Source organism: Rattus rattus, chromosome X, assembly GCF_011064425.1.
Source record: "Rattus rattus isolate New Zealand chromosome X, Rrattus_CSIRO_v1, whole genome shotgun sequence".
Taxonomy (NCBI): Eukaryota; Metazoa; Chordata; class Mammalia; order Rodentia; family Muridae; genus Rattus; species Rattus rattus.
The window spans coordinates 128,736,025-128,876,320 of NC_046172.1; the positions used below are offsets into that span (position 1 = coordinate 128,736,025).

Consider the following 140,296-nt stretch of genomic DNA (forward strand, 5'->3'; position numbering starts at 1 on the left):
ACTCCCTGCTGGAGTCTGCTCAGGGTCATCTCCCTCTTGCATACTGGAACAATAAAACTCCTCTTGTTTTAGCATTGATCACCACCTTTATAAGTCTCATTCAAGGGGTCCCCGTAGAGGTCCAACTCAAACCTCACACTTCTATATATGTTTCCTTCTAAGCATACCTTCCTTAACTTCCCCCAAGTTTTGGGGCTTCTTTACATGTTTCTTTTCTTTTTGTTTTTTTTTTTTTTTTTTGCTTTCTTTCTTTTTTCATTCTGTGTTGTTGTTTTTTCAAAACACGGGTTTTTAGACCAGGCCGACTTTGAACTCAAAGATCTGCCTGCCTCTGCCTCCTGAGTGCTGGGATTCAAGGAATGCACCACCACTACCGGTTTTGTGTTGAAAGGTAAAAGTTTTTAAAGTTACCCCTAGAGCAGAAGAAAGAAACAGGGTTGGGGATTTAGCTCAGTGGTAGAGCGCTTGCCTAGGGAAGCGCAAGGCCCTGGGTTCGATCCCCAGCTCAAAAAAAAGAACCAAAAAAAAAAAAAAAAGAAAAAGAAACAGGTTAGGCCCCAGAATTGTATGTTCCAGGAAGCCCCTCCTAGGGCTATAGAATAGGTAATTACATCTGCTGGTTCAACAGCTTTCTCCCAGGAACTAGCTGACCATGAAGTTAGATTAGAACCTTAGAGAACAATCTTGAGAAGCAGGACGCAGCTTCTCTCAAGAACTAGCGGACCATAAAGTTAAACAATCTTGAGAAACACAGAGTTTCTCCTTGTGATTTTTCACTGGTATTCTTCACACTTTCCAATGACGCCATCCCTGCCCCCTCGGGTTGTGGTTTCTCCTTTTAAATACCCTTTCTCCCAGCCTCTCGGGGTCAAACTCCACTGCCTCTGCATGGGATACGAGTCTCGACCCCAGTGCACTGGTTCCTATAAATAAACCTCGTGTAAATTACAGCAAGGACGGTCTTACGTGAGTTCTTGGGGGGGTCGCATCATCCCGAGACTTGAGTGAGGGTCTTCCCACTCTGGGGGTCTTTCAGTGTGTGTACAACAAATGTTTCCATAGCTGCTGTGCCATTTTACATTTCCACTAACAATGGGAATGATGTCAAAACCCTATTCTTTTAAACTCCTAATGCCTCCCTTCCTACCCTGTGGCTGCTTTCCCAACATGTGTCTGACTTTCATGTCAGCTTAAATAGGTTGGCTTTTTCCCCTTCTCTCTTCCGTTCTCCTTGTGGTAGCAGAGATTTACATCTTGCCTGTGCTGTTACAGGATATTTGGTCAAACTATGAACCTTGAGATTGTATTATTTACTAAAAAATTTGTTTCTGGTTGTGGTGTGGCTCAGCCTTAGCACACACCTTTAATCGCTTTGGCTGGAATACAGACACATCTTGGGCACATACCTTTAATCCCAAACAGTGAATGTAAAGTTAGTTTGCAGAAGGAAGCACCCATGTTTGAAAGTGATGGCTAATTGAGTGGCAGAGAAAGTGATGAGTCAGAGAGAGATTTGACAGAATAGGATCTGCCCAGCTCTCATGAGAAGAGAGAGCAAAGAGAGGTACTTAAGAGAGCAGCACAGGAAGTAGGAGGCAGGTATTACCAGGAGAGTTGTACAGAGACAGGTTGAAGAGAGGGGACAAACTAGAAACTGGTGAAGACAGAGCCAGAGAATAAAAAGGACCCAGATTAGAACAGATTGCCAAAGTTAGTACGAGGCCAAGCAGAGCAATTCAGGAGAGGCTGAGAAAGAGAAGCCAGATTGGGTCAGTCAGCTTGGAGGGGAGTTTAACTCAGAACAGCTGAGTTGATCCAGCCAGCTAGAGTCAAGAAAGAACAAGAAAGGGTGAGCTTATTCAGCAGTAAGTCTCAGAGGCTGAAAATATTCTAGGCCTAGATTAGATTGTATGGAGGCTAGAAGCTTCCAGGACTAGGCCTAGGTTACCAGATGGAGGCAGTAAGACAACAATTACATCAGTAGAATAAAAGTTACTTTTACAACACTAAAAACCTCAAAAGAGGTACACAGATTGTTGGGAGCGATGCCCTTGAAGCCCTCCATTATTGATGTTATTATTATGGTTAGAATTAAGTATGACTAGGTTCATGGAAAATCCCCAGCCAGCTGCAGAATTCTAATACAAATCTGGTGGTCAAGATAAATAATAATATGATAAAGTTCTTCTGATGACTAATAATATGACAAATCTATAACCTTTCTGACATCTTGTCAACATCAGCCCATTCCCTGACCACACGAATACTGTGTCCTTGGCCTGCATAAATGTTTCACACTTCCCCCTCCGTTACCCATGTTATGGTACAAATTCAGCCTTGGGAAAAAATAAAATTGTCGCCTTGATCAGACTCTTGTCTTGGCATCCTTCTTCATGTGTCTCTTGTCCCCCATTCTCTTCCAGGTACTCCTCAGACCCCTCGCTTACAACAGATTTTCCCTTTATTGACCCGTCCAGCAGGTCCAGTTATTCAGGGTCCCAAAGAGGCGCTACCTGAGGGTCAAGGGGGGGAGAAAAGAAGGAGACCAAGCAGTGTCCTGTTGTCAAGGTCTTGTTTATTGAGAGGAATGTACAGCATTTAAAGCTCTGAAGCAGGAATTGAAGCAGGAACTGAAGCTTAGGGCGGAAGGAGTACTGGGAAGTGCCCAAGGACATAAGGTGAATCACTAAACTGCAAGATATCCTCCTTAGACAAAGAGGCAACAGTTTTCCGGGGACATATTCTTTGAAAAGGATGAGCCCTTCTCAGGAATCTGCTCGGGGCAGGGCACTAGCTTTGCTCAGGCTGAAACATCCTGTGATTGTTCCCTGAATCTTCCTGGGAGAGGCTTTTGTCCAACAATCTCATAATCTTACAGCAGCCATCTTAGGGGTGAGCATCTGTGGCCATACAGCCCAGAGTCACGTAGCCACCTTGAGCTATACAGTCACAAAGCGGCCAGGCCCAAATCCAATACGGCTCCCTACACTTTATTAAAGGTATTCCGGGGCTGGAGAGATGGATCAATGGTTAAGAGCAGTGGCTACTTCCAGAAGACTTAGGTTCACCACATAGCAACTCACAATCATCTGTAACTCCAGTTGCAGAGGATCCAGTACCTTCACACAGACACACATGTAGACAAAACACCAATGTACATAAAATAAATAAATGAAAAAAGGTATTCCAGAAAATTCATGATTGCTAGAAGCTGCCAGCATGCTTATTTTACAATAGTTTTTGTTTATACCCAGGAGAAAATCCAGGACATTGCACATGTTAGGTAGGCAGGCACTACAAGCCACACTCCAGGCTAACATGCTAGTTTTGTTAAAATTTGAAAGTAAAGTCAAGTATGGTGGGGCATATGTGTAATCCTGGCACTTAGAAGGTGTAAACAGAAGGCTCCAGATTTTAAGGCCATCCGCAGCTATATATGTACCTGAAGCATGACACCATGTATTCAACAAAATAAATAATAAAGAAATAAATGGAAAATAATAAGTCTTGTTGAAATAGTTTAATGTTGGGAAAAAATAATTCCCCATTGTGCTGGTTGACTTTTGTAAACTTGACACAAACCAGAGTCAACTAGGAATAGAGAATTTCAGTTGAGGAATTGTCTTTGTGAGGCATTCTTTTTCTTTCTCTTTTTTGGGAGGGAGTTGTCTTTTAAGACAGGGTTTCTCTGTGTAGCCTTAACTGTCCTAGACCACTTACTCTGTAGACCAGGCTGGTCTCAAACTGAGAACTTAAAGAGATTCACCTACCTCTGCCTCCAGAGTATTAAAGTCCTGAGCTACCACTGCCTGGCTTAAATTTAATTTGCCTTGTAAGTTTTGTTTGTTTTTCAATACAAGGTTTCTCTGAGTAGCCCTGACTGTCCTAGAACTCGATTTGTAAATCATGCTGGCCATGAACTCACAGAGATCCACGTGCTTCTCCCTCCCTACTGCTGGTATTAAAAGTGTGCACTATCACTGCCTGGCTTTGGGGCATTTTAATTGTCGCTTGATGAGGAGAAGCCTAGGCCACTGTGGGGAGTGCCATCCCTAGGCAGGTGGTCCTGAGAGATAAAAGAAAGATAGCTGACTCTTAGCCTGGGAGCAGTAGCTTTCTTCAATGGTTCCTGCCTCTGCTCTATTGAGCTCCTGTCCTGAATTCCCTCAATAATGGATTGTGCTGAAGACTCGTAGACCAATAGGTCTTTGATGCTTAGTGAAGTCCAGTAGCAGTTAGCAGTTAGCCCAAAGACAATGTCATCACTATCCCAGCATCAGAGACCTATGGGAATCACATCCATAGAGATGAAGAATGGTAGAGAAAAGCATAGTAAAACTGGGTGAGGCAGTGCATGCCTCTAATTCTAGTACTCAAAGAGTCAAAGGCAGGAAAGATTACCCTGGGTTAGAGATCAGCCTGGACTCCATAGAGAGGAGACTCTGTGTAAAAATAAAGAGCATGTAATTAGTAGACCACTAGAAAGCAGGCACTTTTATATAGGACTTCAGGAGATCAACTTTATGTCATGGGATTCACCTTAGGAAACAAGTTTTATTTAGCCCATTCTGGGTGGTGATGAACCAGTGGGCCCCCATCTTAGGCTTGAAAGCCATCTTATAGTAAAGACAAACTATGTTCAATTCTGTTTATGATTAAACCTCTGTTTCTCAAGGGCTATGTTGTTTGGCTTCTGTCCCACCTATATATAACCTTAACTACAAAATGGTTCTGTACTGTCTGTTCCTGGAAATAGCAAACATTCTTTTGTTTCAAAAGATTATAATGACCACCTTACAACCATTTCTTTGTTTCACAAGAGATTGTTATGACCAATTTGCTGTGTTCATGTTATGATTCTATAACCCTGACTATTTGCCTGTCAAATTCCACATTTAGAAACTCCCTACTTCTGAACTACACAAATCCTTCTCTTTGCCTGGTGATGGTGGAACACTCCTTTATTCCTGAACTTGGGAGGCAGGTATATCTCTATTAGTTCAAAGTCAACCTGCTCTACAAAATGAGTTCTAGAACAGCCAAGGCTACATAGAGAATCCCTATCTTTTTTAAAAAAAAAATTATTTATTTATTTTATTGTATATGAATACACTGTCGCTGTCTTCAGACACACCAGAAGAGGGCATCAGATCTCATTACAGATGGTTGTGAGCCACCATGTGGTTGCTGGGAATTGAACTCAGGACCTCTGGAAGAGCAGTCAGTGCTCTTAACCACTGAGCCATCTCTCCAGTCCCCCTGAGACTCCCTATCTTAATAATCAAGCCAAACAGCACTCATCTTCCTCATATCCAATGCCAATCTCTTGAACCCCACCTTAGGAGGAGGCAGCCTTTATATATGAACTTAAAAACTTGACTTAATTGCTTGCTATAATTAGTTTGACCATGATTTGGGTCAGCGGTTTTTCTCCTGTCATTTGTGGGATTAACAGTGGCAAGACACAGATTGTAATTCAGACAGATTTAATTGACTGTCATAAAACTGAATACTCATTTGGAAAGACTGATACAAGAAAAAGTAGTAGTCAGGCAGTAGTGGCGCACACCTTTTATCCTAGCACTAGGGAAGCAGAGGCAGGTCAGTTTCTGAGTTTGAAGCCAGCCTGAAGTACAGAGCCAGTTCCAGGACAGCCAGGGCTACACAGATAAACCTGATCTCAAGAAAAGAAAAATAGGGGTTGGGATTTAGCTCAGTGGTAGAGCGCTTGCCTAGGAAGCACAAGGCCCTGGGTTGGTCCCAGCTCGAAAAAAAAGAAAAAAAAAAAAAAAAAAAAAAAAAGAAAAGAAAAATAAAGTGGGAAGTAGGCTCTTTAATACCCAAAATGAATCCTGTTAAAGGCTGTAAGTTCAGTCTTTGCCCTGGAACATAGGCAGACTTCCATATGAGTTAATGCCTAGTGACCTTTGGAGTTCACATAAAGATTTGTTGCTTAGAAAAATCAAGCCATCACTGAAGCGCCTAGATTTTCCTGTAAATATGATACTACTGATCTCTTGATGAAAGCCCAAGAGTCTTAGTGGCTGACTTAGCCCTTCCTATGGCTGTGATGTGTTTAAATGTAGCTCTCCCATGACAGGTGTAGTTCTGTGAATAATTGAAAACCGAAATTCTGATCATTGCTTTGCTTGGATATCTTACAGGCTGGTTGCAGAGCTAGGCATCTGCAACTTGTCCAGAAAAGGTAAGAGCAACAATGGACCTAATGAAATATTGTGAAGTTTCTATTTTATAAAAACCCAGGAAGGATATTGTTAAAGGCAAATACAAATTCAAAACAAGAGGCTTAAGATCTTGGTTGAAAAGAAGGGAAAAGCTGCCCTTCCTTCTTTTCCTTCCCTTACTGAATTCCTTTCTCCATCCTTTTCAGTCTATGTAAATCATTTTTAATGGCTAAAGAGGCTATGCTCACTTTCCCACTGAGGGAGATTTCCTCTCCTTAGGGACCTAGAGCCAGCTCTTTGAAATGTAATAATGGCTCATTGTGGAAGGTGTGATACTGGTAGGCAGACTTCCAAATTTCATTTCCCTGACCCCATTTTCTGACTAGAAAGATCTGTCTGCTTTCTCATCTATATTTGTGAAGAGGTTTTAAGAGGTAGGAGTGGGAGGTCTTCATAGTCATAAAGAAAGCAACTTTCTTTCTTGTTTGTTTTTAAAGATAGGATTTCTCTATTATGTAGTCTGGCTGTCTTGGAATTCATTATGCAGAGTGGGTTGGCATCAAACTTAAAGAGATCCACCTGGCTTTCAAGTGCTGGCACACAAACACGGAAGAAAGCAACTTTCCATAAATGGAGTTGTATCATCTAAGCATCAATATTGAGGAGGAAAACTTTCTTCAAGGAAATGCTTACTTAAGTGCACTCTTCAAATTGAACCCAAGTATTGTGGTACATGCCTCTGATATTGCTCCACAAGACAGTGGGCATGGGAGCAGGAAGGTTGGGAGTTCAAGGACAGCCTGGGCTACAATAAATACCTCTTGCCTCAATGGAAATAATAAAAATCTCATAAAACACAGTGGTAAAGCCTTTTCAGGGAAGTACTGGGGACCCAACCTAAAGTCTCAAACTGTAAGAGTCCATGATTCACTGAAGAGTGATAATCCAGACTCAAATACTATATAAACACAAAGTGTGTTTTATTCTTCAGAAGTCCAGCATGCTGGGGACTCCCATTATCAAAATAGAGAGACAACCAAGTGAGCTCAGAGGCCTGATTTAAGACAAGTTAGGAGATTCCAGGGTAGGTTACCTTTATCTTGCTCCACCTCTAGGGACATTCCATTACCATGGGCTGGAAACTATTGCTGGGAAGGTCTGGAAACTGCTGCTGACCCATTGTCCTTGCTTTAGGCCAGGTGACAGGGCAACTTCTTAGGTTTCGACTTGCCTGGACTTGCCCAGTTCTTAGAAACAGAGATTAGATTTAGTCTCCTTTACTGCTAATTTGAAGTCTGCCATGGAGTCATCCTAGCCTTCTGATTTACCCCTTCAGTTTTGGGCCATTTCAAATCCTTGTGATGTTTCTATGGGCTGGTATTGTTGTTTGAGAATAAATCCGTCCCTTAATAAACCTAACTAAAGCATTGATTATGCAGGGACCATAAGTCAAAGCTAAGATCAGTAGGATCTGTCTTGTAGTCTCTTTCTGACTAAGGCCATGGATTCTTTGACCTCTCCTGACTGGCCAACATAGAAACAACATTTCTCACCTAAGGCTGCACAGAGTCCTCCCTGTGGGAGGGACAGCTAGTCTAGGCCTCTTCTGTTCTGTAAGACTACTTCTGCCAGGGAGGATAGGGAATTCTGCAGGGCCATGATGGGCTTTTCCATCTCCTGTGTATCTATCTGCATCTATTGCCATGCACAGGGCCTTGTAATTTTTATCTTGGCGTATTAGGGCTGAGGCCCCTAAACTAACAGCTCTGGCTAGCCCTATGTCAAGGAGAGAACCTAGAAACACAGTGAAAAATGGCCACTTTTGTTTGGAGGTATTAGGTGGTTGAAGTAATCCTCCCTTGAGTAATAAGTCACTCTGGCTACAAGCTGTATTAGAACATAAAAATCCTCAGTTGCTTTTGCATAAATGCATGAAATAACCCCCAAGGTACAAGCCCACCATGCATTCTCTGGGGAAAGCATGTATCCTGAAACAGCAGGGGTTACAGTGCGGTTGCAGAGGTGGGAATTGGCTGAGTGTACCTTATTTCCAATGCAGAGTCCCTGTCCAGTAAGCAACCTTTCTGGGCTGTGTTAAGTCCAGAGTGAGAGGAATTAAGAAACCAGCAGTCCAGGGGTTGGGGATTTAGCTCAGTGGTAGAGCGCTTGCCTAGCAAGCGCAAGGCCCTGGGTTCGGTCCCCAGCTCTGAAAAAAAAAAGAAAAGGAAAAAAAAAAAAAAAAAAGAACCAGCAGTCCAACCGGCCTTCTGGTCAGCCAATGTGAACTTGATGACAAGATTGTTTCACTCCCCACCCCCCTGGGGCTACCCAGATAGTAAGGGGCTAGTGGCTGGTGCTGAAATGAGTAGGCAGCAAGCAGGCAGGATCAGAAGCACTGGAGCCACAGTTTTAGTGGATTGACAGGGTGTAGGATGACCTTCCATTGTTCTTATGACAGTTTGCCTAGAAGCCTCCTCCTCTGGGACCTCAACTGCTGGATTGTCTATCTCCTGGCAGGCTTACTGTGAGAGTGGTGTATCCAAGTTCTGATCCTGGACACCTTAACAGTCATAGACATGGTCAGGATCACAGTGTGAGGTACTTTCCAGAGTCTTGTGCTTATGTCTCTTAATCCAGACTGGTTCAAAGCAATGGGGGCTGGGGAGAAGCAGACTTATAAACCTGGCAGATGGTAGGCTAGAGTTGCTTCCAGACCCTATGGAGGGCTTCCAAGGATTTTTAAAACTTATGCTGGTCATATTTAGCCAAGATATCAGACTTGAGGTTGGGTAGCATGGAAGGGGGCCTCTCATATAGAATCTTGAAAGGAGAGGAGGGACCTAGAGTATAGAGAGTATTCTTAGCCTTATATAAAATGTAAGGTAGGAGAGATTCCCACTCACTGCCAGTTTCAAGGGTTAATTTGGTCAAGGCCTCCTTCTGGGTCCAATTCATCCCTTCTACTTGCCCTGAACTCTGGGGTCTGTATACACAATGTAATTTCCAATTTATCCCCAGAACCTGTGCTAAAGATTGAGTTACCTGAGAGATGGATGCTGGTCATTGTCAGACATAAGCAGGGTAAGCAAACCATACCTGGGTATGATGTCTTCCAGAAGCCGCTGCTTCTTCTTTTCCTTCTCCTTCTCCTTCTCCTTCTCCTTCTCTCTTCTCCTTCTCCTCCTTCTCCTCCCTCCTCCTCTTCTTCCTCCTCCTCCTCCTCCTCCTCCTCCTCCTCCTCCTCCTCCTCCTCCTCCTCCTCCTCCTCCTCCTCCTCCTCCTTCTTCACAGGAATTTAATCACAAGCCAAATCCCATCCCATGTTGTCATCTGATTCCTTGGACTCCTCCTTCTCTTTTGTCTTTCTTCTCCTCTCCTGCAGGGGGGTGGGGGGTGATGGAGTGGTGGTGGCAGAACCAGCAGCAGAAGCTGCAGAACCAGGGTCCGCAGAAACAGCCACAGCCCCACCAGCAGGCAGACTGGCCTGCTTGCCAACACCCTGAGCAATGAAAGCCTCAATGTTTTTCCATTCAGCTCACTGTTGACCTTTTTAAGCCGGTCATCATCCATCTCGATGCCCACGCTGTCTAGTATTTTCTTGATGTCTTTTGCACAAGGAAAGGAGTTGTCCCCTGCCCCATCCACTCCCCCTCCCCGACTGCCAGCAGATAAGAGGTGATTTAGTGCATGTCGGCTGTGGTGAACAGACCTCACATGCACAACCTTGGTGGTGGGTGGTGAAAGGCCACTAAGCTGGCAGTCTCCTTCTTTGTAGGGTAGGCTTCTATCGATCTTGAAAAGGTATCTATAAAAAATAGCAAATACTTATATTCATATGTTCCTGGTTTTACTTCTGTATAATCTATTTCCCAATTGGCCCCTGGCCATTGACCCCTGATTCTGGAGCATCCCAATGGATTGGGGCCTGAGGGGTTCACAGCTTGGCAGTCTGTGGCACAGTCTGAGATTACATGATCAACCAAGTGTCCTAAGTCAAATATTTTGTACCTTGTCCCTCATAGCATTTCCTTCAGTTTTCGGTGACCAGGTGTGAAGCTTGATGAATCTGATGGATGAATGGCTTAGCAAACTTCTTAGGTAGGATGATGGTGTGGCATTCAGAGGTCAGCAACCATCCTTCTCTTCTGTAAACTCCTTGGTGTTTTGTCTGATGTTATTTGTCTTCAGCAGTATATTCAGGGATGGCTAGGAGCACAGAGGGCAGCAAAGTTACTAGGAGTTAGCACTGGAAGCTTGGGTGGCCTTCCCTTCAGCTTTATCAGCTAGCCTGTTCCCTCAGGCTATTTCTGATGTCGCTTTCTGATGCCCGGGACAATGAACTATGGCCACTTTGGTAGGAAGCCATAATGCTGCCAATAAAGCAAGTATTCCTTCCCTATTTTTGATGGTTTTTCCCTCAGCAGTCAATAATCCCATCTGCTGTCAGTGTAAATGTTGGTTATGGCTCTTTTAACCAGTTTTAAAGCCTGTTAGAGCCTTTAGCTCAGCTTTCTGGGCTGAAGTTCCCGGAAGCAAAGTAGCTACCCAAATAACACCATCCCTGCAAACTTGATTCCATTCTTGATGAAGCTGCTCCCATCCATCAAGTAGATACTTCCTGTGTCTGACCAGGATATGTCAGTAAAATCTGGCATGATGTTCTGGATGTGCCCTAGAACTATACAGCAATCATGCTGCACATCTGAGGATGGATCAGGTAGCAGGGTGGCTAGGTTTTAGGGCAGATGATGGGGTATATCTTATGTGAGGGGGATTCAAAAGTGGGAAGGCCAAGGCCAGTGCCTCCAGTAAGGCTCTTCTTAGAGACTTAAAAGCCATGTCCATCTCAGGGGTCCATTCTAGTTTGTCTTCTTGGCCTCTGGTGGCCTAATATAACGGTTTGGCTATCTCAGTGAACCCTGGCACCCAAAGTCTACAAAGTCTACAAAACCTGGCAGATCCCAGAAATTCCCATACTTGCCTGTTGATGGAACTGGAATGCTAAGGATGGTTTGCTTCCAGGGCATCCAACAGCATGCATTGACCAGCCCCCTTGAATATGTACCCCAGATAGGTGACCTCAAGTTGACAAAGCTGGGCCTTCTTAGCGACACTTGGTAGCCAAGTTGACTCAGCTTCTGTAGGAGGTCTTGTGTGGCCTCTGGTGTGTCTCCAAGTCAGCGACTCTGAAATACACATTGGAGTACAATTATTTGGGGGTGAACCCATTGGTACTCACTGAAGTCCTCATGCAGTGCCTCCTCAAAGGTGGTGGGTGAGTTCCTAAATCCTTGAAGCAGGGATGTCCAAGTCAGTTGTTCCTTGAAACCTCTCTCCAAGTATTGCCTTTCAAAGGCAAATAGAGGCTGACTTTGGGTGCCAGAGGCAAGCTGCAAAGCCATTCAGTGGTAGAGGCTTCCAAAGGATGTCGGGGGCAGCTTGGTTAACAGAAGCCATGTTCACAGCTGACTAGTGCTCTCTGGCTTCTGAGTTAAAAGCAGGTGGGTCCTATAGGCTTCAAAAAGTCTTTCTAGATATTCCCTGGATTTCCCATTCTTTTCCTGTATCACCTGGCTCACCTTAGATAAGTTTGTGGGTCATCTGGTGGCCTCTTGGAGGCCCCCAATCAGAATCTGGTGGTAGGTCCGGAGCCTCTCCTTACCTTCGGGTGGAGAAAAGAAAAGCTGCATCTGCACTGATATCAGCCTTGACTTGGGTGGGTCACCCATTTGATCCTGGAACCAATTTCTGGGCAGTTCCCATGATCTTCTCTCTCTCTCCTCTGTTGTGAAGAGGACCTGGAGCAGTTGCTGACTGTTGTCCCAGGTGTGTCGGTGAGTCAGCATGATTGAATATAGAAGACCTGTGAGTGCTAATAGTATTTCTAAAATTGAGTTCTGCAACTTCCAATTGTAAAGATCATTACTGGTAAATGACACACAAGTCACAAACTGACTCCTGAGCATCTGGGGATCCTACTGTAGCCCAGAGGGCTAAGGCCATTGTAGAGTTGGCCCTTTGGCAGTATGGGCCCTAGTGTGAGGTGTATTCCAAGTGGAATCAGGAGAGTCAGGGGCTGCTGCTCCCTCCGTCTGTGCTGGCTGGGCAGGTGCAGCAGTGGCAGGAACAGCAACATAAGGAGGGGGATAGAGATCCTCCTCAAGAGCAGAAAGGAGGAGCAAGGACCAAGGCTGACCCTCTTTAGAGGAAGAAGGATGGGAGTGGCAAGGCCATAACATAAAAGGTCTCATCCAAACAGAAAACTTCTCTACCAGGTATTGCCATGTGGGTTGTAGTGGCTATTCCTGGTTGTCAACTTGACTATATCTGGAATGAACTATAATCGAGAATTGGAAGGCTTACCTTTGATTCTGATCTTGAGGCTGGGAGATACAAGTTTCTGACCTGGATCTTGGTATGGAGATCTTGATGCAAAGTGGTTATGAATCCCAGGAACTTAAGGCAAGGAGATCTCTGAGTTCAAGGTCACCTGGGACAAGCAAGTCCCAGATCCAGGTGTAGTGGTACATTCCTTTTATCTGGGACACACCTTCTGCTGGAGACTTACATAAGGACATTGGAAGAAGAAAGAGTCTCTCTTTTTTGCCTGCCTGCCTGCCTTGTGGGACTGAAAACTGCTAGATCCTTAGACTTCCATTCACAGCTGCTGCTGATTGTTGTTGGGGAGTTGGACTACAGACTGTAAGTCATCAACCAATTCTCTTACTATATGGAGACTACCCATAAGTTCTGTGACTCTAGAGAACCCTAAGACATGGGTGATATATAGCACTTGTTTTGGATGGCCTCAAACCTCATAAACTAAACATTCACCCTGTAAATGATGGGGAGATGGAAAGTCTTCTCCTCAGGCCATAGGTGGGCCATTCATTCTTGCAAAAGATGGTTAGTTTGTGGGGATGAAAACCAGACCTGAGTTTTCTGTGACTCGGCAAAAGTCCTTAAATGGTTTAGGACCAGGCCCACTGGGTTGTTTTGTTCCTGTCCCATCCTAGGAATCAAAGAAAAATTTGTATGAGAGGACAAAAAATACAAACAGAATACACACAGACAGACACAGAAGGACATTCCTGGGAAAACAAAAACAAAAGCAAAAGGCTGCCCCAGACGGTCTTCCTCCCTGTGCTTGGGAGGCCCATAGCTCCCCAGCCAGTTCAGAATCCAAATGAAAAATAGCAAGTTCTCCTGCTTCTGGTAGGCAGTTGGGAGCATTCTCTATTGCCCCTGGCCAGTTGACAAAATACGAATCTGCTTTGTCCCTCTTGGCCTCCAGACTAAACCCAAATAGAAACACAGAGATAGAAAAAACAAAAGATAACCAGGCACCCAGACTTACTGGCCACAAAAGCACTCCACTGGGGCAGGGAGGTTTCCAGCAAATCCCGGATGAGCCCCCAAATATAAGGGTCTATGATCCACTGGGGAATGATACCCCAGACCCAAGTAGTATGTAAACACAAAGAGTGATTTTTTTTTTATTTTGCAGAAGTCCATCATGCTAGGGTCTCCCATTATCAAAATAAAGACAACCAGGTGAGTTCTCAGGCCTGATCTAAGACTAGTTAAGAGATTCCAGGGTATCTTGCTCCACCTATAGGGACATTCTATTACCAGGGTATTGGGGCTGGAAACTGTTGCTGAGGAAGTAGCTGAGAAAGTCTGGAAACTGCTTCTAACCCATTGTCTTTGGCTCAGGCCAGGTGGCAGGGCAGCTTCTGAGGTCTGGACTGCCTGGAATCATCCAGTTCTTGGGCCTACTCTCCTGAACTGCCAATTTGAAGCCTGTCACAGAGTCAACCTGTTTCAAAACAATACTCTTCCACTGATTACTGTGTCATCTCTTCTTTCCTGGACACCAGGCACACTTTTGCCAAAGTCAAAGCAGCTGTAGCAAATATAAATGTGGGGCTGGATGACAAAGACCAAACAGGAAGTTGATGATAGGTCCAAGATGATGTAAGAGTCCAAGCATACTGAGAGTATCTTTCTTTCTTTTTTTTTTCAAATCAGGTTTCCTCTGTTATAGCCCTTAGCTGTCCAAGAACTCACTCTGTAGACCAGGTTGTCTTCTGCTTCCTGAGTGCGGGGATTGAAGGTATGTATCACCACACCCAGTGCATGAGGGTATCTTGACTCTTCAAATTATATTATGGACACACTTTTGAGAAAACAATAGTTAAAATAATTCTATATGAAAAAAACAATGCTGGAGGTATTGCCACACCTGAATTCAAACTGTATTCAAGCTGATACTGATAAAATCTAGGGATCTTGATCAGGTTCATTTTCACAGCCAATTGTAGAATTAAAAGGCAATTGTTGTGCAACAGGTCCTGATCAGGCCTTGAACTTGTTGAGCCAATCTATCAACAAGAGGCCTGCTAATGGGAAACAAAAGCAAGCTGCCACCTTGAAATTTACCACCCATGGCCCATCTCCCAATTTTTCTGCCTACCAGGGGAGTCTAACTAACTCCTAGTCTCTCAATACCTCAATCTGAAATTTGAAGCTCTGAAATTATTAGAAGAAAACACTTCAAGATATAGGTATAGATAGGGACTTTATAAAAAAGAACCCAAGAAGTGAAGAAAAAAAAAGAAAAAATTGAAAAAACCAAACCAAAAAAAAAAAAAAAAAAAAAATAAAAACAAAAAAACAAAAAAACCCTTTACATACCAAAGAAAAGCAAGAGGAGAAGATAGAAAAGATATACTACTGAATGGAGGAAAAAAAAACTTTACCAACTACAGATTTGACATATCATTACTATCTAAAACATATAAAGAACTTTAAGGAGAAGCAGCCAGGAGAACATGGAGGCAGATGTTAAGATTCCTCTCTGCACCTTTAAATGTTGTTATGAATATTCTTAAGGGATGGACGTGTACAAGGCTTTGTGTGTCTCAATGAGCAAATTATATCTTATCGGTTACAGTTTTTTGTTTTTTTTTTCCCCGGAGCTGGGGACTTAACCCAGGGCCTTGCGCTTCCTAGGCAAGCGCTCTACCACTGAGCTAAATCCCCAACCCCAAATTATATCTTATCAATTGGATCAGAAAAAAAAAACAAAACAAAAAACTAAGAACCAGTGAGGCTAGAGAGTGGTTAAAGGAATTCACTGTTCATTGAGAGGCTTCCAAGTTCAGTTCTGTTTTGTTTTTTTTTGGTTGAGACAAGCCTCACTTTTTAGCTCAGACAAGCCTCAAAGTCATATTAATCCTCCTGCCTCAGCCTCCCATGTGCTAGGGCTATAGGGACAAACTTCAATGCCTACCCCAATTTGTTTGCTGGCAGTAAGGTCTCATGAAAACCCTGACCTTGTACTCACCATCTTAAACATCTAGCAGGAGACCCCTAACTAAGGACTGATGTAATAGAAAGCAGAAGCTGGATCTATAATGGGACCATAAACACTGCTCAGAAAAGAACAGCCAGTCTTCCATGGAGAAAAGCTGACAGATCCCAGCCTTCTTCATGCACACCTGTAGTGGTCTTAACTGACAACCACATTCTCAGTCAGTCCCAGTAGCTATCTCAGGAATGGAAAAGCATTTTCAACTTGTCTCAGCACGATGAGTAGCTGTCTTTGTGGGTTCTTCTTTCTTCCACCTTTCTCCATCCTTTTTTCTTCTGCCCTTTCAACCCCTAACACTAGATTAGGGAGATAAAGGACAGAGAGGAAAGAATAGAGGATCCCTGAAAAAAGTCAGGGGCCAAAAAAGGCACGATGTTACACTGCTTCCTGCTGATCAGGGCAATCAAGTTCCTTGGGGCAAGTTTGACCTTTGCCATCAGGATATCTAATTTCTTCTTCTTGTTTCTTCTTAACAAATCAGGACTAACAACAACCAACCAACAACCCACCTATGGAGGCTCTAATATTCATATACTCTCTGAAAGGTCCCCAGAGTTCCAAACATCACACAATCGCAGAAACTAGTTGCAGCTAGCAAAACCGCAATCCTTGCTAGAGCAGGCCTTAAATCATAGTCAGCTGTTGTGGACAATGAAGCAGCCCATATCCCTACATCTGGGATTAAAATGAACACACATTCTTTTTTTTTTTTTTTTGGTTCTTTTTTTTTTTTCCGGAGCTGGGGACCAACCCAGGGCCTTGCACTTGCTAGGCAAGCGCTCTACCACTGAGCTAAATCCCCAACCCCATGAACACACATTCTTATAACATTTCTGTACTTAATCAAAGAAACCAAAATTCCAAAGTTGTCACTATAACAGTGCCATGGAGTTATTCTGACACAGAGTAAAATACATCTTGGTGCACACATTTAATCCCAACATTTGGGAGGCAGAGGTAAATGGATTATTGAGTTTGAGGTCAGCCAGATCTACAGAATGAGTTCCAGGACAGCCAGGGCTACACAGAGAAACTGAGTCTCCTAAAACCAACCAACCAACCAATCCAAACCAAAAAAAGATAATTCAAGGGATTTGTAAAAGCAAAGCAGTTTTTGGAAAACATTTAAATTTATCTTATGAGTATAGATATTTTGCCTTCATATATGTTTGTACACCATGTATGTACCATGGTAGTCAGAGGAGGGTGTCAGATCCCTGGAACTGGAGTTCTAGCGGTTGTGAGCCAACAAGCCTATGCTGGGAATTGAACCCAGGTCTTCTGCTACATGTACTCTAATTAGAGACAGGTTTTATCTCCATAATTATAGCTGTCTTTGACTCACTATGCACAATAGGCTGGCCTCAAACTCACAGATATCTGCCTACTTCTGCCTCCTATGTGCTGGGATTAAAGGCTTTGGTGACCTCTGCCGGCCTGGCAAGACTGGCTTTTTTAAGTCCCCTTATTATGATAAATTCCTGTTGTCTTCTTCTGTAAGCCAGGATTTGCCTTGTTCCCAACTTTCCCATCTCATTGGTTTAGGATACAAAGCTTTATTTAATGAATATTCTGTGGTTTGAGATTTGGGCTCAGTCACATGCTGCTAGCAACTTCCGGAAACTCTCAGAATTCTGAAAACAGCAGGTGTCAGCCCACAGCTGGGGGAGGGGAGGTCCTAACACCTCCTTATCTCTAACTGGGAAAAACTCTAAAAGCACCTCATACTGAAAATGAACCACAATAATTTGTTTATTGCACTAATAAACTCTGGAGAACGATTTAATATTTATTTTACGTGTTTTGTTGTTTTGCCTTACATGTATGTGTGCACCAGGTTTGTGCCTGGTACCCTGAAAGATCAAAAGAGGGTGTTGGATACTCTGAAACTGGAGCTATAAGACAGTTGTGACTTTTTTTTTAAATGTGGAATCATCATCGTAATTCTGAAATACACTCTTCTTGGTCTTATATCACAGCTCCCCCCCCCCATATATGTTTTGTAATGTGGTGGCATGATGTGTCAGGAGGGGGTACCTTATCAGGCTCATGCTGGGGCATGCCCCCCTGAGCCAGCCATAGGATGGGTGTAGTATAAAATGAAATTTATTTTGGGGCATTGGAAGTGGGGTTGAGAATGCAGAGAAAGAAAGGGGACAGAAGGGAAGAGGCAGGCTGGGAACAAGTGGAGGGGGGAGGAGAGAGGAAGGGAGAGAGGGAAGGGGTTTGGGGGGGAGAGAGAGAGGGAAAACAATCCTTTTACAGCAAGCCAGGCTCTTACCTGAATGTTGCTAGGTAACTGTTGGGTGGCACCTAAAAGAAATCCTAACACCCAGAATCTACTTGATTTTTATTTAGAAATGTGGGCTGGGGATGTTGTCAAATGGTAGTTGTCACACCTTTCTTTTGTTTCCTTTAATTCTGCCCTATGCTAGAAACTGAAGCAAGAATTGTGCACTTTCAGGCCAAGTGCTCTACTGCTGATGTTAAATCTCCAACTTTTCTATTTATTTATTTATTTATTTATTTATTTATTTGTTTGTTTGTTTGTTTATTTTTGAGACAGGGTCTCGCTGTGAGCTCTAGATGGCCTGGACTTTGCTATATAAACCTGTATGGCCTTGAACTCACAGAGATCTGCCTGCCTCTACTGACCACCAATCCAAGCTTTTTGTTTTTGAGACAAAATCTTATGTACCTCTTTCTTTTAAATTCTCACCTGTCAACCAACAAGAGACTAATTTAAAATTTTTATGCTGGGCATGAAGGCACACACCTTTAATCCCAGCACTTAGAAGGAAGAGGCAGGCAGATCTTTGAGTTCAAGGCCAGCCTGGTATACACACTGAGTTCAGCCAGGGTTCTTATACAGAGAAATTCTTCTGTCTTTCAAAAACAAAACAAAAAATATATAAAAGAGAGATGTTAATTATATTTGTATGTGTGTGGGTTTGTGTGTGTCTGTGTGCACAGATGGTGCCCATAGAAGCCAGAAGAGGATGTTAGATCCCCAGGAACTGGAGTTACAGATAACAGATAATTGTGAACTGACCTGTGGTTATTAGGAACTGAACCTAGAGCCTCTGCTAGAGCAGCAAGTGCTCTTAGCCTCTGAGTCATCTTCTAGTCCTTCACCAGGTTATTTTAAGTTCATTTATTTGGTTTTTTTAAGTAGTCTTGCCTCAAACTCAGTTCTCAAATAATGAGATTACATGCATGTGCAATTGTTTTGGTTTTTTTTGTTTTGTTTTATGTGGTGTGTGTATATATACCTGTTTATGTGTGCATGGTGTGTGTTTATGTATGTGGAGGCAAGATGTCAACATCAGTTGTTTGCCTCAATTACTCTCCACCTTATTTTACTTATGTAAAAAAACTAAAATTATTTTTTAGTGTTAGGGATTGAACCCAGGATCTCAGTTATGTTAAACACTCACTTTACCACTGATCTTATTCTTTTATCTTTGGGGTTTTGTTGAAATAGGGTTTGATTTAGCTCTGGCTGGCTTGGAACTAGCTGCATAGAGTGAGTGGGCTGACCTCTAACATTTTGTGATCCTCCTGCCTCTGGCTACCAAGTGCTGAGTTTTCAGTCTACCTTGTTTTCCTTCCAGCTTTTTTTTCTTTTCTTTCTTGTTTTGATTTTTGAGAAAGGATCTCACTATTGTAGCCCTGGTTGTCCTTGAACTCACAGAGATCCATCTGCTTCTGCCTCTTGACTTACTGGCATTAAAGGTCTGTGTAGTCATGCCTGGCTTGCAACTTCTTTTTTTTTTTTTTTTTTTTTTCCCCCCGGGGCTGGGGACCGAACCCTGGACCTTGCGCTTCCTAGGCAAACGCTCTACCACTGAGCCAAATCCCCAACCCCGCAACTTCTTTTATAAAGAAAAATAAACAAAATGAACGAGAACTTTGGGCAGACAAATGCTGATGATTAACAAATAACATGAGTCTTTGAACTGAAACTTAAAGAGCAGAAAAGCAAATCTTGTGTTCTTTTCAGCAAGGGAACAAGGTATGTTCATATAAGGAATAGAAGAGCTCTGGGCTGCTTCTACTTGCTTCCCTCATATTCTATGAAGGGTGAGCCTGTATGTGTATGTGTTTAAAAGATTTTTTTATTTACACGTATAGATGTTTTGCTTGCAGGTATATGTGTGTGCAATGTGTGTACCCGATGTCTGTGGAGGCCAGAAAGTGGAAGTCGGATTCCCATGGAAATGGGAGTTAGAGATTGTCAGCTACCATATGGATGGTGGGAACCAAATTTGGGTTCTTGCAAGAACAGCAAGCGTTCTTAACCACTGAGTCTTCTCTCCAGCCTCATATATTATATACTTCAGAGACAGGGTCTCACTGTGTAGTCTTGGTTCTTTTGGAATTTGCTATGAAGCTAGCCTTGAACTTGTAGAGGTATCCTGCAATCCCCCACTTCTGCCACACTTGTTAGGGTTTTCTTCTTTTCTTTTTTTAAAAAGATTTATTTTATGTATATGACTACTCTGTTTTCATGCACACCTGAAGAATCAGATTCCATTATTGATGGTTGTAAGTTACCATGTTGGTGTTGGGAATTGAACTCAGCCATCTCTCCACTGAGCCATCTCTCCAGCCCCTGTTAGGATTTTCGAAATTACTGCAAGAATAAAACATCTCTAGTCTTAGCAAGAAAATGGATTCAGGGACTGGAGAGATGGCTCAGTGGTTAAGAGCACTGACTGCTCTTCCAGAGGTCAATTCCCAGCAACCACATGGTGGTTTACAACCATCTGTAATGGGATCTGGTGTGTCTGAAGACAGCTACACTCTTATACATAAAGTAAATAAATCTTTAAAAAAATAGAAAACGGGAGGTTGGGGATTTAGCTAGTGGTAGAGCTTGTTTAGCAGCGCAAAGGCCCTCGTTCGGTCCCCAGTTCAAAAAATGAAAAAAAAAAAAAAAAAAGAAAGAAAATGGATTCTAATTGGTGGCCAACAAGCCATTCTAAAGAAAAGCTCCTGGCATGCACACAGTACCTCCCATCCACAGACACTTGTACTGACTTCTCAAAAAGGGTATTCCTCAGGAAGATCTACTGGTCATCTCCTGAAAGGCTCAAGCTTTGCTTTCTGGGAAAGACGCTTTAAAAGCACTCATACTTCCTTTCTGGATTTCAGGCTATTCCTATTTCTGTCTTTTGAACCAAAGTGGGGATGGAAAGAAAACTGTTTAATTAAACATTTCAATGCTGTTATAAATTCCCTCACTTGCGAGAGCCTGGAGATAAAGTACCAGACAATTTCATCAACGGATCTTCTGCAGGTAAGAGGGCTGAGCAGCTCTCCCAGGCAGCCTCTGGGAACCTAGCTTTCAATCGGTCATTGTTTTCTAGCCAAAGGCCATCTTTTCTTCTGGCTTATCCTAGAAGAGGAGCGGCCTGTGGGAGGGAAGAGATAGAAATGGAGAGGCTGAAGGAGAGGTATGAGGAGCGAAGGCTGGAGCTGAAAACAGCAGTTCCAGGGCAAGGAAGGGGGATGCCCATAAAGGCCCCAAAGAACGAGGCTTCTCTGTCGTTCTCCTCTTGCCACCTACAGCACCCTACGTTTTTCCTCTAAACAAAGGTATCGGTTTCAAAGACAGCGAGAGAATGGCTCAGTTAAAGCAGGGAACCCATCTTTAAAGAGAGGAAGGAGTACAGGCATTGGGGCTGATACGTTCAGAACCTGGGAAAGGGATGAAATAGCCGCTCTTTGAGACCAGGGCCCTGAACTCTCTCCAGGAGTCCAGGGAAGCTCCTTCTTCAGACAGGACCCTCTTTTTCAGGGATACACCTAGCAGACAGGTCTGCTAGACACCTCGCCATCGGACATATGCGTTATCTGGTCCCAGGGACTCAGGCCCCGCCCTCAGCTCCCTGAGGACCCCTGCCGCTCCCGCCCGCACCCAGTCTCTGCTTCTCCCACGCGCGTGCGCCCCGTTCCCGCACACCTCCCCCGCTGTTGCTGCGGGCGCGCGCGCGGGCGCGCGTTCCCAGTGTCCCGGGCAGGAGCTAGAGACAAGCGACCGGCTGTGGGCCAGGCTCAGAGAGCGCCGTGAGCTAGAGAAGCGGGACCCTGCGAGGCTACAGCTGGCGCGGGCCTGGCCGCCTCTCCACCGGCGGGCCGGGCCGCGTCGCCAAGCCCGGAGGCTGGACTCCCTGGGCTGATAGCCATGGGCGGGAGCCGGAGACGGCAGCGGCAAAGGCAGCGGCAGCGGCCGGTCCGCGGGCGGGGAGTCGTGGCCCACGGCCCCGGGACAGTCCCTGACCGCCCGGCGGGGCGCGCTCCCGCGCCTCCTGGGGTAGGGGGGGCCGTAGCCAGGCAACGCCCGGCGCGCCCGCCCATCCCCCGCCGCCCTTTTTTCCCCTGGCTGGGTGCGCACGAGCATGCCTGTGTCTGGCCTCGGCCAGCAAAGAGTTAAGTCGAGAGGCGTGGAGCTGCCTTCCTCTTGGGGGCGTGCCCCCCTCCCCGCTAGGCGGCTCGGCCCCCCGCGGTAGGGTATGGCCCCGGGCCCAGGCCCGGGACCCGTGGTCCCACGCGCTGACCAGTGAAAGACTCCTTCCTCTTCCCGCTCTCCTCTTTCCCTCGCCGGCCAGCACCATGGGATGTAATATGTGCGTGGTCCAGAAACCGGAGGAGCAATACAAAGTGATGCTTCAGGTAGGGCGCCTGGGCTGCTGGGGCGAGGTGCGCAGCCGAACCTAGGAAAATTGTAAACCCCTAGGGGAAGAGCCAGATGGAGTAAGAGAGGCAGGTGTGGGAGGGCGAGAGGGCTCGAGAGAAAAAGGTAGGAAGCTGATCTCGCCCTCAGACTATGGGTTGCTGGGTGCTGGCGCCCTGTGGGAACCATCCAGGGATGGAAGGAACTGGGTGAAGAAGATAGGTGTTCAAGACACATCAGCTGGCATCCCGAGTGCGTAAAGAGCACAAACCATGTGTCCAGATCAGCCCAGGTGGGAAGTTAAGATTCTGTCCTGGGACAGCGAGGCACGCCGTAGCCCGCGCGGGATGGAGGTTGCATAGCAACGGTTCGGATTTCGGGCACATGCTGCCCTGGTTGGACCCAGAACCAAAGAAGCAGTGAAGTGCCCGCGGAACAGAGGCTGAATCCTGGTCCTGGCAGGCCAGATTCAAAACGTCGTCAATGGAGCTGGGTTTGGGTACCCATTCTCGCATTCACTCTCTAGTCTGACTCAGTCACGACTGTCGATTCCAGGGCCTCAGGCATTTTGGGTGAGTGGGTGACGCCGGGATCGGTGGTGCCCAGCACGTGCTCTGCCTATTGGCATCCTCTTTGACCTATTGGGCCTTGCGGACAAGGAGGGCGTTGAGAGCGACGCGTGCGGGGTGGGAGGAGACACCCTGCTGCCCATTTGCACCTTGAGTCAGCTCCTCAGCCACGAGTGAGGTTTCCTTGCCTGTGCGTGGCGTGACTACGTGAGTGCGTGCCTGTGCCCCGTCTGTGTGTGCGCGGAGGCTCGCCAGCCCCGCGTGTGTATACTTTCTGTGTGTACACCCTGATTTTTACTTCAGTGAAATGTGTCTCTGATGATGTGCACTGAGAAGTACTAGGGCTGAGTGTAGGGAGGGAGTCGGGACCAGGAGCCAAAGTGGGAGCAGACAGGTGAGTCTAGTGACTTGTGCCTCAGCTATTGAACTTGTTGATCAAAACCTGGGAATTAGTGCACGCAGGTGTTGGCTGGGAGAGAACCTGTGGGCTCCTGGATGAATAGAGGAAACACCCATCAAGAACATGGCGGGAGTAGCAGGAGAGATTGTGTCAATCATAGTAGTGTTGAAGTGGCATTGGGAGCCCATCATTTTTGCTGTGATCTTACCTTCTCTGTTAGCAAGAATAGGAGGTAATGGGCAAGAGAGGGTGGGCATAGAGGGCCAGATTGGGGGAGGTCTTGTCCAAGCCTGCTGGCGTTTCTGGTCTCCTCTATTTGATTATGTGTGGTCTCCTGTTATCTGCCGTCAACCAAACCCACCACATGGCTGTTGTTTCTCCTCTCTTGTTCCCACTGTTTGGAGTTCTAACCTGTCCATTGCCACACCTAGTGGAACACCAATCTGGAATGACCTAGCTTGATACTGACAAAATAGGTTCAGCAGAACCCATTGGATTTTAGAACTAGGACTGCTTCCATTTAGGTTTCCATGGGCAGGAAGGCTGAGGTGACCCTACGTGAGAGAGTCCCTGCTGGATTTCTTACTTAAAAGAGAGACCAACCTCTTACAGAAAGAACTTGCCCTCTACTAGGTGGCTGACTAGAAAGCTGGCTGCTGCAGAGCAACCTCCATCCTCTGTGTTCAGCTCCCATGGGACACTACTTTTTAAAAGTTTGGACACAAACTTTCATTTTCTTGGTTCTCCTTGGCCCAATTGGAGACCAGATGGTTTTTAAAGACAGAACAACCTTTCAAACTAAGTAAAAACAAAAGGAATGAACATAGAAACAATATAGGGAAAGCAGTGAAATCTATTAGGTAGCCCAGGTGAGGAGTTATGGGAGATGGATGCTCATATAGGCCTCAAGGAGAGTTTTCTTCAGAGCAGAAGGCAGCTTTTGTCCTGAAAACACTGGTAGTTTCCAGTATCCCTATTCTGCTTCCTGAGATCCTTAAACATGTGTGCTTCCTCCATATTGAGTGCTCTTCTCCCTGTCTCTCTCTCTTATTTCTTTCTTTCTTCCTTCCTTTCCTTTCCCTTCCTTCCTTTCTTCCTTCCTTCTTTTCTTTCTTTCTCTTTCTTTCTTTCTTAAATGTATTTACTTTTATTTTGTGTGCACTGGCATCCAATTTGTATGCATATCTATGTGACAGTGTCAGATCTTGGAGTTACAGATCTTGCATCTATGAAACACCCAGATCTACCACATGGGCACTAGGCCTGAACTTGGGTAGCACCCCTAACTGCTGAACCATCTGTCTAGCCCCTGCCTTGTATCTTTCAAAGTGACTTCATGCATGCATACTCATGACCTCTATGACTTGCCAGTGCAGACTCTGTCACCATGACACACTACAACTTCAAAGAAAATCATAGCTTTATTGACATCAAAATCATAGGCCATATATATCTTTTCTTTTTATAAGCGAGAATCTCTTTTTAAAAGATTTATTTATTATTATGAGTACACTGTAGCTGTCTTCAGACACATCAGAAGAGGGCGTCAGATCTCATTACAGATGGTTGTGAGCCACCATGTGGTTGCTGGGCATTGAATTCAGGACCTCTGGAAGAGAGCAGTCGGTGCTCTTAACCACTGAGCCATCTCTCCAGCCCCAATATATTGTTTCAAGAGTACAATCCAGTGCTTTTGGCTATTGTGGATAATATTACAATGAATATTGGTATGTCTGAATGCCTGCTTTCAATTCTTTTGAGAAACACCTAAAAATGGAGTTGCCGGATTATACAGTAACTTACAGCAGTACAGTCACTTTTCAGTGATAGTGCTATCTAACACTAACACTTGCAACGTGTAAGGGTTCCAATTTCTTCATGGTTGTCCACACTTGTAATTATCTGGTGATAAAATGGCATTTTTTTGTGGACTTGTAAATGCCAGACCAGAGCTCTAGGAGAAGCCTTACTGCCCCCCCCACCCCAAGCTCTAAATGGATTTCCATATCTATTGGCTAAATGCTTAGAGCACCTTTTCTTATGCTTATTGCCCATTTACATATCTGCTTTGCTGAAGTGTCTGTCTTTATGATGGAGTTTTTAGGAAGTTTTAAAATTAGGAAGTGGTCTTCCAATTTTATCTCTTAAAGATTGTTTTGGCATTATTGGGTCCTTTGTTTCTTTCCATGTGAATTTTGGGATCATCTTGTTTTCTGAAAATCATATGGTATTTTGATGGGGTAGCATTAAATCAGATTGTAGAGTATTTATTGCCTAATTATTTGGGCCAAGTCTTTATTTCAAATATGGCTTGTATTTCCTTTTTAAAAAATTTATGCTAGGTTAAACATTTTTGATGTTAGAATTTTATTATTATTTTTAATTGTATGTGAGCATTTTGCCTGCATGAACATGTTTATATCAGGTGCCTGGTTCCCTAAAAGGCCACAGACTGGTAGAACTGGAGGCCCATTTGGAACTGGAATTACAATCATTCATGAGCCATGTGGGTGCTGAGAACTGAAACTGGGTCCTTTGCAGGAGCAGCCAATCCCTTAACTGACAACCCATCTCTCCAGCCCAAGTATTTTATTCTTTTTTTTTTAAAGATTTATTTATCATATACAAATACACTGTAGCTGTCTTCAAATACACCAGAAGAGGGCATCAGATCCCATTACAGATGGTTGTGAGCCACCATGTGGTTGCTGGGAATTGAACTCAGGACCTCTGGAAGAGCAGTTGGGTGCTCTTAACCTCTGAGCCATCTCTCCAGCCCCAAGTATTTTATTCTTTTTGATACTATTGTAAGTGGAATTTTGTTTTAAGGCAGCGTAGCTGTATTCTAGGCTAGTCTAGAACTTACTATGTAGCAGGCTGGGCTTGAACTCATAACAGTCCTCCTGCCTCAAGTCAAGTACATGAGCCAATATGCCAGGCTTGGAGTTGTTTTCTAAGTTTCATTTTGTCTTTGTCATTGCCAAAGCATATAAATACTTTTTTGTTTTTTAGTGGTGGAGGTGGGGAAAAGTGTTCACTTTTCTACCACAAGGAGAAATTAATTTAATTATTAATTAAATTAACAATTTTACTGTGTGTGTCTGAGTATTTTGCCTGCTTGAATATCTGTGTGCTATATTCATTCCTTGCTGTTCCCCTGGCCATCCATCAAATTTCCTGGAACTAGGGTTACAGACAGTTGTGAGCCACAATGTGGATGCTGAGAATCAAATTTGGGTTCTCTGGAAGAGTAACAAATACTTTGAACTGCTGAGCCATTTCTCCATCCCTTGGTATTATTAATAAATAATAATAATATTATTATATTATTATTATCCAGGATCATGTTATGAAGTAGAGGCCCCAAACCTTTGATCTTCCTGCCTCAGTGTTGGAGTCCCAGGTGTGTACCACCACATTGGGCTTAGCAGGTTGAGGAAGTTCCCTTCTGCCCCTAGTTTGTTAAAACTTTTTATAATGAGAGATTGTTATTTTTGATAAATGCTTTTTCTGTTGATATTGAGATGATTATGTAATTTTTGTAAACTATTTGATAAGTTCTCTTACAGGCCCTGTAGTGTAGGGTGTCAGAACTTCAGATTGAATGGAGTGCAGGAGTGAATATGCTTGTGAAATACAATGCTTCCCCCTGATAAAAAGGAAGACTGTATGTTGAGGTAGCAAGGAAAGGTGGACAGATTGGAAACAACATGTATCCGGGACCATGCTACAAAGCACCTTCCCAGAGGTTTTCCCAATGCTTCTGCTTGCCACCCCCATTCTAAATGAGCAGACAGACTCTCTTAGCATGCACTTTTCTAATCAGATCCCAAATTGTACACCCTGGTCTTCCTAAACTTGTTGTTTCTTCTATGATCTTGACATGTTAGCTTGCTTTCCTTCTGGGAACATTATACCCAGCTATTACATTAGGAGGAAGGGTGACTTTAGGAAAGGTCTTGTTATTGTTATTTTGTTTTTTGAGACAGGGTTTCTCTGTGACTTAGTGCTGGCTGTCATGGAACTTGCTCTGTAGACCAGACTGGCCCCGAAATCAGTTTTACCTGCCTCTGCCTCCTGAGTCCTCCTGAGGCTGGACAACCTTTTAGATAGTCTTGGAAGGCTTTTCTTCTAGTATCTGCTTACTAAGTCTCTGTTGTGACAGCCACCGTCCAGGTGTCAGATATGGTAGAGATTGTCCTCCACTGCTCTGCTCAAGAAATTTGGATCTGCCTGCCCACCCTGCATCCTTTCTTGAGGGAGGGAAATCACTGGAGGGAATGAATGGAAAAGGTGTTATTGAATTTTTTTAAAGATTTATTTATTTACTGTACATAAACATACTGTGGGTGTCTTCAGGCACACCAGAAGAGGGTATCATTTTCCGTTACAGATGGTTGTGAGCCACCATGTGGTTGCTAAGAATTGAACCTCTGAAAGAGCAGTCAGTGCTCTTAACCACTGAGCCATTTCTTCAGCCCCTGGGTTATTTAATTTTAACAGCTATCTTTCATACATAGTTAACCTGCTTTGCACCATTATCCCAAGATTTTCTCTTTTATCATTTTAAAAATGTAGGTGCTGAGAATCAAATTTGGGAAGAGCAACAAGTGCTCAGCCATTTCTCCATCCCTTGGTGGTAATAATAATAATAATAATAATAATAATAATAATAATAATAATAATACAGGATCATGTTATGAATTAGAGGCCACAAATTTTTATCACAATATACAAAATGTGTATGATAGGCACAGATCATCCATTAAAATGTGACAGAAACACATTAGCAGTTGTAGGTATGTAGATGTAATATACAGAACCTGTTTTACTTCACATTCCAAATATATGCAGTTACCATATGGTAATCATACCTCAGTAAACTTCAAAACTAAGAATTTCATTTTTATACAGAATATGTGTTTCTGTTCAGCCCTGTGACCTGTGGGTGTATTTCCATGGTCTAATTCCCGTTGCTGTGGTAGTAGGTAAGAGTAGTTCTGACCCCAATTCTTACCTGTGGGCAAGCCCCTGTATGGCTGTGTGCCACAATTTCCCCAGCTGGTATGTATGAGTGAAAGCATTTGTTTATAGTGGATAACTGTATATCTCCTTCATGGTCAACATTGGGTCCCTGGGGTACCAGAGGTAGAAGTAAGTCATTGTTGCTGCAGCTCATTCAATTGTTCCTTAGGCATAGAACAGGACCTGTTTAATATCCAGTGACCAAAGACTCTTACTTTATTCTGAGAGTTTCTCTAATGAGAAAGAAAAGGGAGGAAAAAAACAGAAAAGGGCTCCAAAATTGTGAGGACATATAGCATGCAGGGTGAGTTAGGAGAGGAACAGAGACAACAAACAGTAGAGGCATAATGTGTCTTTTTGCACACAAGGAACAGGTTAAGAAATTGCAGGACTAGATGTCAAAATACTTTCCTTTTCATAATGCATTCTGTGTGATCTTCACTAGTGCTTGGAACAGATAATATTCTGGTTATGGCTAGCTGTGGACCTTGCCCTCAATTTGCCAGGCTGGCAGGAGGTGGTAGGGGGCTTTGGTTCTCGGCCACTAATATTTATTGCGCACAAGAAAACTGAACAAACACCCAAAAGGTATGGTCAGAAAGATGGCTATCGACCTTATAGGGCATTCCTTCTTCCGGTCTGCTTCTCAGGCAGGACTACAAAGTTGTGGAGGGGCAGCTGGCCTCTGAAAAGGCAGAGGGTAGGGGAATCTCAGCCAACTCTGAGCTAGCATTACCCACACTGCTGTTTTGGAGAAGAAAGGTGCTGGAGCCTGGTCAAGTTTCTAAAGAAGTTTTTGTGGAAGAGTCTTCTATGTCTGTCTCTGTTTCTCATTGTATGACCCCCTCCCAGGTTTATCCTTCTGAGTCCCCAGGCCAGACTCTACCCCCCACCAGACAGAGATCCTTGTTCAAATGTAAATACAGATTAAGGGAGGTGGGGGTTAAGTGGGATGGGAGTGGCTGTTTCTGGAGTTTTTATTTCCTTCTCACAAACTGGAAGTTGCTTTCCTGATGATGTAAGGGCTTCAGATAGGAATTTGGAGATCTGTGAAAGCCTCAAGTTATGTCAGTATCAGGAGGAAGTGGTAAGACCTCACCATAGACCTATTAAATCACAAAGCCAGGCCTTAAGAGGCACAATCTATTCTTCTGTGCCATGTGCAGCTGGCTTTCTTTCCACCACCCACATTCCTTTGGAACATACAGGCATCTCTGAAGTTACCACTTCACCAGCTACTCAAAAAGGTCTTACAGGTGCTTCCAGCCCTAGAGAGATGGATAGAAAGAATGGGTACAGAGAGATTGGGAATGGTGAGAAGCCAACACCCTTTCCCAGGTTGGCAGATGTGGGTGGAGTGTGTGCTGTGTCTGTATGTGAAATTAAGTTATTTCATAGCCACCAGTGGAATTCACTTAGGCAAGGGTCAGCTTCTGTTACTGTGAATAAGAAGGATGGGCATATGATACACATATAATCCCAAGATTAGGGAAGCAGAGGCAGGAGGCTGGCTAACCTGGGTTTTATGGTAAGACAGACCCTGTCACAAAGTGCATCTTATAAGAGCGATCCGAAGCCACTACTTAGACTATGTAATGAAGTTGGGCATCTCCAACCTTGGAATACAGTGGAGTAGAAGAGATCACATGGCTGCAATCACATGGCTGATGCTCTTGCCAAAATGATTAACCTGAGTCTCATCACAGAGAACAAGTCAGCAAGTTTAGATTCTGGTATATTGTTCTATAAGGACCCTGCCAAGAGCCCCATATCATGAAAGGTGTAAAAGAAAAACTAGATAGATTGTTTTCAACAAAAGTAGATAAGGGACAAAAGTGATGTATGTTCCTTAATTTGATTCATGATAGAAGAAATTATCAGGACATCATGGTACAATTGGAGATTCAGGAGTGCCAGGTGGGATCTGTGGTAAATTACATGATAAGGTGAATGTAGTGGTACTTTGGGGTTTTCAAATGCTTCTGAAAACCTGTGAGAGCAGATGTACATTCTGGGAAGATCTGGGTAAAGGAAATATGCAAATGTTTATCCTTGGAAGTTGACTGTTTTCTTCAAAACCCAAGCTGGGAAAACATAAATGGGAACTTATATTGAGCCACTGTGGCAGATAAACTCAGAATGTTGAAGACCCACTGTGTTTCCTTGGGATTTCTTTTCACTCTCTTGATCACATTTAGATCTTCCAGTAACATGTCTGAGCCTAGGAAGCTGCTTCCATGTTATCTCCAGTATACCCCAGAAAGCAGAACTGATAGTCCGTGGGAAGTGGAAGCTAACTTTCGGTTTGGTTTCTTTTCTTCCCCAGCCACAGAGTTCTCATCTGAAGAATGGGGAGGGCAGACTGATTGTGGCACTTGGGTTCCCTAGAAATGATGTATTTTCACCAGCTACCCCTTGTGTTATTCATAAGAATGCAAAGGACCATTCTCAAGCCATATAGCAAGTCTCAGGCCTTGCAGGATATCCCAACCTCTTTTGGCCCCACCTCTACCTTGCCTTTCTGGAGACCCCACACTAGTAGGAAGGCAGTCCAGCCCAGTGTGCAACCAGGTCAGGGCAAGCAAGCAGCGCACAGTGCTGGAGGTGCCATTAGGTAGGACCTTACTCTCTGGTGAAGGATTGGTGCTAGGGTCCTCATGCGCCTGCCTCCACCTCCGTGTTGCTGCCGCTGCTGCCGCCGCGCCGCTGCCTCCGCCACGCTCCCTTTGTCTGCAGCTTCAGATTCAGAAGGCGGGGCGAGTACTCCTCAGGCCCCTGCATATCTGCCTCTGCAGCTTGGCCCCATCTTCTCAAGGTCTTGGTTCCTAGTCATTCCCCACCTCTGGCTTTAGGAATTTTTCCTTCAGTAATCATTATTAGCATTAATCCCTACCCCACAAAGTGCCCCTTCACCCCCACCCACCCCCAAAAAACAAACCTCAAAACCAAAGGGAGCAGGTGTCCTGGGTTGTCTATCCACCTGCAAAAGCTTCCAAAAAAGGTTATGCCTACCTAGACTGGGCTTTATGGTCTGTCTTGCTTAGGTCAGTTTCTTCTCCATTTATCTTGTCCCCTCCCAAGTCTGGTTTCTTGTCCTTGATTCTCTCTCTTGATGACTTTATAGCTCTATTTTTCCAACAAGTCAATGTCAAAGGACTCCATTCTTTTTTCCTTTTCCTGGATGCCTCCTTATGATCTCAACTCAAGAACTATTGTGATTAAATTCAGCAACATCTGGGTGTAGCGATGCTGGCCTTTAAGCCCAGCACTCTTGAGTTTTTGGCCAGCCTGGTCTATATAGTGAATTCCAGGACAGGCAGAGGTGTAATAGTGAGACCTTGTCTCAAAAAACAAACCCCAGCAACAATGCTTACAGTATAATCAATTTGCTGGCTCTTGTTTTAGAACTATAGGTGTAATGGGGCGTTGGAGACACTTGTGGATCTCAGGACTTTCAAGCTGCAATGAAGGAAACACACAGCCCTATGTGGTGAACCAGCTTGTAATCTCAGTACTTAGATGGCAAAGAGGAACAGGAGTTTAAAGATAATATCCACTACACAGAGAATACATACGTGATAGGCAAGATCCTGTCTGAAAAGGAAGCAAGCATTTCCATTTCCAGTTAAGACTCAACCCTGGAGTGTCCCTCAGCCTTCTTTTCTTTGTAAGGACATCCCTGGTCTCTGTGGATATCAGCAATAGCTTTCATTTTTATTGTGGTAAAATACACATAATGTAAAATGTGCTATTAGTGATTTTTTTTTTCATCTATTCACAGTGTTCAACCACTAGCACTGTCATTCCAGAGCACATTCATTACTTCCAAAGAAAACGGACCCATTAAACTGCCACTCCTCACTCACCTTCCTTCAGCTCCTGGCAACCATTACACTGTTTTCTGTCCCGATGGATTTGACTGATGGAGATGTTCCATTTCAATGGAATGCCATACACTATGTGCCTTTTGTGTTTGCTTTCTTTTGCTTAATATAAGCCATTTTTAAGGTCTGTGTTTAGGTACATCTCAGCAGTTCCTTTTCCATTTTGTGGTAGAATAATAATCCACTTTCCATGGATCACAACATATTCATCTGTTGGCCCTATCTACTCAGGGGACCCCAGCTGACTTAGAGTCATGTCCATTTGCCATGTAATGTAGTCTTGGATATAACTGTCTGCCCCATCCCTTCACTTCCAATTGTACTGCTTTTTGGTTTTTTTTTTGTTTTGTTTTTGTTTTTGTTTTTTTTTTTTTTGAAACGGTTTCCTTGTGGCTATCTTAGAACTCACTCTGTAGACCTCATACTTAGAGATCTGCCTGCCTGTGCCTCGGATTCCTGGAATTAAAAGTATGGGCCACCACTGCCTGGCCCAATTATACTCTTTTTTTTTTTTCTGGCAACAGAGTTTAGGCTCTTTACTGTCTTGGAATGTCCTTAAAAGGCTCTGTCATTCAACAGGTAACAGAGTAAAAACCCCAGAGTCCTTTCTTTAAAATGAAGAGGAAAGAATGGGATGGAGGAACTATTCAAACTTAGTCTTCTTTCCTTGTGGCTTGAAGTCTCCCCCGCCTCTTCTGCCAAATCCGCCTCTTCCAGTTATACTCTTGAGCATGGGGGTGGGGCACTGTGTTCCAAGCCCTCTGCCTCACAGAGAAGCAGCTGCCACTGGTCTTTGCCTTACTTTTCCACTTTTTTAGTCTAGGGTGGGAGCAGAACTCCTTTCCATCTTCCAGGGGACTTTCCAGGCTTCTACCAGGAATCTCCAGTGCTTTTCCCCTGGGACTATGAGCTACTCTTCTCACAAGATGCCCAATCTGGGTGCCTCTGACAGGACCCCACTTTCTTCACTTATCCTCTATTCACAAAGCACAATCTCAGCATTGGGAAGGTGGAGACAGGCAACAAGGAGGTCAAGGCTTCAAGGCTAGCCTGGACTATTGAGACCCTGTTTGAAAATTAAAAAAAAAAATCTGCTGTAGGTAATTTAAATTTGAATTTGAAATAATAGTATTTGCATTATGCAGGTAGCTGTATAGCATTATAGATTCTTTAAACATTTTGTGGTTGTATATTTAAACAAAAAACTTTTTACATTAAAATTTTTTTTTATTATTTTTTGAGACAGGGTTTTACTGGGTACTTCTGACTAGCCTGGTACTCACTATGTGAATCAGGCTGTCTTTGAACTTACAGAGATCTTCCTGTCTCGGCCTTCTAAATGCTTAAACTAACTGCATGTGCCACTATGTTTAGCTTGGTTGTATATTTAAAAAGTACTTAATTTTCTGATAGGTATATTTTGCCATAATAATAGCACTGATGCAAATATCCTTGCAATTAAATTTGAATAATAGTTCTCTTTACTCAAAGGCCTTTCTAGTTACTTTACAGAAAGTTGACTATTTTATACTTTGAGGTAAAATTCTATTGACTGTGTGTTTGGAGAGGATACTACATCAGGTTGGAATGAGGAGTTCCCAGTGCCATGATGTCTTGAAGTGGCTACTGCGCTTCGAATCCCAGCCAACCAACAAACTGGGGAATGAGAAGACTTGAAATGACTCTGTCACCCAAAGGAAACAGTGGTAGGCCAGGGAGTGGTGTTTCTGGGTGGTAATTGCTGGGGACTTAAGGACAGATCTTAAGATGTTCTGTATCCTCTGTGTATTGCTTTGAGTTCTTCTATTGTTTCAAGAAAGACCTACCTGTCTGTACCCAAAAACCAGTGGTGCTCAGTGTAGGATGAAAGCAAGTGGTGTGAACAACCTGGAGACTTGTAGTTGACACAAACACTCAGCATCAGCTATGGCCAGTGCACACTAAGGCCAACACAGGCCTTGGGGAATGCAAGCAATGAATTGCATTGGTCAATGGGTTTAGAAGTATAGGAAGTGTTGGGAAGTAAAGTATTCTTCTGAATTGTTATAAAGTAGGAAGAATGTACTTGATAAAGTTAACAATTTTTTGTTTTCTGATAATTGCTTCCTTTAGCAAGTGATAATTGCTTCCTTTAGCAAGTGCCACTTTTCTATTACTGGAAACAAAGTAGATTCTTTAACACTGTTCCAAAGGAGAGGAAGGTTTGCATTTAATAAAGGAAATACTTTTTTAATCTCCCACATCCCTCAGTAATAGAGATGCTACTAGGCAATTGCTCTGTTGCTAAACTACAATCCTAGTCCAGAAACTTTTCGGTGTTTGATTTTTTTTCCCTTTGAAACAAAATCTCATGTATTTCAGGCTGCCATCAAACTCACTATTTAGCCTTTTTTAAAAAAAGATTTAATTTATTTTATATATATGAGTACACTGTAGCTGTCGTCAGACACACCAGAAGAGGGCATCAGGTCTCATTACAGATGGTTGTGAGCCACCATGTGGTTGCTGGGATTTGAACTCAGGACCTCTGGAAGAGCAGTCAGTGCTCTTAACCACTGAGTCATCTCTCCAGCCCCACTATTTAGCCTTAAGTGTTAGGATTAAAGGCTAAGTAGGCCCAGCTAGGTTGGAACTCTTGATCCTTCTGCTTCTACTTGATAAGTACTGGCATTTAGAGGTTTGAGTCACCATACCTGGGCTCAGAAGCAATTTCTTTAAAAATATTTTTTAAATTAGCACATATAGTATTAGCTTTCATTACAGAATTTTCAAGAATTCAATGTTCTCTTTTCTCTTTGTTCTCCCCATCTCCCTGTCCTCTTTGTTGTACCCTTCTAACATATGTACCCTTCTGCTTTCGTCATTGTTCATGTGTGCTACTGCCTTCTTCTTTAACACTTTGTTTTCCTCTCATATGTTCCCTCTTTTCTTCTCTCTCTCTCTCTCTCTCTCTCTCTCTCTCTCTCTCTCTCTCTCTCTCTCCCTCTCTCTCTCTCTCTCTCTCAATCTGCCCCCCCCATGTGTGTGTTAGTATTAATGGTCTCGGGGAAGTCCTAGAGAGCTGCTGGTCTTCAGTCCACATTGGAATTTTTGAAGATGTAGGTCATAATGCCAGCAAAGGAGTGTCTCTACATCAGGATAGATAAACTTGCCAATGAATGTGAGAGCAATCAGGCAGCAAGGAAGAAACCTCCTTTGTTCATGGCTTTTTATATGAGCTATCACCAGAAAGTATGGCCCAGGTTTAGGATGGGTTTTCCCATGTCAAATGATCTATCCCGATGTAATCAAGTTAACAACCAAAACTAGCCATTACACCTAATGAGCCAGCCTCCAGCCTCTACTCTTTTTAATTTGTAAGATTTTTTGTGGTGTAAGCAGTTGTGTGTGTTGCACGTACATGTGTATACTGATTTTGTGCCTGTTTGCATGCATGTGGAGGCCAGAGAAGGACACCAGATGTACTTCTTCTATCACTCAACTCTCAGTGAACCAGCCAATTAGTTTCCAGGATCTACCTCCCTTATTCCCCCAGTTCTGGGACTATAGGCACATGCTATCAGCTTTTACATAGGTACTGATCATTTGAGCTCAGAACCTCATGCTTTCAGAGCCATCTCCTCAGCTTTCCTTCATCTTGAGGGAGGGGGTTCTGGTCCTCTTCCTCCTTCACCCCCGCCTCAAGCAAGGTCTGTCTCATGTACCTCAAGCTGGATTCTATATCACTGAAAATAACCTTAAACTCCATGATGCTCTTTCTTCCACCTCCCATTACTGGGATTATAGGAGTGTGCCAATGTGCCTGGCCTTCCACCTTGTTTTTTTATTTTGTTTCAAATTTTATTTTATTTGTGTGAGTGCTTTTGCCCATTTGTATATCTGTGTACCACATGTATAACAGTATCTGTGGAGGCCAGAAGTGTGTATTGAATCCCCTGGGACAGGGATTTCAGATGGTTGTCATCTTCCATGTAGATTCTGAGAATTGAATCAAGGTCCTTTGAAAGAGCAGTGTTCTTTTGTTTTGTTTTGTTTTCAATCAGTGTTCTTAGCCACTGAGCTATCTCTCTAGCCCTCTACCTCAGTTTTTTTTTTTCCTAGAGCTGAGGACTGAACCCAGAGCCTTGCGCTTGCTAGGCAAGCGCTCTATCACTGAGCTAAATCCCCAACCCCTCCACCTCAGTTTTTGAGACAGGATTTCATCTGGCTTGATATTCAACTGTTGATTTAACTATGCAAACTTGTCAGTGAACCCCAGGCCAGCCTCCTATCTCACCTCCTCAGCTCTGGGATTACAAGTGTACACTCTCCAGCATTTTTTTTTTTTTTTTTTTTTAAACTATTTTATTTATTTATTATGTATAAGTACACTATAGCTGTCTTCAGATACACCAGAAGAGGGCATCAGATCTCTTTACAGATGGTTGTGAGCCACCATGTGGTTGCTGGGAATTGAATTCAGGACCTCTGGAAAAGCTGTCAGTGCTCTTAACCACTGAGCCATCTCTCTAGACCGGCTCCCATAGCTTTCTTTTTTTTTTTTTTTTTGGAGCTAGGGACCGAACCCAGGGCCTTGCGCTTCCTTGGCAAGGCGCTCTACCCCTGGCTAAATCCCCAACCCCCTTTTTTTTTTTTTTTTTTTTTTTTTTTTTTTTTTTTTTTTTTTCGGAGCTGGGGACTGAACCCAGGGCCTTGCGCTTGCTAGGCAAGCGCTCTACCACTGAGCTAAATCCCCAACCCCCTCCCATAGCTTTCTTAATATACTTTCTTGTTATACCAAGAACTATCAGCTCGGGGTAGCATTGTCCCCTGTGGGATGGGCCCACCTGCATCAATCATAAGTGAAAGAAATATGCTATAGGCTTGCCCAAAGACCAATCTGGTAAATGATTTCAACTTCTGTCATGTTGACAAAAAATAAACAGTATTCTAGTGATTGAACTAGAGGCTGTCAAAGTTATGTGGCAAGCACTTTCAGACTGAGCAATCTCCCCAGCCTTTGTGGCCCATCCCAGTGAGGCATGTTGTGTAGCCTTTATATTGCATAATTTTGGATAGGTTCTTTACTGTGCTGTCAGGTATCCATTCAACCCACTTGCCTTCCTATTTCCCATAGCAGTTTGGGTAACAGACAGGTTAGTTGTTTTAACAATGGAACATTACTTCCTTAGCTTACATGATGTTGCAGAATGAAAGGCAAGAAGTGACAAGCACATGTTGAAGAGGGATTCTGTGTAGTGATTTTCATGTAGGTTTTCTATTGCTGATGCCTTTAAGAAGTTAGGTGTGAATCAGATAGTGGTGTGCACCTATAATGATAGAACTTGGTAGAAGCAGGAAAATGAAAAAGATTTCTAGGCTGCTAAGAGACCAGCCTAAGTATTTTAGTGAGATTATGTCTTAGCTCCCTTGCAAAAGGAAACACATGCTCTTCCATAAATTGCACAATTCCTGTCTGTGAACTGTGCCTCTTCTACCAATGGCCAACTTGTTTGGCTCCTGTGACCAGGATATAAATGCTCAGTCTAGATCACACATGCTTTAGTCTGGAATGTGGAATACATACATGCTCTTGATGGTTTGGTGCCCCTGTCCCAAGGATCTTAACAGGCATCCTTATCTAGTACTAGACTGGTTTGGACCCACCTTTCCCCTGAATAGCTTTGCTGCCCTTTGGTGTCCTTTGCTAAGTAGCTACTGAGTTTTGTTTTCTTACTGCTGTGTCTTATGCAGCCTTTTGTTTCTACCATTGTTCCCCTAGTTTTCATCTTTGGAGTGTCCTCTCTTTCCTACACACCATGTACACTATTTACTTATCCCCAATGTAGGGTGTTTGCCTTGCCCCAATTATATCTCTGGTCTATTTTGATTTGTTTGGTGGAGCTTGTAGTGGGTGATAGCAAGAGATATGTGCCTGCAGAGGGCATCCTGAGTGTCTTACAGCTGATTTCCAGCATTTGGACTGTCTTAGTTTATGTTTCTATTGCTGTCAAGAGACACTATGACCACCGCCAACACTTATAAAGGAAAACATTTAATTTCAGGCTAACTTACAGTTCAGAGGTTTAGCCCATTATTGTCATTGGCAAGAAACATGGTGACAGGGAGGTAGGCATGGTGCTGGAGAAGGAACTGATCTACATCTTGATCTGCAGGCAGCAGGAGACTGCCCCACTAGGCCTAGTTTAAGCATACGAGACCTCAAAGCCTGCCCCTACAGTGATACAACTACTCCAAGAAGGTCACACCTCCTAATAGTGCCACTCCTTATGAGCCAAGCATTCAAGCACATGAGCCTACGGGGCCCGCTTATTTAAACCACCACATGGATACTGTTGACTGTGAGGCCAAAGCGGAGGCTGGTGGAAGCACGACTGGATTTCTATGCCATTTTTGTTCCAGTCCTGGAAATGGTACCCAGGGCCTGTGCATGCTAAGCTACACTTCTAAGCCTGAATACTTTCTACAGAATAGTACTCTGAAAATCAGAAATGCCTCATAACAGTTGGGGGACCAGGCAGGATTCCATGCAGGATAAGAACTGCTGTTACATCTGACCATGTACCTGGCCCTATACTACTTTGCAGTGTCTCATGTATATCTCCTTCTTATTAGGAACTTTACATGCTCACTCTAAAAGGACTTCTTCCTTGTCACAGTTTCTCTCCTATCCACCTTCACTAGTTCTTAAGAATCACCATGACCTGAAGAAGAAATGGGAGAAGAGTCCAGTGGGTATGACCGACCACCACTTGGGTCAGGAAAGCCCTGTGGCCTGTCTCTCTGATGGCTGGCTCCTTTTCTAAGGTGCTTAGACTGTGTTCCCAGCCCCCACATGCCTGCCTGTGTAAGCTCTTCCCAGTGCCTGGGTCTGGTTTCCATAGAAACACTGCTGCTGGGTAACTTAATGATTCCAGAGAGAAAGGCATTTCTGCAGTTCTGTGTTACCTGAACATCTTACCCTGTGCCTGTGCTTGTGCTTGTCTTCCTGCCCTGGGGTTTTCAGGGTAACTTCTTCCACACAGAAATCCCCAGATCATCTCTGACATCTTCTGCTTCTTTGTTTCCACTTGAGTAGTGATGAGCTACCAGATGTTACAAAACAAAATTAAGTATTGAGCTGGAACATTGGCTGATTTCCGTGGTGTATCCTCTACTATACCCCCTTTCAAGACACTACTATGAGTTACCACTGAGCAGGGTGAAGAAATGTACAGCCACATACCATTGAGTGTTTACTTCCAGACACACAGAATGAAAATAATGCCAAGCACACAGATGACAGCAAAGTGTAAGAAAGCCATTAGAGAGCCAGAAGGCTTTAGTCTTTATTGTTTTTGTTTTCAGTTCCACTCATTCAGTTGCAAGTTTCTCAGTCACATGCTGATATTAATGTCTGCTTTTAATCACTGGCTCTGGCCACTGCTGTGGAGACCATTCCTGATATCCTTGTCAAAGGCCTTTCCCAACACATCTTGGCTGGTGTCCTGTGCATATAGCCCCTTCCCTGCCTGCTAACTATGATGTCTACAGTAGCGGATGCAGTGCTTTTCTGACCCTCCCCTTTCTTCCTCTCTATCTACCTCCCACCCCCTTTTTTAAGTAGGATCTCATGTAGCCCAGACTAATATCTAATTTCCGATTTAGAGGAGGCTAACCTCAAAGTGCTGATACCTCTGCCTCATGAGTGCTCTGTGCCACCAAACCCAGATCCATCTATTTAAAAAAAAATACTTTCCGGGGGCTGGAGAGATGGCTCAGTGGTAAAGAGCACTGATTGCTCTTCCAGAGGTCCTGAGTTTAATTCCCAGCAACCACATGGCGGCTCACAACCATCTGTAATGAGATCTGATGCCCTCTTCTGGTGTGTGTGAAGACAGTTACAGTGTAGTTATATATAGTTAATATTAATAAAATCTTTAAAAAAACTTTTTCTAGAAAAATGTTTTTCCAGAAAGAAGCTATTTCCCTTAAAGATGTTTCAATAATTCTACTTCAAGAAAGACTTTCTAGTGGGATAACTACAGATTACACAGATACACAAAAAATACCTCCAAATAGATCTTTGCTATTTTATATTTGCCAACTGGAAATGGTCATCTTGCTATATATATATAGTAGGATCTAGGCCAGGAGAGTTTGAAGGACCTACCACTACCTCATAGTACACATAAAGAAAAGACTGGGAGTATGCCTGCAGGGCCACAGTATAACATACATCCCTGAGATCACAAGAAATTTTGATTTTTTTTTTTTTGGTTCTTTTTTTCGGAGCTGGGGACCGAACCCAGGGCCTTGCGCTTCCTAGGCAAGCGCTCTACCACTGAGCTAAATCCCCAACCCTAATTTTGATTTTTTTTTTATAGTTTTAAAATGTTCCACAATAGATTGGTGCCTCTTCAGACAAAGTGGAAGTTTTGTTGTTGTTTTGGGCTTTGGTTTTTTTGAGGGCCTAATGTATCCTGTAGTCCAGGTTGACATCCAACTCTTGATCTTCTTGCTTTCACCTCCCAAATGCTGGAATTATAGGTATGACCTGCAACAAAAATGGAGGTTTTTATAAATTACATTTTAGAAGATGAAAATTCTAGGTACTCAAAGAATCCAGGCATGGTGAAACATACCTTTAATTCCAACACTTGGAAACAGAGGCAGGCGGAAGATCTCTGTGAGTTCAAGGCCAGCCTGGTCTACAGAGTGAGTCCCAAGTTAGCCAGGGCTACAGAGAAACCCTGTCTCAAAACAAACAAACAACAACAATAAAAAGTTCAGGGGAGAAAGGAGACAGAGGAAGCAAACTTATCTACAAGGACATCATGAAATAGCACCCGGAAGAAGCCTTGAATGTTTAACAGTGAAATAGGGGAATGAATATAGTAAAAGACCAGTTGCTAAGTGAAGGGAGGTACTCTGATATACAAGACCAGAAGAGATATAATTTGATGACGTTACTATAGAACAATGTTGATTAGTGGCTTTACAAGCTTGGGACAAATTTGAGGGATGGTGATATCCACCTCTTTTACAAAGATTATACAAGACTTTGGAAAAGCCTTTACTCGTTTTTTAAAACAAAAATTAGTCTCAGCTGTATCAGATCCTGATTCAAGACAGGTGTTGATAGAGATCTTGGCATCTGAAAATGTAAATACTGAATTAAAAAAGTTATTAGACTGTTCAAGGAGCAAGCACAATCTATGTATGAGGGGATAAGGGATACAACCGATATTGGCTCTAACATGTACCATGCATACACACACACACACACACACACACACACACACACATATATATATGTCAAGATATAGCTAGAGGTCTCCAATATCAATTCAGGAAATATGATCATTTGTGAAGAGACTATGACCAAGCTGCTAAATGTTTCAGATCTCAAAATGCGCAGTGCTTTGTGAATAAAGCATTTCTAAAAGTAATAGTTTTTCTAAATATAAACCAGGAAGAAGGCCTAGGCTTGCAGGAGTGTGCAGGTGATGAGGCAAGGGTTGCTACTGGACCAATTACCCAAGATAATTTCTTCTGTTTATAATTTCCCGATACACACAGCACAATTGATGGCTTAAAATGAAGGGGGGGGAAAATATGGTGAGAATTTGCTTTCTTTAAAACACGGAAATAGGGGTTGGGGATTTAGCTCAGTGGTAGAGCGCTTGCCTAGCAAGCAAAAGACCCTGGGTTCGGTTTGCTTTAATCCCAGATGAAGGGATGTGGTGTGTTACCTATGCCCTGGACTGTTCACTGTGCGACCCTGCCTGTCTTTTGGGTTTGGAGGTGAGGTGGTGCAGAGTCAATGACAAAGACTCTGGGAGCAGGTGGAGGGTATTAAAGGAACTTGCAGCAGTGGGCCTGCTTCCGGTTGTCCACAACAGCTGACTATGATTTGCGGCTTGCTCTAGCAAGGCTGCGGTTTTGCTAGCTGCAAATAGTTTCTGCGATTGTGTGATGTTTAGAACTCTGGGGACCTTTCAGAGAGTATATGAATATTAGAGCCTTCATAGGTGGGTTGTTGGTTGGTTGTTGTTAGTCCTGATTTGTTAAGAAGAAACAAGAAGAAGAAATTAGATATCCTGATGGCAAAGGTCAAACTTGCCCCAAGGAACTTGATTCCCCTGTTCGGCAGGAAGCAGTGTAACATCGTGCCTTTTTTTGGCCCCTGATCCTCTATTCTTTTTTTTTTATTAACTTGAATATTCTTATATACATTTGAGTGTTATTCCCTTTCTTGGTTCGGGCAAACATCCCTCCCCTCCCCTTCCTTATGGGTGTTCCTCCCCACCTCCCCATTGCCGCCCCTCCCCCAACAGTCTAGTTCACTGGGGTTCAGTCTTAGCAGGACCCAGGGCTTCCCCTTCCACTGGTGCTCTTACTGGGATATTCATTGCTACCTATGAGGTTGGAGCCCACGGTCAGTCCATGTATAGTCTTTAGGTAGTGGCTTAGTCCCTGGAAGCTCTGGTTGCTTGGCATTGTTGTACATGGGGTCTCGAGCCCCTTCAAGCTCTTCCAGTTCTTTCTCTGATTCCTTCAACGGGGGTTCTATTCTCAGTTCAGTGGTTTGCTGCTGGCATTCGCCTCTGTATTTGCTGTATTCTGGCTGTGTCTCTCAGGAGCGATCTACACTTCTGCACTTCTTTGCTTCATCCATCTTGTCTAATTGGGTGGCTGTATATATATGGGCCACATGTGGGGCAGGCTCTGAATGGGTGTCCCTTCAGTCTCTGTTTTAATCTTTGCCTCTCTTTTCCCTGCCAAGGGTATTCTTGTTCCCCTTTTAAAGAAGGAGTGAAGCATTCACATTTTGATCATCCGTCTTGAGTTTCATTTGTTCTAGGCATCTAGGGTAATTCAAGCATTTGGGCTAATAGCCACGTATCAATGAGTGCATACCATGTATGTCTTTCTGTGATTGGGTTAGCTCACTCAGGATGATATTTTCCAGTTCCAACCATTTGCCTACGAATTTCATAAAGTCGTTGTTTTTGATAGCTGAGTAATATTCCATTGTATAGATGTACCACATTTTCTGTATCCATTCCTCGGTTGAAGGGCATCTGGGTTCTTTCCAGCTTCTGGCTATTATAAATAAGGCTGCAATGAACATAGTGGAGCACGTGTCTTTTTTATATGTTGGGGCTGATCCTCTATTCTTTCCTCTCTATCCTTTTTTTCCCTAATCTAGTGTTAGGGGTTGAAAGGGCAGAAGAAAGAAGAAAAAGGCAGGTGCTGATGCTATGAGTGCACGACACAGGATCTTTGCAGATGTTGGGGCAACTAGGCAAAGCAGAGGACTTTCAACTAACTGCATTTTCTACAATTGCATGTAACCACAGTCATAGCAAGGGGGCTATCTTTAATCCTTTCCAAGTGCTTTCTTCCTTGTTCTGTGTCCTAAGAAAACTAGCTTTCTCACTTGTTTGTTTTTTCTTCCCTCCCTCTTCTTTTTTCTATGTCTGACAGGCTCTCTTGTAACCTATGCTGGTTTGTTATGTAGCTAAGAATGACTTTGAACTCTGAGATCTTGTATTAAAGTCACAAGCCACGATACCATACCCAAGTTCTTCCTCACCACCACCACCCCCCTGGGGGTGGGAGGTGGGTAGGGCAATATGTCAGGCTGGCCTCAAATTCACAGTAATCCTCCTTAGCCTCCCAAGTGCCCCCTCTGTTTTTGGCCCATCACTTTCTTTGCACTAACTCAAGGATGTTGACTCCATGCCATCCCAGTGGGGACCAATGCGTGTGTTCTTGCTCAGTCCAGTTTTTCAGCATCTGCCACCTCTAGAAACTGCTTCCTGCTTTTTCTTTTCTTTTTTTTTTTTTCTTTTTCTTTTTTGACTGCTCTTTGACAAATATCCTCAATTCTGGTAGCATCCCTTCGTTATGTCCTCTTTCTTTCCTTTTTTTCTTTTTTTATATAATTATTTATTATATATAAGTACACTGTGGCTGTCTTCAGGGGGCATTGGATCCCATTACAGATGGTTGTGAGCCACCATGTGGTTACTGGGAATTGAACTCGGGACCTCTGGAAGAGCAGTCAATGCCCTTAACCACTGAGCCATCCTCCAGCCCTCTCTTTTTTCTTTCTTTCTAGTTTTTTTAATTTTTTTTATTTTTTTGTCAATTTCCAAGGAAGACCTAAGAAATAAAGCAAATTGCTCCAGAACTTAACAGATTCTGGTTGGACCGAGGTCAGCCTTTTGCCTAGAGGCACTTACTTGCTTGTCACCCAGCTGAGGCTGCCTGCCTGCTTGCCCACTCAGTAATAGGCTTTTTCCTTTCTTACCCAAAGTCACAGCCTGCTTATGTCTGAAGACACCCCTCCAACCCCCATTCTTCTGCTCTTCCCAGTCCTGCTTCTGCCTTAGGCATCCTCCCTCTATGGGTTTTCTGGCCATTGGGCAGGCTCTACTTGACTTAATTTGGTCACCGGCCGAGCCTCACTTTCTTCATCTGCTCAACAGAGGCAATATCTGAGTCTCCCTTAAAGTTGTCAGGGTTATAAATTTGGGCCCTGACTGCAACCTGGTGTATGGGAAGTGCCCAAAAAATTGTGTTGGCCACCATTTGGCACCTTTTAAAGGACACTTTGCAATTCCAGATCTTTTTAATGTCAGGAGACCATTTTCTCTCTAGCAAGTCAGTTGTCATCAGAAGGAACGGTCTTGTACATTTTACTGTTTTCTCCATTACCCCTTCCCTGTGTTTGTTGCTTTGTTCAACTCAGCCATCCTCTGGCCCCAATGTTGGGTGGTACAAATTGACAGTCACTGAGACTGGCTAGTTTGTCTTCATTATTATCAAGGAACTCTGCAGTCTTCTAGTTGTTAACTCTGGACTAGCTCTTGCCTTGGTGCAGCCAGAAGAGAAGAAGATTCTATAAGAGGATCGCAGATCTCTGGATGGCTCCTGGTAGAGGAGGGACTGCAGATATTTCAAGGTGATAGCAGGAGTTTCATACTGTGTATAGATACTCAATCACCTGGCTTTGAGGGAATTTCAGCAACATACAGAACTTTGGGTTGAAAGCTGACAAATGGCATATGCCTAGGAAGGAGGGCACTAGGGGTAGTCAAGGCTGTGGGTGGAGAGCACATTCCTTGGCTGAACAAGTCTGGGTGCTGGTTAGAAGCTCAGGATTCTGCTGGACTTCACTTCCAGAGGGGAGAAGCCAGCTCTTGAGGGTTCTCACAGAGGCATATCTCTGCCACAGGTGAACGGGAAGGAGCTCTCCAAGCTGTCTCAGGAGCAAACCCTAGAGGCCCTGCGTGCCTCCAAGGAGCCCCTGGTGATCCAGGTGCTAAGACGCAGCCCCCGTCTGCGGGGGGACAGCTCCTGCCATGACCTTCAGCTGGTGGACAGTGGCACTCAGACCGACATCACCTTCGAGCATATCATGGCGCTGGGCAAGCTGCGCCCGCCCACCCCACCCATGGGCATCTTGGAGCCGTACGTCCTCTCTGAGCTGTGAGTTGCCCTCAGGAGGGCCTGGGCCCTGCCTCCAGAGAGGACATGCCACTTGGGCAGCTGTCCCCATGTGACCCACAGGCGGCTTTCTGCAGCTCTAGCCATGTTGGGGAGATACAACTCACTCTGCCACTCTTGGGCAGGAAGCAGGCTTGACCACTACAGCTGACCATGGCACTCAGGTTCAAAACCTACACACCTCTGGCCTCAAGCTTGGCAGCAGCTGGCAGAAAGGCTAAGGGGAAGCCTGTGTGCCTGGGACCTGGCTGCTCCTTCATCCTCTTTCCTCTTCTGCTGCCATTGTTCTGCCTCCTCACAAGCATCTCTCCTTGAATCTTCTCGCATCCCTTGTCTGTCCCATTATTCCACTTGCTCTGAATTTCCTCCATCTCTTCCGTTTCTTTCTTTGGCCCTCTAAGAAGAAGGGCCTTTCATCCTGGCCTGGTGGCTGTGACCATGTGAGCAGCATTCATTCTGCTAATCCTACCAGGGCTGTAGGGAAGTGGTCCTGGGAACCCTTTTGTTCAGAGGTTAGGCCATAGAGCAGTGAGCAATGAGTCTTAACTTTGGGGCAAGGAGGGCAACCCCTCCCTGGAGGCAGAAGAATGCTGCTTTGCAGGAGACCTGGGTAACTCCTAAGAGTTCTGCATGAGTGGATACAGTGCCAGAGGCACTTAGAGCTTTGGAAAAGTCAGCCCCTGGTCTGGGAGTTGGGGTGGAAAGAGAGCTAGGTGTACCTGCCTAGGTCCTTAGGATGGACCCCTGTGAGCTCTTTTGAGGAGCATTCCCAATCCTTCCACAACAGGAGGGTTCTAGAGGCAGTAGCTTGGCCACCTTTTCTAGAAAGTACATCTAGAACAGGGTTCTCTGCTTATTATACTGGGACTGGCCAGCTTGTAGCTAGGGCTAGGGTGCCAAGGAAGCAGATGGCCTATCTGACCCCCCCTTCTCCTGGGCAGCCCCCCCATCAGCCATGAGTATTATGACCCAGCGGAGTTCATGGAGGGCGGCCCGCAGGAGGCAGAGCGAATGGACGAGCTGGAGTACGAGGTGAGCCTAGTGGCTGGCCTGCCTGGCCGGAACCTGCAGCCACCAAGAGTCTGTGCAGGCCCACTTTCTGCAGCTCTGCCCAGGCTTGGCTCCTGCTGCCCCCTGGTGGCTGGTCCTCATGACCTTTCCCAGTAAAGAGCAGCTTGAGTCACGGAGGGTGTGGGTGAGGTAGTGTGTTCCTTCTGTCTCTGTGTCCCACGCATGTCTGTGTCCTGTGTGTTCTGTACATCTTGTGTCTTGGGCGTTTCCTGGTAGGGAAACCATTGAACACTCGCACATTTAGGATGGTAAGAAAAGGGAGCCCTTAAAGGGAAGGGCTACACACTCATTTCAGGTAACTGAAGCAAAAGGCAAGGGGGTGCTAGGGGCAAGGGTCTGGGCCAAGGCTGCAGGCATCCTTGCTTATACACTTCAGTTTTTTATACCTCTACTTCCTCCCCTACCTCTTGTGGCAGGAGGTGGAGCTGTGTAAAAACAGCCACCAAGACAAGCTGGGCCTGATGGTATGCTATCGCACAGATGATGAGGAGGACCTAGGCATCTACGTTGGAGAGGTATGGAGAGGTGCTGCAGCAGGCTTTGGCACACAGAGCCCCAGAGCTGTTCTAGTCCAGCTCTGTGGTCTTTCCACAAAGCCTGTCCAGGATTTAGGGCTATCCAGAGGTCCTAACTACCCCCTAGGTGTCACAGTACGTTGTTGGTGTCAAGGCCAGGGTGGCTATGGTTTCAGTATATCCAAGGAGACAATCCTGCTGACCTGTTCCCAGACATCAAGGATTTAATGGGCCCACCTTTCCCCCTTCTCTCCCCATTTTCTTCCCTTTGGCAGATGTATGTATGCTAGCACTATCCTACTAAAGCCACTCTTCCAAATGGAAAAAAAATCCCACTGCCCAAAACCCCAACACTTGATGTATTTTCATTATAAAGAAGTATCCAGCCACATGCCAGTGCCTAGTTCCTGGTGTGCCCCCCCCCCAAGGAAGAGCTGAGCTGGCTTTAATCCTAGCACTTTGTAGTGTCAGGAGTTCAAGGTCACCCTTGGCTACATAGTGCAAAGTCAGCCTGAACTGCTTGAGACCCTATTTAAAACAAGTTGGGTGTGGCGCTCAGAAGTCAAAGGCAGGTAGATTTCTGTGAGCTTGAGGTTTCTTAGAGCTATATACTAAGACTGTTTTAAAAGGGGGTATGTATGTGGGAAGTGTTCTAGAAGGATGATTCTTACTGCTTTTCCAGAGGATCAGAGCTCAGTTCCCAGAACTCAAATAGGATGTCTCACAACCACCTCTGACTCCAGTTCCAGAAGATCCAATACCTTCTTTTGGACTCCACCAGTACCTTCACTCAGCTGTGCACATACATGCAAAAATACCCAACAAAATGAAAAATAAAATAAAGCTTCAATGAAGTTGGGGGGTATAGCTCAGTGGTAAAGTGCTTTCCTAGCATACATAAGGCTATAGGTTCCTTAGCACTAAATAAAAAAGAAAAAAAAAAAAGACTGATGCACAGAGTACAACAGTACAAGGGATAGAAGCAAAATCACTGAAGTGTTGGGTAGGGGTTAGGGAGCTGCTTCTGGTCACCCTATATCTCCCAAGCTGAGGGAGCAAATTGTCTGGGCCTACTGCCCCACCCCTGCTTCCTAGAGCTTAGAAGCTGCTAGTCTGAGGTGAAGTGGGAAAGTGAGCAAGCCTGGCATTTGCCTTGGAAGCATCCTAAGCTGACGCTATTTCCCCCACTTATAGACACACACGCACACACGCATGCATGCACGCTCACGTGCGCGCATGCGCAGTGAAAAGGGCACCATAGGTGCCCAAGTCCCCAAGATGCATGTGTCCTGCAGGTAAATCCCAACAGCATTGCAGCCAAAGATGGCCGGATCCGTGAGGGAGACAGAATCATCCAGGTGAGCACTAGAAGTCAGGCTATCATGCCTGCCCTTCCCTCTCCTCAACCCATTCCTAGATCTTTTCTGCTGAGAACTTGGCCTTCTACCTTGAAAACTACCATGTCCTAGGCCAAATCTCATCTCTGTTCTGCTCAACTGCCCTGAGTAGCTCCGTGTATTCCTGCCAGCACCTCCCTGCCCTCTTTACCCTCCACTTCTCCTCCTCCATTCTCTGAGCACATATGCTCTTGTACAGGCTAGGCCATCCTTTCCCCTAATGCATTCTGCTAATTTATGCCTTCCTACAGTTCAAGACCCTATCCTTAGCATAGAGTCCCCCATTAGCATTCTTGTTGACTGTCCGCTGAAACCCTGCAGATTAATGGAATGGATGTCCAAAACCGAGAAGAGGCAGTAGCCATCCTGAGCCAGGAGGAGAACACCAACATCTCCCTGCTGGTGGCCCGGCCTGAGAGCCAGGTGTGTATGTCTATCTGAAAGGGTGGCACAAGGTGGGCCCCTCACAGGCTTTCTGTCTTGAAGGCTGTTGGTGTGTTTTGCTTCACTGAGTAGTGCATAGGGCCTAGGGTAAGGTGGATGGTATTGGGGAGGTCTTTAAAGTGTTAGCTAGCTTATGTTTGTTTCTGCAGCTAGCAAAGCGGTGGAAAGACAGTGACAGAGATGACTTCCTAGATGACTTTGGATCTGAGAATGAAGGGGACCTTCGTACCCGGAAGCTAAAGTCCCCCCCTGTCCAGCAGGTAAGGAAGGAAGAAGGCCTACTCAGTGGGGAGGGAAAGAGAGGGAGGAAGGAGAAAACTGTTCACCGTCTTCTAGCATGGGCCTGGAGAGGAGCAAGCTGTGAACTTCTAGTCCTTCTGCAGCACACTTGTGTATGGGAACCTAACTGACTATGTTTGTCATTTTTGTCCCAGACTGGAAATGATGAGAAGGGGGCTCCTGATGGGGGCCCTGGCTTGAGCAACAGCCAGGACCTGGACAGCGGGGTAGGCCAGACTAATGGGAGTACCCGCAAAGAAGAGAGCTCTGAACATGACCTGCTCAGGGATGAACCTCCCAGCACCACCAACACCCCTGGAAGCCTGCGCAAGTTTGGTCTACAAGGGGATGCCCTACAGAGCAGGGACTTCCACTTCAGCATGGATTCTCTGCTAGCTGAGGGGGCAGGGCTGGGAGGGGCTGACCTGCCTGGGCTCACTGATGAGGAGTATGAACGCTACCGGGAGCTGCTAGAGATCAAGTGCCACCTGGAAAATGGCAACCAGCTGGGTATCTTCTTCTCCCGGGCCTCCAGTGGCAACAGTGCCCTAGATGTCAACCGCAATGAGAGCCTAGGCCATGAGATGGCCATGCTAGAGGAAGAGCTTCGGCACCTAGAGTTCAAGTGTCGCAATATTTTGCGGGCACAGAAGATGCAGCAGTTGCGGGAGCGCTGTATGAAGGCCTGGCTGCTGGAGGAAGAGAGTCTCTATGACCTGGCAGCCAGTGAGCCAAAAAAGCATGAGCTGTCTGATATCTCTGAACTGCCAGAGAAATCAGACAAGGATAGTACCAGCGCCTACAACACTGGGGAGAGCTGCCGCAGCACTCCACTGCTTGTGGAGCCTCTGCCTGAGAGCCCCCTGAAGCGATCTGCTGCTGGCAATTCCAACTTGAACCGGATCCCTTCTGGCCCTCCTGTCATCACCCACCTCAAGGCTGCTCCTTCACCAGGGAGCCCAGCCAAGTTCCGATCACTTTCTCGGGATCCTGAAGTGGGTCGTAGACAACACACAGAAGAGCGTGTCCGCCGCAGCACCAAGACAAGTGTTACTCTGGAGCGTGTGGGCCCTGAAGGTAGCCCTTACCTCTCTAGGCGCCATCGTGGCCAGGAGATCGAGCAGTACCACAGCTGTGTGCAGTTGGCCCCGCCACGTACCCTGGAGGATCTGAGCCATGGCTCCTTGAGCTTGGCTAGTGGTCCTCGGGTGGGCGGGGTGGTGGCTGCAGCTGTTGAAGCACCCCGCATGGAGTGGAAAGTGAAGGTGCGAAGTGATGGGACCCGCTATGTGGCCAAGCGGCCTGTGCGAGATCGGCTGCTGAAGGCCAGAGCCCTGAAGATCCGAGAGGAGCGCAGTGGTATGACCACTGATGATGATGCAGTAAGTGAGATGAAGATGGGCCGCTACTGGAGCAAAGAAGAGAGGAAGCAACACCTGATTCGAGCACGGGAGCAAAGGAAGCGTCGTGAATTCATGATGCAAAGCCGTCTGGAGTGTCTAAGGGAGCAGCAGAACGGTGACAGCAAACCTGAGCTCAACATTATTGCGCTGAGCCACCGTAAGACCATGAAGAAGCGAAACAAGAAGATTCTGGACAACTGGATCACCATCCAGGAGATGCTGGCCCATGGTGCCCGCTCAGCTGATGGGAAAAGGATCTACAACCCTCTGCTCTCTGTCACCACTGTCTGAGTTGCTCCAGCAGGAGCCCAGCCCAGGCCTAGAGAGCCTGACCCTCACCCTCCCTTAGAATCTAGTGTGTGTCGATGTGTGTGCTTGCACGATGTGCTCATGCACACTCCTACCTGTATATGTATGTGTGCACAGGACTTTGGTAAATAGAAAGCCCCAAGAAGGGACACTTCTCTTACACCTAGTTCCTTCTCCCCAAGAAGCTATGCCAACAACCAGCATAGAGGCATACCCATAAAGAGCACCTCTGTGTGCGTACACATGGTATTCTTGCTATGTTCTTGGAGACAGGGAAGTCAGTGCAGAGAGGTGAGGTGAACTATCCTAAGCACAAGAGAATGTCCGGCTTCATGCTGAGAACGACCTCTCCCCTCCTAGGAGCTGCAATTATTTGTAGACAAAGGCAACCCTGAATTTTGTGATTTTTCTTCTTTTCTGTGCTTGCCAATAGTTGTTTTCTGTTTTGTGGACCTGCTCTGGGGGCTGGCAGCTCCTTTAGGTAGCCTGGCAAAGGTGGACCCCACTGAGTGCTGGCTGAGAAGGAGGTTGGGGGGAGGAAAAAAAGGGAGGGCTGGGTGGGAGGGAAAGGAAGAAGATGGGTTAGAATAAAAAGCAGCTGTCTTGGTGGCCTCTACCCTGAGGAGTAGCAAGGGGGCTCTGCCTTGGCTTTCAAGGCTTAACCATGAGGCCCACTACTCTCACCAGTGACTGAAGGAGAGTGAGATCACAGGGATTTTGGGCACAGTATCCATGCAAAAGAATTCTATGTCAACTGGGACAGAGCCACTCTTCTCAGTGGCCTAAGCAAGGAGTGCCAAACCAAATGAGCAACACAGAAGACCTTACCTAGTTTAGAGATGATCTGGTGGGAGTTGGGAGGCCTGAGCCCAATGAAAGGAAGGTGGGCTAAGAGATGCCTAGGACCCACTTAAATGTGCCACTTGTTTGGTGCCTCTCAGGCTTGGTGAAGCTCACTGGATGCTACAGGATGCCCCTGATCCCCACCTACATCCCAAGAATAAAGCAAGCTGCCTTTTTACTCTGTTGATGTGTACTTGTGTTCATTGCCATCATGCTATTTGTGCTGGGAAATGTCAGTACATTAATTCTTGAATGCCCAGATTTCTACAGCAAATTGGTGGTGGGCCAGATGCCAAGATGGATGTGGGTAGGAAACCTAAGGGCCCATTCCTAGAAGAGTCCTGTTGCTGGGAAGGCTAGGTCTGGGTGGGAATACTTGTAGGGAATGCTGAGAATGGGAAAGCAGAGGCTACATACTAGTTCCAGATTCTCTTGGGGAACCTTTCCTATACTGACAGCTTTGGATTCTTTGAAAAACACAAAACTACTAGATATTTTCGTTTCAATCTTGGGAGCAGAGTAAAGAGCACTTCAGATTGCCCATAGCAACTATGATTTGATGCATACTCTAGCAGAGGCATGATATTGCCAGCTGCAGATAGTTTCTGTGATTATGTGACCTTTAGAATTAAGGGGACTTTTCAAAGGGTGTAGAATTGCTAGGGCCCAAGAAACTGGGTGGGTTGTTGGTTGGTCAAGTTACATTTAAGCACTGCAAAGAAACAAATTAACCTGATCAAACTTTCCCCAAGGGATTGCCTCCTTTCCTTCCTATCCTTTTTTCCCCCTCTGCTATCTGGTATTAGGGGACTGAAAGAAATAAAAGTAGAAAAAGATAGCTATACTCTCTAGCTCCCTGGTCCTTTCAGTAAAGGAGACGAAGGTCAAGTATTCCTTGAGCATTCTTTCTGCTACTTGGGAACTTCTGGAGTCACCCCATTGTTTTCTGACAGTGGGTTCTTAGGACCTGGAGGTGGGCTGATACTGCTCTAACGCTTATACTGTTTTGACTGGCTCAGGAAGAGGTAGCACCAGGGCAGCTGACAGTACTGGGTTACTGATAGTTTGGAATATCAACTTCACATTTGGCTGTCATTGCCATCTAGCTAGGTGCCATTTGTTCCTTAGTAGCCAAGAAGAAAAGGCCATTCCTGGCCTTTCTTGAGCCTGTTGCTTACCTAGTGTCCAATTCTGATAGTCTCAGTACTACTCCCTAGTGCATCCCAGATGAAGACGGCAGACACCCTGTCTTGGATGAACTTGAATCATAAGATGTGTTCATATTGTCCAGGACACCTTCCAATCTCCCAGCCAACACCCACATAAGTTAAGGAGCACCCACTACTCTTAGGGTATGGTAAGGTCTTTGAATGACCTATCCTGAAGAAAGCACTAGCATTTACTTGGGACTTGCATCCAGCCTCTTCCCAACTAGCCTTCCATAGCACTAAGGGGTACTAATCAAGTAGCTGGTGTCCAGTCTGTACAAAAAGGTAACATGAAGCACTACTGCAAGCAGGGCTTCCTGGTTTATACCCTAGTGAGCAGACACCTCAGTAGAGAACAGGAAGGATACTCTTGGGAGGTGTGGGAGGCTGTTCTTCAAAAATCCAGAATTAAACTGGATGCTGTGAGTAGTAGCAGACCAAGAAGAAACACGGAGTGGCTAGGGTTAGGGTATAGAGTCCAGAAGTAGTGTTCCCCTATGCTTAGGGCAGGTGTTACGTGTGACAATTTGAAGTGCATGAGCACTTGCATGCAGCTTATGATCAGCCCACACACAGGAGACACAACAAAGATCAAGGCTAGTTATAACTTGGTGATGGTTTGACTACTAAATCTGACAGAGATTAGGGAAGGTGCCATTCACCATAGGTGCAGTAAAAGCCCTGGGACCCAGAGCAGTCCAAGAGACTCACAGATCCTGCAGCCCTAGGCTGACCATGGGAAAATGTCCTAACAAAAGCCAAAGGGTGACCCAGCTCTGCCGTGGTGACTGGTGAGGAAAGGAAAGATGGTAGTTCCTCCTTTTTGCTTTTCAAGATAGGGTTTCTCTGTGTAGTCCTGGCTGTCTGGGAACTCATTTTGAAGACCAGACTGGCCTTGAACTCAGTGATTCACCTGCCTCTGCCTCCTGAGTGCTGCAATCAAAGCCTTGCACCACTACTGCCCAGCCAAGATGGTCTTATTTTAAGATACCACACACTACAGAAGAGAAGACCAAGGCCCAAGCCATGCTGAGAATCAGGACAAGGACAAAGAAAACAGAGGACATTGGGGGAAATAGAGCTCTGCTCAGTATTACTATCTGCTGTCCAGGCAGACAAGGGCAGCTGGATCCCCAGCTCTCCCCATAGACACAGGAGCCCCGTGTCTTGAATGTACTCATGTCAAATAGTGACTGTTTATTGAAAGAAGCAATGGAGGGCTGAGGTTGCTGTCCTCAGGCCTGGATGTGGCTCTTTGCACTGAAAGCTAGGTAGTAGATCACTATGCCAATTGCGGCAGCCAGCACCTCCGTGGAGACCCAAGGCCCATTCCAGGTACCCTGCAAAAAGAAAAAAGAAAAAAAAGAAGACCAAAAGACAGCTCAGGGGAGTGCCAGGGAATGGAGCAGTCACCCTTAATCGCTTGTTCTCAGGACACACAGATCAACAAGAGCCCAGAACCTGGGCTGCAGAGGATCAGAGCTTTTCTTTAGACAACTCAAAAAGATAAGGTATGCCCTGTATTCTCTGCTTCCAAGAAAAGGGCACTTACCCGATGGTCCACACTGACTGTGAACAGTGGTGGGATGATGGAAACGTCTTCATTATTTCTTTGAGCCTGTAAGGGAGGTGCTGGGGTCAAGAAGTGCAGGGTGGGCCCCAGATAATGGGAGAAATGAGCAAGATACAAGGAAGCAGGGGCAGGAGCTCAGGAAGGCAATCATTTGGCTGGTCCTAGAGTGCTGATGTTGCAGAAGGGGAATACAGAATGACCAGGGTAAAGAGGACTTCAGAAATGGGGCACACCCTCCCTCCTTGGGGCCTCAGAGTAGTTCCAGATAATACTTGCCTTCCTTAGGAGGCTGTAGGACTCTTCATCGAAGAATCTGACCTCATAGGTACCTGCATGGGCGCTCTTGTGCTCCAGGCTCCAGGACACCTGGTTGGGTGTTTGGCAAGGGGCGGACTTAGCAGATACATGGGGGATTACTCTGCTAGTGCTGGCACAATACCACCATGAGCAGTGCTTAAATCTTTGTTCTCTAAGCCTGCTTTGAACCATTTCCCCAACAACCCTGGATGTAGTATCTCTTACCTGGTATCGACCCACATCCTGGCCTCGGGTTACAGGAAATTGTTTTCCACTAACGTCGGCATAAAGAGCCATATTCTGGATGGGGTGGGGTAGGGTAATAAAAGCAAGAATCACATTTTCTGCCCTTCTCTGGGCATACATAGAATCACCCATTGTGCTGCCCAAAGCAGTACTATGACTGGGAAGGGAGAGTAGGCCAGCAGAGGGCTATATTATGTTGGTAGTGGTTGCCATGAAAGACTCAAGAAATAGGCCTACCACAGCCCAGAGCCATGCTAGGCCTTACCCATAGACAGCCACATCTTTCTTCATCTGTTTCCCTAGAGGCGAACAGAACTACATCTCCCTTATAACCAGTTTATTCTAAGCCACAACAAGCCTGTTAGCTGTACTCCTGTTAGCTGTACTCAGGGGTGAAATCATAAAAAATGGCCTCATTATTTCTTGGAGCTTGAGAAGAAGGTAACAAATGAAGTTTTTTTTTTTTAAAGTGTTCACAGTATCTTTTTTTTTCTTTTTTCTTTTTTCTTTTTTTCAGAGCTGGGGACCAAACCCAGGGCCTTGCGCTTGCTAGGCAAGCGCTCTACCACTGAGCTAAATCCCCAACCCGACAAATGAAGTTTTAAACCTAGGAGAATTATACCCTGAAAAATTCCAATTTCTTTTTTTAAATTTTTGGAAGAGCAGGTTAAGGGTTCAAGCTGGGGTTTTTCTACTTTAAACTCACAAAACACTCATACAGACACACATTCAGGTGAACTACAGCCAGAAAAAAAAAGATGGAGGAGCCTGACCCTAGTTCCTTCTCCCATTCCAGACATTCATCCAGGAAACAGTGGGGTGTCTACCCACATTACTGCATGGAGGCAAAGCATACCAAGCAGGTCAGGAAAATGCGCTTGAAGTACTTGCTAGGATCTGGCCTCGCTGTGCCTCATCTCCTGCACCCTGTGAATTGGAATCCTTATTCTCCCTGTTGATAGGATCCTCAGGTCACTGTCAACTGCCAGTGAACGAGTACTGCCACCCTCATCTCTTTCCCTGCACCCTCTCTGCTGAGTCCCCACTGTCTCACCTGGACCCTGTTTTTGCAGGTCAGTGAGATCTCCACGATGAATACAGTCTCTGTAGAAATGACGGCATCTGAAGTTGTATAGTAAGAAGGGGTGATCTGGGGTTCCAGGCAGGCCTCTGCTGTGGGGAGGAAGCAAAGCCAATTTATGTGTTCCAGGCAAAAGGCAAAAGGGCTTACCCTGACTCTACCTCTCAGACTGGTGAGCTGAGGATACATGAATGAATTCTTCTATTCCTGACAGAGGTGGAGTCTGGGAGATGGATCCTAGTACTTAGAAGTATAGTGGAAGGGGCCAGTGAGGGCTGTTGACACAGGCTAGTGTGAAGGGAAAGCTCTGCAGAGGTGAGCCTTGATGCAACAACATGGAAGGTGCAGGAGTCTTTGAGGCAGGCAGGGGGCTGTTTATCAAATTAGTATCTGAATCTGTGACAGGAGGCCCTGAAGCATCTCACCTGCTTCTAGAGTACCCCAGAAACCCAGTGGGCCAAGGCAGCCTCAATTCAGAGCCATGTACTTCCTCAACAATCTACTGAAAGCATTCTGCAGCAGTGAATGGGGTGCTGTCAACATAGAGGGACTTTCAAGTCTCTAGACCCATCCAGCTGACAGAATGTCAACACTAGTCCCAGTGTTTCCTGACAGAAGTACACTCTGGACCCAAACACCAAACCTGTCCCTGTAAGCTAAACACCCCTGAAGGAAAGTTTACATCCTATTATTCTCCAAATGTGATGTCTTGAAAGAATGGCCAATTAAGCTGGAGAAGACCTTGTACTGGCATGAATAGCAAGAGGAAAATGCCACGAATGGTTTTCAAAGGCCATATTCCACCAACACTTCTGTGATCTGCTAAGCCATGCCTTTCCCTGTGGACACTATAGAGCCCCTAATAGGTTTTACAGTCAGGTTTGACTTTTCAAGACACTGTTAGCAACAGACTGGAGAATTCTCTGAAGGGTGAGTAGGAGGGATGGCCAGAATCTACCAATATGTAAAAGAAACCAAATCCTCCTTAGTTCAGGTTCTCAGGTCTGAGGGACTAACAACTTTCAAAACACATACCCGGCCGACTCCAGATTGAGCTCAACCCTACCACCAGATGTTACAAATGGCTCGCAAGTATCAATGGGTCTGTGCACAGTTCAATTCTGCTAAGAACGTTGGGATGGATGGATATACCAGAGTCTCATGAAAAGTCGAGGCTCTGGACACTATAAGTCCTTGGTCACTTCCCTGGCTCCCTATCTAACTTGCCTCCGTGCCCTTACTCTGATCTGCCTGGAGTGTTCTTGTTCCCTCTCTTAGCTTTCTGTCTTGGGGAAGCCTGGCCTATGCAGCATTGGTTCCTCGCTGCCAGCGCTGCTCTTGTGCGACTACCTTCTGACATACACAGGAACCAGGGACATAGCACCTTCCCTGCTGGAGCTGGTGGTCGGAACATGATGCTACTTTGGGGCTCTCCCAAAAGCAGACAAGGAAGTTTCTTCCAGCAACCTGGCTGCCAGGTAAACGTGTTTGTGGTGCTTCGGTCGCCACGACACGACACCCATCGGGGAAAGATAACACCGGTAGCGACGAGCCCAGGGAAGGACCAGATCCCCACCTCGCGCACACCCTTCCTCCCCCAGCACCACCAGCCAAGGGGCAGGGGTACGCCCGAAACAAGCTCCGGCCAGGCCGCTACCTGAGCAGCAAGATAGGCCGGACAGCAGGAGTAGCGCCAGGGCGCCGAAAGATGCCATCGCCGCCATCGCCTCTTCTCTGCCGAGGGAAAGAGAGCAAGCCGCCCTGAACATGCGGAGCAGACGAGGAAGCGCGACGCGTAAGCGGCCTCAGCACCCAATCGTGCGTCGGCGGGCTGGGTCGGGCATGGTGACGTCGCTGGCGGCACTGACGTGTCCGTTTCCCTAGCCAGGGTCCCAACCGGTCGCACTTCCCTCCTTCTCAGCCTTCCCCTCCCCAAGATGGCGGCAACAGTGCTACAGGCACCGGAAGGGGCGTAGGAACCGGTGTGACCGTGCGCGTGCGTAGTGCTAGCTTTTTCTCACCCCTCCCCCCGCACCCCGGATTTCTCGTCGTGCCGAAGTGTCGCGAGAACGGTGCTTAACGTTTTGACCTGTAGAGGTCCTCACTTTTCGTTATGGCGCTGAAGGTGGCGATAGCTGCTGGCAGTGCTGCAAAGGCAATATTCAAGCCAGCTCTCCTCTGCCGTCCTTGGGAGGTGAGTGATGAATGGAGGGTGGAACAGTTGCAGCGCTCACAGAGGGACTTAACACCCAATTGAGACCTAGAGTCGGGTTTGAGAAAATCCAGGATTCGATTGGCTGTGCAAGCCTTAGGAGGGGCGGGGAGAGGGCTGCACTCTGGGGTTCATTGGTCGCTTCTGCTGTCAATGAGGAGGTTGGCTGAAATTGACTTTGGTCTGGCTCCTCTGTGACTGGTGACAGGGGCTCCTCCAGAAGGGTTAGGAAGGTAAACCACAGTAGCTAGGTGTTCACTCCGTAGTGTCCTTGTGGAAGACCTTTTGAAGAGGCCATGTGTCCAAGACTATCTTGCATATATCACGTAGGCTGGTTGTGTCTGGTTTCCGGACTCATTTCCTCTTTGGTTTTTCCTCTCTAGGACTGCTTTTTCCTAGTGGAGGTGAAAATCCACTTTATAACCCCACCCCCTTTTGTCTCTGTCTGTCTGTCTCTCTGTGCCCCACCCCCACCTCCCGGTCTCTGTCTCATCAGACACATGGTTTCTCTGTGTAGCCTGGGACTCACACTGTAGACCAGGCTGTCCTTGAACTCAGAAGTCCTCCTGCCTCTGCTTCCCAAGCGCTGGGATTAATTAAAGGCATGCACTGCCACCATCTGACTATCAATAATTCTTGATCCCTCCAGATCTCCTGCCTACCAAGCACCTTGATACTTGATTCTAGCCAAAAGGCCAATAAGCAGGCCCAAGCCCCTGTAATAAGAGTGAACCAGGGTTCTGAGACTGGAAGGCTCTAGGGCTTTGCTTTTCTGGCCCTTTCTTTGGAGTCTTGGTTAGGTAGTTTAGCTCCTGGGTAGCACTGCTTAGCACCAGAAAACCAATAACTAGCTTTGCAGAATAAGAGTTATGACCTCCAGGCCTTGCTCTTCCACTGACCCAGAACATGGCATTAGGCCAGTTCTCCTCTCCCTCTGGGTTCCAGTGAGGAGAGAGGACTTCATGTTCTCAAAGCATTTGCTGACTCTGACCTTCCAGAATGCCATGTTTTTTTGCCTGCAGCCTCTTCTGCTTACCCTTTATCTCCTCTGTTGTCTGGGGAAGGGAGCTGCATATGCTATATGAAATTCTATTTAAAATAGGGACTTCTGGTTCAGCCAGATAGCTCAGTGGGTAAAGACACCTGTGTCCAAGCTTGGAATACAAAGTTTGATCCTTGGAATTCTTGTAAAATGCAAGGAGATAAAGGACCCCACAAAATCATCTTCTGATTGCCACACATGTGTGCTATGGCTTCTTCCACATTGTTGAGGAAAGATGAGCAGTATATAGAGGATTGTCAGAGGCCCTGATAGCTCCAGCAGCTAGGCTTCTGTAAACTCTTAATGAAGAACTTTCCTTCTGAATGTTTGTGTGCCTTTGTTGGGATGGGACTAGGTGGCAGTGAAGTGATTGGTAACCAGGCAAGGCTTTGCCTTGAGAGTTATTGTCCTGGTTATAGGAACCCATGTAGAGAACCCAAGGTCTTGAGTCCTGCTAGTTGACATCCCCTGAGAAATCATGCTATCATTATTGGCAGTTGACCAACACAAACATGACAAAGAAAGAGACCTTAGGAAAATATCAAGTATGGGAGCCCATCAGCAGGAGATCGAACCACTTTGGACCTTTGTCTTTCTGCAGACTAGCTAAGGATGATGACTGGGCAGAAGACGTGTGCTTTCCTCAGCCTGCTTCATGCTGGGCTCCTTTGATTAGACAACCTGGACTCAAGAGGGAGAGCTTTGTAACCCCCTAAAAGAAACTACCCATGTCTGTATACAGCAAGATCAGGGGCCTGTGGTTGACAAGTTTTCTAGGACTGGGACAACATCCACTATAACTTCTAGCATAGGAGGCAGCTGTGAGATAGGTTCAGCCCTAGCAATGATGTTGCTATCTGTGAATGGGTTGCACAGATTTTGAGCCACACCTGGTATAGGCTTTTAGAAGGCTGGATCATTGCCATAGCTAATGTCCAGGAGGAATTAACTACTGGGAGTTACAGGGGTCATCCTTGCATCTCCCAAGGATGCTAGTTTTGAATTCTGACTGAGAGGCTGGTAGAGTGAAGGGTGGTGTACTTTTTAGCTCCGCTCCATCCTGCTGGAGCATGTGATTAACTTGAATACCTCCTTTTGGTTAAGTTTTTCAGCAGTCAAATGAAATTGGTGCTAACATTCTATGGATTGGCTAAGCCCCGCCCCCCCCCCCACCATACACCTTTTGTTTTTCAAAGCAAAGTTGCATGTAGCTCAGACTGGCCTTACGATCTCTCTGTATATAAGGATTATCTTGAATTTCTGATCCCCCTGCCTCTACCTTCTAGGTACTAGGACTATAGGTGTGTGCTGTCATGCCTTGCTTCTGTTCAATGGATTTTTTTTTTTAATGTAGCTCCAAAGCCATTTCTAGAGTAGCAGATGGTGGATTTGGTCTCAGATATCCCTGGTCTCCATCTGTCTCTTCATTTTCTGATGTGCTTATTCGCCTAGAAAATGTACCTTGTGGTCCCAGCTCTGGACCATGTGCTGTGCTTGATCTTGGAGTGACAGTAGAGGGTGAGACAAACATGTGCTCTGTTCTCATAGGCTAGGAAGAGAACACGTTGGTGATAATTAGATAGAGTGATGTCTCTTAGAGGAGTAGGAATAGGGTATAAGTAGAACTTAGCAGTCTAGGGAGACTCCTAGGAGGAAGGGAAATCTATGCTACCTTCTCAAGGAAGCATACAAGAAAGACCCTACAGACAAGATGACTCTGATATTGGCAAGTACTAGAAAGAAAACAAGCATGCATGTGGCTGCATATAGTGAGGGACTCTTAGGGCTCGGTCCTAGTGGTCAATCTTTATACCTCTTGGCTTGGGCTATTGAGTGGCATTCCTGCATTGTTAGTGCCTAGGTAACTGAGCATCTTGTAACTGTGGACCATGGGAACCCAGAGGGGAATGGTCAGACTCTACTTTAGCCTTCTGGTCTTTCTGAAAGAAGGTATGACTCTTTAGAAAATGGCTTCAGTATCTCAGCTATTTGATGGAACATTGTGCTACTGTCTAATGGGTAAATGGCAAAGAATCCTCAAGTTACAAAGAAGAACTTGGCTGTACCATGCCACTACTTCCTCAGGTACTCCTAAGTGAGTAGGGCACAGCATGGAGGGGAGGAAAGCTATCCTGTTTTGCTGAGGACATGGCCTCTCCAGAGCTACAGGACAGTGGGTCACTTTTTAGTACCTGGTCCATATGGCCCAAATAGCTTTTTCTCTGAAACTGTGAGTGTGTCACCAGCATGGCCAAATATAGCTGCTTCCCACTCATGGGATTAGGGACATTTACCACTCATCCAGGCTACACCACAAAGCAGTTTACAATCCCTTGCAAAAGTATTTGTCATTAGTCTTCCAGAAATGGCTGTATTTTCCTAGACATTTGATTTTTATTTCTGTTCTGCAGAACCATTCCCTAGGGGTGACAAAGCTTACCTCAGGGAAGTGGGGTGTTATTTCTTCCCTACCTTTCCATTTGCATTTACTATACTGACCATGTATTGGCCTTGTGATAAGGAAAAGCAAGGAAAGGCATGAAATTATTGCTTAGAGTTGGTGGCTTGCTGAGATTTTCCTTTTGCAATGTCAAGTTTGCCAGTCTTCTAATACATATAACAAGAAGAAGAGGGAGGAGGAGGGGGGCATGCAGGGAGAGAGGAGGAGGAGGAAGGAAGGAAGGAAGGAAGAAGAAGGAAGAAAGGGGGGAGGAGGAGGAGGAGGAGGAGGAGGAGGAGGAGGAGGAAGAATTGGCCAAAAGAGAATCAAGCCAATACAAAAGTGGGATGGAGACAAATAGTTCTGGTTTTAGAGATTCTGTTACTATGATTAGTCTGGAACTCACTATGTAGACCAAGGCCTTGAACTCACAGAGATCTATTTGCCTCTGCCTCCTGGATGCTGGAATTAAAATGTTCATGCCTGGCTCATACAGTTTTTATTATGTTGACCCACAAGGATAGTGAAGTATTGGCACAACTTTGTCTGGTGCTCCTGTGGGACAGTTGTTGAGAATAGAGGCTTTGGAATGTCCTAGACACATTATGAACTGTTGTTTACTGGTATCAGTTTCTCTCTGCCAAGAGCTAGGGTAGCTCTTGCCAACAACTTTTGGGACTGGACAGCTAACATTGACATCAGGGTTCTCTTTGACAGGTTCTGGCTGCCCATGAGGCCCCCCGAAGGAGCATTTCCTCAGTAAGTACCTGCCTTGGGTGTGTGCATGAGACTATGTGTATTAGGTGTACATGTATCCATGCACACATGCCTTATGTCTTTGCTCCCTGGCCTTCCTGTCCTTCCCTCCAAGGCATGGTCTCCAGAGGTTACTCACACCTCCCCTTTCTCTGAGTTGTGTTAGACAGTGTCCCCAGGGAAAATATCCCAGTTCCCTAGTCACAGCCTTGTTCCTCCAACCTTGGCTGATCCATGTCTTCTTCCTTTCTGTCTTCCCTCTAGCAACAAACAATTGTGAGTATTCTCTGTATTAGATTTGAGGGGCTCTTAGTTGCTTTGGGGTTAATCCAAATCCAGGTGGGCTTGAGGGGGTGGTGGATGCTGATCAGGAGCCTCGGGACAGCAACTCTGCCTTGGCTGGCCTGTGGATTGGTGCTGGTGGGAAGAAGGGAACTGACTCAAGCCAGGGTGCACATTGGGGTATCCAAGGGCTTACCTTCACCATTTCCCTTCTTCCAGCCTCCGTCTGCTAAGTATGGTGGGCGGCATACAGTGACTATGATTCCAGGGGATGGCATCGGCCCGGAGCTCATGTTGCATGTTAAGTCGGTATTCAGGTATGGAACGCCTGGACCTAGCCTTCCTTCCCAGGGAGGATTGCATCCCAAGCCCAGCTGGAAGCCCCCAAGTACTTTGTGACTCTCTTGCTTGGTATAGGTGGGCCCAGTTCCCTCTTAGCTGGAGCTAGGTCAAGGTAGGAAGCCCCAGGGTAGGCTTCAGGAGGGTGTGCAGAAGACCCTAGGCCAGCATCTTTAGTTTGACTCTACTACAGGCATGCATGTGTGCCAGTGGACTTCGAAGAGGTGCATGTAAGCTCCAACGCTGATGAGGAGGACATCCCACAATGCCATCATGGCCATCCGCGGAACCGTGTGGCTCTAAAGGGTGAGCTCAGGGGCTAGGTTGGAGTGCTATACACAATTCCTTTTGCTTATATACTGACTTTTCTGGGTCCCCACGGCTCCAATTTCAGGGATTTTCTGATTATTGATGACTCTTGTTCTTGACATCTGAGGCTTTTGTGGGGCTGTTGACAGTATGGCGCTGCTTATCTCAGCCTGTATAAGCTTGCTCAGTGGCTTCCTCCTACCTCTTCCTTCACTTTACCATGCCTCTGTTAGAATCTGCTTTAACCCCTAATTTTTCTTCAAAAAATCAGAGTTGTGGTTTGCTCCTCTGCCTGCTGCTTTGGCACCAAGTGGCATAGTATGGACATTAAGGATTATAGCAATCTTTTCTGGGTTTTACCTTGGTAAGTTGTATATCCTTAAACATCAATCATTCTGTGAACTTTAGCCCATCTACTGCTCTGTGTAAGGAATGTATTGGCATTAAGTGGGCCTTACATGAGCCACAGGATGCCATAAGCACTCTGGGTGAAGTGAGCCTGGGCAGGGAACAACTTGGGGGTTGGAGCTTTTCTGTTTGACACTGTCTAATTACCTTTCTAACAGACATTTCCTTACTGTCCTCACTGTCCTCACTGCCCCTCTGGTTTCCTTCCTCTAGATGTCTGGGCCACTGTGGTCCAGACATGCTATAGCCAAGTTAGGTGGAAGTTACCTAATTCTCAGTTAGGCATGGGTACCATCACAGTTTGGGGCCTGGCAGTAACCCTAACCAAGGTCCCTTGGCCAGCCAATTTACACACAATGGCAGATACATCCAGAGTTCTACAAACTCTTTTGCTTCTGAAAATGTTCTTCTCCAATTGGATTAACCTTTGGTGAACATTTCCTGGATCAAGTGGGGAGGAGCGCGGAATATGTCAGCGTAGCTTATCCCAGAGGATTCCTCTCTAACTCGTCTATCTTTTTTTTTTTAAATTTCTGTATTTATTTCGTTTATGTGAGTACACTGTAGCTGTGTTCAGACACACCAGAAGAGGGCATAAGATCCCATTATAGATGGTTGTGAGCCACCGTGTGACTGCTGGGAATTGAACTCAGGACCTCTGGAAGGGCAGTTAGTGCTCTTTACCACTGAGCCATCTCTCTAGCCCTAACTTGCCAATCTTGTTTGCTTTTGTCCTGTAGGCAACATCGAAACAAATCATAACCTGCCACCATCCCACAAATCCCGGAACAACATCCTTCGGTGAGAGCCATGTACATAGACTGGCAGCTTGGTGAAAGCTAGGGTGGGCTGTTCTGGCATTCATGACCTTGGTTAGTTGTTAGTTGGGCCTGTTTTGACTTTTTCCCTGTCATTCTCCCAGTACCAGCCTAGACCTCTATGCCAACGTCATCCACTGTAAGAGTCTGCCAGGAGTGGTGACCCGGCACAAGGACATAGACATCCTCATTGTGCGGGAAAACACAGAAGGCGAGTACAGCAGCCTGGAGCATGAGGTAGGCAAAGCTACTTGACCCTCTTGGGTAGGTGGCAATGATTATGGCCAGGGTCACAGTTGAGGAGAGAACTTCAGAAACAAGGTAAGGTGCCACTACTCAAAGGGCTGGAAAAGCCAAATATACTTAGTAATAAGGCTGCATCCTGTAGTACTCCCATCAAGCCTTTTGTCCCCTGGCCTCTTCTCAGAGTGTAGCAGGAGTGGTGGAGAGCTTGAAGATTATCACCAAAGCCAAGTCCCTGCGCATTGCTGAATATGCTTTCAAGCTGGCCCAGGAGAGTGGGCGTAAGAAAGTGACGGCTGTGCACAAGGCCAACATCATGTATGTTTACTCCATACTCTCCTGCCTACTTTGAGCAGTTCTAAGGCAGCTGAAAGGGCCACACACAGGGCTGCATCCTGTTGTTCCTGAGGCTCTATGTCTTACTGTACTGCATCCATAGGGGAGGTGAGATAGACGGGATTATGCTTGTTCTTCCACCTGGAGAACAAGTTACAAGTTATTCTGTAAGGTTCCGTGACTCTCTGTATACCCTGACTCTCCAACTGACTGTAGTGAGAGGTCAAGCTGGTGTCTTATATTCCCTCCATCATCTAGGAAACTGGGTGATGGACTCTTCCTCCAGTGTTGCAGGGAAGTGGCAGCCCGCTACCCTCAGATCACCTTTGATAGCATGATTGTGGACAACACAACAATGCAGGTAATTAGCCCAGCTGGCTTCATAGCCTTATGCAAACCCTTAGTTCTCATGGCTTCTACAACTCAGCTCACTTTTCCCACAGCTGGTATCCCGGCCTCAGCAGTTTGATGTCATGGTGATGCCTAATCTCTATGGTAACATTGTCAACAACGTCTGTGCAGGGCTAGTTGGAGGCCCAGGCCTTGTGGCTGGGGCCAACTATGGCCATGTGTATGCAGTATTCGAGACAGTGAGTAGCCAGACACAACTCTGCTATCTTTCTCTTTCTCTTATAGTAGCCTTCTGTCGGTTGATATCCCACAGTGTTGTGCAGCCATTGGTACTGTTTAAAGGCTAAAGGTTTCTAAAGGAAACTCACACCCATGAGCATTTCCCTAAAGCCCTAATGTGCCTTCATTTTGTGTCTATGTCTGGGATGTGCCTCTATTAGATATGGTACATGAGTAGAATCGTCTACCCTGCATTCTTATATTTCCCAACTACTTCCTTCTTCTCTTTACCAGGCTACAAGGAACACAGGCAAAAGTATTGCCAATAAGAACATTGCTAACCCTACTGCCACATTGCTAGCAAGTTGCATGATGCTAGACCACCTCAAGTAAGTGGGTTCCTAATGTCTGATCGTGAATACTCTGACTAGCCCCTCAGCACTGAGAATCAAAACCTTGTTCTCTTCATCCTCTAGGCTCCATTCCTATGCCACCTCCATCCGAAAAGCTGTCTTAGCATCCATGGACAATGAAAATGTAAGGCTCCTCTTGTCCCCTCCTTGTCCCACCTCTAGTCTCTCTTCATCTACCCCATGTTATATTGGTCTGGCCAACCCTATATGCTTCAGGCAGTGACTAACACTGGGTGTGGCCTTTAAAGAAAGGGTGGTATCAGGGTAAGGTTTCTGGGCCTTATCTAGAACTATTGGCCTTCTGGTGCTAGTTCCTTGCCTTTCCAACTATAGGAAACAGTGGGTAGCCCTGGGACACCATGGGGTTATGGCAGATGTTGGCCTGATGTGTCCAAGCTTCTTGTTTTCCTACAGATGCATACCCCAGACATTGGAGGCCAGGGCACCACATCCCAAGCCATCCAGGACATCATTCGTCACATCCGCATCATTAATGGACGGGCTGTGGAGGCCTAGCTATCCCTGCAGTTTGCTCAGTTTGTCTGTAGGACTCCCTTCTCATTTTAGCACTCCAGCTAGCTTTGGGGACAGGCTCCAGAATAAAGCCACTTGTGTTCCAGAACTTGGCCCTGTTCTTCCCTTACTCCAAGACACTGGTATTTTGGTTCCCACTTTATTAAGAAACAAACAGGCAGTCTTCCCATTCAGGACCCTCTAGAAGGATCACAAATAGACAGGCTGAGATATGGGCCTTGCCCCAGCATCTTATCCTACCATGGGGGTGGGGGTGAGCACAGTAGCACCCAGCAGGTTGGGAGAACAGCTCCCACAGAGTGGAAGAAGTTGCCTACTTTCCCTCAAGGCACTGAAAGCTAGCATAGCCCCTACTGTCCACAGCTGCAGTAGGACCTAGGGATTAAGCCAGGGATGCTGGAGGCAGTCGGCAGCACTGGCCCGCTTCTCAGGGATGTACTCCATCATGGGCAACAGGAAGGCACTGAACTGTGTGGCCTGCTCCAGGGGCCACTCATACTTCTCCATGAGCACCTCATATAGGCCCCAGTGCTTGAGGTTGTGGATGTGCCGCAGCTCTCCTAGAGGGTGAGCAACATTAGGCAGTGTCCCCAGATAGGCTGGTACCTGTAGTTATACCCACAACAGGCACCTATTGTTCTCTTAGAATCAAGGTTCTTGACCTTCCCTCTGCTCTCCTAGCGTACTTAATCCCCACCTCTACGGTTGAAGAACTCCCGTGAATATCTGCCTGAGAGGGCAAAAGCTGGAGGGATGTCTCCTAGAAGTTCCACGATATGAGCAATGTGGTCTGTAGGCAAAGAGAAGGTTGGGAGTTGGGGTGGGGCTGCTGGAGGTCCTGAAGCCAAGGTCAGGGCCTGCCTCCCCTACCCTCATCACGACTGTAGTCTTCTCCAGAGTGAGGCTCAAATAGGTAGTCACCAGTGGCCAGCTCAAAAGCCTAGAAAGGAGGGGAGAAGTGAGGCTTTGGCAGGGAGTCTGGTCCTAGGCATGGAGGCAGCTAAACTAGCATACCATGCATGCTGTGCTCCAGATGTCAGCTGGGGGGCCATACTCAGCACCAATCAGGACCTCCACGGCCCTGTACTGCCGAGTCTGAATATCCTCAGTGAAGTGCTTGTGCTGGAGGAAAAGGAAGCCTCCTTAGGAAAAGGAGCCTAGTCCCAGGCTAGCCTGCCCCCACAGCCCACTCCTGCTTTTTGTCCATGTAGTTGAGCTCCATGGAGCTCACTCTGATTCTTACAGTTTCTCTGATGTCCCAGGAGGGACTTTGTCTAGGTGACCTGAAGATAGCCCTTTTCTAGTGGCCCCTGACCATTGCTAAGGGCACAGTTCTGGCCTAGCAGGACTCTGCTGCTTGGAGATAGCAGCAAGAAGCAGCTCTCAGTTATATTAAAGGAGACAGACCTGGGGTAGGGCTCCACATGACCAAATACCCTCTCATCCCAAGGTGTTCAGCATACCACCCAGCAGGCATTGCCAAGGTCTGCAATCTTGATCTTGATCTTGTCTGCATTTTGGGGCTCCAGGGGGTTCACCAGGAGGTTGGAAGCACCAAATGGTGCTGAGGAAAGAAGAGGAGGAAGAGAGACTGATCTGCCCCAGCTCTTCCTGGTTATGTCTGTCTACTACCCACTGTACCCCACACTTACTGCTAGGAGACAGGAGACCCCCAGTCTCACGCTGATTAGATGAGCCTGAGAGGACGGAGCAAGAAGCCGTGGAGAACAGGGACCCTGAGAAGCCTGAGGTCTGCGAGCTGGGACTAAGGCTGCGTTCCCCTCCAGTGGGCACAGGGGAAGAAGAGGCCGGAGAGGGGCCAGCCCTGGTGCCTTCCGGGTGGCAGCCTGAAGAAGAGGTGGAGCCACTGCCCTGCTCTAGTCTTGAGCTGGAGTCTGAGGAGAAGGGGCAGAGGGGAACATGAGTAGAAGCCTGCAGCCCACATGCATGCTTAGTGGCCCAGTGCCCTCTCTGGCCCCTCACCCTCAGTTTGTACTGCAGCCTCCATAGCCTCCAGCCTCTGCAAGTCCCTCAGCCGCTCCTCCAGCAGCCTTTTCTGTTGCTTCCTTTTGCGCCTCATCTTCTTCCTCTTGTTTTTGGACAGCTTACCAGTCTGCTGCCAGAGTCAGGGTTACCTGCCAGGTTTCCCTGCCCAGCCCTGAATCCCAGAACTAACTCCCCTGGGTATCAGAACATGGGTACTATCTTGTCTCACCCTTAATCCCAGCCCCTTATCCATTTCTCTGCTTCTCCTATCCTACTTCTTAAAGCTTTGTGGTTTGAGGAGAACCTAGTGGGCCTACCCTAAACTGCTCCTTGTCTACTCCCAGCCCTGGATGAAGCTGCCTGAAGTAGCCATTTGGGGAAGGCACAGTATCCTTCCATTGAGGTGGTAGTGGGCCCATTGGCCACCAGAGGCAGTTTGGAGCACATGATACACTGTCTAATCACTCTCTTCTCAGGTACCCAGCTTTTTAGAAGTTCAAAAATGGAACAACTGTGGCAGAGGAACCAAGCTCTGAGGACATGGCCTCATCTAGCTTGGATTGGAAGCGGAGACAGGGAAAGAAGGGGTGCCACAACTTACCAAGACCTCCTGGGGGGCAGTGCTGACTGGGTGTGAGGGGTGGGGAGAGAAAAAAGAATAGTAATTCAGGTAGGGATTGAGGTCCAGAGTCCTGGTGTCAGTCCCCACACATGCTCTTGGTACCTGTGGAGCGGGATGGGGGCTGGGCCCCTGACTGCTGCCACTCTGTGGCTTCAGCAGCCAGGCGCCTGATGTAGGCATCTCCAACACACAGTAGAATGTTCTCAGGCTTGATGTCCGTATGGATGATCTTGCACTTAGTATGGAGGTAATCCAGACCATGCAGCACCTGGCAAAAGCTACAGCTGAACCCTAACAGCCATACCCAGCCAACCTGAGCAGCGTGGGGGCAGCACCTACCTGCCTAACGATGCTCTTAACACAGGGCACAGGCAGGCCCTGGTAGTTGGACTTGATGATCCACTTCAGGAGTTGGTGGCCCAGGACCTCTAGCACCATGCATACATCTGGACCTGGAGTGAAGGGCAGTCAGCAACACATAGCTAAGGCACAGGCTTACCTACTCTCCATCATGGAGGAGCACCTAGACTCCAGAAATGCAAAGATCAGGGAAGTAGGGCTTTCTCTGGACCATCTTAGTGGCCACCACTGCCCCAGTTTATTATTTAGAATGTTTCTGTCACTGACAAAGATGTGCCACTTAGGATGGTACCTCTTGTCATCCTACAGATGTCTCACTCCAGCCTTACTCTTCTGCCTAAGTAGGCCTCAAAAGTAGCCTCGTAATTTGGGAGTACTCTGCAGATAATCACAGATTATCTGCTAGTCACAGATAATCACTGTCAACCTAATTACCTGTGTTTCCCTTACTCAGAAACACAAGCGCCCAAAGGGATGGAGTTGTTTAATAGGTTCTTCCTGCAAGGGCTAAATCCCATGGTGCATTGTGGCTCCTTGACTGCCATATTGCTCATTCTGCAAAGGATACGGACTCCATTAACTCCTGAGATCCTGAAGTCATCGATAAGTTGAACAATGGTCTCTCTTTTGGGGTCACTAGGGTCACTGTCCCGAACCTGGAACAAAAGGCAAGGAGCCACAGATGACTCCCAACCTGCTCCCCAACAGCTGCTCTGCTCATATGCCCTGAAGCACTTTTGGCCCCCTTTCCCAGTCCAGCTGGGGCCCACTTAAAGAGAGCCAGCTGCCTCTTTCAGGCCTCTGCTCTCCGGGTCCTTTTGCTTGGCAGAGCCAGCTGGAGCCTGCCCCCTCTGGGAGCCCCGCCCCACTCTTCAGGGCCCCAGCAGGCCCTGCACCCACATTGCCAGGCCCAAGGCAGTTCAAGGGGCCGGGAGCAGTAGGGGAGGCGCCTCACACATTTCAGGAGCTTGATCTCATCCACGGCTGTCTCTGTGTAATGTCCTGCGCTCTTCACTACTTTCAGAGCCACAAAGCGCTTGCGCCTGAAATATGGAGACCCTCATAGGCTGCCAGACTTTGTCACAGTCACATGGTCAAAGTGGTAGCCTCAACCAAACCCACGGGCAGATCGCAGTCACTCACAGAATATCCCAGCAGAGCCAGACAGTAGAGAAATGGCCCCAGCCTAGCTTTCGTACCACATGGTACCGCCCATTGAACAAATCACCGATCTTCACTGGGTAGTAACCACCTGTAGAAGGGAGCCAATAGATCAGAGTAGGACATTTCTCTCCCTTATACCTCAATATCAATGTCCTGCTGGTCATCTGTCTCACGTAGGCCTACTTTTGGCAACTTTTTACACCCAAGCTGTCCTGAGCCCGTGCAGTGGCAATCTCGCTGGCCACATGCAGCCAGGCCTTACCCTTGCAATAATCCTTAGGGTCTTCCTGCTCCTCATCATCAGAGCCCAGGAGTCCCTGCAGCAAACGAGGTGCTGGTGTGGCTGGAGCTAATTCAGAGCTTGAGGACTCAGGCCCACAGGAAGTCTGAGAGCTGTGGGTGAAGAGGGAGGATGCAGACAGTGAGCTCACAAGGTGCAGGCGACCCCACTCTCCCCAGCTTGGTCATACCTGCTGCTGCTGCCACCACAGTCCACACCACCACTACCACCGGCACTGGCACTCATCCTGGTGTCGCAGCCCAAAGCTCTGGTGCACTGGACCACTGTTCCTATGGGGCCCAACCGTGGCCAGTGCATTTATAGCTTCTGCCGCTGATCTCACCCGCCTTTATAAATAGCCTCCCAGCTGCTCAGCTGTGGGCAAGGTATGCAGCACAGGGAGGGGGGAGTGCACTGATGGTAGCCCTGCCCCCCTTTCACCCACACTCTAGAGACAGAGGGAGCCACCAAGCTGCAGTTATGATAGCAACTCAGTTCCTAGGCTGATCCCTACAGTGTAGGATTAGCCAAGGAAGACATCTACATGGAGATGGAGCTCCTATGCTCTAACGCTTTAACAGGGAGAGGAGGCTCCTATGAAAGAATGGAGTTGTTATGGTGACCAGGTCCTTAGGCTGAGCTCTCTCCAAATGCTACAGGGTACTTGATACATTCTTTAACTGCCCACTTAACCTGTGTGAGTATACTTTTGGAGATGACCCCCACCAATCCCATCTGAACCCCATGCTCTGCTCATTCTCAACCCTGATCCCAGCTCTATTTTAACTCATAGATACTCCCCCATACAGGTGGGAGCCCAGATCTTTCCTCTATGTGGCTAGGTCAAGGGCAAGAGCTAAAGGCAACTCATTCCTCCCATCAGAAGCAACAGGCCCTCAGACTTGCATAGCATCCCTTAGGGCTAGAGCTGGTCATTTCTGCCTTGCTGTCTCCATCAGCATTTGCAGGTTCCCATTTGGGCCAACTCTGCCATGTCCACCAGGAGAAGAAAAAAAACCTCACAGTTGTTGTCCATGAGCTAGTTGGTAACTGAGGAATCTTGTGCATCTTGAGGAACGAGAAAGCATTATGTCCCCAGAAGCATTCAGGGCACAGTGCGCCAGCATGCTACAGAGTGCTGGGAAAATAACTGATACATTCTTGAACTTCTGGGCTTTCTAAAGTTGGTAGAGTGATGGTATTTCATAAACCAGTTTTGGTGGTGGAATGTGCCTGTAATCTCAGTACTCAAGAAGTGCCCAGAAGTTCCAGGTTATGCTCAGCTACATAGCAAGTTCAAGGCCAGCCTGGAATGCATGAAACCCCATCTTTAAAAATAAAAATGTCCTGGAGAGATGGCTCAGTGGTTAAGAGCACTGACTGCTCTTCCAGAGGTCCTGAGTTCAAATCCAGCAACCACATGGTGGCTCACAACCATCTGTAATGGGATCCAATGCCCTCTTCTGGTGTGTCTGAAAACAGCTAGCTACAGTGTACCCATATAAATAAATCTAAAAAAAAAAAAAGAATACTGGCTGCTATTGTCCAAGTTAAATTCCCAACACCCATGTGACAACTTACATGTCTTCTACAACTCCAGTTACCAGAAGACTGACACCCTCTTCTGGTCTTCCTGGCCATCACACACAAGGAATATATAGACATACATGCAGGCAAAACACCCATATTAAAACAAAATGAGATGAAAGTGTGAGAGAGCCTACTCTAATTGTTTTTAGATGAGACTAAAGGGCAAAGTGAAGATAGGCGACTAGCCAGAAACTTCTGAGTGAAGTGGAGGGGGCTTGGTAGTGACAGTATTATCTGAAGGTAGGAGAGACACTCTGTCCAGTGTCCTGTGATAAGAAAGAACTGGTATGGGTGGGGCAGGCACAGATGGAGAGGACAGTTCCCTGCAGGGACTAGGAGGTCAGGAAAGGAGGGAAAGGGATGAAAGGGAAATTATCTCTTCTTTCCCCAAGAGTGCCAGATTTGACCACTGGCCCAAGGGCAAAGGTGCATAAAAGAAAGACTTGTAGAGAAGCCCTGTGCAGAACCTGGGCATGTCTGGGGAGTGAGCCCTGGTTGGTAGAAGTGGCACCCCTGAGCAGGGATGCAGATGCTTCCCCTACAATTCCCATTCATGTCTTACACCTCAGCTCCACATAATACTGAGAGCTGACACTTGACAGGAAAAGGCAGGGGCAACAGATTGAGATTGTTTTTAAAAAGATGTATTTCTACTTTATTTCCAGATGTGATTTTCCAGCAAGCAAATAAATACAGTGGGAAAGAGGGTAGGGATCATTATAAATTAGAATCAAGCACATGGGGGTAGTAGGCATTCTAGATAGCCTTGCTGACCCCCTCCTCAGTCACTGCTTAGTCAGGGTCATACAGTGGATCCTGCTCACTGTTCTATAAGTTGGCAGGTCTCAGGTGATCACGTTGACCCTAGTTCATAAATCAGTCACTTTGTACTCCACCAAGGCAGCGACCTGCTGCAGGCGGCAAGCCAGCTGCATCTTCTGGGCCACGGGGTCCTCCTCCAGGGCACTGATGATCTGTCAGGACAGCAGTGTACACCCTGCTTGAAATCCCACCCCTCCACCCATCAACTGGGAGCCATCAGTTCTTTTTCCATTTCAACAAGGGCCTGGGGCAAAAGAGTAGGGGTTCTGCTCTAGACCTGCCCAGGGAGGACTGGGTGAAAACCAAGACCATTTCCTAACCTGGGCCCTTTTCAGCACAAGATGGCTTCCATTCTTTCTTCCTCCATCTGGATTGGGCTACCCCCAACCATCCCATCCACACACACATGGTCAGGAAGGTTCTGTGGGTCATTGTCTTGGACACACCTCCTCCAAGTGCCTGCCCTCTCCCCTCAAGAATGTTTTGGCCTCACCTGGTCATAATACCTGTGGATGTGGTTGTAAAGTTCTCGAAGAGCCTCCAGACAGTTGGGAGCAGAAGTATAATTCTATGGGTAGCATGTGGAGCAGTGAGTCCCTTATCTCAGACCCAAGGCTCTCCACTTCTGCTCTACCAGTTACTTTCCCCCTAAATGCGGAGGACTGGGTCCCTTGGGCTATGTCTCACCCCAGAGAGTTCAGCCAGAGCTGAGTTCATCTCTTGATAGCTCGCTGGAGAGCTCTGGCGAATGTCCGCATAGTACCTGGAGAAGTCAGCAGGGTTAGGGACCTGCATCTCTGATCCCCAACCCCAAAGGCTCTGATACTTACTTCTCCACCATCTGCTTGTAGCGAGGGATCTCCCGGGCATAGAGCAGTTTGTTCACTGGGGAATCCTACTCCAGGTAGAGGAGGTAAGAAGTGTAAATAGGGAGGTAGCAGAACCACAAACACTACCATCTCTTACTTCCATTATGCCATCCCTCTCAGCACCCAGGCTCTGCACTGGGTTTCCCCACAAACTCTTCTTCTTTTTGCCTCTGGTGTCCTGCTTCTGCCCTCACCCGGCCCACTTTATGCTCTGAGACCATGCAGGAATCGATGAAGGTCTGTGCGATGACAGCCAAGATGGCATCCTCGTTGTCTGACACTCGAACATCAAAGATGAGCTGTGGGTTCTTCAAGGCATTCACCCAGAATCGCAGCAATAGGCTGGAGGCACAGGTCAAGTGTGGGGATGAGGCCTGACCTGCCATTGTGACCTCTTCCCGTTGTATCCCAGCTCCCCACTCCTCAGCATGGATGTTTGTCCTGGAGCTGGGGACCTAGGCAGCAGTGAACTCAGGCTTTGTTTTCAATTGGAAGCTGTCCTCATGGCACAAGTAATCTGAGCCTGGACCCTCCTGTTATTTGTCTACGCTGTAGAGTGAGAGCAGAAACTCAGGGTAATGCTATAAAGCCTGGGTTCCTAACCTGGACCTGCTACCCTGTCATAATGTCCTAGTCCTTCTGAAATTCAGTAGACCACCCACACAGTGGGAAGGAGAGAGGTCAACAGAAAAATACCTGTTTGTCTTCCAAATGTGCAGGGTCTCTGGATCTTCAATGCCATGTTTCTCTGCCAGCTCATCCAAGAAGTCAAATAGGTACTTAACAGCAATAGGTACAGGCCTATTCATGCTAAGAATGGCCTGGAAGGTGTCATCCACAAACTTCTGCAGGGTGCCCTGTAGGTGGGTTATGAGGATCATGTGAAGGCAGGGTGTAAAGTGGGCTACCCCCTGCCTCATCAGAACCACACCTCTTCCTAAGGTCAATTGCAGTTCCTTGACAACCCTACTCCATTGCCTGACTACTCTGGCCACACGAACCTTCATTGAAAGTAAGCGAGTAAGATAGATTTCAGGAATGGCCTTGGCTCGTGCCCGTTCTCGTTCTCGTTCCCGGAGGCTGCTGCGCCGCACTTTGGCCCCTTCTGTCTCCTCAGTGGCCTTTACCAGGTGCCAAAGCCGAACTCCACCTTCTTCACCATCTTCCAGCATGGGAGTGTCTAAAAGCACAGAAGCTTGGCCTCTGTCTTATGCTCCTGCCCTCAACATGCAACCAAAGATACAGAACCTACACTTCTCTTAGGATGGGGTAAGGAAAGAGCAAGGAGGGAGAAATTAGGGAACAAGAGAGAGATGGCTTAGGAACTTGCTCAGCCCCACGTTTCCAGAATATCCACATCTTGGTTCAGCTGGAGATCTGACTATCCCACTGACAAGGAGAGGTGGGAAACCTAGATGGAGGCAGATAGAGTAGGCCAGGACTTCTGCTGGCCCTGCCTGGGGCTCTAGTGACTCTAACCCTGGGCTACCTGAGCAGAGCTGGGGCTCCTGGCAGATGGAAAGGTCTGGACCGAGGGACTCACTCTCTCCAGAATGGCAGCCAGTCTGCTCCAGACTCTGGGAGACAGTGCCACCATTGTGCAGCTGAGGAATGAGTACCACTGTTGCTCCATCTGGGACCTGAAGGTGAGGAGTGAGATCACAGATTGATCCTAGAGGCAGTCCCTGCCCCATCCACCTTGCCCTGTTGCCACCCACTAGCACCTTGTAGTGTTGTAGGGTGTTGAGTCTCTTCCAGTGGTTTTGAGTCACAGAGGTCAAATCCTCATCTGACAAGGTTAGGTGACCAGCTAGGCCTGAGCGCCACTCTGGAAGGACCCAGAGAAGCCCATAAACACACAGCCTACTTCCTGAGTTCCTCATTAGCAGTAGCTGAACAGCTACAGATGTGAGAGGAGCAGTGAGTGAGCAGGGAGTAAAGCTGTCTTTTCTTACCAAGGTCTAGGGAGTGCACTGAAGGCCTCTGGGAGAAGGGAGTTCCCTTGTAGATTTGATCCAACACCTTCTCTTTGACTTGGGTGATGGTGTCTGTATCAAGCACCCGGGCTGGCACTCGATGTACTTCACTGTTTCCTGCTGCCCCACCAGCCCCTGGTCCCACCAATGCCATCAGGGTCAGGGGCCGGAACTCCACATCCTCTCGTAGTAGGTGGCTGTCATTCAGAGTTCGTTTTGCCTTGCCTGTCACAGCGTCCACAGGGCCCTTGTCCACCTGGTACTTGATGGCCCGGAAGAGCATGTACAGTGGCTCACCAGCCACTTCCTACAACCATTAAGATGGGCCGGCCATTGGCCACAAGACTAGTGGATTCAGCAAGGCCCAGTACAGGGCATGGTGGGACTGGGAGGGGCAGCTAACAGCCTATAGCAAGGATTTGCAAAGGCCAGCCAGCCATCACAGGGCCCTGAGCTGGGCCCTAAGCCCTTTTTGTCTCTGCTTAACAGTGAGCTGGAGAAGGGGCACAATGCCTTCCCTTTCCAGCACTGTCTTGTCTTGGGCCTCTCATAGGCCCATTGAGCAGAGAAAAGGCTCTCATGACTTTCATTCGATGGCCCACCCTAAGTCTTAGTGATTTGGGTATCAGTTTTAGAGACCACAACCAGGGAGAAGCTCCTAAATGATGGACAGTGCTCCTCACCTTCAAGAAGGCGTAGAGACAGATAGATAGCCAGTTGGTGAGCAGTTTCTCTACCATGGTCTCTGTCCTGCAATGTGGAAGAAGCCCCCAAGGCCCTAGTGAGGATTGTCCTCAAATCATCTCTGACCCCAATGCTGGACTTCCTGGCTCCTGACCTCAGGGCCTGATCCCAAACCACGTGTATTGGTAGTGGGTCAGAGGTAAGCCCTTGCCCCTACCCCTACCCCTGTCCCCACATTCAGGTCAAGGCCAACCTGCGTAACATGAGCTTGGGGTTCTTGTGTACATAATGGGCTGCTAGGTCACCAAGCAGAGTTCTCATGATGTCGGTCAAATATTCAAGCTTGCTGTGCAGAGCCAGAGAAAGTAGTGAAGCCACATGGCAGCGGTCCCTCTGGGAAAAGCTTGGCTGCTCCTCTAAGGTGTGGATGAGCTAAACAGGGAGTTGGTATTCATTCTCCAAAGCACCATACCCTCCCTTTTTCTGCAACCATATCTCTACCTGGGTCTGGCCAGTCCCCAGCCCCACCTCCCTACCACTTTAGACTCCCCTGCCCTGCCTGTCCCCACCATCCATGTGGCTCTCACTGTGAGAAGGAAGAGCTTGCTGTTGAGCAAATTGGAGAGTTGTGTGAGACCCTGGCACACGGTGACACGGCGACCCTCTTCCCCAGGCCCCTCGAGCCCTGGCTGCAGTGGGCAGCCAACATGGCCAGGGAAGAAAGCACGCTCAGCATATGTTCGGTAATCCAGGAAGGGAATCCCACTGGCCTCTAGGTCACTGGTGAGGTCTGTCATCTCAGTCATCAGGTCTGCAGGCCAGGACCCATCAAGATGTAGGTTTAGGCCTGGTGGATGCCCTGTCCTCCCGCCTGTATCCCCGCACACCTGTGAACTCCTTGCGGCACTGGTCACCCACACCAGTCTCCAGGTTCTCCAACTGCACCAGTACCTTCTGATAGTCTCGCAAGGCCTGCTTGCTCTTGTGCCTGGAGCAAGAGTCCAGGCATAGCCACAAGCCCAGACCAGGATGGCCCCTGGCCTAGGGCCTGCCATGGGAAATTTGCCCACATGTGCTGACGAGGGAACATCCTCACCTGTACATGAGGGTGAGGAGTAGCACTGCAGCAATCAGCATGGCAGCACCCATGCCCAGGCCCACCTGGGCCTCCACAGGAAAGGTGGATATCATGGGCTCTGCTTCATACTGAACAGGGCCTAGAGCCAGGCGCACATTGCCCATCTGCACCTGGGGGAGTAGGGCTCCTGAGCATGGGCCTGCAGCATGCAGCCCATCCACCAGGGGCGCACACTCACCACAAACTGCGGCAGGGTGCCTGAACCATTGGTGGGCTGAGGGGCTTGCTGGGGTGGTTCACAGTACAAGTGAGTAAGCGTCAGCGTCTTCACCAGGCACTTCCCATCTCCAATATGCACCTGCACCTCCTCCTTGCTGATCCCCAGATTGAGGCCCTCACCCTGGGATACATAGCAGGAGCCTGAGCCTTTGGGATCCCTCCCCTGACCCCATCCCATCCTCCTCGGGATGGTGAGTGCCCAGGCAGTACCTGGCTGGCGGCACACTTACCTCCACATCCAGGACATGACCTGGCTTGAGCCGATAGGGGTGAGTAATCCCCTCATGACTAAGTGGAGCCAGGCGAGGGTTAGGCTGGTAGAGGAATCCCTGGCCCCCACTAGCACTGGCAAAGTCTACTTGCATGTTGTCTAGGGCAAAAGACTCGCTTTGGGAGGGGCCCCATCTGGCACCGCTGGACTGTGGCACAGGAGGAGACTAGATGAGTTGACAGAGCAGAGAGTGGAGCACTGGAGGGGGCAGGGATGCAGATTAGTGATTGGTCTTGGTGACCTCCCCTGCTCCCTAAGCATTTGTGTGTGGCACCATTCTCTGCTAGAGGTAGTAGGAGACTTACCTGTAGTAAGCCACTCTCAAGATGGATACAAGCCTGAGGATCTGCAGCAGGGGCACCACAGCTCCTCCTTGAGTTCACATCCTGGGTCTGCACGCCCAAAGCCTTCACTTGGAATTCATCCTCCAGCCACACAGACAGCAAGGGCTGCCACACAACATCTAAGCCTGTACCCCTAACTCGAATCACTCGTCCACCTCTGTACCAGGATTGAAGTCAAAAGAGTTAAGAGGATCTTAGGTAGTTCAGCCCCAGTACCCCATCTTCCAAGTAGTTCACTGTGAGTTGGCTAAGAACTCACCCTCGGAAGCTGACACTAGGCTCTGCTTCCACCAGTTGGGGGTTGGCAGTGTATCGAAAAGGAGTGGTGAGCAGTTTGCGTTCCACATGGCCAAAGACTACAAAGACCACTGCTTCTCCTGGCTCCATCTGGGGCATGGTGTGGCATATGATGGCTTCAGGACACACAGGCTCTTGACTGCAGAGGAGGAAATATGTACTCACTTTGGGCTCAACCCTAGTGAAGCCCAGTCCACCAGGAAAAAGGCCCAGCTTCCCTCAGCAGGGGGCGGAGGTTACTAGGGATAGTCATGGTACCACTTCTCTAAAATTACAAAAACTATGAATCCACTGCCCCATTGTATGAGAGGGTCCTTCAGTTGAGAGTGGCCAGACCTGGAATAGTTGAGCTGGGTTGGATACTCACATAGGGCAAGGTTGGTCCCCGACAAAGGCACTGGACGTTGCCTCCTGTCTGGGAGGTACTGCCCATGAATGGTGAGCTGGGTGCCCCCTGCCTGGGGGCCCCACTGAGGATTCAGGCTCAGCAGGACAGGGTCCTGGGGAACAGGGTAGGCTAGAGTAGACACAGGGCCCATCCTCAAGGCTCTCCAGCATTGAGGTACAGGCCCACTAGTTGGTCTCGTGAGTTGATCAGGGGTCTCAGTCAACTGCATCTTCCTTTCTGAAGGGCCATGCTTTTCCTTCTTCAGTTATGCATAGGTTAGCTTCCCTCCTGTCTACCTCTGTCCTTGCTTCTTCTCCCTCTTGAGCAGTTTACACCTGGGGCCTCCCAAGCTCTAAGCTCTGGGATCCAGTCACCAAGTTCGGGCACTGTAGCAGAACTCTCCTAACCCACCCCTGCCTCCTACTTTCACCCTTGGCTTTCCACTCCATAGTGGTCTATGTGCCCAGGGCTCAGGCTAGCATCTGAGGGTTCCCCACTTTCGCCTCATACCTTACCAGGGTTGGAACAAGTTGTATGTGCTCTTCACCCTGGCTGTCTGCTGTTCTTGTTTCTGCACTGCCTGCCTGCGTCCTGGACAGCTGCCAGTGACAGTGTCCTTGTCATCACAACACTGTCCCCAGGCTGCTATCCACTGAGATCATGTGGCTTCCTTCTTGGACACAGCAGCAGTGCTTCCTACTGCCCTCCGGATCCAGTTTGACATCTTTACATACTCTTCCTTCCCACCTAAGAGGAGTTACTAACCTGGTAGGTGAAGTGCTGGGTCGAGATGCCAGGAGGACGACTCTTAATGGCCACTTGGACTGGTCCAGAAGTGCCATTGGGAGCAGGAGATGTGACACATACAATCCTAGTGAATCAAGGTGTAGTAGCTGCTCAAGCCCTGGGGGAGCCTAGGGCAACCTGTCAGGGGCTACCTGGAGCCTGTTCCTCCTCTGCTGCCTCTTTCCCTTCTGTGTTCTGACCCAGGACCTCACTTTTCTTGGCTTAAAGCCTCCCCTCCTTATTGGTGACCAATTTCTGAAGGCCTACTCTGGATAGCATCCCTCTCCTCCCTAGCCTGCTTTAAGAGCCTCACCGGGCAGAGATGCGGTAGAGAGAAGGGTCAGGGTTGCAGGGCTGGCCAGCCACAGTCACAGCATTCGCACATCATTAAAAGGCCTGGCCTAGGTTGGAACCCAGGATGGTGATGGCTAAGCCACCTTCTGGGGGACCAGTCAGGGGTTCAATCTGTAGCAGAGAAGGATGGCAGACACAATTTTCCAAACCCACATCCCACTCTGCAGTGGTGGTGCCCAGTCAGCCAACTACTGGAAAATGTCTAGACCAAACTATTAGAGATTGTGAGTCTGAAGCAGGCAGCTTGACATGGGGGCGTATCAGACAGTGGAAGCAACATGGGGGAGTATTAGACAGTGGAGGCAAGGACCTTGGGAAGTGGGGAAGATAGAGTCTACAGGGAAAAGTCTCACCACATCAATGCTGGGTATAGGGCATAGCTGTTCCACAGCACCTGGTGGGCACAGCGGCCCATAGCGGCAGGCAGGCTGGCCATCACCACACCACAAGCAGCTCAGGCTCCCATTGGCTGCCTGACAGTGGCTGCAGTCAGGGTGACCCATGGCACAGTCATATAGAGTCACTAGGGAAGGTGGAGCAGCATGCTAAGCCATATCCATGAGCTGCACATCCTGCCCCCCGTCACCTGCTTTGTCACCTCTGGGCTCACCATGAAGATCACCGGTATTGTCCAGCCGCTGGATCTCACCCCTGGTTACATAGATGGGCACTGGGAGCTCCCACTGAGACATAGAGGGGTGGAACTGTGGGCAGAGGGGCAGAGGGCAGGGTTCAGGCTTCACCCCTGACTTGGGACATTTCTGCCCCCTGTTTCCTCTATAATACCTTCCTTAGAATGGGTGTGATAGTCTCTGTATCTCTAAATAGAGGGACAGAGGCTGCAGGCACACTGCTCCTGGCACAGGATGGGCTTTTGTAACTAATGGTAAGAGGGAGAGGGACTGGGCACAGTTGTGTGTGTGTGTGTGTGTGTGTGTGTGTGTGTGTGTGTGTGTGTGTGTGTGTGTGTGTGTGTGTGTTTTCTTATGAATGGATGGGGGCTGCCTAAGACACCAAGCAGCCTTTCACCTGCTGGGCCTGGCAGTGAATGAGGCCAGAGTCCCTGGATGTCTCCTCTAGGGAGGCAGGTAGCTTTCGCAGTTTTCCAGGCAGTTCTAGCCAGCAATAGTACAAGGCAGGCAGACCCTAGAAGGTGCAGATGTCATAATGTTAGTTGTATGGACATTCTCTAGTCTTCTATCATTCCCCCATCCACCTGCCTACTCACTCGGAAATAGTGAAGGTTCTCAATGTGCAGGGTCACATGGCTCTCCCAGCCCACAGGCACCAACTGGGGACTTGCTAGACCCTTAACCTGGGGGCAAGCCTCTGGGCCACGAACCAGGATGTCCACCTAGAGAAAGGACAGCCTTAGCTCTTCAAAATTGCATGGGACTACTCCTGGGTAGCTCAGGTACTGTCCTGTTGTGGTTGCCTTCTGGACTGATCAGGTGCAAGGAGCTTGTATGTCAGTCATACCCACCTCCTGGGCACTGTAGACAGCCTTTTCACCCTCTGGGCAGCACTCTCCATATACACAGTGGCTACTCTGGGGGCACCAGTGGCACCGCCACAGGCTGCTCACACAAGCACGGCACCTGAAAGGGCAGGGGTATTTTTAGGCTGGGTGCCATCTGGGATTTCCACCCTCACCCATCAGGAGCCAGGCCCAGGAACTCACGGGGCAGCCACTTCCAAGGCCTGAACAGCGCTGCAGTCATAGAAGGAGAATGTGGTGGCAGCCAATACCACATCCTCAAACATCAGGGCCAGGGGCAAGGTGACATGATCTGGAAGGGAACAGTGGTGGCAGAGAAGATCTTGTAGCTCTTTCCCATTGCAGTTCCACCTTGGAATACCTATCAAGGGTCCACTCACCTGAGCCTGGAGGATTAGGTGGCATCCGATCTTGAGGAGGGGTGGCACAGACCACATGGTGCTCTTCCACCTGAGCTAGACTGTTGTAGTCCCCAAAGGCACAGTAGAAGTATTCATCCATGGCCAGGGTGGGCAGCCCAGGAACAGACAGAGTGATCTGTGACACGTGAGAGAGATACAGGGAAATGGATCTACAGCAGAGTGGTGTGTCATACCGGGGCTGTGGGCAGGGGCAGCTAGGGCGGAAATGGACAGTCAATAGCTAACACTGTGTTCCCACAGGGAATGGCCACACTAGCTACAAGACCAGCAGTGTCAGTTTTACCTGGCCCTGTTCCTGACGGGGGTGCTGGGCTGGTAGCAGGCTCTGGATGTGAAGGCAGTGGTTGTCTTCATAGCTCCATAGCCACTGGTTTGGCTGGACTGCTCTCCCACACTCGGCCCTCCGAGTGCACCTGCCAGGCAGAGGACCCATTGATTCACCTTGTGAGTCTCAGGTTTCCTGGCATGGGGTTAGGAGGATGGCCTGGGTGGAGTGCAGTAAGGAGAAGTGAAAGGAACATAGGGCTTCATGGCCAGGGTGCAGGTTGTAGCCTTAAATATAAGAGGAAAACACTGGCTTCCTCTCTCCTCTCCTTCCTTCCTTCCTTCCTTCCTTCCTTCCTTCCTTCCTTTTTCCTTTCTTTCTTTCTTCCTTCTCCATTCCCCCTCTTCCAACAAGGGTTCTTGTATGCCAGGTGGGCCTGAAACTGTAGTTGAGGGTAACCTTGGATTTCTAGTGTCCCTGCCTCTACCTCTCAAGTGCTGGGATTACAGGTATGCACCACCATGCATGTGCCATGCACCATGCCTAACTATATGTTAGGAGTTGAACCCAGAGTTTTGTGCATGCTAGGCAAACACTCCACTAACTGAGCTATATACCTAGCCTATACTTCGGGTTTCCATAAATGAGCCCCGGGCTGACAGTCCAGGTTGGAGGAAAGCTAGAGTGGGCCAAGGACATCAGCAGCAAGTCATGGGTCCTAGGACCTGATTTGAGGTAAGATGACAGGAGTGAGAGGTAAACAGTGATCTAATGGTCTGAGACGGTATCAAGGATCAGCAACATTGAGCCAAGTTGGCCTCTTATCACACCTACATATGCTTCTATGGACAGCTTCCTGGACTCCCAGTATCTGTTGGTTCAAGTCTGGGCCCATGCTCACCTGCCCTGAAGTATGCACCAGCCACACAGTGGGTCCTTGGCCTGGAGGCAGGTAGTGCAGTTAGGAAACTGAGGGCAGGCTGCCACAAGTATCCGGTCTACCTGGATGGGCAGTGAGGGAGAGATAAAGGTGGTTACAAAGATTTGGGCCTTTTAGGCACATCCCATTTAGCCCCAGAGATAGGCCTTACCTGCTGGGCAGTCAGGACATAGAGGTGGTCTCCACTGTTGTCTACCAGCAGGTCTGGGCTGATGGCTGAGCCTGGGGGCCCCACTTGCTGGGAATGGTATACCTGGCCATGGGAGCTGTTTAGAAAGACCTGGGTAGGGGCACAAAGATAAAACTGAGCCACCCTGCCAAGCCAAGGCCAGCTCTATTGTTGGCTTAATCCTGGCCATTGTAGGCACATGTTTTCCTGGCTCCTTTAGATGGACATAAAGACTCTCAGGAAGTAGTCTATTACCCCAGTGCCAGACATCCCCTCCTGATAGACTGTTAATGTAGAAACACATCACTTTCTCCCACTTAGGACCTTCAAGGTTAAGCCATTCTCCAGGAAGTAAAAGACTTGGGCAACAGAAGAGCCCTGGCTAAGGCTCTTGAACACCAGGCCATTCTACCACATGGGAAGGCAGATATAAAGACAAAAAGTTTACTGGAAGGCATGTTTTACCTTAGAGAGAATCCTGGGTCCAGGCTACTTCTGCGCATCAGGTTCTCTGGGCCTACCTACTATCATCTCCATCCACCTTCATCACCACCCTCATTGGTTAGAGAAGGCACCGCCGCCTGCAGAGGTTCCTAGGTAGTTTCTCATTTGGGAACCAGAGGAGGTGAGTCCTACCAGATGCCCAGGTGCAGTGAGGCCTTCTGACCCATGGTAGGACATAGCTGAGAGATGGAGTATCCTGAGGCTTTCTGAACTACACATAGCAGAGCTACCAGGCCTAGCTTGAAAGTGTAAAGGCCATCCAAAACCACTCCCATTGGTCAGGATCTCACCTTATGTAGTTGACCCTGGGTGTCTCCCAGGAAGGCTATCGTGTGCCCATCTGTCTGGAGAGCAGCCACTGCACTGATGGGCTGTCCCAGCTGCAGCAGAGGCTGGGCCTCCAGGGGTTGGCGGCCTGCGATGGGGCTGGGGGTGTGTTCATCACCACAGGGGTATGACTCGGGGGAGTCCTAGATAGGCAAGGTGTAGAGAATCAATTCTCAGGGGGAAGTGGGTAGGAGCAGAGGATACCCCACAGCCAGTGAAAAAGGAGTTGGGAGGAAATCGAAAAGCTGAGAACAGATCAGAACTTTGAGACAGAGCCATCTGCTACCTATGATATACTCAGCTAAGAGGTGAACCAGTAGCTATTCCTGGAGAGTACTCTGTCCCATATCACAGAGAGAAGGGCTGACAAAGCAAGGCAAGGCTCAGAAAGTGAAGATAGAACCCCAAATCAAAATTTGGGAGCCAGGCTCTCACCACTCACAGGAGGCAGAGTGACACAACGGGATGTGACACCATACTCCACAGTGGCTTCTTCCATGCCGTTGGGACCCAGACCACCAGTAGTATAGCAAAGTCGCACAAGCATTTCCATACTCCTGTCCAGGTCAGCTAAGGGAAAGGCACACAGGGCTGCCTGTGCCTGACTTGTGCCTGCTGAAAATGCACCCAGCAAGGTGTCCGGAGCAAGGAAGGCAGCCTGGATAAGACCCTGGCCATGGCAGGTAAGGGGCACTTCCACATAGGAATAAAGGTTGACATCTCCGAGGCAGACACGAGCTACATAGGAGCGATACTCAGTCTGGGCCCGAGCCCCACGGCGACGGAAGACAAAGTAGGCAGAATGAGCATCAGAAAAAGCCCCTACATAGCTATTGTTATAGTCTGAAAAGTCACCCACCACAAGTCTTCCCAGACCTTCGCTGGAGAAAGGCTGTGGCCCAGCCAGCTGGCGCACAGTTAGGGGTGGCACTCCTGCTGACAGCTTGCCTGCCAGGCCTCTGGCCACCAGCAGGAGGTCTTGGCCTGGCAAAGGCACCACTAGGCCTACTGTGGTCACTCCCAGGGTATTGGCAGCCACAAACTGCCCATCACCAGGGTCCTCCGCCTGGTACAGCACTTGAGTAACATCCCCAAGGCGCCGCTTCTCACATACACCCTGCCTCACTTGTCCACAAGCCACCAGCTCCTGTGCCCTGCTGCTTACCAGCAAGAGCTGGTTGGCATTGTCAGTGAGCTGGGCCTGTGGGCACTCAGCCAGGTCACGGAAAGGCACACAATCAGGACTGTCAATGACAGGGCCAGTGATAGCCACAGACTCAATCTTCAGCTCAGGGCTGAGCTGGAAGAGGTGATTCACTGCACCCACATAGAGTTTGCCCTGGTCTGGTGCCAGCACCAGGTGGTTGAAGCTGGCGTTCGGAACAGAGAAGCGATGGACCCTGGTCAAGGGCAGCAACAGCAGGAACAACAGCAGAAGGTGGAGGCTGAACGGAGACCAGGGAGCCATCACAGGAGCCTGGAGGAAGTCAGTCAGCATACGACCTGATGGGAGAATGCTGAAGATGCTTCATTCTTCAACGGGCAAAAGTGGGCAAGGGAGAGAGAATGGGAGCTAAATTAGGAAAGAGACATGACCAGAGGAAGGCAAAAGAGGCCAGAGAGACAGTGTAGGGAGGGGAGGAAGAGAGAAAGAGAGGAAGGGTGGGTGGTGCTCAGAGGGAGGCCGCCAGGAAGAGGACAGAAAGGACAAAGAAGTGCCCTAGAGATGGAGAAAGGGACAGGATGGGGATGGGGGCACACACAAGGAAAGAATTCTTTCGTCTTCTACTTTATATGCATGTAGAAAGAGGACAGATCTTGAGAAGCCATATGGGCATGACAGGAGAATTCTGAGTGTCAGTGACAGGAGGAGGGAGGGACATGGAAAAAGACATGAAGAGCTCTGGCTGCTGGACAAGATGCAGCCAGATATAGGCACGCTACCCCAAAACAGTGTGAACAGGTAGCTAGGGCCAGGGCTTTAGACCAACACTGGGTGGCCAGTGTATGGGTGGCAGGAGAGCTTTGAGCCAGCCTGGGGGGTTCTAGAGGAACTCTGAGGCACGAGGAGGCAGCTCAGGGTACAAGAATGATAGACCCCAGCAGCTAGAGTCTGGGAAAACCTAACTGTAGAAGGGTCCTCAATGTAGGAACACTGATGAGGAGAGCCATGAGAAAAAGGTCAGAGGGAGGGGAAGAGGGCAGAGAGCTCCAGGTGTGAGCGGAGGAGACCCTGTGTCTGAGGCACTGAAGACAGGTGCCAGTCCCCAGCTCTCTTCCAAAAGCAATCAGCAGCAGCCACTGACCAACTGCCTAATTAGGTGATATTCAGACCGATTTAACCCTGAGTACAGCTCTAGAAAGAGGGCAGGAGCTGGTGACAGATCCTGAACTGAGTTTGATCTGCACAGCTAGTCATGTAGGCATGTGCCAGCCAGAAACCACCCACTGCTACTCAGAAGGACCCTAAGTCCCCTTATCTCAAGAGCACAGATAGAAAAGACAGAGTTGGGTGTGTGTAATGGAAGAGAAGGAGTTGTTATCCAAGAAGGCAAAGGAGATAGAAGCTCCCTGGAGGCTGTTCTGTGCTCTAGTCCAGGCAAATTTATCCCTCTCTGCATCTCTCAGGGACACCTTTGGGGACATAGGGCCCAAACACTTACCACCACTACGGAGTGCAGAAATGGGGTCTCCTCACATCAGCTGCTTCAGGGCAGTGGCAACAGGCACAAGATGGCTGTGGGGGGCATTGTCCTGAGTGGGAGGGAGACAGTTGAGGCTCAGCCCCATTCATGGTGGCCCTGGGGGAGGAAGGAGGCAGGGGAGGGGGCAAGGGCCTGGAGACCGGGCTCCTCCACAGCTGGCAGCTTTGTCAATAGTGGCCTGGCCAAGGCAGCCCTGCCTCCACCCCAACAATGTCCCCTCTGTCCAGAGGCCCAGGCCAGGGACCTACTATCTGGTGTTCTTACCCCCACTCTGGCTGTTCTAGCCAGGGAGCTCCCTGCCACTCCCCGTCTCCAGGGAAAACCTCCCTGGGATGTAGAGACAAAGGGACAGGGTTTCCTTGAGCCAATTTTCCCCATGTGGTCCACAGCTCCTATGCCAGTACAGAGTGCCCCCTCCCTGAGTTTCTCTGGGTCCCTGTAAAGAGCACAGGGTAACCCTTAAACCCCCACCACAGGGCCAAAGGCACTCAGCCCCTGAAATGCCAGCCTTAGCCTCAGCCTCAGCCTCAGTAGCCTTAGTCCTGGCTGAAGTGCCAGTCCCAGCTGTCAATGCCTGCCTTTGTCCAGGCTAAGGCAGAGGAGGCACTAACAAAGACAGCCCATGGAGAAGACCTTCTCCCTCCCCACTCGTGCCTACTGGCCTGAGAGAAGACTGTCCCCACCCAGTTCTACCCCCAAGGTCTAGCAAAGTCATGCCAGGTACAGAGTGGTAGTGGGGAAAGCCAGAAGAGGATAATGCATGGGAAGGGCTGAGGCAGGTAGACCACAGGGGACTTTGCCAGAATTGAGCCTTAGGCTTCAGACATAGGACAGGAAAGTCCTCCCAGGATGGGCCTGGATCCTTCCACCATAGGAGGGAAGGGAATGCCAGTAGCAACTGACTTCCTTGCTGTTCTCATAGGGCACCTTGGGGCCAACTAGCCTAAAGGCCCACTGTACAGGGACATCTTTACTCAGTTTAGAGTCTTTGCTACTTCTACAGTTCACAGTAATAGCAAGCTCCAGGGTGAAGTGGAAGGTGGCCCTTGCCATCTGGCTGAGCTGGTTGGTTGACTGTGGGGGTGGGGGAACCAAGCAGGTAGCCTCCTTACATTGCACCCTATTCCAGGATGGTGCCAGCTCTCTCTATTTGTGTCAGAAGTTTGGTTTTTGCTCCACTGTTAACTCCCCTGGGGGACATCATGCCTGCAGGTATCACACAGGTATCACTGTGTTGCTTGACACCTTTTCTTGTCTCTAACTTAGTCAGCTCTACATATTCTTGCTTCTCCCTGTTCTTAGCAACCTTGAAGCAGTGTCCTTAGGCTCAGTTGTTCCCACACATGGTGCCTACACCAGCCCTAGCTCCTACCTACCTGGTAGGTCACCAGTGATCTGAGGAGTAGCTTCTGTTCCAAGAACTGTCCTAGTGGAGCTCTCCTGCCCATCAATGCAATCATGCCTAGTCCAACACATCCCAGCTGGCCCAGGTTGGGAACCCAACCCATCCTGGCCCGCCCCTTTGCCCAACGGCACAAGGCAGGATTTTGATCCCCTTTGCTTGCTTCAGCAAGTGTATGAGAGGATTGGCAATAGGTATACAACTGGAGTTGCTAAAAACAGGCCACCATCCAAGGTGGGCATTTCCTAGCTTCACATAACGTGTCCATTGACCATCTAGAGAAAAAGAAAAGGTTAATATGCAGTGATATTAACACATTTTTGTCCTCCCAATGACTCCAGAAGGAGCTTTGGTCATTTCTTCCAGGGAAGAGGTGGGAAAACCAAGGCAAGAAAGTTTCACAGCTAGTAAATGGTCAACCTATATCCACCTGGCCATGTGAACCTTGGCAGGTATAGGGCAGGGAGGGTAACATGCCCCTGTTCTGTTGAGGAAACAAGTATTTGTTCTCTTACTGTAGCATAAGATTTGTGAAGGATGGGCTACAAGGATGCAAAGGTCAGAAAATCATCTTCACAGCTGCTGGGCTCCAGAGCTTGAGCTTGCTTCTCAACAGCTCTGCATTTGGTCACGTATAAGCAGAGGACCCTGAGACAGAGAATATGGAGAGGCTGTAGCAGACATGTTATGGCCATGGAAAGAAACAAACACATCACAGATGTGTTTGATGGTGTAGACATAAGATCTTGAAAGCCTGTTATTTAATAGGTGCAAGTAGCAAAGATGGGAGAATATGGGAGCTCTACCCTGGGATGTCCTTTCTCTATAGAGTGAGAATAAAGATGATGAAGACTACAAGCAAAGGGGAATGGCTAATGAGGCCTTCTGGATTTGAGATGATAGCTTGGATTAAGGTGACCTGAGTGCTGATCGTGGTTTATATAGAAAGTTCCAGAGCTATATAGTGATAGTCTATCAAAAAAAAAAGACGGGGGGAGACAGGGAGAGGGAGGGAGAGGGAGGGAGGATGAGGAGAAAGGAAAGAGAAGGAAGGAGGGAGGATGAAGAGAAAAAAGAAGAAAACACAAACATCTTCAGTTCAGTTTTGAGAGTGTCTTTCTTCATGGATGAAAATGCATCTATGGACAAGCAGCCTCATTCTCTGTAACTGCACATGTGAATGTCTTGCTCAGGCTTCTTCTATGCCCTACCCCACCTGCAGCAGACAGGAACAAATGCGGATGGTAACATCAGTGACCTAGGCTGACTCCAGGAGCAAACATCTTACACAAAGGAAATTCTGTTGCTACAATCTTACACATGACTGCTTCCTTTGCAGATGTGTCACTCTGCTCTATACACGTCCTTCACAGACCAGTTGTATGCAACTCTTATTGAGAAGTAAACAGGCAGCCTTTAGTGGTCTGGTGCTGTCTCCTGACTGTGTGTCTGGGTTTCCAGATGCTGGCAAGCGACTCACTGACTGATCAGAAGACATATGAACTTCTTGCCTTTACCAAATCCCACTGACACTGTACAGATGTGGTGTCTTCAATACCACCAGTGCACTTGGCATTAATTTTTAAAAAATTTATATATATGGTTGTTTTGCCTGCATGTATGGCTGTACTCTACATTTATACCTGGTACATGGAGGCCAGAAGACAGCATCAGATCCCTTGGTAGGAGAGTTACAAACAGTTATGAGCTGCCACGTGGGTGCTAGGAACAGAAGAACCTAGGCCCTTTGCAAGAATAGCCAGTGCTCTTAACGACTGAGTCATCTCTTTAGCCTCAACATTTAGCACGTTTTTTTTTTTGGAAACAGGGTCTCAACTGCATAGTCCTGGTTGGCCTGGGAGTTAATCTGTAGATCAGGCTGGCCTCTAACTCACAGAAATCCTCCTGCTTCTGCTTTCTAAGTGCTGGAATAAAAGGTATCTGATACCATCCCTGGCAGAGTTGGAGTTTATTGAAGGAATTTAAGTATGGATTTTAAGCACTAAAGTTAAGAGAAAGACTGGCTCACAGAAGAGAGTACTGCACAGCAGACATGACTATACAGTTTATGAGGATGGAGCCGATGGCTGTAGACATGTTGGTAAGCACTCTATCAAATGAGCTGGATCCCCAGCCCACTGTTTTGGTGTTTTCCTTGAGGCAAGATCCAGCAGTGTAGCTCAAGCTAATCTCAAAAACTTACAATCCTTGACCCTCTTGCCTACCTCTTGAATGCTAGGGTTACCAGTGAGTGCCACCAGGCCTAGCTTGATGGCTAGCTTCCAGTTTCTTCATCTTCTTATTCTAGTTTTTTTTTTTAAATCAGACAGGATGCAAGATTTATTACTGAACATGATTTGGTGGTATATAGGAGAGTACCACGGTGGAAACCCTCCAGAGGACAGAGCCTGCCACTTGTCCAGGGGATTATGATTGGTGATATATTTGGCACCACAGCCACCAGGAATGAGCTGATTCTCAGTGACCATGTCTTCAGTTCAATCGTCTTCAACTTACTGAAGCCACAAATCTTCCTTATTCCAAAGCACGATCCAGGTGGACTTGATGATCAAACTCCACAAGTGTGAATCCTGGCCACTCTGACCTGGGGATTTCATAAGGTATCACATGTACCTGTCTGAACCCCAGATTGGGGATGTCATGGAAATCACATACTTGAATAACTGCCAGAAAATTGTCTCCAAGTTCCCTTCAGGCAATCCATATAGGTAACAGTGAATTCACCCCCAAGGAGCCTGCCAGTTTTCAACCATTGCACAGCAGGCTCCCATGAGGAAAGTCAGCTTAATTGTTGTGTGTGTGTGTGTGTGTGTGTGTGTGTGTGTGTGTGTGTGTGTGTGTGTTTTGGTGGTTTTTGTGAGACTGAGATGGGGTCTCACTCACTATGTAGTCCTGCCTATCTGGGAACTTATTCTGTAGACCAGGCTGGGCTGGCCTAGAACTCAGAGATCTGCCTGCCTCTGCCTCCAAAGTGCTGGATTAAAGGTATGTGTCACTACCACCTGGCTTCTACATATATTTTTGTGTGTGATCCCAGGCCCTCATATCTTTTTATTTATTTATTCATTTATTATATATAAGTACACTGTAGCTGTCTTCAGATACACCAGAAGAGGGCATCGGATCTCTTTACAGATGGTTGTGAGCCACCATGTGGTTGCTGGGAATTGAACTCAGGACCTCTGGAAGAGTAGTCGGGTGCTCTTAACCGCTGAGCCATCTCTCCAGCCCCAGGCCCTCATATCTAAGAGAGCAATCGGACCATTGAAAGCACTTGTAGAGTCCCTATAGATGAATGGATAAGGGTAACAACTGGTATTGGTTCTCAGGAGTATAATGCCAATATCATAGGGCAAATTGTAGCTAGAAATTTCAGAAACCAAAATGCTTTATGTTTTAATTGTGGTAAATTTGGTATTTCCAAAGAAATTATAAGGCTAAAAGATTCAGAGCTCAAAATAACAGGTACATTGACTCTAGAGAATATGGTAATCATAGAGAACAAACAGGTTCTGGTTACTATGAGCCACAGAGGCGTCCAGGATATTATAGCTGCTGTGGAAAGGCCAAACACTGGTTGATGGATTGCTGGTCCAAGAGAGACATATGAAGTAACCTCTTGCCATCAGGAAACAGGCCCGTCAGCTTGAGGCCCCACAGCAAACAATACGAGCTGTTTTCCTTTGGTCAGTCAGATAGTACCAAGCAAGCAAGAAAATTAAAATTAGGTATTTCTGATCTTATACATGCTACAGGAGGAAGTGCAGCCACAGATCTGGCCACAGATACTTTTCTTACATTGTCCCCAAAAGTTCAATGTTAGTGAATTAGTGTATATCAATAGAAATTTAAGGGCTGGAGAGATGGCTCAGTGGTTAAGAGCACTGACTGCCCTTCCAGAGGTCCTGAGTTCAATTCCCAGTAACCACATGGTGGCTCACAACCATCTGTAATGGGATCCAATGCCCTCTTCTGGTGTGTCTGAAGATAGCTACAGTGTACTCTCTCTCTCTCTCTCTCTCTCTCTCTCTCTCTATATATATATATATATATATATATATATATGTATGTATATGTATATATATGTATATATATATATCTTTAAAAAAGAAATTTAAGTTTTTTGTTGAATTAGTGTATATTGATAGAAATTGAAGGTTTTGTTAGACTATTGTTTGACTGTATTGTACATAAGCCATTTATTTAAAACGTGATGGTTCTGATAATCATTTCTATTGTATATAGATTGTTAATGTTAGTGAAAAGGACAATTCTTAAACAGAAGTGGAAATATGAAGCGGAAACTTCTGGTTTCTTTGGAAAGTCAAGTTATATCAAATGATGTTTTGCTGGGGCACACAGGTAAAAGGATATTTGCTAACGTAGACATGTGAAAGGATGGTTTGCCATAACAAACATGTGAAAGGATGCATGAAGGAGTATAAATTGACCCCACAGACTGTGGCAGATAGAGCATTGGTTTGCTTTGCTCCACCTCACTATTCTTCACTAACAACATTCATGTATTTGTTCACCTTACATTGAGTTGCTGAGCTCCACTTGTGGTGATGCCATAGAGGGAAACTCACCAAAGAACTGCTCATGAGTTTTCTGCAATTTCTTGCCACAACTTGGGCTGGTTGGAAGAGCCTTGCAATTTCTTCAGGATTGAACTGCCCTTGTTGGTTTGTGTGTGGTGACTGCTGAGTTGACTGGACTGCAGCTGCTGATTGGTATTTGGTATTTACTACTGGACCAAACTGATAATGAAGATAAAGCTCACTCCAACAGAACTATTGCTGAACAAGTCCATTTCTCTCATAGCCTAATAAATTTTCTCTTCCAGTATCTCTGGTTGTCCCCGCCAGCAGGGACCCAGTTATTCAGGGTCCCGAAGGGGCGCTACCCTTGGGCCTAAATGGGGGGCGAGAGAAGAAGGAGACCAAGCAAGATTCTGTTGTCAAGGTCTCGTTTATTGGGATGAACATTGCAGCTTTTAAGGCTTTCAGGTAGGGGGTGTGACCTTTGTGAAATATGAAGGAGGGGGAGATGAGGGTATAGGCAGTGATAGCTGAGGCAAAGAAGTCAGGCGATGAGGTCAGGTGGTGGAGACACTGGGTGTAGACTGAGGAGATAACTGGTATCTGCTCGAGCTGAGGCATCCCTTGAATGTTATACTCCTGTGCCGTAAATTCATGGGAGAGGCTTTATCCAACAATCTTAAGACTTATGGCAGTCATCTTAGGGGTGAATATCTGTGGCCAAACAGCCCAGAGTCACCTAGTCACTTTGAGCCAAGCAGTTCAAAAAGTGGCTAGGCCCAAATCCAATATAGCTCCGTGCATCTGGTGGGTGGCGGGCTAGAGGAGAGATTGAACCCTTATTAAAGTAGGTTGAAAAAATATAAACCTACACTCACGGATACCAGGCAAGTGTTCTATTGCTGAACTGTATGTATCCTTAGCTCTTGTATGTGTACTTTGGTGTTTTTGTTTTGTTTTGTTTGAGACAGGGTCTCATTTTGTATTCTAATATAGCCACTAGGATGGTCTTTAATCTACTGCCTTAGCCTCCAGAGTACTGGACTACCATCATGCTTGGCTTACTTGGCTAACTTTTCTATGTATTTTCCATGTTATTTTGTAGGCACTCTTTTCTGTTTTCCTTCCTTCCTTCCTTCCTTCCTTCCTTCCTTCCTTCCTTCCTTATTTCCTTCCTTCCTTCTCACACACCTGGGTGATGATCCATTAGTTCCCGTCTTTTGTTCTCAGTTCCTGGGACTTAGGCTGGTCTTCCTGGATTTCTCCCCAGTAAATTTGGGGCACATATTCGGTCTTTTGTTACTGAAGCCTTAAGCCAGGTTTTCCCACTGTGCTTCCTAGAATTTTCCACCTGGTCAACTTGGGGTATATATTCATTGAATAAAGCTACAGAATTGACATTCTCTCTTAACACGAATAACCCACACCTGTGTGGTTTTTAATCCGGCAGGCTCATGCCCGGTTCTTGATGCCTTGTCGGTGCAGGCATCAACACTTCCTACAAAATCTAATGGACAAAAGAAATACATTTAATGTTACTTAATATGATATTACGGTTAAATGTGAAATAACTTCTGAGGGATCTTTTTAAAGGCTTGGGTGCCGGTTGACAGGTGTCATAAATGCCATGAGCAAAAGCCACTTGGGGAGGAAAGGGTTTATTTCAACTTGTTCCTTGTCACAGTCCATCATTGAAGAAAGTCAATGCAGGAACTCAAGCAGGGACCATGAAGGAGTGCTGTTTACTACTTTGTGCTCCATGGCTTGCTTAGCTTACTTTTTATACAAACAAGGACCGTTTTCCCAGGTGGGTCCTCCCATATCAGCCATGAAACAATAAAATGTCCCATATAGTTGCCTACTGGCTGATCTTTTTTAAAGATGTATTTATTTATTCTATATGAGTACCCTGTAGCTGTCTTTAGACACACCAGAAGAGGGCATCAGATCCCATTACCACCCAGATGGTTGTGAGCCACCATGTGGGTGCTGGGAATTGAACTCAGAACCTCTGGAAGAGCTGTCAGTGCTCTTAACCACTGAGCCATCTCTCTAGCTTCCCCCCAACCCCCTTACTGGCTGATCTTATGATGCATTTCCCCAATTGAAGTTTCTTCTTCCCAGATGACTCTAACTTGTATCAAGTTGAGAAAAACTAATGAGAACAATGGGGATTCAATCATGAGGTTTCTGATATCATCAGTGGATTAATCCAGACATGGACCTATAATTTGATGCCCTTACTGGAAGGTGAGACTAGTTGGAGAAAGTTGGTCAGTGGCAGTGGGTCTTTGAAGGATATAACTTGTTCCTGTCTTCTACTCTTCATTTTTCTCTGCTTCTTGGCCACTATTACGTGAATAGCCTCCTCTGCCTCATAATCTTGTCACTAAGACACTCTGCTTCCCCATGGACCCATAGCAATGACTAATCTATTACCAAGGGTTACTGTCTGGATTGTTTCCAGGTTCTTGGTTGTCTTATTCAAGGAATTGAAATAAGCACACATAGGCTGTAAAGTAACAAGGAGACTATTTAAAAGTGAAGCAGTAGTACAAATCAAAAATAAGCTGTCAGGGCTGGAGACATGGCTCATCATTTAAAAGCACTGCATGCTCTTCAAGAGGGTCTAGGTTGGATTCCTAGAAACCCACAGGACAACTCATAACTGTAACTTCAATTCCACAGGATCCAAGTCCCTTTTCTGGCCTTTGTAGACACTATGTATGTACATGGTGCACAGAAATACACGCAGGGGGCTGGAGGGATGTCTCAGCTGTTGAGGGCACTGTCTGCTTTTCCAGAGATCTTAAGTTCAATTCCCAGCAACCACATGGTGGCTCACAACCATCTGTAATGGGATCCAATTCCCTCTTCTGGTGTGTCTGAAGACAGCTACATTATATTCACATATATAAAATAAATAAATCATTAAAAAGTAAAAAATGGGGGCTGGAGAGATGGCTCAGTGGTTAAGAGCACTGATTGCTCTTCCAGAGGTCCTGAGTTCAAATCCCAGCACCCGCATGGTGGCTCACAACCATCTGTAATTCTGTAAGGGGATCTGATGCCCTCTTCTGTTGTGTCTGAAGACAGCTACAGTGTAGCCATATATAATAAATAAATAAATATTTTTAAAAAAGTAAAAAATGAAATATACATGCAGACAAAACACCCATACACATAAAAACAATGAAATGAAATAAAAATTAAACAGTAGCAACACACATTTGTGTATTGTGGGAATTACAGGGTTTCTCTATGTAGGCCTGGCTGTTCTGGAACTCACTTTATAGACCAGACTTGGCCTCAAACTCAGAGAGATCCACCTACTTTGCCTTTCAAGTACTGAGATTCCTATTGGTATAATTAATTAATCTGCTCTATCTCCTCAGTAGATGTGCAAGCTCCTAGCCACCCCAATGCTCTGGATTCTCAAATGACACACACACACACACACACACACACACACACACACACACACACACATTTATATTTAATATGTATCAGCTCAATGGCAGGGCCATTCCCAAACTTCCACATTGGTAAGGCCTCCCATCCTAGACCCAGTTGATGGCAGGGGAGTCCCTGGGACTGCTCTGTCCAGCTCTAACATGCTCATACGCTTTCCTTTCTGCAACTCTCAAGCATGGTCCTCCTGCTTCCCCAACATGGTGGTTCTGCCTCTTCCTCAGCCTCCTTGCCAGCAAATCCTAAATTCCTGCCTCTGGCTTGCTGCTTGCCATTGGCCTCTAGCAACTTTATTTGCCAATCAGAGGGGCAGGAACCTTCAGCATCTCACACTCGGAATTCTCCGTAATTTTGGGAACCCATAATGCAAGCATTAAACCAAATCCACAACAGCCACCACCCAACTTAATTTCATTCTTCAAAAAATATTTTTTTATTTCTAATTCTGTGTATGTGGCGAGAAGTACAAGTGCCTGAGGAGGCCAGAAGATGGCATTGGATCACTTGAAGTTGAAATTACAGGCACTTATGACCTGAACTATTTTCTGTAAGAGTAGTATGTGCTCTTAACTGATAGGTCATCTCACGAGCCCTGAACTTCATTGTTTTGCATGTAGGTACCTGGTTTTCCTGAAACTACTTGTTAAAAAAAATTGTCATTCCTTAGTTTGTAGCTTCAGTATCCTTGTAAAAGGTCACCTTAGCATATATTGGGGAGGTGTGTGTGTGTGTGTGTGTGTGTGTGTGTGTGTGTGTGTGTGTGTCTGTGTGTCTGTGTGTGTGTGTTTTGGTGGTTTTTTTGAGACTGAGACCCGGCCTCACTCACTATGTAGTCCTGCCTGTCTACTGTCTGGGAACTCATTCTGTTTCTCTCTGTGTTTCTGTTTTCTGTCTCTCTGTCTCTCTCTGTCTCTCTCTCTGTCTCTCTCTCTGTCTCTCTCTCTCTCTCTCTCGTCTCCCCTCTCTGTCTCTCTCTGTCTCTCTGTCTCTCTGTCTCTCTGTCTCTCTCTCTCTCTCTCTCTCTCTCTCTCTCTCTCTCTCTCTCTCTGGCACTAGAGATTCAAGCCAGGACCACTTGCAAGGCCATGCCATTTTTAAACCTCCTCCATTTTAGTTAAACCATGAAAATTACCCAAACTAAGTAATCTGGTTCCCAAAGGTAAAGTAATTTGTTTCTCTGCATTCTTTCCTTCCCAGGGACCACCCACAGGAAAAGCCATGAGAGATGTTTATCAGTCACCTGACATTCTTTAACTCAGCACTTACCTTAGCTCCCTAGCTATTTGTAGCAACAGCAATCTATGGGGCAAAAACAGGGACATTTTCAGTCCTCTTTCTCATCTTCTTTCTGCCCTTTCTGCTTCTCAAATGCTTCGATTACTGGCACACACATGTGACTCTGGCTTCAGTTTTCTTCATCCTCCTCATCCTCCTTCATATGGTCTCACTGTGTACCTCTGGCTGTCCTGGAACTTATAATGTAGACCATACTAGACTTGAACTCACAGAGATCCTTGTGCCTCTACCTCCTGAGATTAAAAGTCATGTACCACCACACTAATTAACTAAGATTTTTTTTTATTCTTTACGTTTGCTATTTATTTAAGTCATATCCTTCATGTATGTCCATGCAGGGTCCACAGAAACCAGAACAAAGAACTGGTGCCTTAGGGAGTTACAGTTGGTTGTGAGCTGCTATATGGGTTCTGGGGAACCAAACCTAGGTCTTTTTTTTTTTTTTTTCTAGATTTGTTTTGTTTTTTTTTGTTTGTTTGTTTTTTTTTTTTTGGTTCTTTTTTTTCGGAGCTGGGGAACGAACCCAGGGCCTTGCGCTTCCTAGGTAAGCGCTCTACCGCTGAGCTAAATCCCCAGCCCCCCAAACCTAGGTCTTAAGAACATTTTTAACTATCATGTGTGTGTGTGTGTGTGTGTGTGTGTGTGTGTGTGAGAGAGAGAGAGAGAGAGAGAGAGAGAGAGAGAGAGAGAGAGGGAGAGAGATCAAAGTCAGAGGACAAAAAATCTTTCCTTTTTACCATGTGGGTCTGGGAACTGAAGTCAGTCAGCCTAGCCTCTTCAATATATCCTATGGGCATGCACCACCACAACTGGCATGTTTTCTTTTATTATTCATTGAGTATGATTAAAATTAGTAGGTCAGGGGTTGGGGATTTAGCTCAGTGGTAGAGCGCTTGCCTAGCAAGTGCAAGGCCCTGGGTTCGGTCCCCAGCTCCGGAAAAAAAAATAAAAAAAAATTAGTAGGTCAGAACCAGGTGCAGTAGATTACTGCTCAGTTAATCCCATCACTCCATACAGTCAAGCAGTCCAGGATGAAGCCACACCCAACCTCGATCATCTGCTTTCAATTGTAAATATGTTTCTTTCATCTTGTTGTCAATACACAAAGAGAACACAAACCCTTTCTGGAGTCACTTGAGGAATGATAATAAAGCCAGGCAGCTGGAGAACAGGATTTCCTCCACCCCGGAGCCACCCTGTGGCCTTTTTCCTTAGAGCCAAAGCTCTTCCCTGCTTTGCTTTGCTTTTTATTTGTGCTAATATGAATGCAGAACTAACAGATGGACTATATTTAGTGTGATAACAGACTTTTGGCCTGTTCTTTTTTTTAAATACACACATATGTATATGTATAGATGTATGTATGTATGTATGATTTTTTTGAGACAGATCTCTTTGTGTAACATCCCTGGCTGTCCTGAAACTTACTTTGTAGACCATGCTGGCCTTGAACTCACAGAGTTCCTCTTGTTTCTGCCTCTAGAGTGCCAGGATTAAAGGTATGTAGCATTATACCCAGCTATTTTTTTTTAAGATTTTATTTTTATTTTCTTTTCATTTGTGTTTTTGCCTTCAGATATATCTGTGTGAGGGAATCAGATCTCTTGGAACTGTAGTTACAGATAGTTGTGAGCTGCCATGTTAGTGCTTTGGAATTGATCTATATCCTCTAGAAAAGCATCCAGTGATCTTAATCCCCTAATTTTATGTGTAGGTGTGAGTGTGTACATGTGTGTATGGGACATTAGGTGCCCAAAAGCAATGGATACACTGGATCTGGAGTTACAATGAAGACACCTGATGTGGTACTGGGAACCTAACTCAGATCCTTTGGAAGAGTACTAAGTGCTCTTAATCATTGATCCATTTCTCTAGCCTTTGATCTCTTTTATCATCATCATCATCATCATCATCATCATCAAATGAGAGTTACAATACAGTGGATCTCAAGAACTTGTTCATCTAATAACTTCACCCTTTAGCTGACATTCCCCCTTTCCCCATTCCAGCACCACAAGCCCCTGTCAACCGTCATTCAGCCCCCTACTTCTGGGACTATCCAATTTTCTGTTTGTTTATTGGGAATGGACCACAGGGCCTTGCTTATGCTCTTCCACTGATCTACACCTCCCTGTCTAAAAATTCAATTTTTTAGTCTAGGATACCCCTGAATTCCTAATCCTCTTGTCTCTACCTTTCAAATTCAGGAATTACAGGCATGAGCCACCACACCCAACAAGTTAAACTTTTTTACATTCCACATTGTTGGGGGCACAAAGGTTCTTGAGCCCACAGAGCACTAGGAAGCCAGGAATGTTAAACATACAGGGGCCTCTCTCAATAGTGGAGATAAAATACCTGTTTTTCTGAACAGAAATCTGAGAGTGGATTTTGTTAATCTGATAGTCTTTTTGCTATCTGTGAAGGCAGACCTGACCCACCTTTTATTATAGACCTTACCCAAATTACCCAGAATGTTTATCCCAGACTCTCCCTCCTTATCTCCCAGTTACTAAAACTCATCCTTAGGGGAGATGTCACATGTATTTCATGGCCTGCTGACTTCTGTGCTATCTCAGAGACCATATTAGATTTTAAAGGAGTTTCTAAGTAGTCACACCTTTAGCTTTATAGTGTACCTAGAACTGATTGTTGCCTGGAAACCTGGGATGGGAATGATTGTTGCTTGGAAACTTTCCCCCAAATTGTACTGAGTTTTAATTATGCTAATAATGGACTGCCTGGCATTAGACTCCTCAAAACCTGATCCAAGTTGAAAAAGTCAATCCAAACTGAGGGGTTTGGTTTGGTTTGGTTTTGTTCCTTCTCCTCCTCCTCCTCCTTCTCCTCCTCCTCCTCCTTCAGAAATCACAGCAAAACTGAGGCTGTGACAAGTTTATTGTAAGCAATCAGAGAGTTTTTATACCCTTACAGAATCAGAAAACGATTGAGGTTGCCAGGATTGATAATACAATGGTAGTTGCTAGAATATAATGATGTATGCAAGTTATACAGGGTACACAGATTAATGAATAAGATTAATTGTTCAGCAAAGGTTCTATAGGCTTTGATGACTTCTAGAGAACACAGAGAAACAGGGCAGCCTGGATGCTTCACTGAATGAGAGAGTGTCTTGCTTTCTTAGGAACTGAAAGGCACACAGTGGCCCAGGAGCCACAGACTCTAACCGAAAACCAATGACAATGACAAATGCCTCTCCAGGCAACTGGACAAAGCTTCCATGATACCCCACACCTCATTTCAGAAAAATGTTAACAGCCTTCTTGTCCATAATAGAATAAGATGTAACAATAAAACAGTCAGTTCATGCTTTCACTACAATCCCTTTATTATAGGTGCAGAATGCACCACACACAAACTTGTCATAGAAAAGAATAGTGTTTCATTTCCTCACCCACCATGTAAATGCATATGTACAATGAGGTAATGACTTATCCACAGAATGAAAATCTCCTTATATCATATATTTATATGATAAATATCCTACAATGGGAATATCTAATCTTGACATATAAAAGAGAATATATTCATTCATGACAAAATTTTAACATATAAAAGGTTCTATCACAAAATGAAAAACATGGAAGCAATATCTTCTATGCACAAAGGGACTGATATACAAGTGAGTTCACAAAGACTGTGGCAGAATACACAAAACGTGCACGTATTTTCAAGCTACATGTTATTCCAATTATGGTGCAGGGTGAGTAGACATGGGCTCCGATCCTTATCCTAGAGTCTATCTGTAATTTATACCCATCATCAAAGTAAAAATCTATTTTCTCTAATGGAGTATTACTGGATATATAGAGATGACAACATGTCCAAGTGTAGTTATCAACACAAAATAAAGTTCAGGATTTTTAGTATATGTGTTGTGGAGGGGACTTTGTGTTTGACATCTTTGTCTTATTTGTTTGTTTAGATATTTGTTTTGTGGTATTTTTTAAAGACAGAAAAAAGCGAAAACATAAATTTGAGTGGGTCCGGTAGAAGGGAGGAACTGGGATGAGTTGAGGGAAGGGAAAAACATGATCAAAATATCTCATATGAATTTTTGAAAACCAATACTGTTGTAAAGGTTAATAAAATAATGATACTCAAGAAGAAACATTTTTAAAGATTAAAATCGTGAAACAAGAATAGGGAGCTAGGGGTTGGGAATTTAGCTTTGTGGTAGAGCTTGCCTAGCAATTTAAGGCCCTGGGTTCGTCCCCAGCTCCAAAAAAGAAAAAGAAGAAAAGAAAAAAAAAAAAGAATAGAGAGTTAATGACCACTGAAAAAGAACTAGTTTTTTGTATGGATAAGCTCCCTAATATTTCATTTCCTTCTTCAAGCTATAGCTCAGTGGTTTACCATGACCTCCCAATCTGTACCTTCTTCTCATTTATGTCTTCTCAGCCATGTCCATTACTACTCTATTCACAACATCTAGGAAATGGTAACAACCTTAATGTCCTTCAAATGATGACTGGATAATGGAAATGTAGCACATAGACATATAAGTGTCTTAGGTAGGGTTTCCACTGCTGTGAAGAGACACCATGACCAAGGCAACTCTTCCAAGGACAACATTTTCTTAAAAAAGATTTATTTACTTTATGTATATGAGTCCTTTATCTGCATTCTGTATACCTGTATGCCAAAAAAGGACATCAGATATGATTGCAGGGAATTGAACTCAGGACCTCTGGAAGAATGGTTAGTGCTCTTAACTGCTGATCCATCTCTCCAACCCAAGGTCAACATTGAATTGGGGGTGGCTTGCAGGTTCAGAGGTTCAGTCCATTATCATCAAGGGGAACATGGCAGCATCCAGGCAGGCATGGAGGAGCTGAGAGTTCTACATCTTCATCTTTAGGCTGCTAGTGGAAGACTGACTTCTAGGCAACCAGGATGAGGGTCTTATTTCCCACACCCACAGTGACACACCTACTCCAATAAGGCCACACCTCACAAAAGTGCACACTGCTATGTGGAACTTTTTCTCTGGTTCTTAAAATTTGACTGTACCTATCCTTAGTATTATAGTTGCAACAAGACAAGTCCCCCTGTTTTCCACTGCTTGAGGGTGGTTTTCAGCTTTTTCTTCAAACAGAAGAGATTCTTCTGGCGACAGTGAAGAACATCATCACCTAACAACCAGAACCTTACTCTGGAAGTCCCAGAAGTGGTTCAGTTCAGTGAAGCAGAGGTGGTAGATGTTAGCAATTCTAAATAAATGTCTTTAATAAATATGAACTTTAACATCTACCACCTCTGAACAAAGTTTTCATTCTCACCTCTTGGAGGATCACCTGTACTGACACTGGCAGGGTCCCCTTCACTACACATGGATGAAAGGATGTTTGCCTTTCTGTGTCTGGATTATTTCACTTCCTGTCCTCTGCGTTCCTCCACATTGAAGCATAGGATAGGAATTTGCTTCAACATCCCATTACACTACACCCACTGTGTTTCCATTTCTTCTCTTGTTTGTTTGTTTATTTTAGACAGGGTCTTACCATGTAGTCCATGCTGGCCTTGAGCTCATAAAGATTCACATGCCTCTCCTTTCCAAGTGCCAGAACTAAAGGTTTGTCTGTCTTCCTTCCTTTCTTTCTTTCTTTCTTTTTTCTTTCTTTTTCTTTCTTTCTTTCTTTCTTTCTTTTTTTTTTTCTTCCTTCCTTCCTTCCTTTCTTCCTTCCTTTCTTTCTTTCTTCCTTCTTTTCTTCCTTCCTTTCTTCCTTAACATTTAAAGATTTATTTATTTATTCTATATAAGTACATAAATATATAAGTACTCTCTTCAGACACACCAGAAGAGGGCATCAGATCCCATTACAGATGGTTGTGAGCCACTATGTGGTTGGTGGGAATTGAACTCAGGACCTCTGGAAAAGCAGTCAGTGCTCTTAACCACTGAACCATCTCTCCAGCCCAAAGGTTTCCCCTTTTATTTATTTTATTCATCATAAAATTTTATTTTATTGAATAAAATTTTTTTTGTGATTGCTAAGCATTATTTTTAAAAATTCAAATATAATTAGATACACCATTACCCTCATTTCCTTTATTCCCTCTAGCCTCTCCCACATGCCTCCCCCTCCCCCGTTCCTCTTAAATCCATAACCTCAGGGACTGGGAAGATGGCTCAGTGGTTAAGAGCACTGGCTACTTCCAGAGGCCCTAGTACCTACATGGCAGTTCATAGCTGTCTGTAACCCAATTCCAGGGATCTGGTATGCTCACATGCCTCATACATGTAGACAAAACACCAACTCACGTGAAAAATTTTCATGACCTCTTTTTCTTTAATACAATATATATATGTATATATATGCACACACACACACACACACACACACACACATATATATATATATTCAGTTCATTTAGTGTTTTTTATATGTATATGATTTCAGAATTGACCACTTAAAGGTAGAAATGAATAACCAGTTAAGGGACTCATCCTTTGGAAAAGTTTTTTTTAATTATTATTTTTCTCTCTGTGTGATGTATGTGGGAACACAGATAGACCACAGTGCCTGTGTAGAGGTCAGAGGACTTGTTTTGTAGCCCATCCTGGAGAATGTTCTTTTTGTGTAGGATCTTACTCCGTAGCACAATACAGGCTTACCTCATACTCACAGCAATCCTCTGCCTCAGGTTCTAGAGTGCCACGATTACAGGCCTGGCTTAAGAATGTGTATTCTGAACCCCTGCTTGGGAGTCATTATGGGCAGCAAGATGGCACCTGACAGCAGGGTCATGTAGCTCTGTAATGTCACAGCCAACAAGATATTGCAGAAATACTAAAATCTTACCTCAGAAATACAGAAGGAAGTCTATATCTCAAGAAGAAATGCAATTTATCCAGTGTGGAAGTGCAGAATATTCATATTGTGTCTTAGATTTGTCATCAAACAAAAGTATTATCTTTACAATAAAGGATGTTCAAAATGATAAACAAAGAATTGTATATTTAAATACCTTAATAAATATTCTGCAAAAAGAATGAAGTGGCTCGGTTGTAGTGGCACATGCCTTTAGTCACAGCACTAGCAGTCAGAAGCAGGAGGATCTCTGAGTTTGAGGCTAGCCTGGACTAAAGAGTAAGTTCCAGGACAGCCAGACCTGTTACATGGAGAAACCCTCTCTTGAAAAAAACAAAAACATGGGGCTGGAGAGATGGCTCAGTGGTTAAGAGCACTGGCTGCTCTTCCAGAGGTCCTGAGTTCAAATCCCAGCAACCACATGGTGGCTCACAACCATCTGTAATGGGATCTGATGCCCTCTTCCGGTGTGTCTGAAGACAGCTAAGTGTACTCAATAATAAGTAAATCTTAAAAAGACAAAAAAAAAAAAAAAAAGAAAACAAAACAAGAATGAAGTATGAAACTCTTGATGGACCAGGTCATGGTGGCACTCACCTGTAATCCCAGCACTGGAAAAACAGAGGCAGGTGAATCTCTGTGAGTTCAAGGCCAGTCTGGTCTACAAAGTGAGTTCCAGTGTAGCCAGGGCTACACAGAGAAACCCTGTCTCAAAAAAACAAGAAGAAGGGGTTGGGGATTTAGCTCAGTGGTAGAGCACTTGCCTAGCAATCACAAGGCCCTGGATTCGGTCCCCAGCTCCAAAAAACAAACAAACAAAAACAAAAAACATGAAGAAGAAAGAAAAGAAACTAAATGATCGGCCACTTGTATCTCCTACTTTATATATCTTGGTCAGCCTCTCCACAAGTTGAACTGAATTTAATGTTCAGCACTCATGGCATACGGAAATGCAGCCCTAGATTGTCTGCTATGGCTAAATGCCAAAAGGCCAGGCCATGGCCAGGCACAGCACATTTGAGTTAAAACACAGCAGACAGAGGATACAGAGACAGGCAGATCTTTGTGAATTCTAGACCAGCCTGGTCTGCACAATGAAGTCAGGGTGGGACCCTTTGCTGATAGATACTGCCACTTACAAATGACAGCCTAAAATTCAAAATGACACATTTTTAAAGATACTATGTAAATTTTTGCTTAATAAGTAGAAATACCTTTAATAGTTAAAAATATAAATGCACATCAATGTTGAACTTACATAAAGAGAAAGGCGAATATAGGTATATTTATCCACAGATATTAATCTCCAAAGAATAAAGAAATGGGAAATGATATAAATGTTTTCAAGGGTACATGGATAATAAATAAATCCAGGCCTTTGATGTCAATACTTGAGAGACAAAGAGAAAGGTTCCTTGTGAGTTAAAGGACAGCCTAATCTACAGAGTAAATCCAGGTTAGCCTGGGCTACAGAAACCATATCTCAATAAATAATAATAATAGTTGTTTTTAAATTGTTTTATTTTATTTTATTATTTTTTTTTTGGGTTCTTTTTTTCGGAGCTGGGGACCGAACCCAGGGCCTTGCGTTTCCTAGGCAAGCGCTCTACCACTGAGCTAAATCCCCAACCCCTAAATTGTTTTAAATTATCAAAATGAAGATGGCTATAAGTGCAATGGTTATGGTGATATAGTACATCCTTTTTGAGAGAGGTCAAATTAGAGCACACTTAAATAGTAAAGGGGCTGCTGGATTGAATCAGTCTATACTTTTAAAAAAAAAGATTATCTTATGTACATAAGTCCACTGTCGCTGTCTTCAGACACACCAGAAGAGGGCATTGAATCTCATTACAGATGGTTGTGAGCCACCATGTGGTTGGTGGGAATTGAACTCAGGACCTCTGGAAGAGCAGTTGGGTGCTCTTAACCTCTGAGCCATCTCTCCAGCCCTCCCGTAGTCTATACTTTTAATGACTTCAAACTGCTCAACCAAAGGCATACTATGTTAGGAGAGAGGCTCTAGGTTTGTGTTAATAGGTAAGAAGAAAAGACTTTGGATTTCTTCCAAAATATAAAAATCAGATTTGATACAGGAAGACCCTCTGAAGATCTTGGCTACAGACAGGAAAAAAGAAACCAAGAAGACCAAACAGAACAGGTAACATGATTTGCTGATCCCTCTACATGGGAACAGCTCTGAGACTGGCTGTGACATGGAAATGTCTCTAGTCAGAACTTCAGCTATACATAGCAAATGGATCTTTTTCTTTTCTTTTCTTTTTTTTTCGGAGCTGGGGACCGAACCCAGGGCCTTGCGCTTGCTAGGAAAGTGCTCTACCACTGAGCTAAATCCTCAACCCCAGCAAATGGATCTTGATGGCTACAAAGTCCTCAGATTTCATCAAACCATCCTTTCATATGGAATGGAGATTTATATTGTAGTCTGATTATATGGTCAAAGAGCAGAAAACCATCCTTAATTTATTTGTGCACCCTGCATATGCCATACAAATGTCTTCATAGAACTATGTTGGAGAAATTATTTAATCCTGACCTGGTGTTTCTACCCCACCTTGGACTCTTAGTTCCTGGAAAAAGACACACACAACCTTTATATTTACAATAAGCCTTAAACAGTGCAAGAGTTGGGCAGATATCTACCCTTTATGTTATTAAAATCTACTTTCTTATCAATAACTCCAAATTATCACTATGTTTTATCTGGACTGCTCATAACTTCAATTAATCAGCCCTCAAGGCTCACCTAACCCATGGCCATGGTCCTTCTGCACCTTCTTCTCTGTTGTTCTCCTCTGACCCCAAGCCTGTGAAACCTAAACCCCATCTCTTTCTGCCCAGTTATTAGCTGTTGGTATCTTTATTTACTAATCAGAAATAATTTGGGGGCAGGGTCACTTAGAGTCTACATGCTGACTCCTCTCATCTCTCAGGCAACTAGTCTTGGGGCCTAATATTATTAGCATTAGAATATAAGCAGCATCAGGTGAACTCACTACAGAACTATGTATTGGTTCTCAGGTTTGTAGATTGCAGAATGAAAAACTAGAAAGATAACCCTTACAGGATTCACCCTCAGGGATGTTGAAATGCTGAGACCTGCTGTTCCAGCTCCCTGATTGATCCTGCCTCTAACTGAAGAACAGCTTCAGATTAGTAGGAAGCAATCTCTAGAAATGCAAATTAAAGTCACAGTGAATTACCTTTGTGTGAGCAGTGATTGGCAGAAATTTGAAAATCCAACAGTGGCAGTTATTGTCATAGATGTAGAACAAAGGAACTCCCCTAGCTGGTGCAGATGAACTGGGACAAGCCCTTTGGAAAACAATAGGTATTTTCTGTTGTGATGATTGAATTTATAGCCTGAAGAGCTCATTTCTAGCCTCTCTCTGGAGGACTTAATGACACTAAAGTACACCTGTAAAGCCACTCACTTTGTTTCTGACCGGCAAAAGCCTAAAGCAATCTAAATAAATACCCGTTTAGTAGAATAGAAAAAAAAATCTGTAAGAGTCACATACTGAAATAACACATAACAGAAATTGAACAAGCTGAATCTGTACACATTAGCTTGGATGCCTGTCACAAATGTAACATGGAGCAAAAAAGGTGAGTTTCTTTTTTTGTTTTTTTAAAGGTGAGTTTCAAATGAAAGATACACGCTTCAATTTACACAAAGTTTAAAAATTACTGCATTAGGGACCAAGACTATGGAGGGCTCAGTGGTAGAGTGCTTAGCAAGCATGTGTCCTGAACATTACAAAATAATGACAATAATTCTTCATTACTTGAACCACACAACAGACCAGTGAGCCTCATAGACAGAACCTTCCAGCTAATGGGAACAAAACCACATTCTTTTACATTTTAAAAAAGTATACATGTGTATGAGTGTTTTGCTTACAGGTATATCTTGTTTACCATGTGCATGAGTGCCCACAGAGGCCAGAAGATGTCAGATCCCCTGGAATTAGAGTTACAGATGTTGGTAAGCCTCCATGTACATAATGGGAATCAAACTCAAGCACTCCAGAAGAGTAGTCTATGTTCTCATCCACTGACCTATATCTACAGTTCCAGAATACACATTTTAAAAACATTTAAAAATGTAGACTTTAATAAGTGTTAATATGTGTACACGGAGTTGGGTGTGGTGGTACATGCCTTTAATCCCAGCACTAGGGACACAAAGGCAGGTGGATCTCTGTGAGGCTAGCCTGCTATACAAAGTGAGTTTTAAGACAGCCAAGACTACATAGAGAAACCCTGTCTCACAAAACAAACAAATGTTGAAGTTAGGTCCCAGTTCTTCCTCCCAGCCCCATGTTCCCAGAAATAAGACTCAGACTCAAAATACGTTTACAAATACCTTGACCATAAAGCTAGACTCTTCTCTGACTAGATTATAACTAAAGATAGTCCATTTAATTTAACCTACATTCTGTCATGTGCCTGGTTACCTGTGCTCAGGTATCATGTGCCTGTCTTGCTACATCTTGCTGGAGACTGGTGCTAATGCTTTGAATCTGCCTGTCCAGACTCTGAAGGTCCTTGTTCCCAACTGGTTTTTTATTTATCAGTAAAGATGCCAATGGCCAATGGCTGGGCACAGGGCGGGGTGGAGCACTTAGAGTTGTGTGGATAGGACACAGAGAAAATCTCCAGGACTGGGAAAGAGGAAGGGGACATAGTAGTAGCAAGAGATAAAGTCAACCAGCCATGTGAGTTTCTGGGTAAGTGGACACTGGCCACTTCCCCGATTGGTCCTGGGGTAATAGGGGAAGGTTTAGGAGTGCTCAGCCTTTGAATTAGCCAAGGCATTTAAAAATTTTTTTTTTTTTTGGTTCTTTTTTTCGGAGCTGGGGACTGAACCCAGGGCCTTGCGCTTCCTAGGCAAGCGCTCTACCACTGAGCTAAATCCCCAACCCCACATTTTAAAATTTTTAAATTTTAACTTGTGTGTGTGTGTGTGTGTGTGTGTGTGTGTGTGTGTGTGTGTGTGTGTGTGTGTGTGTGTTTTCTATTTGCTGATCCTTGGGTGATTTAGCCAAAAACTCACCGCAACACATCTTCCCTAGAGAATTTTCTGCCTAGCTGTATCTCAGAATCCTTTCTCTCTTCTAGATATACCACCTCTATTTCCTGACTAAGCCATAGGTTATAGGCTTTTAAATTGACAGATGATGCAGCCATTAATATACAAGATATTAGACAGATTTGTCTAATAAAAGGCTCTTTTTCAAATATAAATTAAATACAGTTATAATAATTTATAAGACAATCATGAAAACTCTAAGGTATGATATACATTTATATTGTCCAGGCCATAATATTTGGTAACTTTAGAAAATATTATATTATGTATCCTATTTTTTTGTGTTTATGTTTAAAGTTTTGTACTTAACTCAATTTCTATCTATACTTGTACTACCATCCTAAAAACATCTTCTTAGACCCAAACATCTTCCTAAATGCTAAATAACGTAAGTTTAATTCTGAGATTATAACTATCTAATTTCTAATCCCATCAGAGTCTTGAGGAGGAAAAATATTATTTCATATTTGAGTATGAGCTTCCAAAAATTATAGAAATGACAGAGGCAGCTGATATCCTGGATAGTCCCCAATATTCTCTATGATGCTAGAACATCTATCTTCAGCCTTCTGACCTAGATTATCTGACAGACATTTATGAAGCAGGAATTCTTTTTTTTTTCTTTTTTTTTTTCAGAGCTGGGGACCAAACCCAGGGCCTTGCGTTCGCTAGGCAAGCGCTCTTCCGCTGAGCTAAATCCCCAACCCTGAAGCAGGAATTATTAAGGATTTGTTTACCCTATCTTAGCAGAGCTTGGCAATTGACTATCCAGTATCCATTTATTCTTTTTGGACAGCATTTTGTCTGCAGCAAATTTATGGCATTTTCTTTCTCCAGTGATCAGCTTGCTATAGTTGAAGCAATTCCATATGTAGGTTTTTGATGTTCATCATCTTCCAAGTTGAATGGGGTACTGCTAGAAGTTGATGTGTGTCAATGTCAAAAAAGATCTTAAATTAATAAAATAATGTTTAAATATCATATTCTGTAAGTCTTTGAAATTTTTGAAGACCATCTATCTATTCATAGCATATCTGAACAAGCAACAGGGTATATATTTATGTGACAATCTAAACTAGTATCTAACATGAATTTGATGACTGGCCATTAACTTGCAGTATTTAATTATCTTTAACAGTTTGTAATAGCAGCTATTAAAAGGACTGAGACTAAACCTTGCATGTTTAAATGAGTTGCATAGGCACTTTGTCTATCTACGTGTTGAAACATATATATTATGTTGCAGCAAAATTAATCTTATATTTTCTGTCAATAAACAAAGGTTTATACTAATGAAAACCTTAGACCTGTATCAATATATAAAATTCTGTACCAATGTAACAAAATAAAACCTCAACTTTCCATTAAAATACACAGATCTCTACCAATGTATAATTATGGCTATAAAATGTTTTTTGGGGAGCCTGGTTGAATTCCAGGTGCAAGGCGGCCACTGGAGGAGAGCAGGCTGCCGCTCTCGAAAGCTTTGGAGGCAGAGCCTCAATGTTCCAGATAGAAGGTCTCCCGCCAAAGTTGGACCCGGAGGAGCTGAAGCAGAAGATGCGTGAGGATGTGGTCTCCTCCATTCGGAACTTCCTCATCTACGTGGCCCTGCTGTGAGTCACTCCATATATCTTATAGAAGCTGGATAGCATATGAGACTTGGGAGTCCCATGGATGCATGGCATGAAGAACCACCTGGTGACAGCTTTCCTCCTGTTTGCAGATGAAATGGCCCAGAAAGGTGTAAGACTGATTAAACGGACATTAAAAAAAAAACAAACAAACAAACAAAAAAACCCCCAAAAAACCCTACTTGTTAAGAACAAGTTGGGCTTTGAGAACTGACCTCCATAGCTGAAATATAAAACTATTTGTGAAGTGCAAATATCCACCTCTGTGAGTGTTGCTGGAATTATAGATAATGTCAGACTCTGAGGGGCCTATGTCTCTGCAGTCATTTCTGTTTACAACTTCTGTTCAAAGTGTTACTTGTGAAGAGACTGTTTGGAAGTCAGCATACACCCACAATGACATTTAAGCACAGTCTATATTTTTTTTCTTTTCTTTTTTTTCGGAGCTGGGGACCGAACCCAGGGCCTTGCGCTTGCTAGGCAAGCGTTCTACCACTGAGCTAAATCCCCAACCCCCACAGTCTATATTTTTAATAAACATTCTGATGAAAAAAATGTTTTTTGGTTTAAGAGTAGATTTAGTAATCTACCTCTATTTGTCTAATTTAAAAAAAATATTTCTATACCCCTTTTTCTTTTTAACCCCCTACTCTTTACCTAAGACAGCAGGATAGAGAAGAAGAAAAGAAAGATAGAAATTCCGGAGGCTAAGCTTCCTATTTAGTTTCCTCCCGGCCCAAGACCACAATTATTTGTAAATCATTCCTTAAAATGACAATGCATGTATAATTTATAATCCACCCCAACTTAAGGGACTGGCATGACGCTCTTCTTCTAATTGCTTCCTGGGACTGAGGCCAGACTGGTCTACAGGGGGAGTTTTAGGACAGCTAGGGCTACACAGAGAAACCCTGTTTCAAAAAACCAAAAAATAAATAAGCTTGTGGTTTTACTCACAAAACCAAGTGTCTTGTGCACAAGAGGCAATCCTGCTAACAGTAGGCCATGCCCTCTGTTCCTGAGAAATAACTATTAATGTGAAGATAAAATGTTAAAGTACACATCTTCCTGAAATGTAGAGGGAGGGTTCTGAAATCCATTGGAGGGGGCAACTTTTAGCCCTTTATAGCCCTGGCTGACACTGCACATGCTGCCTCTGCCACCCTGGTGCTGGGATTATGAGAATGAGCCATTATGCCTGACTTTTGTCATTCCTATTGTTTGGTATCATCTCATGTAGCCTACCTAGGCTGACCTATTTAACTAAACTCCTACGATCCTGAACTCCTGATTCTCCTACACAAAAGAGGCAATATTTTAACTGACTGTTTTTGAATGTTGACAAAATTTAAAACACATGAAGAGCTGTATGATTGTAGGGAGCCGTATTGGATTTGGGCCTGGCCACTTTGTGACTATGGCTCAAAGTGGCTGCGTGACTCTTGGCTGCATGGCCACAGAGATTCAACCTTGAAATGACTGCCGTAAAGTCTTGAGATTGTTGGACAAAAGCCTCTCCCCTGAATTTACGGCACAGAAAGATAACATTCACAGGATGTTTCAGTCTGAGCAAACACCAGACGTCTCCGTTGTCTCCATCGCACGACCTCTTCACCTTCTGCTATCGCTGCTGGAATTCCCTCCTCCCTCCATCCTTTGTGTTTCACTAAGGACACTCACCCTACCTGAAAGCCTTAAAAGCTGTAACGTTCACGCCAATAAACGAGACCTTGACAACAGAACTTTTGCTTGGTCTCCTTCTTCTCTTCACCCCCATTTGATACACAGGTAGAAGGCCTCTTCGGGACCCTGAATAACTGGGTCCCCGCTGGCAGGGGCATATGATAATGCAGTGCTCATCTCTTGTCAACAGTAGTAAGAGTTCTTGTGTTTTCTTTTCTTTTTGGGACTAGATCTCCTATAGCCTAGGCTGCTCCCCACCCCAATTTCCTATGTATCTGAAAATGATCTTGAACTTTGAACTTCTGATTCTACTGGTTCTACCTCCTGAGTGATAGGACTATAGGTATGTGTCACATCATACCTGGTTTATGAAGTGCTGGGGATGGAATTCAGGGCTTCCTGTGTGGTAAGCAAGTGCTCTAAGTGGTCGATAGCTGGGTTCTTGTAAAAGAAACTAGAAAATGGCTTCGTGTACCTTTGGGCCAGTGTAGTGCAGTATGAGGGTAGGTAATTAGCTCCTTATAAGCAACTATGCCAAGCGTCTACTGGACAGTCTTCATAATACCTTAGAAGATATACCTTGCCATAAAAATATTATCGTAGAAAATGCAGGGGCTGGAGAGATGGCTCAGTGGTTAAGAGCACTGACTGCTCTTCCAAAGGTCCTGAGTTCAAATCCCAGCAACCACATGGTGGCTCACAACCATCTGTAATGAGATCTGATACCTCTTCTGGTGTGTCTGAAGACAGCTACAGTGTACTTATATATATAATAAATAAATAAATCTTAAAAAAAAAAGAAAATGCATTCAGCAAGAGATGAGCACAGTCACATAGTGCTCTCCTTTCTCTTCAGTTTCAGAATCAGGACATTTGAAATGCAGAACAATCTAATGCCTTACAGAAGATGGTTAGCAGCTAAAGGACTACAGACTCCCCAAATTATGATATATTGTTTTTTTTCCCATCTGGCTACTAGTTGTGGAATAGTTACCCTGTCTGAAACTTCTTAGGTAAAGTGAACCCAAGACAAAGGCTTGGGACTGAGTCCAAAGAGCAAGCAATGGTTGTGATCATAAGACAATGAGAGACAACCTTGAGAGAATACCAGAAGAGACACTGAGTTGGAGAGAACTGGCATTTCAGGTGGAATGCATTGGCTCCTGCAGGAAACAATCAATTACAGTTCATTGTTAGCCTAGCATTGGTGACATACACCCTTAATCCCAGCACTCCCACCAGGCAGAAGCAGGTGGATTTCTATGTTCTAGGCCAGCCTGGTCTACAGAGTGAGTTCCAGGACAGCCAGAGCAACACATTGAGACCCTGTCTCAAACCCTGCCTCCCAGAAAATAAAAATAGAGTTCATTGTTCATTTTCAATGTTGGAATGTAAAGAGCTATCTTTGAGTTTGCATTCTGTATTTGCATTGTGTTTTGAAGGGAAGGAATGATAGGATACTTCTGTTAACCCTAAACTCATAGGCCAGTAGAGGAGGCAGGTATGTAAAAAAAAAAAGGGAAATAAGCCAGGTGTTGTGGTACACAGAGGATCTCAAGTTCTAGGGTAGCCAGGGCTACAAAGCAAAATATACTACCAACAAAAATCAAGAGAGAAGAAAGGAGGGAGGGAGGGATGTGGAGGTTGGCTCTTATGATTTAGCCATACCTGTAGGTGGGGCAGGTTCTGGTTCATATTAGTTGAACTGAATGGAATCTGAGAACCAATGGAGCTGGAACATTAATCTAACGTGATGCTATAGTGCCTTTTCAGAAAACAGTCTGGATGCCACCTGTACTGTGGGGTCACTTGTCAGAGGTGAGTATAACTAAGTTTAAGATTTTTTTCCCAGAGCATGGTGGCCTTAAATGAACACAGATACACTTGTCTCTGCCTCCTGAGTATTGGGATTAAAGATATGATAAAGCCTTATCTACTTTGCTTAGTCTTTTAGGGACTGTCTTACTTTTCTATTAGTGTTATAAACACCATGACCAACACAATTTATACAAAGTAGGATTTATTTGGGATTTATGGTTCCACAGGGATGAGGCCATCACCAAGCGGGGAGTTGGCAGTAGGCAGGTAGGCATGACTCTGGAGCGGCAGCTGAGAGCTCACATCTCAATCTACAAACTGGAAGCACAGAGAGCTCATTTGATTATAATGAAATAGCTGGCATCTTTTGAAACCTCACAATGTCAGCTTCCAGTGACTTACTTCCTCCAGCAAGGCCACACCTCCTAATACTTCCCCACCCTAAAAAAGCTACCAACAGGAGACAGAGTATTCAAATGTCTGAGACTTATGGGAGGACATCTCATTCAAACCACCACAGGGATGTTGACTTAGATAAAATCCAGGGTTCTTGGCTCTTACACAGAAAGAATTTCAGGAGAAGCCAATATGAAACGAAGTTTTGAATTATTAAAAACAGATAAAAGCTAGGGAAATGATCTAGTGATCGAGAGTCTATATGACTCTTGTGGGTGACCTGAATTCAGTTGCCAGTATCAGAATTCCAGCTCCAGGGGAATCCCATCTGTCTGGTCTCTGAGGACACGGGCATTCAGGTACACATACCCACATAGACATGCACCATATACATAATTAAGAACAACAAAAGGTGCTTGAAAAAGAATAAATCATACTTGAGAACATGGGGGCTTCTGATAGAAGAGACAAAGTTTATAAGCTGTTCAAGGAAGAGGTACCTTCTCAGGGTAGGGGACTGGCTGGATTTTACCCTTGGAAGGCCTTGGTCTCTCCTGGCAGGAACATTTTCTGTCCCACAGCTTTCTTGGATGTCTTGTACACTATAGCATGTGGTGCTTTTTCCCCTTCTGAAACTAAAATTGACAAGAATGTCTACACCCACTGCTTCTTTTAGTACTACATGGGTAGGTTTGCAGGTTGGAAGTCTAAGGTCATGGTGTTGGCAGGGTTGCTTTTTCCTGAGGCTTTGACTTGTGGCCTTTCCTCTGGATGCAGGTCTTTGGTGGTTTCCATCACTTGCTCACTTTGCTCTGCACTTAAATCAGGTATTGTCCCTCCCCCATTTCTGGGCTTCTACACATTGCCTTATTAGGCATGTCTCTTATTTTCTGTTGTGACTATGTTCCTCTGGATAGCTGAATTACTTGGCTGTCATTTTGGCAGAGTATAAAGGAAGGTCAAGGGCTAGTCATGTGTCCCATCTTCCATGTGTCACTTAAGGTGCTTTTTTTTTTTCTTAAATATTTATTTATTCTATATAAGTACACTGTAGCTGTCTTCAGACACACCAGAAGGGGCATCAGATCCCATTACAGATGGTTGTGAGCCACCATGTGGTTGCTGGGGAATTGAACCCAGATCTCTGGAAGAGCAGTCCTGCTCTTAACCACTGAGCCACCTCCAGCCCCTCTTTTTTAAAAACAATGTATTTATTCTATTTATGTGGGTACACTGTAGCTGTGTTTTCAAACATACCAGAAAGGGCATCAGATCCCATTACAGATGGTTGTGAGCCACTATGTGGTTGCTGATTTGAACTCAGGACCTCTGGAAGAATAGTCAGTGCTCTTAACCACTGAGCCATCTCTCCAGCCTTTAAGGTGCTTAAGACTTCTGAATTCACCCCAACTTCCAATCTACTTCTCCTTGAAATGGTATTACTCCCCCAATACAGCCCAAATTCAGGGCCACCTTGCCTCTTCCAATTGTCAGATCCCCTCCTTGAGATTTCAGGCCTCAACTAAAGCAAGTGCTCTGCTTGTTTCTATTTTCTCAGCCTCTATCCATCCATCCATCCATCCATCCATCCATCCATCCATCCATCCATCCATCCACCTTGTCTATGTATCTGTGGTGGTTTGAATATACTTGGCCCATCAAGTGGCACTATTAGGTGCTGCCTTGTTGCAGGAAGTGTGTCACTGTGGGGGTAGGCTTTAGGACTCTCCTTCTAGTTATCTAGAAGGCAGTAGTCTGCTCCTAGCTTCCTTCAGGTGAAGATGTAGAACTCTCAGCTCCTTCTCTAGCACCATGTTTGCCTAGATGCTGCCATGCTTCCTGCCAGAGTTGCCATGGTCATGGTGTCTCCTCACAGCAATGGAAATCCTAAGACAGTATCTATCTATGTACCTATCTACCATCTGTCATTTTCCTTCCATTATCTGCTATCTATAAATAATCTTTCCTGTATCATCTATGAATCTATTTTTTTTTCTTTTCAGATTTTTGAGAAAGGGTCTAACTTTTGGCTCTAGTTCACTTAGAATACAGTGGGTAACCTAAGCTGAACTCAAATTTGTGTCAATCCTCCTGCTTCAACAGCTCAGGTGCTGGGATTATAGACCTGGGCCACCATGCCTGACTAATTTTTTATTCTACTAATCCATCACCTATTTCTCTCTTAATAGCTTAATCTATGTATCTGTCCAGCCATCATAAAACCAATTTTTTTGTAGTGAAATTTAGAATTCTAGGTCTCTGTAGTACATAATTCAGTGGTGTTTGTAACTTTACAAAGTTGCACAACCATTTCCTCTGTTGTTCCAGAACATTTTCATCACTTTCTCACAAAGGAAACCTTGTATTCATTAAACAATCTCTCCTCATATCCATTTTCCCAGCCCTCCCACCCTGGCACCTGTTCATTTGCTTTAGGTTGTTATAGATTTGTCTCTTCTGGATATTTCATTTAAATACTATCATATAATACTTGGACCTGTGTGCTTGGCTTCTTTGTCAGTAGCATGTCTTTAATGTTTGTGTATATTGTAGCACGTGTTGCTGTTTCATATTGTATGAATATGCATGTTTGTCCATTTGTTGCTGGGTACTCAGACTCCTGTAGATACTGTGTAGAATCTACACATAAACATTTTCATGGGGTTTCTGACTTGTTCTTTGGTATGACTTGAGGGTGGGAATGTGGGCAGTGTGGGAACCCAGCTTAGCTTTACAAGAGCATCCCCTCTCCATTCCTAGCAGCAGTTGTCTGGTCTATCTCCAGTAAGTGTCCACACACAGCTCCACAGCCTGCTTTATGCTGAACCCAAGGCCATTTGCATCCTACATAGATCCCCTCAGTGACCTTTAGGCTCAGTCTAGGCCTTTCCTTCTCCCCTGTACTGGATGTCTTTCTCTGGACATAACCTTGAGCCTTGGACACACTTTTCCCTCTTCTAGAAGGTTCAGAAGCACCAGTACAACTCAATCCAGGAATCACTTCCTTTCTGAGGCTCTCTCAGTGCTCAATTTACCTTCCTGGCAGCTCACTGGGTTTCTATAGCATTGTTTCTGTATTCTCTACAGAGACTTGGCAGAGGTATCTTCTCTCCAGCAGTCATTTGGCCTCGAATATCATTTTAGAGCAATGATTGTCAACTCTGCCTCCATAGGGTACAAAATGTATAACCAGAGAACACTCTTTTAAAAAGAGTTCCACAGAGTTAGCAGTTGACTAGGTTTTCACTTGGGCCCATGTTTGGGGGGCAGGTCTCCTCTTTTTCTATCAATATTTTGACCTTTCCCCAGAACTTTTGTTGTTGTTGCCTGTTTTTTTGACACAGGGTCTCACTATGCAGTCCTGGCTGTTTTCAAACTCATTATGCACACTGGGCTAGCCCTGAACTCACAGGGATCCACTTGCCTCTGCCTCCAGAGTGCCGAGATTAAAAGAACTACCATACCTGGCTTACTCCCCAGAATTTCTATCAGATACCAAGTCCAGGAGGCAGGATTGTACTTTCCAGAGGTTTTTACTGAGAGGACGTGGGGTGGGGGGAGGGTCACCAGAGCCAGAGGGCTGAGGGCCCAGGAAAGGCACACAATGGCAATAGGGTGTGTGTGTGTGTGGGGGGGTCTCCCTCTTGGTGAGGGCTGGTTTAGCAGACACAGCACCTCCTGTGACCCCTCTTTGGCACTGAACTGGGAACATGGTGCCCTCATTCTTGCCTAGCTGGCAGAGGGCACCCCCAGTGGCAACTGGCAGTATAGGCTAGTGAGGGGCCAGGTTTGGCACCAGAGACTAGGTAGATTAAAGGGACCACCCAGTCACCTCCTGTGCTGGCAGGGTACTCATGTTGGCAATTTAGACACCTATAAACTGGGAGTCCAATAAATTAGGTTGTAGAGGTGGAGGAGTGGGAGGGCCAGGGCTACATTCTTCTCATGGCTCAGGAGGTAACCATGCCATTCTGGGGGCAACCATGGGGAAGGGCACGCTTTGGGCCCCATCTAATCCTGGGCCCCATTAGGCTGTTTTCATGGCAGGTGTGTCCTATAGGACAGGGGCATTGGTTGGCCACCCTAGGGGATGGCAACAAAGGGATGGATCAAAGCAATGACGAGGGTTTGGGTTTTAAGAGGGATGTGATCCACAACCACCAGGCTTCACACATTCTGGCTGCTGGCAGTAAGAGGGCAGCTCCTGCTTACTTCCTATGACTCAGCCATACTGGTATAGAGTCAGGACTGGGGCCTTCCAAACCCTCCATCCCTCCTCAGAGAAAAGTAAAGGACACATTGTCCTGAACGGGGCACAGTTTCTAGAGCAGACCACAGAGTGAAGGTGGAATGCAGAGTGTCCCCATTCATATCTACTTGCTCCAGAGTGGGGTCTTCAGGGAAAGCAGGTAATTGGCTAGGAGGCTTGGGAGGGGAAGGCATGCAGGGCAGTAAGGGGAGGATAGGAGCTGCAGCTTCCTTCATGTGATCCGAGAGCTTGGAGAAGGGTGGGAGTTAGGGATAAGGTCCCCAGTCAAGTGGGGATGCCTGGGACCAGAGGTTGAACTGGGGCTGCAGCTTCGCCAAGGATCTGGCGGAGCTCCTGAAGGCGCCCCTGCATCTTGGGGATGCCTGCCAGCTGCTGCTCCAGGCGCTGCTTCTCTTCAGTCAGGCTCAGGCGGGCAGCAGAATCCAGCTTCTCAAACTTCCAGCCTCCCTCCCCATCAAACTGCAGCAAGTGTGTGTGGTACTTCCTGAACAGGAGAGGGATAGAAAGCTGTCACAGCTGCTTTCTCATTTCAGGTGGCAGACTTACCCACAATTCCAAGAGCACCTACCATAGGGAGGGTCGATGGGTGATGGACAGCAGTGAGATACCAGCATCTTTGGCTGTTGGAAGATCTTGCCTTCCACATCAATGCTCACGCACTGGGTCTGCACTCATCCAGGAGGCGATTTTGGGCCTTAGGGTGGGGGTGGGTGAAGGGGAAAGCTGTGAATTCCCCACCACTGTCCAACTTCCAGTTCCTGGCCAATCACTTATGACCCATAGCCCTGCTGCACTGGGGGAGGGTTGGGGGGAGAGGTGAAGCTCCTTCACATAGCTGTCTTCCTCCTACTGGGAGCAACCATCTTCTCTCTCTTGTTGGGTCCAAATTACTGAATGTCCTTGAAAGTCACCACAGTGCTCACCTGTGATAGAACATGTGGCCATACCAATCCTCTACTTCTCACCACCAGAAAGGACGCCCTTCCAGTCACACACAGCCTCCCAACCTGGGCAGGAGGTGAAGGACTCAGTTCAATTCAACAGAAACCCAATGGGAAGTGGGATAAGGTCAGGGTTAAATGAGACACATTTGACCCTGGCAGAACTTGTCTGGCTGCAGACTTCTGTTCTGTGTCCCCATCTGCCTGTAACACTAATAAATGAAACACTTGGAACAAAAATTTTCTCCCTCACAAAACACATTCTACAGTTCTACCCCCTAGTAGGATTTACAGAGACAATCTTTCCAAATGTGCTCAGTTTGAGTTCAAGAAGGTGAACCCTAATCCAGTATAACTGATATCTTTATAGAAAATAAAAATTTAAACACAGAGACATGTATAGAGGGAAACTGTTTTGAAGACACACAGAAGTTGACTTACTACTAGCTAAGCAGAGTCCTCATAGTCTGTGAAGGAGCTAGCATTGCTACACCCAAATTTGACGCCAGAATGCCAGAAAACCAAGTTCTCTGTTGAAACTAGTGAGTCTGTGGCTCTTAGTCATGGCAGTCCCAGGATACCTAATGGGTTGCCAGGGAAAAACCTATCAACACTGTCCTCAGCAGGAAGCAGGTGACAAGGGCCAAGATCCTCAGGGATGGTTAGAATGTTCTCTCTAGGACAAAGGCTCACCAGAGGAACTGGGCCACATCTCATGGCCTGGTGCCACTACACTGGCTTAGAGGACTGAGTGAGCATGTAAGGAAGGTGATTTGTCAGGACTTTGTGGCAGAAGTCCTCTCTTGTCACCCATCCTGTGTTTCTACATGACTAGAACTGTCCTTAGGGCATGTGGAACATTTTAGCTTGCCCTATGGTGAAGGGTAACCATAGTACTAATTCTAGCCACTGTCATACATGTAATACCCATGGAACCTTCTGGGAAAACAGAAGATAAGTATCCTTTGTCTCTTTCCTTTACCCCTTCTTCTATCCTACAGTCTAGGGACTGGATATGATGGCTATAGCAGTCATATTGGGTTATAAGGTGACTTTAAGAATGAAAGCCATGCTTAGCACCATAACTTGGTTCAAGAGCCTGGATCCCTGGAGCCTATAGTGAATGTTTCTGCCGCCCAACTCTGGTCTGTTTCTTTTGGGATTTATAACACAGTAGGATAAATCTGTAAATGTTTTGAACCACTAAGGAAACTAGCATGGTACTGTTACTCAGAGGTGAATTCAATCCTAAAAGGTTGCAATGACTGGCCACAGATACTAGCTATTCAGGGCAACCACAGACTACTGGAGGAGATGTCCCTCAGTAAGCTTTCTCTTCTCAAAAGCACTTTCTTTTGCTATTTGTCCTTCTTTCATAAGGGCTTTCCTCAGAATCACCCATGACTCTGATCTTCACTCTCATTCTAAGCCTCTGTGCAAATAGACACATGTACATGATCATCCTACCCTACCCAGAGATGGGTCAGCTTGTTCAAACATAAAAACTGATCTGTCAATTGGTTACCTAAAGCCTTAAAGCTTCCAGTGGCTCACAAGAGCAGCCAACATCTCTCAATTGTAACCTGTCCTGGTATCATCTGGCTACCCAATAGAGTGACTGTCCTAGGTTGCTCTTTTATTTGACATAGGGTCTTCTAGGCACCCAATAAAGCAAGTGCTTTGCTACAAGTTCCCTTTCCTGGCACCCCAGCAACCTGTTCACCCCTCCTTCCGGGAAAGCACTTTGAACTCCTGGATGCTGAGATAACTCTTATCCTCTGGGACTTGGGGAAGAGTCTAGAGGTAGGTTGGCAACAGGTTCCCCATGTTGGGACAAAGGGCACTGGTGTGCCCTGCCCCTACCTCCCTCCCGTTGCAGGATGTGTCGGAGATGCACGATGCCCAGGATGGCTTCCAGCTGCTGCTCCGAGCAGCCCTTCCTCCGCATGTCTTCCGCAGAGTCAGGATAGATCACTTGGTCACGCAAGGAGCCCACGGACATGTAGGGCCTGTGAGAAAGCTGCATGTCCACTAGGGGCAAGGAAGCCCTGTTTCCCAGCAGTGCTCTGTGCCTTAGTAGGCTCAGAGTGGTTTCCAACTGCTGACATACCACACCCAGGCACTCTCCCAACTAAGATGTCCATATACTCACATATGTGCTTGGACACAAGTAGCATGTTTATCATTCTCATCTGTGGATATGAACTTAAGAAGTAAGACCTCGGGGTTGGGGATTTAGCTCAGTGGTAGAGCGCTTGCCTAGCAAGGCAAGGCCCTGGGTTCGGTCCCCAGCTCAAAAAAAGAATAAAAAAAAAAAAAAAAGAAGTAAGACCCCCTCCCCCATTTGAAATGGACCAGCTTGTGCTCCTGGATATTGGGCTGGTTAACATCTTCACATCCTCTCCTGAGAGGTGGACTCTAATGTAACACAGATATAAAAAGGCGGAAGACACAGCAAATAGTTTTACTTACCTCTGAGGGATATAGAACATGCGCTGGGGTGGGGGGCTTATAGAGTACACCACTGTATGTCGGCCAGAGTCCACCTTAGGATTCGAACAGAGAACTCTTGCCGCAGCCATTGGGGCCTGTGATGAGCAGGTGCATGCCTTCCTCCACCTGTGGAAGCATCAGGACATGGCATCCAGAGCTTAAGTCTCTTTCCTCACACCCAGGATCACTGTGGCCTCTTTCCCAGTCTCATAAAGCCTTCTATATCTGGGATGAGGATGTAGCTCAGTTGGTAGGGTGCATGCTGAGCAAAGATCAGACCATGAGTTCAATCCTCAGCACCACATAAATATATGCATACTTGTAATCCAGCACTTGAGAAGTGGAAACAGGAGGACCATAAGTTCAAGTGTAATTCAACTTCAACCCTTGGCTACATAGCAAGTACAAGGCCAACCTGGGCACCATGAGATCCTGTCTCAAAAAAGAAAGGGGGAAGGGAAATGGAGGGAGAGAAGGAAAGAAGGAAAGAAGGGAGGGAGGGAAGGAGGGAAAAAAGGAAGAAGGGAGGAAGGAAGGAAAAAGAGCAAGCAAGCTATCTTTCTCTGTGTAATGCTGGCAGGTGGGAAGGGTCTTGCTATGTTGCCTAGGCTGGTCTGAAACTTAGTCTTCTTTTTTTTTTTATATTTATTTTTATGTATGTGAGTACCTGTAGCTATCTTCAGACACACCAGAAGAGGGCATCAGATCCCATTACAGATGGTTGTGAGCCACCATGTGGTTGCTGGGAATTGAACTCAGGACCTCTGGAAGAGCAGTCAGTGCTCTTAACCACTGAGCCATCTCTCCAGCCTGAAACTTAGTCTTCTTATGTTAGATTTCCAAGGGCTGGGATTGTAAGTGTGTGCTATCAAGCCCATTCTTGATTTCTTGGCAAGTGACTACAAGGCCATAGGGATGGGGTGATGGGGTTCAGTATGCAGAACCTCAGTTGAATACCAGGTGTAGGATACAGGGGAATGGACAAGACTTGGTTCTGTCCCCTAAGGCCCCAAGACGCTTGGATAGCACAAGCCAAACAGAGGGACCACAGCTTCTTTTGCTATGGTCAAATGAGTGAGTGCATTCTAGGATACTCCAAAGGATTCTCTATCCCTCTAACTCTACTTTAGATCCATGTATAGTGTCAAGAGATTTTCTAGTATTGTGTAGGGAAGCAGGAGGAAGTAGCACATGGATCTAATCTCAACATTTGGGAAATAGAAGTGTTATATAATGAGACTTCTCTCTGTCTCTGTCCCCTGTTTCTCTCTCTCTCTCTCTCTCTCTCTCACACACACACACACACACACACACACACACACACACACACACACACACACACACACACACATTACACGGAGCCATGAGCTTAGGAAAATTTTTTCCTTTGGGAAAGAAAGTTCTAGATAAAACAGCTAACCTCTCCCATGGTCTACTCTGCTCTCAGGTATCAGGGGTCTCACAGAAGATTGCTCCAGAGTAGCTGAACACTGGAGTTTTGGCAGGAAGGAGGGATTAGTTCATTTAGTACCACTGTTAGCTGGTCAGAGAGTTTGGGCCACAGAGGAGGCACAGCACCCTGCAGCAGAGATGGCACAGCTGTCCCTAGCACCATTATCCTCAGTTCCTTCCTTCTTTGAGTGTAGGTATTTCCTTATCTCCAAGCAATAATAAGAGTGTTGCTGCATAAGGCTCCTAGGAGGATCCAGGTTCTGGCCTTTGATTTACCTTGAGCAGTGTGACAGGTTGACCTATGCTCCCTGAATTTATCTGAAGTCCTATGTCCTACTGCTCAGAGTGGGACCTGTCATTGCACATACAATTAGCTAAATGGACACTAAGGCATATTGGAAGGAAGTGGGCCAAATCCAATGTGGCTGGAGAACTTACAAAGAGGGAAGATTTGAATAGACAGACACAAAAGGGTGTGTATGTGTGTGAGGATAGAGGCAGAGAGTAGGGTAACATAGCTTGGGGTACACATTCTCCCCAAGAAGGAACCTTCCTGCCCCTCGAAACTAGACTTCTGGCCTCCAGAAGATGGAAGGAGTCCATTTCTGGTGATAATATTGCTGAGCCTAGGAGAACTTGTTTAGGGCAGCCCCCAGATACTCACCAGCATGAAACAGTTAGCTCTGAAGGACAGGAGTGACAAGAAGTCTCAGGTTCCCTCAGCCCTATTCTTCTACCTTGATTCCTTGGCAGCCTTGCTATCTACCGAGCTGCAGTCTGTTCACCCAGACGACAGTGTCTTTGCTTCCTACTGTTTCTTCCTAGAGTCAGCCAGGGAACTATATAGCTTGGATCTATCAGGTACTACCTACTGTATTGTACTGTTTACAAAATAACTGTTTTATGTTATGTCCACTGCCTCAACTGTCTTTCAATAATCTTGCCCTTTTTCTTCCTCTCCAGGCTCAGCAACTCCCTCAGTGAAGGCTGAAGCCTGATTTTCCACCTCCTCATGTCTCTTTCCAGCTTCCTCCCTTGCTAGGAGGCAGGCCCTGGTCCCTTTGTCTCTCAGGCCCTAACTCCTGTTGTGTCCACCTATCCACTTCCTATGCTTTGAGGAAAAGCTTTATAGGGTATCCTCTCATCAAATGATTATCAACCTTTTGGTGGTCCTTACTGTACTCTAGATCAGAGTCTAACTAGGGATAGTTTTAATTTGTTTGTTTATTTATTTATTTTGGTTTTTCAAGACAGAGTTTTTCTGTGTAGCCCTGGCTGTTTTGGAACTCACTCACTATGTAGGCCAAACTGGCTTCAAACTCACAGAGATTTGCCTACCTCCGCCTCCCAAGTGCTGGGATTAAAGGTGTGCATCACCACAGTAGGTATTTTTTTTTTCCTGGAGCTGAGGACCGAACCCAGGGCCTTGTGCTATAGTAGGTACTTCTTAAGGTCAGCCCACTCTCTGACTTATCTTTGGTTTCAAATACCCAGAGTTCAGGGAAACCTGTTGGGATGGACAAATCATCAGACTAGGAACACTTGGGTAACCCTTGGACAACCCTCGTAATTGTTAGTTTCTTTTATCAGCACTCATACTATTGCTTTAGGACTCATGGTCTGAGATATGTTGGTCTCTCAGCTTCACCTTGGCCTATCTTCCACGTGGCTGAGGACAATGTCACTGCTAGTAAAGCTACGTGAGCCGAGGGCTAGGGTTCACAGATGCAGGTGGCCAGATAATCTGGGAAGTGTACCTTGTCCCCAGCTACTTGGTTCAGATTGGTCAGCACTTCAGGTTAGGGATGCTTCTCTACTTGACCTACCCTGATGTTGAGGCTGGCCACCACCACCTCTCCAGTGGGTGTGATGATAGGGATGTTCTCACAGATGATCCCCTGCTCCACATCCACCACCTGGCCTGTAGAGAGAAGGCATGGAAGGACAGGAGCACAGCATTTTGCTGCTTTCCTTTGCCCTGCTGCTTATCCCTACTTCCTATCTTTTTTTTTCTTTTATTTTCGGAGCTGGGGATCGAACCCAGGGCCTTACCACTCTACCACTTAGTTTGGAGCTAAATCCCCAACCCCCCTACTTCCTATCTTAACAGGCCCTTGGGTTCCCAAACAATATGGTGTCGTCCAGGTCCCATGGGAAAACAGGTCTTCCAACAGGTTGATAACCTCAGAGTCAAGTAACATGCCCCAAACTGCCACCTTTTGATACTCTAGAACCCAGACCCTTCTTTGGCAACATTGTAAGATGAGCTTCCATGCCTGGGCTCCTTTGCTGCAGTATCCTGACTCCTGTGAACTGGCAGGTGGCTGGACTTTCTTTGTCCTTCACTCTGTCTTGACTTCTTTTTTCTTTTGTTTCTTTTTGAAACAGAGTAGTCCAATACTAAAGCCCTCACTGGCCTTGAATATGGAGCAATCCTGCCTCAGCCTCACAAATGCTGGGATTACAGGCATTAGCCGCCGCCTTATGGATTTAAATATTTTATTTATCTTTTAATATCTTATTTATTTACTTAGAATGCTGACCTTGACAATACCATGCCTGCTTTATGTGATAATAGGGATTGAACCAAGCAAGGGCTTTGTGTATGCTAGGCAAACACTAACTGAGCTATATCCCTAGCCATGTAAATCTTTTGTTGTTATTGCAGTGCTACGAAATAAACCCAAGGTCTCATACATGCTAGGCAAGCACTCTACAACTGAACTACATCCCCATTCCTCACTGCTTTTATTTCTCTATTTGCCTTGTATGGACGAATGATACCAAGCACTGAGAGCCCAGAATCATCTCTCTTAATTGGTAAGTAAAACCAACACACTTGGGAAAGTTTGTTAGCAGCTCAACTGGTAGCCAGTGCTTGGAGAATGCAGGCTACTTACTGGGCCAGCCCCCTCCACAGTAACCTAGTTTTCAATGACCTTTCTGGCAATGAATCCTGAGTGGATGAGACAGAGTGCACAGAGGTCTCTGAGTATTGGGGCGGTATGGGAAGAGACAAAGCAGTGGATAGAGAGGCAGAAGAGGTACTCTGCACAGAGGCTACCTTACCTTGGATCTTCAGGGGCCCTTCTATATGAACACCAGAATGTACCATGGACCCAGGCCCAGCCTGAGCCTCCTCTAGATCTCCTGTCCTCTTAAAACGACAGTGTTGGACATCTTCAAATACCTGGAACATCTCGTACACCCTGGCTGTGTAGCCAGCCAGCTCTGTCACCTAGAAGAAAGGTGACATGGGCTCAACCCCAGCCAGTTCAGGAGTGGAAGAGCTTGCAGGGTAGGAGCTGCACTGGGGTTACCTCCTTGTAGGATGACATGATCCTCTCAGTGGCATCTGCAGCAGCTGTGAGAAGGTTCCGGGCAATGGTGAAGGCTTCTGTACGTTCACTAACCAGCTCCTCTTCCTTCATTTCTAAGGCTGCCTTTTTCATGGCTTCTGAGTCTGAAAGCCAAAGTTGGGTTAGGAAAGACAGTGGAAAGTCATAGAGTCACCAAGGAAAAGATGAATAATGTGCATACCATGTTATGACTGATAGATGTACAGAGCATATGTTCGCCATCTCATAGCACAAATGAAAACTAACTCACACATGTGTTTAGTAGAGTTGTACTACTCTAGAACTTTTCTTAGCTCAGATCAACCCAGCATTTGGGTGGTGGAAGCGGGAGGATCTTGACTTCACACAGCTGGCTAAGGATCTAAACTATGTATATGCAAAATATATAGATATATATTTGCCTGGTTTCTCAGTAGTCTGAAGATTGAGACAAGAAGAATGCCTCATGTTCAAGGCCAACCTAAGCTAGTGTAAAATGTTTTCTTAGAAAACAATGAAGACATATAAAGAGCAGTAAGGTGAGTTGGTGACATGGCTTAGCTGGTAAAGGTGTTGGTCACTAAGCCTAATGACCTAAGTTTGATCTTCAGGGTCTGAACAGTGGAAGTTGAAGTGACTTCCAAAAGTTGCCTTCTGACCTCTACATGTGTGTAACATGTGCACTTCCTCACCACATTTAAGTTTATAAAAAGATGCTTCATATCATTAATTATTAAGGAAACTGATATTGCCAAGAAATAACATGTCATCTTGACAAGGGAAGTTGGAGCAAAGAGAGGTAAGGGCAGACACTGGCCAGTTGAGAAGTGGGACCCCTATCTATGGAGGAGATTAAATGGAAAAGCACTTAGCAGTTTCTCACAAACTTAAATAGTGAGTTACCAAAGGACCTAGGAATTCCTTTCCTAGCTGTATAGCCTGGGGAAACAAAAATTTGAATTTACATAGAAACTTGTATGCAATGTTCACAGTAGTGCTATTCATGATAGCCAAAAGGTGGAAACAACAAGCCTGTCTGGTAATGGATGAATCGATAAAGATATTGAAATGTATATTGTAGAAGAACAAAACTAAATCCTATCTCTCACCCTATACAAAATTTAATTCCAAGTGAATCAAATACCTTTTATACTTTGGTATAAGGGTACACTCTTGAAATCCCAACACTTGGGAGGTAGAAGATGAGGATCCAAAGTTCAAAGCCCTCCTTGGCTGCATAGTGAATTTCAGGACAACCTTAGATACATGAGACCCTGACTCAGGAAAAAATTACAGGCTGGCTGGGCATCGTGACCCACATGTTTAATTTCAGTATTTAGGAGGCAGACATGGATTTCTGTGATTTTGAGGCCAACCTGTTCTAGAAAACAAGCTCCAGACCAGCCAAAGCTACATAGTAAGACCCTATCTAAAACCAACAAAATTAAATACCAAATAAAACAACAAACAATCCAGTTAAGAAACGGGAAAGTTCAATTAACAGACAAATCTAAAAAGACAAAGTACAAATGGTCAATAGATGTACACAAAATATTGAACATACCAGGACAATGGAATGGCTCAGGAGGTAAAGTGTTTGCTGCTGTGTATGTCTGATGATCTGAGTTCAATTCCTGGAACCCATGTAAGGTAAAAGAGAACTGATTCCACAAAGTCCTCTAACTTACATACATTCTGTCGCATGTGTCCACCACATCACACACATACACATACAATAAATAATAAATAAATAAATAAACAAAGAAAAACATTGAACACCCTGGCTACCAAGGAAATGCAAGTCAAAACTATACCAAAATTTCATCATTATAGTGAGAATGCTACCATCAAGTTCCAGGCCATCCAGAGGTACAAAGTGAGAACTCCTGTCTTAAAAAATAAAAGGGGGGCTGGGGATTTAGCTCAGTGGTAGAGCGCTTGCCAGCAAGTGCAAGGCCCTGGGTTCGGGTCCCCACTCCAAAAAAATAAATAAATAAAAAGGAGAAGCTGGAGAGATGGCTCAGTGGTTAAGAGCCCCGACTGCTCTTCCAGAGGTCCTGAGTTCAATTCTCAGCAACCACATGGTGGCTCACAACCATCTGTAAAGAGATCTGATGCCCTCTTCTGGTGTGTCTGAAGACAGCTACAGTGTACTTATATGTAATAAATGAATAAATCTTTAAAAAAAATAAAAAGGAAGGCCAGGCAGTGGTAGTACATGCTTTTACACTTAGGAGGCAGAGGCAGGCAAATCTCTGAATTTGAGGCCAGTCTTGTCAATAATGCAAATTCTAGGATAGTCAGGGCTACATAAGAAAATCCTACCTTGAAAAACCAAAAATAAGTAAGTAAACAAACAAACAACAAATAAAAAATGACAACAAATCGTGGGAGGATGGGGAGATTTCTGAAAAAAAAAACTGAAAATGGAATTCCCTTATGGCTTATCTGTACTACTACTGGACATACTAAGTCCTACCACAGAGATACTTTCACATCCATGTTCATTGGTGTAGTATTCACAATAGTCAAGAGATGTAACCAGCCTACATGTCCATCAACAGATAAATAGATAATGAAAATGTAGCAATATATACAATGGACTCTTATTCAGTCACAAAGAAAAATGAAACTATGCCATTTACTAAAAAAAGTGGATATAACTGGAAATCATCATACTAAGCAAAATATACTAGACTCAGAAAGACAAATATGTTTTCTAAAATTTATGAAAACAGAGACTAATAGGAACAGGAAGAGACACAGGAGAATGTAAAAAGAGGCAAATCTGGGAATGAAAATATCTTTATGAAAGCTGGGTGTGGGGGCACATGCCTATAATCCTAGTGTTGGGGAGGCAGAGGCAGGTGGATCTCTGTGAGTTCAAGGCCAGCCTGGTCTACAGAGTGAGTTTCACGAGAGTCAGGGCTACACAGAGAAACCCTGTCTCGAACACACAAACAAAATGTCTTTTCTTTTTTTTTTCTCTTTTTTTTTTTTTTTCTTTTTTTTTTTTTTTTCCGGAGCTGGGGACCGAACCCAGGCCCTTGCGCTTGCTATGCAAGCCCCCTACCACTGAGCTAAATCCTCAACCCAAAATGTCTTTTTTTTTTTTTTTTTGGTTCTTTTTTTCGGAGCTGGGGCCCGAACCCCGGGCCTTTCGCTTCCTAGGTAAGCGCTCTCCCACTGAGCTAAATCCCCAGCCCTCAAAATGTCTTTTCTTTATGAAACCTATCATACATATAATATATAATTAAAATTTATTATAATAGTCCAGATGTGATGACATACCTGTCTCAAAAGAATATAAAGAAAAATTGTGGTATATACATACAGTGAAATATTAGTCAGCCATAAGAGGGAATGAAGGACTGGTTCATCTTCCAACATAGACGAACCTTGAAACAATTATGCTCAGAGAAAGAAGCCAGAAAGCAAAGGTCACATACCATAGGATTCCATTTCTATTTGATGATGTCTGGAATAAGCAAATCTATAAAGATAGAAGGCAGATTAGAGGGTGCCAGGAGTGGAGTGAAGGAGGATTAGGAGTGACTAATAATTGATATGGAGGTTTCTTTACATTTCAAAATGTTCTGAACTTAGATAGTAGTGATTGCTGCATAAATGTGAATACATTTAAAAAACTGAGGTACTTGTATAAAAAGGCTGAATTGTGTGGTCTGTTAATCACATCTCAATAGCATCTATTAAGAAAAGGATCTAGAGGGCTGGAGAGATGGGTCAGTGGTTAAAAACACTGACTGCCCTTCCAGAGGTCCTGAGTTCAATTCCTAGCAACCACATGGTGGCTCACAACCATCTGTAATGGGATCTGATGCCCTCTTCTGGTGTGTCTGAAGACAGTCACAGTGTACTTATATATAATAAATAAATAAATCTTAAAAAAAAGAAAAAGGAAGAAAAGGGTCTTGATAGACAGCTCAATCGGTTAAAAGGGGATCCTGCAGAGGATCAGAGTTTGATTTCCAAAAACCCATGTCAGGTGGCTTCCAATTGCCTGCCATTCCCATTCTAGGTAATTCGGTGCTTCTGACTTCCTAATGCATCAGTACCCCCATGTACACATAATTACCAAAAAAAAAAAAAAAGTTAGAAAGAGAGAACCACCAGGCACCCAGCTTTATTTCTTGGCGTAAGTAGCTCTTATGAACTAGAAACGAACCTACCTTCTATTGGGCACTATATCAGTCCTTCCTGCTGAACAGCTGGATTTCTTCATCTGATACACAGTGAGCTTTGTTTCTGAAGTGTGACATTTCTCCTTTTAACCTTGCTGCCTACCACTCACATTCTTCTTCACAACCTACTCTGCACCTTGATCTCTAACCTCTGATTTCTCACAAGAGTCACTCCTATCTAAAGCTGTTTTTTGTTTGGTTTTTGAGACAGGGTTTCTCTGTGTATGAGTTCTGGCTGTACTATAACTTACTTTGTGGACCAGGCTATCCTTCAATTCACAAGAGATCCACCTGTCTCTGTCTCCCAATTGCTGAGATTAAAAGCATTTGTCACCACATCTGGCTACCATGGTTTTTTGTTTGTTTATTTGTTTTGTGTTGGTTTTTTTTTTTGGTTAGAGTTTATATCCCATGGTCCTGTCCTCAAAGTCTTAGTTAACAGCTTCAACTTTTTGACTTTGTGATCTACAGAAGAGTACAGCTTTAAGAAATTATTATTATTGTTGCTATTGTTGTTATTATTTTATATATATGTATATGTAATGTGTGGGTATACATGTGGAGGTTAGAGGACAACTTTGTGGAATGGGTTCTCTCTACTTTTATGTGTGCTCCAGAAATCAAACTCACGCCAGGCAGGGTGGCACATATCTTTAATCCAGCACTCAGGAGGCAGAGGCAGAGGCAGGTGGATCTCTGTGAGTTCAAGGCCAGCCTGGCAGGACAGTCAAGACTACACAAAGAAACCCTGTCTCAAAAAAACCAAAACCAACCAACCAACCAAACAAACAAATCAAATTCAGATTGTCAAATTTTCAGGGTAAGTACCTTTACCTGCTAAATCGTCTTGCCAGTCCCAGAGCAACCTTTTTACACAAACCTAGAACCTGGAAATGATGGTAGGGAACAAGGAGGAAGGCAGCTCCAAGAGCCCTTTGGTGCAGATGAGTAAATAATGAGTGCCCACTGAGGAATCATCAAGGGGCTCTGGGGCTGTGGAAAGCATCCAGCATATACGTGACCCTCATATGGATTAATGGCAGGGGTTGGTTGCAGGAAGGAAAAGGTACAAAGAGTCAGCTCAGAAAAGTTCAAGTTGGAAAGGTAACTGGATCGATGGATGGATGCCTTTTGGGGCCTATCCCAGGAAATGCCCGTGGGTTGTGGGGGTGGTGTGCAGGTTTGGGGGGGACACAAATGTGCTAACAGTATGGTGAGTTAAGTCTAAATATCCTCCTTTTTATTGTGTCTTCAAAGACTTAGCTCCAGTAGGCAGCAGGAACACTAGACTTCCTTCCCAATATCCTTACAACTTTTCCTTTGGCAGTAAGACAAAGGAAGGGAGTCCATAGGTCTTTGTGGTCAGGACATTTTGGCAGCTAGCATGTTCTAGAGGCAGAACCTCCTAGGATCTTTGGAGTTAAGGCTTGACAGGAGGAGCATATAAGATACTGCAATCCCATCCCTTTTCTAGCTCTGGGACTGCCATTGCAGACCATTAAAACAAAGCTTATCTAAAATCATCCCCAGTGGTTAAGTGGCTTCCTCTCAGGCTTTCCTGTGAAGCACCTGGAAAATCACCTTTATCTAGCTCACCATAAAAGGTAATCACACAAAGTGACATACATAGAAAGACAGTACTTGGGAGAGCAGTAAGGCAGAGCACATAAAGGCTTGGTGGCAGAAATAGTTAAGTCGTTTAAAAAAATTCAAATTGCATATGACTGAAGGAACAACAGGTGACCTGGAGAATTATTAAACTAAAAGAAAGACTGAGAAGCTGAAAATCCTAAATAGGCTCAGTGGTTAAGAACAGTTACTGCTTGTGTTGGCTTGAATGAAAATGGCCCCAATTGACTCATACTTTTCAATGCGTGGTCCCTAGTTGGCCGAACTGTTTTGGGTAGGATTAGGAAGTTTGTCCTTGTTGGAGGAGTTGTGTAAAAGGGGTGGAGTGGGCTTTGAGGTCTCTCTGACTCTTTGCCTCTAACTTGTAAGTTCTGAGTAAGCTCCAGTACCATGCCTGCTTCCCTGCTGCATGTTCTCTGTCATGATGGTCATTAACTCATCCTTTGAAATTATAAGCAAGATCCCAATTTTGCTTTGTTTTGGAGACAGGGTCTCTCTGTATAGCCCTGGCTGTCCTGGAACTCACTATGTAGATCAGGCTGGCCTCAAACTCAGAGATCCACAAGTGCTGGGATTAAAGGCATTTGGCACCACACCTGTCTAAATGATTTCTTTTATAAATTGCCTTGGTCATGGTGTTTCTTCACAGAAATAGAAAAAATATCTAAGACATTACTCTTGCAGACCACCTGTGATTAGAAGTTACAACTGTCTGTATCCCAAATTCCAGGGGATCTGATGTCCTCTTCTGCCTTCTGCAGGTACCAGGCATGTACTTGGTATACAAACATACATAGAGAAAAAACACTCATACATATAAAATAAAAATATTTAAAAAGAGAAACATGCACATTTGAGGGAAACACAAGTCTAATGCAGGAGAAGCAGAAACCTTAAACACATTGCACTAAAGCTGAAGAATACCAAGAAAAAAAATGATAAAGACACCTAGAGAGAAAAATTGACAATACTAATAATTTAAATTGATTTGAAAAATGAACAGCTATGCAAGAAATGAGATGACAATGAAATATTGTCAAATGACTGGAAAAAATTAACTTTCCACTAAATTTTTATGCTTAATCTAACTAGCTCAGGAATAAGTGTAAAAGATATTTTCAGAAAAGTTAATTGAAAAAGGCCCCATGATACCCTAGCTAAAGACCTTTTTAGTCAGGCACAGTGTAAGACCCCATGATACCCTAGCTAAAAGAACTTTTAGGCACAGTGTAATCCCAGTACTAAGGAGGCTGAGGCAGGAGAATGGCAGATTCAAGACTAATCTGGGCTACAAAGAGAGACCCTATTTCAAATCAAAACAAACCAGAAGAAGAAAGAGTGACTTCTGAAATAAGTCTATCAGGAAGGATGGTTGAAGTTTAGGAAGGGAATGCTGAGCAGAGAACTGAGTATCCACACGGGTGAGTTTACACACATCACACAAAGCATAAGAGAGAATGAAAAGCACATGAGAGTCAGAAAAAATCATGAAACGAAACTTCAGGCTGGGCTCTACTGACAGATGTCATAGGGGTTGTTTCTCTAGGTAAACTATTTTAAGGCTCAAGAGGAGGGGAACTATTGATTAACCTAAGGAGGCTTTCAAGGTCACATGTCTACCTTTTCAAGGGTATTCACTAAAAGTTGAATGAATAAATTGAAAACCAGTAGAGGAACAAAGATAACCTGACCACCCCAAAGTAACAGGTAGGGCAGGCTTCCTACTCCCCAAAGGCCTCTACCCTGGCAATTTGTAAGAACCATTGTGTGGAAGAAACCAAGGCTGGGGTCATGAAGGGGCTCACCCAAACCACTTTTTATGTTCATCTCCAATTAAAATTGGGCTAAGGACAGGGGGATAAAGGGTACACACATATGGAGCAGTTTGTATGTGGTGTTCTTAGGTTGTTTTTTTGTTAGGCTTCTTGGCACCAAGAACCATGTGATGCGCATGTGGCAGCAAAGAGCTCCAAAGAATGCCTGGCTTCTGATAATCTCAAGGCCAGTAGGGTCTCACATTTACTCAGGAAGAAGGAGAAAGTGGGCTGGCTGAGCTCTGGGCCCCAGTCCCTGGAGCCTTGGCTCTTACCTGACTCTGCATAGCCAGTGGCTGTGATGATGGGGACAGCTACCATGAGCAGGCCAGATGCACTCCACACATATTTCATGAGGAACTGTTCTAGCATGACATACCACAGGCGTTCTAGGAGGATGAGGTTGATCTGTGAAGCCAGGTCTTGATAGGAGTGTTGTAGTAGTGCCAGCTCTACCTGTAAGGTCAATAGATATTCAATTGTGACAATTCCTGGGAGGTGATGGTAAGAGTCCCCAAGTATGACCTACAGACATGCTGCGTGATGGCCATAAGGCCAAGGACTTGGGGGTTGTATTTGTGGTGGGGCCAAGCCTCAAATAGGGGTGATGGTAAGGGACTATCAGATGTTATAGAACCTCCTACCCTCTCAATTACTACTGTGGTTGGGACACTCACCTCTTCCCTCTCTGTACCCTGCCTGGGCAGTTTCTGGATCCAGGCCCTAAGGGCAGCTGTCTTTCATCTTCTGCTGACCCCATTTCTTTGGGCTCCTTCCTAGTTCCTCCCTACCCCAGACATCATGATCAATAGTTCAAAGAGCAGCACAAGGAAGCAAATGACAAAGTTCTTGGTTTTGTCAAACTCAGTCAACAATCCCCATTTCCTGCTACTTTTCCAGGCTCTTTTCTGTGAGAAACTTACACTGAATTTCCCATCAAAACCAGATGAATATGCTCTCAACCCTGATGGGAACTGCAGTCAGAGAGGTCTCAAAGAAGTCTAGAGGTATCCAAAAATAGTCATGGCAAGATGACTATGGTCATTTTGGGGGATGTTCTGCCCCCCATACCCAACACCACAGCACTGTTTGTCTTCTTTCTTCCAATTTACTGCCACAAACCTTATTGTGCATATTCTTGTGTCTATTATAGGACACAGAAGCAGAGAGAGACAAAGTGATCTGCCCAAGCTCATACTGCCTGGAAGTAGTGAGGAGTGTAGAAATGTGGACCACATAGACTGGGATGTTAAGAGAACCACATTTTTTAGTTAGTTTTGAGGTATTGTGGATAGAACCTAGGGCCTTGGGCATTCTAGGCCTTGAGCGTGCTAGGTGAGCTATATTCCAGCCCTAGAGAACCAGACTTCTGGTTGTTTTTTGTTTGTTTTTGTGTTTTGTTTTGGTTTTTGGAGAGAAGATCTGTCTCATTGTATAGCCCTGGCTGGTCTGGAATTCTTTAGGTAGACCAGGGTCAACCTCAAATTTGTGGCAATTTTCCTGTCTCTGCTTCTCTTTTTTTCTTTCTTTTTTTTTTTTCTTTTTTTTTTCGGAGCTGGGGACCGAACCCAGGGCCTTGCACTTGCTAGGCAAGCGCTCTACCACTGAGCTAAATCCCCAACCCCCTGTCTCTGCTTCTCAAGTGCTGGGATTAAAGGTGTGCACCGCCATGCTTGGCTTTTATATTGTTTTGAGACAGCCTGCTCTGTAGCTCAGAAATTCACTATGTAGCCCAAGCTGGCCTTGAACTCACAATCAACCTCCTGCCTCAACCTAAATAACCAGATTTTTACAAATGAAGATGACTTGAGATTTACTTTGTTCGTTTAAGCAGGATGTTTGTATACATGTCTGTACACATGCATGTGCACTGCCTGAAATTCTAGTAAGAATATTATACCCTGCTGTTTGCATGCCAGCCAGCCAGTTAGTCCCTTTTTCATAAATTTTTGACTAGAATCCAGGCCCATGTCCACAGTACAGCAACCAGTGGGACTGGAGTGGGACATGTGCCTATACAACAAGGGCAGTCAATCCACTCATGGTGGCCCATCACCCTATACAGCTTTACAGATGAGGCTTTGACAAGCAGGCCAAGGGTTTACACAAGGTCTCTGGGTCCCAGCAAGTGAACTCTATTGTTTAATGTGCTATTTCCTGAAGCTAGCCCAGAGGAAGTCTTTTTAAATACCAGTGTTCTCTCTTTTGTGCTCTCTGCCTAAAAGTGCTCATATAGCCCAGCTTTCCAAAACCTAGCCTCTCATTCCTGAAGTAAGTGCACCACCTTTGCAGCACCCTGGTAATCTAGGCTCATGCCTCAAGCTGGTAGCAGCACCAGCTAAGGTTGATGGCATAGCTACAGGTATTGTGCCAAGTGCCTCACCCAAGGCCCCGGCAGCTTGCCAAAGCCCTGCAGCCCAGCATTCAGAAGAGAATGGGAGAGGGGTTATAGTAAGGGTGATGCACTTTTCCTCCTAATCTGAAACCTGACCTGGGCCAGCAATAATTCTCTTAGCAGAATGTAGAGACAAATCCTTTCTAAAAGTCAAGGACAAAACTGATTGTCTATATGAAATGCAGCCAATGGGACAAGGTCCTGTGGCAAGTGGCCTGACCCAGGAAACACACAGGCCTTCATGAAATGGGTGCTTTTGTATCCCTCCCCCGCCCCAAGCACTGGGGAACCGAAACCAGTAGCCAGAACAAGGCCTGAGGCAGCTGCAACCATTGGCACAAAGAAGGGGAGGGGCTGCCAGAGAATAAAGTTTACACTGGCCTAAAGTATCCTTTCCCAGTGTCTGCCAGGCTTCCCTGGCTCCAGCCCACCCCATAAAGTGGCTGGAATCTGGGCAGAAGGGGCCACACACTGGGGGGGGGGTGGGGAGTAGGAGAGAAGGTTGTCAGGGCCTCTTTGGCAGACCTTGGGGCCAGGCATCCCCATCCCCTGGGAGGGAGGAGGCAATAGGCAGGTTGCTTGCCAATGCTGTCAGTCACCAACCAGACATGCCTGGGGTTGCCCTGACAGCACTTTGACCCGAGCAGCAACACTGCTGCAGCTGCTGTGCTGAGCTCTGCTTGTTAACCCTCCTGGCTTGGGCTGAGTCATGCCCATAATACCGGACAGCCCAGCCAGCCAACTCTGTTGGACGCCAGCCTTCAAAGGGCCCAGAGAGGCGAGAAAGGTTAGGTGGCAGGCTGTGGTCCTATGCTCCCAGATGATAGGAGTCTAATTCCTCCCAGTTGGCTGTAGGAATGGTTGACTGCAAGATTGGAGCAAGCTGGACCAGAGCATCACAAATTGTGATGTAGTAGATAGAATCCAAAGCTCAAGTCCAAGACAATTTTACCAAGGAAGCAGAAGTGGCTTGGAGGTTGCAGGCAGCCAGCACAGGGAAGTTCCCACCCAATGGTGCCATTTCTCCATTTCTGCATCTTAAGAATACAGCCATCCAAGGCCTACTACCCCCAAGCTTGTCCCACTGCCTATTCACAACTTTAACATTAGCTGGAGTAGGCTTTGGGCTTTCCTTACTGCTCATAGCTGGCTGCAATAGGTCTCCCAGCCACTTCCTCTGCTATGTAAGCAGCATCTCAGCCTGCCCCACCTCATGGCCCCTGTAGAAGGCAATTTCCTCTGAGCACACCACTCGAGAGTGCATGGCGCAGTTCCCCCGCCGTGCGCCTCCTCTGCCACTCAGCTCCCAAACTTGGGAGAGAAGGTTCGAAGCACGTTGGCTGGGGGGAGAACACCACCAGGGCCAGGATGGCTGAGGGCCAGGCCATGCCCAGCTCCTCGGGATCAGGCAGCTGGAAGGGAGAGTAGGAGGTCACAGCCATCCAGGGAGTGGCTTGGTCAGGTTGGAATAAAGGTGGGCTACAGAAGCAGCAAAGGCTACCACATCCTCTGTCAGAGACTGGTCAGGGTTTCGAAGCCGTCCATCCATGTTGCTTACTCGGTAGTAAGTCTGCTGGGAGAA

The 140,296-nt window shown here is 45.8% G+C and overlaps 7 protein-coding genes and 1 pseudogene across 15 annotated transcripts in view; 3 read left to right on the forward strand and 5 right to left on the reverse strand.

Annotated features, from left to right (window-relative positions):
• Positions 1-21,563: 21,563 nt before the first annotated feature.
• On the forward strand, positions 21,564-52,064 carry Pdzd4 (PDZ domain containing 4). 4 transcript variants are annotated; one of them, XM_032890281.1, is made up of 8 exons: positions 21,564-22,239; positions 45,347-45,600; positions 46,560-46,650; positions 47,106-47,204; positions 48,500-48,562; positions 48,923-49,024; positions 49,195-49,305; positions 49,480-52,064. In XM_032890281.1, the coding sequence occupies exons 1-8, from the start codon at positions 22,180-22,182 to the stop codon at positions 51,016-51,018; spliced, it is 2,319 nt and encodes a 772-aa protein (XP_032746172.1). In that variant the 5' UTR covers positions 21,564-22,179; the 3' UTR covers positions 51,019-52,064. The 4 variants fall into 4 exon arrangements, with proteins under 4 accessions (XP_032746172.1, XP_032746174.1, XP_032746173.1 ...); XM_032890282.1 differs by having other exon boundaries at positions 21,565-22,239; positions 45,347-45,582; XM_032890283.1 differs by lacking the exon at positions 48,500-48,562.
• Positions 52,065-54,252: 2,188 nt separating this feature from the next.
• On the reverse strand, positions 54,253-58,241 carry Ssr4 (signal sequence receptor subunit 4). 2 transcript variants are annotated; one of them, XM_032890291.1, is made up of 6 exons: positions 57,942-58,241; positions 56,258-56,376; positions 55,183-55,257; positions 54,937-55,026; positions 54,640-54,705; positions 54,253-54,427 (listed from the first exon to the last, which is right to left on the reverse strand). In XM_032890291.1, exons 1-6 carry the CDS (start codon positions 58,051-58,053, stop codon positions 54,323-54,325), a joined length of 567 nt encoding a protein of 188 aa, XP_032746182.1. In that variant the 5' UTR covers positions 58,054-58,241; the 3' UTR covers positions 54,253-54,322. The 2 variants fall into 2 exon arrangements, with proteins under 2 accessions (XP_032746182.1, XP_032746183.1); XM_032890292.1 differs by having other exon boundaries at positions 54,255-54,427; positions 56,258-56,373; positions 57,942-58,240.
• Positions 58,242-58,322: 81 nt separating this feature from the next.
• Idh3g (isocitrate dehydrogenase (NAD(+)) 3 non-catalytic subunit gamma) lies at positions 58,323-67,074 on the forward strand. Of its 5 annotated transcripts, none has more exons than XM_032890287.1 (13): positions 58,323-58,478; positions 62,696-62,737; positions 62,999-63,010; positions 63,236-63,333; positions 63,549-63,661; positions 64,813-64,873; positions 64,995-65,127; positions 65,318-65,451; positions 65,728-65,830; positions 65,913-66,059; positions 66,334-66,428; positions 66,516-66,576; positions 66,867-67,074. In XM_032890287.1, exons 1-13 carry the CDS (start codon positions 58,398-58,400, stop codon positions 66,966-66,968), a joined length of 1,182 nt encoding a protein of 393 aa, XP_032746178.1. In that variant the 5' UTR covers positions 58,323-58,397; the 3' UTR covers positions 66,969-67,074. The 5 variants fall into 5 exon arrangements, with proteins under 5 accessions (XP_032746178.1, XP_032746179.1, XP_032746180.1 ...); XM_032890289.1 differs by having other exon boundaries at positions 58,364-58,478; positions 62,681-62,737; XM_032890288.1 differs by lacking the exon at positions 62,999-63,010 and having other exon boundaries at positions 58,327-58,478.
• A 35-nt stretch (positions 67,075-67,109) lies between these two features.
• On the reverse strand, positions 67,110-71,722 carry Srpk3 (SRSF protein kinase 3). Its single transcript, XM_032890285.1, has 15 exons — positions 71,589-71,722; positions 71,381-71,511; positions 71,098-71,206; positions 70,910-70,997; positions 70,523-70,610; positions 69,934-70,040; positions 69,697-69,862; positions 69,574-69,599; positions 68,970-69,099; positions 68,639-68,881; positions 68,450-68,550; positions 68,001-68,108; positions 67,857-67,926; positions 67,684-67,776; positions 67,110-67,546 (listed from the first exon to the last, which is right to left on the reverse strand). The coding sequence occupies exons 1-15, from the start codon at positions 71,714-71,716 to the stop codon at positions 67,362-67,364; spliced, it is 1,773 nt and encodes a 590-aa protein (XP_032746176.1). The 5' UTR covers positions 71,717-71,722; the 3' UTR covers positions 67,110-67,361.
• Positions 71,723-73,610: 1,888 nt separating this feature from the next.
• Plxnb3 (plexin B3) lies at positions 73,611-88,070 on the reverse strand. The gene is given in 38 exon segments (XM_032890293.1): positions 73,611-73,962; positions 74,304-74,378; positions 74,498-74,573; positions 74,641-74,705; positions 74,874-75,021; positions 75,376-75,536; positions 75,681-75,859; positions 76,223-76,319; positions 76,404-76,507; positions 76,635-76,962; positions 77,339-77,405; positions 77,593-77,771; positions 77,927-78,150; positions 78,227-78,327; positions 78,436-78,587; positions 78,656-78,817; positions 78,927-79,081; positions 79,084-79,165; positions 79,273-79,468; positions 79,571-79,747; positions 79,976-80,007; positions 80,009-80,026; positions 80,028-80,108; positions 80,762-80,867; positions 81,096-81,247; positions 81,490-81,659; positions 81,747-81,840; positions 82,166-82,282; positions 82,365-82,490; positions 82,620-82,734; positions 82,818-82,926; positions 83,015-83,171; positions 83,340-83,469; positions 84,223-84,323; positions 84,413-84,541; positions 85,225-85,404; positions 85,704-86,764; positions 87,925-88,070. Coding segments are annotated over 37 exon segments (5,706 nt in total). The 5' UTR covers positions 86,760-86,764; positions 87,925-88,070; the 3' UTR covers positions 73,611-73,857.
• Positions 88,071-92,061: 3,991 nt separating this feature from the next.
• LOC116889466 lies at positions 92,062-92,186 on the reverse strand (annotated as a pseudogene).
• Positions 92,187-112,152: 19,966 nt separating this feature from the next.
• On the forward strand, positions 112,153-112,308 carry LOC116888268 (mitochondrial import receptor subunit TOM5 homolog). Its single transcript, XM_032889544.1, is given in 1 exon segment — positions 112,153-112,308. A coding segment is annotated over 1 exon segment (156 nt).
• Positions 112,309-119,694: 7,386 nt separating this feature from the next.
• Positions 119,695-140,296, reverse strand: part of Abcd1 (ATP binding cassette subfamily D member 1) — a 21,827-nt gene continuing 1,225 nt past the window's right edge. Inside the window, 16 exon segments of the mRNA XM_032889597.1 lie at positions 119,695-120,934; positions 121,019-121,073; positions 121,076-121,115; positions 121,118-121,173; positions 121,386-121,457; positions 123,255-123,400; positions 123,864-123,898; positions 123,900-124,010; positions 127,163-127,257; positions 128,406-128,574; positions 128,657-128,799; positions 136,595-136,775; positions 139,925-139,998; positions 140,001-140,058; positions 140,061-140,158; positions 140,161-140,296. The exon segment at positions 140,161-140,296 is cut by the window's right edge and continues 1,225 nt beyond it. Of these exon segments, the coding sequence (XP_032745488.1) occupies positions 120,715-120,934; positions 121,019-121,073; positions 121,076-121,115; positions 121,118-121,173; positions 121,386-121,457; positions 123,255-123,400; positions 123,864-123,898; positions 123,900-124,010; positions 127,163-127,257; positions 128,406-128,574; positions 128,657-128,799; positions 136,595-136,775; positions 139,925-139,998; positions 140,001-140,058; positions 140,061-140,158; positions 140,161-140,296 (1,689 nt within the window). The 3' untranslated portion in view covers positions 119,695-120,714.

Coding starts and splice junctions, on each gene's coding strand:
- Pdzd4 (XM_032890281.1), top strand. CDS start 22,180: ATGGGATGTAATATGTGCGTGGTCCAGAAACCGGAGGAGCAATACAAA. Junction 47,205..48,499: donor TAGGCATCTACGTTGGAGAG/GTATGGAGAGGT, acceptor TGTGTCCTGCAG/GTAAATCCCAACAGCATTGC. Junction 49,025..49,194: donor TGGCCCGGCCTGAGAGCCAG/GTGTGTATGTCT, acceptor TTGTTTCTGCAG/CTAGCAAAGCGGTGGAAAGA.
- Ssr4 (XM_032890291.1), bottom strand. CDS start 58,053: ATGTTCAGGGCGGCTTGCTCTCTTTCCCTCGGCAGAGAAGAGGCGATG. Junction 56,377..57,941: donor CGGCCTATCTTGCTGCTCAG/GTAGCGGCCTGG, acceptor TCCTCCCCACAG/CAGAGGCCTGCCTGGAACCC. Junction 55,027..55,182: donor AGGATGTGGGTCGATACCAG/GTAAGAGATACT, acceptor ACACCCAACCAG/GTGTCCTGGAGCCTGGAGCA.
- Idh3g (XM_032890286.1), top strand. CDS start 63,095: ATGCTGATCAGGAGCCTCGGGACAGCAACTCTGCCTTGGCTGGCCTGT. Junction 66,429..66,515: donor ATGATGCTAGACCACCTCAA/GTAAGTGGGTTC, acceptor TTCATCCTCTAG/GCTCCATTCCTATGCCACCT. Junction 66,577..66,866: donor CATCCATGGACAATGAAAAT/GTAAGGCTCCTC, acceptor GTTTTCCTACAG/ATGCATACCCCAGACATTGG.
- Srpk3 (XM_032890285.1), bottom strand. CDS start 71,716: ATGCACTGGCCACGGTTGGGCCCCATAGGAACAGTGGTCCAGTGCACC. Junction 71,512..71,588: donor TGTGGTGGCAGCAGCAGCAG/GTATGACCAAGC, acceptor CTTCACCCACAG/CTCTCAGACTTCCTGTGGGC. Junction 69,600..69,696: donor GCCCCCATCCCGCTCCACAG/GTACCAAGAGCA, acceptor CCTCACACCCAG/TCAGCACTGCCCCCCAGGAG.